The sequence below is a fragment of the Archocentrus centrarchus genome, chromosome 15, assembly GCF_007364275.1.
Source record: "Archocentrus centrarchus isolate MPI-CPG fArcCen1 chromosome 15, fArcCen1, whole genome shotgun sequence".
Classification (NCBI taxonomy): Eukaryota; Metazoa; Chordata; class Actinopteri; order Cichliformes; family Cichlidae; genus Archocentrus; species Archocentrus centrarchus.
In genome coordinates, this window is record NC_044360.1 from 21,053,721 (window position 1) to 21,196,601 (window position 142,881).

The 142,881-nt window shown below is 41.3% G+C and overlaps 7 protein-coding genes across 9 annotated transcripts; 1 reads left to right on the forward strand and 6 right to left on the reverse strand.

Annotated features, from left to right (window-relative positions):
• Positions 1-326: 326 nt before the first annotated feature.
• gtf2a1l (general transcription factor IIA, 1-like) lies at positions 327-5,026 on the reverse strand. The gene is made up of 9 exons (XM_030748592.1): positions 4,978-5,026; positions 4,407-4,508; positions 4,127-4,250; positions 3,703-3,752; positions 2,369-2,462; positions 1,789-2,273; positions 817-1,056; positions 526-615; positions 327-434 (listed from the first exon to the last, which is right to left on the reverse strand). The coding sequence occupies exons 1-9, from the start codon at positions 4,999-5,001 to the stop codon at positions 327-329; spliced, it is 1,317 nt and encodes a 438-aa protein (XP_030604452.1). The 5' UTR covers positions 5,002-5,026.
• A 2,664-nt stretch (positions 5,027-7,690) lies between these two features.
• ston1 (stonin 1) lies at positions 7,691-15,808 on the reverse strand. Its single transcript, XM_030748590.1, has 4 exons — positions 15,592-15,808; positions 9,419-11,361; positions 8,622-8,824; positions 7,691-8,512 (listed from the first exon to the last, which is right to left on the reverse strand). Exons 2-4 carry the CDS (start codon positions 11,274-11,276, stop codon positions 8,447-8,449), a joined length of 2,127 nt encoding a protein of 708 aa, XP_030604450.1. The 5' UTR covers positions 11,277-11,361; positions 15,592-15,808; the 3' UTR covers positions 7,691-8,446.
• A 1,632-nt stretch (positions 15,809-17,440) lies between these two features.
• On the reverse strand, positions 17,441-30,443 carry ppp1r21 (protein phosphatase 1, regulatory subunit 21). 2 transcript variants are annotated; one of them, XR_004021112.1, is made up of 23 exons: positions 29,777-30,443; positions 28,481-28,549; positions 28,106-28,252; positions 27,862-27,963; positions 27,570-27,734; positions 27,418-27,476; positions 27,013-27,107; positions 26,726-26,778; positions 26,371-26,520; positions 26,159-26,260; positions 25,956-26,044; positions 25,641-25,777; positions 25,352-25,444; positions 23,554-23,681; positions 22,827-22,976; positions 21,714-21,806; positions 21,176-21,430; positions 20,755-20,790; positions 20,521-20,637; positions 19,941-20,039; positions 19,704-19,832; positions 18,004-18,124; positions 17,441-17,859 (listed from the first exon to the last, which is right to left on the reverse strand). XR_004021112.1 is itself a non-coding variant. In XM_030748560.1 (22 exons), the coding sequence occupies exons 1-22, from the start codon at positions 29,834-29,836 to the stop codon at positions 18,095-18,097; spliced, it is 2,358 nt and encodes a 785-aa protein (XP_030604420.1). In that variant the 5' UTR covers positions 29,837-30,443; the 3' UTR covers positions 17,441-18,094. The 2 variants fall into 2 exon arrangements, 1 of the variants encoding a protein (XP_030604420.1); XM_030748560.1 differs by having other exon boundaries at positions 17,441-18,124.
• Positions 30,444-33,803: 3,360 nt separating this feature from the next.
• Positions 33,804-56,655, reverse strand: foxn2a (forkhead box N2a). Its single transcript, XM_030748601.1, has 6 exons — positions 56,488-56,655; positions 45,140-45,717; positions 42,514-42,638; positions 41,493-41,542; positions 40,796-40,864; positions 33,804-36,699 (listed from the first exon to the last, which is right to left on the reverse strand). Exons 2-6 carry the CDS (start codon positions 45,701-45,703, stop codon positions 36,275-36,277), a joined length of 1,233 nt encoding a protein of 410 aa, XP_030604461.1. The 5' UTR covers positions 45,704-45,717; positions 56,488-56,655; the 3' UTR covers positions 33,804-36,274.
• A 13,811-nt stretch (positions 56,656-70,466) lies between these two features.
• fbxo11a (F-box protein 11a) lies at positions 70,467-86,698 on the forward strand. 2 transcript variants are annotated; one of them, XM_030747703.1, is made up of 22 exons: positions 70,467-70,837; positions 73,012-73,136; positions 73,244-73,325; positions 74,330-74,474; positions 76,767-76,896; positions 77,513-77,596; positions 77,700-77,832; positions 77,913-78,019; positions 78,156-78,267; positions 79,276-79,382; positions 80,448-80,585; positions 81,709-81,926; positions 82,023-82,203; positions 82,302-82,424; positions 82,641-82,726; positions 82,852-82,928; positions 83,094-83,237; positions 83,413-83,523; positions 83,657-83,764; positions 83,872-83,980; positions 84,077-84,175; positions 84,962-86,698. In XM_030747703.1, exons 1-22 carry the CDS (start codon positions 70,744-70,746, stop codon positions 85,089-85,091), a joined length of 2,643 nt encoding a protein of 880 aa, XP_030603563.1. In that variant the 5' UTR covers positions 70,467-70,743; the 3' UTR covers positions 85,092-86,698. The 2 variants fall into 2 exon arrangements, with proteins under 2 accessions (XP_030603563.1, XP_030603564.1); XM_030747704.1 differs by having other exon boundaries at positions 74,333-74,474.
• msh6 (mutS homolog 6 (E. coli)) lies at positions 86,646-101,653 on the reverse strand. Its single transcript, XM_030747702.1, has 10 exons — positions 101,251-101,653; positions 93,442-93,647; positions 93,156-93,331; positions 90,473-93,044; positions 89,328-89,602; positions 89,035-89,152; positions 88,852-88,941; positions 88,580-88,734; positions 86,947-87,146; positions 86,646-86,837 (listed from the first exon to the last, which is right to left on the reverse strand). The coding sequence occupies exons 1-10, from the start codon at positions 101,508-101,510 to the stop codon at positions 86,756-86,758; spliced, it is 4,134 nt and encodes a 1,377-aa protein (XP_030603562.1). The 5' UTR covers positions 101,511-101,653; the 3' UTR covers positions 86,646-86,755.
• A 17,822-nt stretch (positions 101,654-119,475) lies between these two features.
• kcnk12 (potassium channel, subfamily K, member 12) lies at positions 119,476-141,328 on the reverse strand. Its single transcript, XM_030748670.1, has 2 exons — positions 140,989-141,328; positions 119,476-120,368 (listed from the first exon to the last, which is right to left on the reverse strand). Exons 1-2 carry the CDS (start codon positions 141,326-141,328, stop codon positions 119,476-119,478), a joined length of 1,233 nt encoding a protein of 410 aa, XP_030604530.1.
• Positions 141,329-142,881: the final 1,553 nt, after the last annotated feature.

Here is a 142,881-nt window from a genome sequence, read left to right on the forward strand (position 1 = left end):
CAAAGACATTCATCTGATGTTTGCTGTGCTCATAAAAAAAAATTTCTGCAAAATGTAATACAACATAAATCAATGCCGTTTGCCTCAGTAAACTGTATTCATATGAATGCTCCAAATAACTGGCTAATCTAAGTGACTTGCAGTATTACTCTGGTAATTACATATTGGAATAAAAGGAAAAAAAAAAAATCTACTTTGATACAGTAGAGGCTTAACTGCCTGTTCTGAGCCACATTTACTACCACTAAGAAGTCTAAATTCACAGATCGATTTTCCTTCTTAAATTGTTTCCCTTTTCCTGATCTGTTCAAGAGGACTAAAGCTCATTACCACTCTGCTTCCCCAACAGCTTTAGAAAAAACGTAGTCCCTGCCTCCGTAACACATCACTCCATCCTTAAGATGAAACTTCCAGCGGTTCTTACTGCGGTGAATCTAAAAACAAAAAAGAAATGTATTCAACGTTCAACATTCTGCTTTGATGGGGAGAAAAATAATGGCCAGTAGAGAGACAGCATGTTCTTACTTTGTCATACTGGCAAACAATGACATTGTCAGTGTCAAAGAGGTCTGGGATGTCCTGCTCAATCACATCATCACCTGAATTCAGAGGGTCCTAATCAACAGACAGTGCATTGGTGGACACAAATGGTTAAATTGTGCAATCAAGACATGCTCTTAGGAAAACAGTCTGCAAAGATATGACAAATGTACTTTTAGGGAGAAAAGCACAAATCAACTGGAGTTCTCCAAAGTTTTCTTTAGTGGAAAGAAATGTAGCACGGCTCATGAAAATGCATATCAAACTCACTCTTACCTCCTCCTCTATGTTAGCGAGTTCATCTGCACCTTCACCATCACTGCTGGAGGAGATGCTGTTGCCATCACTGCTTTCATTTCCTTCCTGCAGGGCCTTTATGGCTTCTGCATTGATTATACCCAGAAAGTCATTCTCTTCCAGGGGAACCTCCTCTTCCTCCTCTCGGTCAGAGTTGTCTGCAGGACCATCCAGCTGAACAATGTCTGAGAACTGGCTATAGTTGTAGTCCAGGTCCAACTTAGCAGGAATTGCAAGAAGAAACATCAGTTATGACCAAATTCAGCAAAATGAAGATTTAGTGGGATTAACTGTTCTAATAAAATTACCATTTCATCAATACTTGTACATCAGAAACATGAAATGCCTCAAATCATTTAACACCCCACTCTGTTCTACACCACTCAGACATTAGAATGCAATCTATGTTGATAATTTAAAGGCTTTGGAAGAGTTTGGTAAACTTGATGCTACCTAAATCCAGATGTTAAAATACAAGGAAAACAATTTTCCAATTAATGAGAATAGCACTCCAAAATCTGTCTTTTTAAAGCTCAAAATATTGGTCAGCATTGATGCACCAGAAAGAGATGCAGAGTCCCTAGTGTGGGTCTGCATTTCATGACCCTCTCCAGTTGATAAATAGGCAGGTCTTAAAACTTTACACTATTTTGTTAATACCATTCAAGTGCTCCCGATATGATATTTTGTATACACCCCCCATTTTGATTCAATGTGAGAGTACTTTGTGCCAGCCTATTAAATATCATATAAAAATAGCATAAAGCTACACCTGGGAGTCTTTATGTCAAGCTTAGCAAATTGCCTTCTCCAGCATACAGAGTGTGGAGTGCATTTCCCAAACTGCGGGACTACTCATTAAATAGTACATATCAGCACCTCAACGACCTGGTCTTTTCCTATGCCTTTAAATGATATTTGCTTTAGTAGGAAAAATTCTTTTCAAATTACCCCAAGAGCAGCTTCAGACTGGTTGCCAGACTCCACAGGAGCTAGCTTCCTTGCCCTTTCTGCTTTCTCTGTCTCCTCCTCGATCACTTCTTTCAGGATGTCATCAATGTCTCTGCTCTGTGCCAAAGCCTCCTCTCTTCTGATCTGGAAGTCTAATAACTGAGTGCAAGGTGAGGCAGTCGTGCTGAGGTTAGGTTGTGGATTTGGCTCATTTTCTTCCTGAGGGAAATCTGGCTCTGTAGACTGCTGGGGAAGGCTGCCCTCCTGGCTGGAGGGTAAAATGGTCTTTGGCTGTGTGACAGACGGCGCTGGAACAGAGGATGGTTCTGCCTCATGGGGAGGAATGGGATTTGGTGGGACTGGAGCAGGCTGGGGGGCAGAAGCCTCCCTCCATTCATTGACTTTCTGCATGGGTTGGGTTGCAGGTTGCTGACCCACTGGGGCCTGCGTAACCACAACAGGAACATTGACCTTGTAAAGTTGACCTTAGTAAGGTGAAACAAAAGAGTAAAATGTTATTTTGAGAAGTCTGCCCGGGCTGGAAATAAAAACTGATTTGAGCTGTAAAGTCAGTCCATACCAGAGGCTGTTTGTAGAGTGACTCCTGCTGGTATCTGCACAGGGTAAGCCAATCCAGCAGGGAGGGAAAAGGTAGCAAGTGTCTCAGAATTGTTCTGAAACAAAACATTGTGTGTAGAAGAAAATACAATACTAAGCATATCAAATAGCAGCTGTTAGCGTCACCGCCAAAATATAGGCTTAATAATTACACACTGTGACTCTGTTAGAAAGCTATTTCACTGGACTGCAGTTCCATATCAAAAGTAACGGGTGTGTCAATCTGACAGTAAATCACTGATGAACACTGAGGCTGGTTTTACTGTTAAAACCACCTACAGCTCTGTTAAGTTTACATACACTCATTGGCATCAATGTCATGGTAATTTTGGGCTTTCAATGATTTCTATAAACTGCTCTTTTTCCAGGGGGATTTGAAGTCAAATAATTGGTTAAGTGCACCTTGGTCAGAAGCTTTTGGTAGCCATCAACAAGCTTCTGGCATAATTCTGGTTGATATCCGACCACTCTTTGACAGAATTGGTAGAGTTCAATTAAACTGGTTGGTTTCCTAGCACAGACCTGGTTTTTTAGGACTAGTCCACAAATTTTCAATAGGGTTCAGGTTGGGGCTTTGGGAAAGCCATTCCAGAAACGTAATGTTAGCCTGCTTTACCCAATTCAATACCAGTTCTGATGTATTGCAACCGTCTAGCTGTTGATTCGAGGTAGTCCTCCATTACTCTGCCCTCATTGCTGGCAGCAAAATAGTTCCAGAGCATGATGTTGCCACCACTGTGCTTGACAGTTGGTAAAGTGTCTTTAGGCTTGAAACGTTCACCTTTACTCCTCTAAACATACCTTGTGTCATTGCTCAACCTTTGGCCCGTCCGTGCGGCAAAGTGGTGACACATCGGAATAACTTGTATGTACTTAAAATTGTTTGAACTGATGATCTTGGAATCTGCAGCTGTTTAGAAATGGCTCCAAGAGACCTTCCCAAATCCTCCTCCTTAGATCTTCACTTAGGATTTTCTGAGTATTGCTCAATCCAGTGAGTGCTGTCAAACAAATCCTTTTCATGCTGGCAAAGGAAAACTACTAGCTGTCACCAGTAATCATCAATTATGCAAAAAACTACCCAGGTTAAGTTTATAAATCTTGGTATAAAAGGGTGGAGCATGGGCAGTACAAGAACAAGCAAAATATTGGTGCCAATATGATTGCTTTTTTTCATATCAAAAGATAAGACCTTGGGGGACTGTCCCTCCGAGCACTGTTCAAGTTATTTGTATCCCCCTCCTGCAAATAGCTATATAGTGCTAGAGAGGTGATGTAAAGCTTGATCATACTTGCCTTGACTGGGAAGCTGCGGATATTCTGATTCGCAGGGATCACGACTGATGCTGAAAGTAGGAATATTACAAATAAAGGTGACATAAAAAGGCTTTGTTTCTCTTTAAATTACTTAAAGTTATATTATATCTATTGTGTACATAGTTAAAAAAAAAAAAAAAAGTAACGTGCTTTATCTTCATTTAAAACCACTGACCCATTATTGAAGGTTCAGAAGTACTGCAAATTTTATATTTATTTATATTTATATATATTTATATATATATATATATATATATATATATATATATATATATATATATATATATATATATATATATATATATATATATATATATATATATATATATATATCTGGAGCTAGATTTACACTTTACTGCAAAAGTGAAAAGGCTAGTTTTGTTGGTGAGCAATTTAAGGTTACCTGTGAGTTCCTGATCAGTGTGAGTGTAGCTGGCAGGAAGATGGAGCACAAAGTTGGATGGGTTGATGCTGTTTTTCCTTAAGCCTTCCATTGCTTTTGACTGCATCACTTTTGACTCCCAGAGCTGAACAGCAGAAGACACAGCGGTATGTCTTCCAGGTATGGTGCATACGCCCTCACTAGACGGATTAACTTTGCTGTCACTGACAACTTGAGTCAAGAGGCGCGTTCTATTTATGCTTTCGAAAAATTATAATAACGCAGGGATATTTAAACTCACGTGTCTTAAATCATCCAGGACGCGGTCTTCAACTCCTTCGTCCAAGAAGAGCTCCCTCACGCTGTCAATCACATCGTCGATTATGGACAAGTAGAGTTTGGCCTGAAGTTGTTTACAACAGTGAACGTCAGAAGGTGTCGGTCTGCTTGTCACGGTTAAAAAGCACTCACTAGAACTAGTTATGGATGTTTTTATGGCATGCCAGAGTCAATTCAAACACGCATTTCTGTGGCTGAGTGCTGGAAAATATAGACTCGAGGTGTAGTCTAAGCATATCAATGCCATTCCTCATTTCAGGTGAAATATACAGGCTCGGTAAATCTGCCATATTCTTAAAAGATGCACCATTACACTCCTTACGGTGTATTTCTGCTATTTTGAAACGAGAATATTTACAAGTTAAGAAGCCTGCCCAATATATTTGACTGTTTTTGTTTTTAAGGGACAAAAAGTTTGCTTTTCTTACTACCTTTTTCCTAACTCAAGGAGCAATTGTGTAATACAGACGCTCGTACGCACTAATTTTGTAATTAGTTCGACCTGATTCATTAAAAACGGTACCCTTGCTTACCACAGGGCCTGTGTCGGTCAGCATCTTTCAAGGAAAAATGACTGAGGTCCTTTGACATCTGACTTTATCCATTCGGAAACATAACAGATACACTCAACTGTGATAACGTCGGATTATTTTTACTCCACGCACACAGGTGACAACAATCAGCATCAGACGCAGGCAGGTGTGTTTGCACCTGAGGCCTCGTTTTTCTGGAGGACGACACTGATGGAGTGACTAATTTTAAATATTTGAAATGGCCACTTTAATGTAACTTCAATTTTGTTTTTCTTCAAAGAATATTAATAAAACAGTTTATGACTTCTTATGCGCACGTTTTAGCAGTGAAAAGTCTTCTGCTGTGTTAGAGTTGTGTTCCAGTGGATGGTGGCTGCAGCCAATCACAGCTGGGGATCTCAGATAGCCTGCTTTATGGCAGCAATTGCAAAATCTACACAGACTTAAAAAAAAAAAAAACTGAGCGCACAAGTCCTGTGATCCAAGGGTAAATGGTAGAGGTGGATGACCTGTCACCAGTCACTTAAATATCCCTAACCAACATAAATGTCCTTTTCTTTCTCAAGTTTTCTGGTTACTTTCAGTAGAAAAGTTACACAACTGGCACAGTGCTGGGAAATCAGTGCACTTTCCTGATCCCAGGAGTGCACAATGCCAGTAGTTAAAAATATTCCACCCTGTACAAAACACTGTTTGAACTTGGTGTTCAATAGATTCAGAGCAGCAGCAGGAGCTGTGACCCCTGCTTCTTGCAAGTGTCTGTTTGGTGATGCTGGGACTCTTTCAACACTGCTGGCTGACAGCTCTGATGAGGATGAGAACGATGCAGCTGAAAAGCAGCAACATGAGACACCCTTGTGGATACTGCATGTGCTGGAACTAACAGGCATTTAGCTGTCATTTCACTACAAAGCTACTCTGGACTCACATAGAGCCCACACCTGAATTGTAAGAAAATTAAGACACTGTTTCCGTATATATAAAACCAAGGCTACATTTGCAGTCTCGTATGCTTTTATTTACCTTATACATAGAAAATACAGGGTCATTTAAACTTGAGACTGGGTTTATGGAATGGAAAACACCATGGTTAATTTACTGTAGTGACTACTGTCCCCTGTGGTGATGATCCACAACTTCAAAATGTAAATATACACTTGATGACAACTTTTTATGTTGCACCTCGTTAGTACTGCGTTGGGCCCAATTTTCCATTCAGAATTGCCTTAATTCTTTGTGAAATGGATCCAACAAGATGCTGAAAACATTCCTCAGAGATTTTAATCCACATTGACATGATAGCATCACACAGCTGCTGCAGATTTGTGGGCTGCACATTCATGAAGTGAATCTCCCATTCCACTACGTCCCATAGGTGCTCTGTTGGACTGAGATCTGTTGAAATTGGAGGCCATTTGAGTACAGAGAACTTATTGCCATGTTTAAGAAACCAGGCTGATTTGAGCTTTGTGATAAGGTGTGTTATCCTCTTGGAAGCAGCAGTCATTAATGGGTACATAAAAGGATGGACATAGCAACAATGTGGTGTTTAAAAGATGCTCATTTAGTAATAAGAGGCCCAGTGTGTTGATAAAATATCCCCCTGACCATTGCACCACCACCATCCTCTCTGCTTTAATGTTACATATTCCAAATCTTGACCCTGCACAGCAGAAATCAAGACTATGCAACATTTTTGCAATCTTCTATTGTCCAATTTTGTCGAGCTTGTAAAAATGGTAGCCTCAGTTTCCAGTCCTTAGCTGACAGTAGTGGCACCTGGTGTGGTCTTCTGCTGCTGTAGCCCATCTGTTTCAAGGTTTGACATGGTGTGCATTCATAGGTGCTCTTCTGCATACCGTGGTTGTTACTCCAGATACTGTTGCCTTCCTATCAGCTCACAGCAGTTTAGCCTTTCTGACCTCTGGTATCAACATGCATACTGGCCAACAGAACTGGCGCTCGCTGGATATTTTATTTTTCAAACCATTCTCCATAAACCCTACAGAGGGCTGTGTGGGAAAATCTGAGCTGTTTCTGAAATACTCAGACCAGCCTGTTAATTTGTAAAAAATTTATAAGTGGACCTGAAGTATTACTAAATGTCAGTGAAACTCATTTTATAGATTTAGAAAGAAAGCTTAATACTTTTTTTTTTTTTCTTTTAGAGACACTTAATAGATCGCAGGTTGAGGCTTTAGTTGAGAATGACTCATCACTAGCGCCCTTATAAAACATACTGCATAATAAAACACCAGCAGGGTAGTGAAACAATATTGACTTCACTCCATTTGTACTGCCATTATAAGCAACACTAAACAACTACCTGCAGTACGTTATCATGCCCTACAAATCATGTCTCAACAAGACACTGCAGTGATGGGAAACATTTAATTTTCAGTTTTAAATCTTAGCAAGGTGCAGGTTTATAACTGCTCTGCCCCTGTGTTGAGTAAATTATATAAAAACGTGTTTTCAGTGTGTAGAAAAACTGAGTTTACGGTAACAGCTGTAAAGAAATACTACCATGAGTCATTCTGGTTTAATTCAATTTTTACTTTTGATGCACATAATATCCAGCTTCAGCTAGGTACTTCATACATAAAAGTTATCAATAAAGACCCTTTTGTTCATTATGGCCCTTCACCATTTTTCTTTTATATAAACCCTATTCACAACCCAGAGGCAGAAAGATCACATAATACAGATTTGATTTGTTTAAATAAATTTATAGCCCTCCAAAACACAACCCAGGTATAAAGTCAAGAGGTCAGCTCAAAATAAGCAACAAAAGTAATGTAAAAAATTTCAGACTAAGAAATAAAACACGTCTCCAAAGGTGGGCCATACAGGTTGCAGTGAGTCAGTCTTGTTCCTGCCGCGTTCGACCTTTTTTCACCGATATATTTTTCTGGCACTTCCTGTTACATGAGGTTACCTAATATCACACACAATAATCCAACATTTTCATGCCATTTCCACACAGGTTTTGTACCCTAAGCATCGGTTGATATTTAGCTTATCTCTAAAAGGTAATTATCTCAAAAGGTCATTACTTGAGTTGCTTATCTCACGCGACGTGTTTGGCGCGCATTTATTAAGGCGGTTGATAATTCTGGAGGACAGTGCAGATAATGCAAATGCAAGCATAATTGTATAAACTGTAATCTCATACAATTAATACATCTATTAAATGTAAAGTGCTAGGCATAAGGACTGTGTTAAATTGTTTATTAGGGCTACACAAGTTCAGTCTTGGTTAAGGGATACAAAAATCAGAAAACCTCCATGAGAAATGCTACCAGGCTGCGTGATTTTATGAATTTTGACACCAGATATAAGCACAAAGTCTCTCTTCACCCATTTTTTTTTTTTTTTTTTGTTTTTTTTAAATATCCCTTCACCTTTAAGATTTTGAAAAACATTTTGGACCAAAGGAATAACTTTCTCCTGTAAGCTTCTTTAATCATCACTGCGTCATACAGCCAGACTGCCTCTGTGACTCTGTTTCAATCCATTTCTTCTCCACTTCCACCTAAAAGAAAAAATGCAGCATTAAGTTGGTTGCACTAAAAAAAAAAAAAAAAAAAAATCTATCCACATTAAGGCACTGAGCAAGATATTCCTCCACTAAAGCATCTTACCTGACAATGATAGCGTGTCCAACTGGTCACGTGTTTCTGCGGCTGGATGTCGTTTACAGTGCCCAGGGATTTAACCCTGGTCTGTGACACAACTGCGCCCACGATTTCACATTCCATTGTGACAAAAGGGTACCAGTCATTTGGGATCTCCTGATCAGATCCTAGCTCCAGTTTGCAGGAAAATGAATGGGGATGGTCCAAGGCTGCAAAAACAGGAAATAAAGGTCACTTGCCGCTGTCGCCTTACATCACTGGGCGACAAACATACTGTGCATGTGCAGAAGAAGGCAAGAGGATTTAATGAGAAAAGGATGTGTAAGGCTAAATGTTAAGGGGGACCTATTATGCTCTTCAGTATTTCTGTCATATTGTTACAGCAGCGAATACTCATATAAAACATGGCTACATTTTCAAATAATGAGGTCAGTGTATGTTTAAGTCATCCCTGTGAACCAAAAGCTCAGGCTTCAGACTGCACCAAATACTTATTTTTCTACTTATAGCTGTGTAGCATGTCTCGGTCACACAGAGCCCTGGCTGTGGGCAGAGAAGCTACACCTGCTGATCAAACCTTGTTGCAAGGGACAGCCAACTGGAACAAAGTTGACTAAAAAGGGCTGAAACAGCTTGTTTCAAGCAGTGGATGAACTAATGGCTTGTACCAATAAAGCATGTAGTGTGAAAAATATATGTTATTGAGCTTGTTGATGCATGGAAAGTTACTCAAATAGAGTGCAAGAATATGTATGTGTGGGAGAGATGCCATAGGTCCCTTTTCAATCTCTCAAAAGTTTTACCTGTATTCTTTGCAGGCAGTCTGTCGATCCTCCACACAATGGCTGAATATATGTTCTCGTACTTGACGGTGCCGATCGACACCTGCATGACAGGCTGTGAATCTGCAGCGGTGACTGCGCCCAGGCAGGTGTTTCTGTTCATGCGGGCCTTTAGCGACCTCTGTCGCAGCAAGGCCACCGTCTGTGTCACTTTGACCCAGTCGCCTGGCACCGGCACACGGATCACTACATTCTCACACAACGGGTAGTGAGCGTCAGACACCCTCATGCACGAAAGGAAGGTGGTTGACATGTTGAGAAAGGCCTGGAGCTCCACATAGGCACCTTGAACTGTTACCGTAGCTTTGATTGAGAAGGGAATTTCAGTGCAACCCAAGACTCTCGTTTTATACCGCATCAGCTCCACTCTGCATGCATCGGGGGGCGAAAACTTAATCAGCCGGGACCTCTGAAACTCTGTCTCGTTCACGCATTTGTGGAAATGGTAGTCGCCAATCTCCATCCAGAGTTCACTGTCCTCCTCAGAGCCATAGCTGGAGTCAAAGTGCAGTAACCCAAGATCATTAAGGGCAAGGAAACAGTCACCTAGTCCATTCAGAAAAGCAAGACAGTGAATCTGGGTGAATGCTGTTTGCTCCATTACTCCCCCAAATGTATCTAGTTGTATCCAGATGTGATCAGTGATCTGCAGCGACAGCTCCTGTTCCTCGTAGTGCCGCCTCTGCTGGTGAGGCACACTCAGTTTGAAGATCTCCTCTTCCATGGAGACTACCAGGTCCTCCATCTCTTCGTGCACTATGGAGCCAAACTTGAGGAGCTGCTCTGCCTCTGCCTCATGACTAACCTCTAACTTTGGGTGAAAGCGCTTCTTTTCCGTGTAGGAGAAATGTTCCACCTTGACCGTGAGGACTTTGCGGGGCTCGCTGTAGCTTTCCAGTTTAAGATCTGAGAGCCTACATTGGGGAAAAAGCTGAAACTCCTTGAATGGCTTCTCTAGGCCTTTCTCATAATACATCTGTAGCACACCTCCTGGCAACAAGCGCATATAGATCGGTCCCCACTGACGAGAGGACATGCGGTTCTTTTTTTCAGGAATCCTGAGCATGACAGACCAACCATCTCTCCTCTGGCTACGAAACAAACCCCGAGGCACAAACTGAGACGAACCCTCAGTTAACACCTCGTTTTTGCAACTTAGCCTCCTCTGCCCTACTTTGTCTGTCTCCGTTTGACAATCCGTTTCTGGTTGCAGGGCTTCTAGTTTGTTGCAAACGACAGAGTAGGAGCTCTGGAGTTGGTCATGTTGAGGCTCACTGCCATCTTTGGTCCGAATAAAGAAACGTGGTAGACTGTTGTCAGATTCAGAGTCTGAGGAGGAGCTGTCTGCATCTGCATTTAGTCTAGAGCCATCCCAGAAGGGGTTAAAGTGTCCTGAATTCCCCTTGAAAGAAGGGAAAGGGCTTGGTCCATCTGAGGTTTGATTTAGGGCCTGTGGTGCGGGAGAGGGAACAGACGTGTTAGCTGGGCTGGAGAAACTCCGTAAGAAGTCCTTTTTGTCCCATGTTTTGGAGTAAAAGGGGGACGCGCTGCTAGGAACCCCACCTACAGGAGTGCAAAACGCTGTGTTACATGGTACACAGGAACTTCCGCTAGGACTTGAGCGGCTTTGAGGTGATTCCAGGGAACAACTGAAGCTCCAGGAAGTATCTTTGATTGGAGGAAGCACTAATTTAAGGCCGTTGGGACGCGGTACTGATGCTTTGATAAGTCCTGGGGACTGTAGAGGCTTCTGAGGTGATGGGAGCGGCGTGCTGTCATCTTCAAACGTGACCCAGTTTGAGTGATTTGTGGAGCACATGGCCAAAGAGATCTGCGGACTAGTTCAAAACAACGACTCCTCCTTTGTTGCATTAACTGTCCCCAAAATTCAGAGGCCTTCTCCTCTGTGAGAAAGGAAAAAAAAGAAAAAAAAAAACAGAAGAATGAGACGTCAACATGGGTTTAATTGTAAAACTAATTTAGATAAAATCTCTGAGATAATCTTGAGCGGATCAGTTCTCATCTCAAAGAATGAACAACTGAACCTTCGCTATGGGTAGAAGAGAAAGAGAAAGCCCTCGAGGATATAAATAAAACATATTTCCTTTAGGTACTCCATTAAAGCTTAATGAGCGTTTGACCGTGTAAACCCGGAACAAGTTCATTTCTGTTAGCACTACAATTAACTAAGGTTTGCTGACGTGAGAGCTGAATAAGGACCCTGCAGCCCAGTGTGACTGAAGAGGTAGCAGAATATCGTTCAGAGACACCACAGATTCCTTTCTTTTTTTTAAACTTTTGGAGAATCCCTCATATAGACATTTATTAACTGAAACGTCTCAGAAGTCATTCCATCATAGTGCACGAACACTCCTTCGCAGAGTTTTATCTTTTAGCTATAAAGATGAGAAATAGAGCAACGTGACAGAAGACTCCAGGGAATTCTTGCATTGACAGATTCGTCTTAGCACTGGTAATTACCGGGCAACTTCACGCATGTTTATGCAACTTTAATAAAATGACCCCCCCCCCCCCCCCCCCCCCCCCCCTTCATTTAGATCACTTGCGCAAGCCATAGAAGAAATGATACAGTGCAGTAGTCTTTATTCTTCTGACAAGATCCTAATACAAAGAGTCACACTGAGAAATCTGTTCTTCTTAGTCAAAATGGCAAGACTTTGGAAAGCTGCAAAACAAAATGCATTACAGTTTCTCAAAGGACTGACTTTTCTTCTTTTTTGTTTTTTAGAATCTCCCTCTGGAGCATAAAAGTATTTAAAAAATGCATAGAGGATAAAGCAAAAACTTCAGAGCTGTGGCAGTTCAAAGGTTCTGCAATGTAAAAGGTGTATTTTAGTCCTGCTGTGCTGTCTAAATATTTCAAAGCGAGCCTGCTCCAAATTGCGTGGGGAAAAAGAAGTTAGCCATGGCAGAAAAGGTCCAGCCTCTTTAAAACACCATGAGGTCAGATGAGAGAAGCAGGTATGCTGTGACTATCTGGTACCACATGGGGCCTCAAACAGGGACAAAATGTGCACGGCATCTTTATTCTGCAAGCTATTTTAATGTATGAATTAAATATTGAAAAAGTATGGAGATATTGCTAAACAGTAAGGCCATTCAGGCTAATTTGGCAGCGGTTAGAGAGTAAACATGTTTTAATCTTTGTACAGTCTCGCAGTTAATTTCCTCGCTACTCAATCACAATCTGCCTTTTGATGTGCTGGCAGTTCAGCTCTCAGTAATACCCGGCTCAGAGAAGCCCCTTACAAAATACTGAAGCTTCATCTCCCCATAAAAAGGGACAGAAAGCCTCAATTACTGCCTCCCTCCTCGCTCCAAGACACAGCCATGACTTGCATGGAGGAGACACTGAGTGGAAAGTTCCTCTTGCTAGAAATAAACAGGGGAGTGGGACTGACAACTCTCCAGTCAAACACTGGAGAACATCTTTCTAATGAGAGGATGTTTGTGAGGGTACACAGACGTTTCCACGAGTTCATCTGTCACTCCGACTTATAGAATCCATCTGCTTGGATTCAAAAAGGAGGAGGAGGAGATCTCCACGGGGGTTACTGACAGCCTTTCAGACTCATTTCCAGCCCGCCGTCTCTTCCTGGGCTCTCTAGCAGGCAATATAGAAATGAGACTCTGCTAAATCAACAGAGGACAAAAGAATACATTCCACACATTCCTCTGGGACAAGCCATTTTGCACACAGGAAATAGCAGGCTGCTCTATTCGTGTGAACTGACAACAAATATTATCATAATGTCAATTTATCACATTTTTAAAATGCACCAATTCTACACGTCGTAAATTTTGAGCGGCCTGGTTATTTATTACTGCCAAAACATGGGGAAAAAAAGAAAGACTGGGGATTAAGATAGCCTTATAAAACTACTCATGTACTTTAAAACCATATAAAACAAGTCTGAAGAACTACTGTTAGGATTTTTACCCTGATTTATTATCATCTTGAGACTTGAGATGACCTCATCAGATTTCTACCAGCTTAAAAGCAATGCAAATATAAGACTTGCAATTCTGCAGAGCAACATTAGTCTCCCTGCACAGGCTGGTTTGCAGTGAAATTACAGCCCTGCAGTTATGACAAACAGCAAGGTAATACCATCCAGCATCTCCCGTTTATCATTACTGATCATTACCGTACTTGTATAAATCGCTTGCTAAACCATGGGTATATGCAAAAAAAAAAAAAAAAAAAAAGCTGCACACCTCACGGACATTAATAAGGTCTAATCCTGCTTAATAACAGCTATTTGGCCTCACTAGGTGCTGAAAATGTAAGCTTTAAAGGACACCAGTCAGGCAGAGGATTATGCATTTTGTCAAAGCTACAACAAGAAGACAAATACGTGTGTTAACGGATCAGCTGACAGACACTGGAAAAATTAAATGAAAGGTCACGTGGAACGGTCCTTAACAACATGCAATCCACAAAGGGGAACAGCCACTAAACTACCGAAACAGTTTTACTTATGGTTAATTACCAATAAATGATGACTGAGTGGAAAGTTTTGTGGTTTAACAATAAAACTGCTGAATTTGGAAAAGGAAAACACACACACACACACACACACACACACATATATTTGGACTTCTAAATGGACAGACAGATGCTTCCTGATTAAAAGAGACACTTTCCTGTTGGATACTGGGACATTTCCTGTATGGTCACACAACACACTACATTATTTTCTTTAGAAATAAACGTGTCTATACAGACATATATATAAATAAATATAATAAGACACTTTACTTTAAATGAGAGGTTAGGCTGCTACTGTTGTAACCACAATGACAATGCGGACAAGTGCAGAGCTGAAAATGTGATGACCCATTTCCAGTGGCAACACTGGCACCGTCTGCAAAGTGAGCTCTCTTCTCCCAGTAAACAAAGCACAGGAGCGAGTGTGGGTGCTGCAGCTTTTGTCTCCTCACACACTGAATAAATCAGTTTTAAGTTAGTTACACACTTTAATCCCAGGATTCCCTGCTGCATTTATTGTAGAGATTTGTTCCAGTTCAGACAAGCATGGCTGGGAACAGAATAAGGAGGAATGAATTGGGGGGGCATGTAGTTTACTCGTGCAATTATGCGTCATTTTCATCTGGAATGAAGGGATACCAGGGGTCGGCAACCCGCGGCTCATTCAGGCTTAATCTGCGGCTCGCGGAAGTAAATTATAATTGAAGTGCATTTTATTTTGTCAGTTCGGTTTTTGTTGTAGTTTTAAATTGGAACATTATTGTGATCTTGAAATATTAAAATAAAAATCATTTTATTTATCTATTTATTTATTTTTGTTTCTCAATATATGCGTCACTCGGTTCCGCTAGTATTTGCGGCTCTCACTGTTTTGTTTTCCGTGAAAACCGGGTTCAAATGGCTCTTTCCGGATTACAGGTTGCCGACCCCTGGGATAAACTATAATTTGAACTAGTTTTAGTACACTGCAGCCTCTGGTAGCTAACTAACATTAGGTAACATTTAGCAGTGTTAGTCCTCTAAACTCTCGCCTTTGTCCCATCACTGGAAAAGTTACAAACTCTCACGTTTTTTTAAAAAGCTTCCTGCACTAAAAAAAAAAAAAGCTACACGTTTCCTATTAATATCATCTACATGCGCAAATAAACTGCATCCTCCTTGTCAAATCACATTCTGATACACTGTTTCGCTGTCACACCCTGCGTGCGGTCACTAAGTGCGAGACAAAAACACCACTTACTGGAAAACAACATTTCTTTTCGCCCCATAGCAACTCAGACTGGAGACACAAAACAGTACCAGCATGCTGTCATCCACAACAGAGCCAGCCAGGCCCACGTCCCGGACAGAGAGGCCCACTCCTGGGATCAGCTCCGCGCCTTTGTTTTGACGCACGAACTCAAAGAGTAAAGTTGTCACCCTGCGTTTACTTTTATCGTGCTCTGCTTTTGCACATTTCAGTGAGCACGACTTGCGGCAGTCACTCGAGACCGAGCGACGACACACAACACCAGACTGGGTCAACATTTACAAAAAGTTTTTTTGTTGTTGTTTTGGTTTTTACGACGTGACCTGAACTAACGCAGCTCTCTGGGTGCAAGCGAAATTAAAACATACTCACAAACTTAGCAGCAGCAGTGGCTAATTCACGCCATGACTTTTGTTTGATGGACACGTCTGAACTCCGACGTCGGCCCGCTCCTGATCAAAATGGCAGAGCGTAAATCCTGGGAGCCCGCACAGCGTAGCGCTTCCCCCTCCCGAGCTCACCCTGATGATTGTCCTCTGGCGGGACGCTGCACGACTGAACACAGCAGTGCTGCGTTCACTGCGGTGGGACACATCGGAACAGAGGCGCGAACATTACAAACTGCAGACCGGAGATGCAACAAATTTAACCCTTGGGGCTAAATAATTATGACAAGAGGGCGATTGGTAATATTGGAATAAACTAGAAGCACACTTTTTAACTTACTAACTCTATGTTTTGTCAAATTAATATTATGTCTGCTTACTAAGTTCAGACTGGGTAACCATAAGTTTAACATGTAACTGCCACATTTATATTAAGATAACTATATATTTATATTAGACTAAAAACATAAATGCAAAAGGTAAAGAAAAATTAAAACTCCCGTTGCTGTCATATTTAAGAAAGCTTGTTTAAATCACAGAAGTAAACGCAGGGGTATTTTGACAGTACTGTTCATGCCTCAGCTTCTGTTCATCTGTGCATCAAGAATTTAAAAGCAACAAACACAAATGTCTCCTAATGGCTACTCTTTACCACTACTCTTCAATCGTGTACCAAGAGAACTTGAAAGCATCATGAATTCATATGAAATTACATGTTTTTCTTTTCAAAACAAGTGACGGCATCAGAAACCGATCTTCCAGTTCTCACATGTCCATTCCTCATTTCCCAGTAGTTTGGGTGTGTTTAATTATAGACCATTTGAATTCCCAGTCTCCTTCAGCTCCCATAAATGCAGCAGGTAAAGTTAGGTCAATTTTAAGAACGATTAATAACCAGGTGACTAAATACATGACACATTTATGTTTTGAGCAAGCTCTTTATTTTGTTTCACATATTTATATGTGCTTTTCAACAAGTTACAATGTGCGAATACAAGGTTTTTTCTTTTCTTTTTTTTTATGTGTTTAGAGGGCGTTGGCAAACCTGTCAGATCAAAGGTCTGCTGGCAGCTGTAGACTGGCAAACAAAAGGATCTGAATGAACTGCTCATGAGCACTGCTGGGCTTTTCATCCTTTTACTTCATGTCAGTACAATCCGTAGAGGTTCAACTTTAGTGTAAACTGTAACTGCCCTCTGCCATGACTCAAAAATTGTCTGAGCACCAGTTACAGTGTGGGTCTATCCCTCTAGGATACTCCTCTGTAATGTAGTCTTAGAGGAGACACACACTCAACTAGCCACAGATTCACTTTTTTTCAGTTTTCAAAATTTGTGGAAAATAAAGTTTTGTAACCTCTGAATAAATGCCTTTTCTATATAGGCCTATTTTTTTTTTTAAATCATTGTACAGTACAATTACATCATGATTTTAAATGAGGTTATATTCACATTTAACCCTTTTTATCCACACATTTTACAATGCTGAGGGATTGCTGTTCCCCACCATTCTTCTGAGTGCACATCCACACTTACTTTGGTGATAAAAATGACTTGTTACAGCATAACTTCACAGAGACAAACTGACATCATTTCACAAGCTCCTACTTGTCCATCCCTTCCCATTAAAGTAAACATGAATAATCAGTGATTCAAGGCAGACATCGTTTCTTTTCTCCACTCCTAGACGACTGAAGATTTCTCCAAAACGAGGAATGAATTTAAGCGTGTTTTTGCTAGTTGTTCAGTCAGGATTGAAAGCCCTTCCTTTCAGAAGCTTGTTATATGCTTGTGTCAGAAGGGGGGGGGGGGGGGGGGGGGGGGGCATTATGCTGTTGTCGCCTTGCAAAACTAATCTCAAATTTGACCTTAAAAAAAAAAAAAAATTATTGTAAAACATTACATGTTGTAAAGCGTGGTGCTACAGTCACACAAAGACAACACTCTGCACACGTGTGCTCACATGCGCGAACAATTTCTGTTTGCCTACTCCCACAGATAAGCAGTAAGAATGCACAGTTTCACTGTCTCTCATACATACATTAAGCTGGACAACTACACACATCGATTAACAGGGTTTGGTCTTCAAGTCTTGACTTCGGTGAGTATTAAAAACATCCACCAGTTGCAGCCGTTTATCTTTCTCTGCTCCTTCTGTTGGGAAAGCTGCGTGCTTTGACCCCGAGGTCAAGCATTAACTTCTGGTCCAGTTTCAGAAAGCATTTTTAGCAAATTATGTTATGTTTTATGTGGTTCTGTGACAAGGAAAAGGAAAAACAAAAGCATTTTCAGTCAAATGTGTTTGAGCCTCAAAACAGTTTGTTTGTATTGTACTGCCTGCCAGTGGAGGAACTGGAGGCTCAGGTAGCAATCCTGTGGTTTGGTGACAGTGTTGGTACCAAGACGCTGCAGGGAGGCTCCGCAGTACAGATCTTCTCCCATGGTGCCTTTAAGTGGCGTCAAATGGAGCCTGAGTTTTGAGGAGCAGCACTAGCGGCCTTTGTTCTTTTTCGCATTTCCCTAAAGAAAACAAAAAACATACAAGTTCAGCCCTGGGCGAATTCAAAATAAGCCATATCCAGGTTTGGCACTAAACTGAAAGTTCTGCGTTGCATTCAGGTGCAGTGGCTTAAGACAGACAACATTCCGTTTTAAAAATCGAAACACATGCTGAGGCTGGTTTGCTGGCCTTCAAGAGAAAAATCGCCAACTTCAGGTCACAAACATGCTGGGTCCTGAAATTTGCCAGCACGCAGCCATCTGTGTGCGTACATGCAGGGACATGCACGCTTTAAACAGGCCTCTGCTTTACTGCGGCTGCAGATTAATGGCTTTTTCAGATGTCTGCGGCAGGTGCTATTCCTGTTAAACCCTGCAACAACCACACCACCACCGATGACCTCGCAGTTCACCTCATAACTGACAGAAACTTTACAATGTCACACTTTACTAGCAACTGAGCCTTCACACTCTGCAGAGCTGTATCAGTTCTCTTTCATGATGGGGGTTTTTAGATATACAGTTCGATCCACAAATGTTCAACAGTTCATAATTTTGACTTTTCATGCCACCATAACAGATTTAAAATGGAGCATTTGGGTCACTGTCCATCTGTACTGTGAAGTACCATCCTATCAACTCTGCTCTATCTGTCTGAATCTGTGTACAGCTCTATACACTTCATAATCCATCCAGCTGTTTCTGCCGTATCTCACTTCACCAGTGAACCATAGTGACCCATTGTTACTGAAAGCCAAGCATGACCACACCATCACACCCTGCAAGTTTTGAATTATGAGCTGTTCCTGTACTTTTTCTTCCCTTTATTCTGGTACAGGTTGATTTTAGTTTAATCTGATCCTGAGTTGGTCTGTGACCCTTTTACTCTTATTATGGCAGACTTTGACAATGGTATGCCTACCTCCTGGAAGATGCTGTTAATGGGTTTTTCCATTACTATGGAAAGGATCCCATGATCATCCACCACTGCTCTCCATCGTGAAAACCCTTTCTAGGCTGTAAGGTTCTCTAGTTCATCGTTTTATCTCAGAATGTTCTAAATTGTTTGTTTAGCTGGTGGATTTGTTTTGTTTTGCAGTCTAAAGATGACCCCTTAACTTGCATTGAGGCCCCTTTAACCACATTTTGTGTTCACAGAAAAAAAAAAAAAAGCCAAACGCAGATGCCAGGCTCAACTAGAATCAACACCAGATCTTTTTCTTGCCTAGTTAATTACACCTAGCAAAGAAAAAGCCTGTATATCCATCAACTGGCTTTTAAGTAAATTGTCCAATTACATTACATGTTTAACTGAAAATAAGGAAATCTGTATAACAAATGCTCTATGAATAATGCAATGTTTTGTTCTACCTATTAAATTAATGCTGGAAGTCTACACATTAATTTGGTCTGAGCTGTTTCATTTCAAACCTGTTGTGTTGACACACACATCCAAATTATGAAAAATATATCACTGTGCAAACCTTTCTAAACCTAGCTGGAGTCTGGCAGTGTGTCACAACTGAAAGCAAACCTGAGAGTGCACCAAAAATTTAAAAAGCAAATATTTTGAAAGGAGCTGGAATTGAAAACGTTATACCTTGCTGCCCATTTTGAGTGTGTCGATTTCCTCCCTCTGCTTGCTCAAAGTCTCGTTCATGCTACACAGATGGTCGCTCATCATGCTAAGCTGGTCTTCATAGCTCCTCTTAGTCGTAGCCAGCTCATCCTGTATGTCAGGCGCAACCAATTACAAACTGAATGCTTTCTGAGTTGAAAGGATCCTAATGTTTATGCTTTATGCTATAACAGGAAGCTCTTTCGCAGTGCATCATACCTGCAAGCGTGTGATATTCTGATTAGCCAGTTTGACCTCCTCACTCAAAGTCTCCCGCGATTTCTCTGCAATGGCTAATCTCTTAGCCAAAGCTCGACACTACAAAGGGAAAGAGAAAAGTAAACAACTTGCTGTGCCCTGATGATTATAAAGCATGTCTGGCACGCTTTACAGATCTGTTTCAAAAGCTGCAATAAAAGGAGATAATTCTTTGAAAAATGGGTCTATTTAAGAACAGTGTCAAAGGTACAGTAAATGCAGAGTTTTTTTTTTTAAAAAGTGACAGTTTAGTAGTTGAGAAACTAACTGAAGATCAGGTGTATTTCTGTTGCTATAACACCAACCTAAGGACAGGTGACGGGATGTCACTTTGACAAGTTATTTACATTAAAAGCAAGACTCAACATATTACTTAAAATATCTGGTGTCGGTTTCTCAGTAAATCTGGCAATAATCTGACTCAAGAAACATTTCCAAAGTACAAAGAGAATATTTACTCATATGGGCGCAACAGGCAAACTAACGGTCTTTGTTATGTGACACGGTTACTTTGATAAACAGTTTCTATTAAGAGGTTCACCTCAGAGTGAAAGTGCACAGCTTTGCTATCTGAAATCTGGAGCTGGGTGGTGAGCTCTCCCACTCTGGCCATGTAGTGACTCTTTATCAGCTGCTCCCTAGACTCCTCGTCTCCCACCTGCAAATTCAGACACAACATCAAGCTGCGTAAGATTTTGTTGTCCTTCAAGGGAGCATTATGAGATCGATATGAATTCTGCATTTAAATATGCCAACTGCGTGTATGGCAACTCACATGCTCAGCCGTAGGTGTCGTACACAACATTCCAACCTGGTGACAAAGCAAAAAACACGTCAGTCAGATCTAAAAAAAGGCAATGAATAAATAAATAAAACTGGGCACAGACAGAGCTCTGCTTGGACAAAACAGACACGCAGGACACAAAAAAAAAATTTTTTTTAAAAACTACAACACAAGTAGTACAGCTACTTGGAACAAATATTATGACAGCAATGTGATCCCAGCTAACAACAGCATTCTCCTTCTCTGCCACATCAGCTCATGGATGTCTGAGTTTTATTAACAAGCTTAGTGTGGAAGCCAGAAGAAAACAACAATAATGCTCCCTTTGTTGAAGCAAAAATCAGTGCCAAGGACACACAATTTCCTCTGTAAGTGAAAGCAAAGCCCAGACTGAGCAGTCACTGAGCAGTACCAGGCTCGTGCACAGCGTCGGCTCTTTCCCTGCGGCTTTCAGTTCTGTCGCGGCTTCTTCCTGACCCTGTGTGAGTGTGCTGGCTGCAGCTGTTTGAGAGTTTGGACTTCCCCCTAGAGCTGCTGCGAGTTGCGCTTCCAGTTCCGTAATGCGCTGGTTCTCCTTTTCCAGCCGCACCTTCCCTAACTGGGCCTCCAGCAGCCAATGCTCCTTCTCCTGCTCCAGCCGAGCAATCTTCTCCTGGCTCTGCTGCACCTGCAGGACGCCAATAGGGAGAGGAAAGGAGTGGAGCATGAGCTTGTGGAAAGAGGGCCGAGCAAAGGCTGGGAGAAGTAAAAGGGCAACAATATTTAAGAAGAAAAGGGGAAAACTATATAATAATCCTTGCTGAGTTTAATTATATGGCTTTGTACTTGTATTAGTAAACTTGATGATAAAGTGACAAAGTTATGCTACAGCACATGACTGTGTTAAGACAAGAAGATGCAGTTTTTTCTGTATTTTTATGACCAACTTTTCCATCTCTCTGTATTTTTACCTGCTGAGTGAGACCTTCTCTGCTCTCAGTGGAGCTGGTAAGTATACGACGGTTTGACAGGGCTTCTCTGTATGGAACAGACTGTGGCTTGGCCTAAAGGGATAATAAAACAATAGCAAAATAAGAGAATATAATAAGAGTCATTTATTCATCATAAAAAAATGCTTGTAATATTTATAAAGAATTGTAACTCTTCAGAAGTAGGCTTAAGATAATACTCAAAATGATTAAAGGAAAAATAAAAAAAAGTATCATAAAATACAAATTCTGTAAAAACAGATCAAAACATTAATAAGATATAAAAAATGTAGCTATAAGTTTATCTTACAGATGAAATATTTACAAAAACTTTTGTAAATGTTTTTTCAAAAACATTTACAAATCAGTCATTTTTAATCACACTGAGCACAGCGATCTAAAGTCTGTAAGTTGAAAGGCTTCTGTGTTTCCCACAGATTCAAATCCTATTTGTGGGGGGGAGACAAGCGCATGCATATATGTGGTTTAAGTTTTTCCTCTGCAGATATTTTATTTGCCAAGTACTTTGTGACAAGTAAATAACTCAGCAATAAAATCAGCTGCTGCTCCAGCAGGTTTCTCCTGCGAATGAACTGCAACTCCACCGTCTTGGATTGCAGCTGGTGACGGTAGCCCTAGCTCTGCAGGTCAGCGCAGAGGCACATGAACCAGTTCTCCACCTGCTGCAAATTCCGATTAGAGCAGCCCGCCAGCTCAGGAAGGCTCTCCAGGGCAGCAGGGGAGAGGACTACTGCTCCTGCACTGCCAGCTGCAGCACAAGTCGGAGGATTTGGAGTCCAACCGCAAGACAAGATCCCCTTTGAGGAGGCAGCTAAATGATATTGAGGGCTGCTACAGCAGCAGTCCGGCCAGCAAGCCAGCCAGTAGGAAAAACATGAAATAGGAACAATCAGTGGGTTAGCAGTAACTTTCAAAATACAGCAATCAAGAACCTCTCAACTTAAATATAAAATGCTAAAAGCAGTTGACTAATATAGCAGGGCAGACATTACTATATATGGGCAGCCAGCCCAAATACAGACCATTTATGGAAAACAGGAAGAGAATTTGGAATAAAACGCTACACATACTAACCTTTTTAATAGCTTGGATATAGGCTGTTGCTTTCTTTTTGTTGGCCAACATACTCTCTGCTTGCATGGGGTTAAGAGCTGTTGTGCTACCTCTTGGACTGTAGCCTGATGATGTGAAGAAGTCCAAGTTGTTGCTGAAGAAAGTGGCAATCTGCAGCAAGTTATAGTGATATCATGCGTCAGATCAGTCAAACAAAAGAGATCTTTGCAGCTTCCTCAGCTGAAGAAACCCTGATACTCAGCATTCTGTTTACCCTGAGATTAACCAGTGTGTTTACAGCAGAGAGCCAATTCCACCACCAAGTGTTCAGGAAGATAAATGTTGGGAGAAATTAAGCCTTTGCCTGCTTTCAAAATGCAGCTCACTCCACAATTTGCGGCTGTGCTGCAAACCAGTGGAGTGTCTTCCCATCAGCACACACATCTTGGCCGGCAATGCGCTCGATTCACAAAAATCATTTATCCCTGTGCTCTTACTGGGGAGCAGCTGTACAGACTGCAATTTGGACAGTATCTTTCAACATTTAACCACTGCCCACCTGAGTCCTGCAGTTCTGTGTTCTTCCATTTGTGGCAATTTACCAATGTGATCCAGTTGCAGTGACAACTCACTGCTACTTACAATTAAGCTTTTATGCATTGCAGCGAACATAGAAACCCCCCCACTCCCTAAACATACACTATAGGAAATATAAACCCGGCTGCTGCCTGCCCCCTGTTGGTCATACCTTGCCGGTGCAGCTGGTTAGAGAACACAGAGATCCCAGCAGGCACTCTGTGGTGGTACAGAGCTTTTGGGTGACGGTGGGGAGCTCCTGCTCAATGACGGCCTTCTGGTTGTAATGCTTTGACATCTCTGGACACACAGGGAGCAAAAAGAACAACAGGAGATGCATTTGCAGCACTTGCTTTATGTTCTTTCTTCAATGTAATAAATGTGGCATCTTTTGAGATCACTAACCGGTAGGGTTTAATTCCGGGATCCGGGATTCCCAGGAAATGCGATCAGAACCATTTCCCGTTTCCCGGGAAACGTTAGACGGGAAACCGGGAAAAAAGTCGCGCGCGTCGCTTTGACTTTCAGAAAGAAAAGAAAGCTTCAGAATGTTAAATTTAAGGAAATATTGAGAGAAGGGTTCGTTTAATGCGAAAAGCATTACTCTTCATTTCAGGCACGTTCAGCCTCCGTTTAAGGCTTCAGCCTTCATCTCAAGCGTTTTAATAGAGGTATTACACAGTTGTACTTTTTTCCTCTTTAATTTGTTGAAATCGTAGGCAATGTGTTTACCCTAAGGTATTTTGTATTATATAATTTTATATTATTATATATTGTTATATTGCATTATATAGCCTATAAAATATGCCTGCCCTGAACAATAAAGAAATATCTGTTTAACTTCGAGTGTTTCTTTTCCTCGTTTGCAGCCGCTTACTAACAATCATGAATTAGGATACGGGCCTAATGTGTGAAGAAATTATCATGAAATAGATTACTTTAACATATTTCGCTTTTAAAATGGAGTTGAGTAAAATGTATATTTTTTAGGCTATAAGGATTGGCCAGTTTTTCAAAAGACGATTCACAGCGAACCTACTTTAACCCTCAGACACGGTGTTATAAATTTGCTGTTGCCAGAATGGCAATGACCAAGTCGTAGTGCATTACTCAAGGCCCTGTGTTATGCCATATTATAGTGTAGTACGGTAGTTAACTTTTCAATGACTATTACAGCGTTCCACTGGTGGAGATATAGCGCAACAGATGTCGCCACGACAGCGTGGCTGAGCCTTTATCAATGCTGTGTGGAGATGAACCGTATTGTTTTGCACCAGCAGTTGTAAAATATCTTGGTATAATTCCATGTACAATGGAGGAATATTCTAATTATATTTGTTAAGGGAGTGTTGAGGAACGATACAACACCGCATAGCTCGAGCACTCCAATGTCCAGATGTAGGTTTTATTGCATTAATCAAGCCGACGTTACCCCCTACTGGGCATAACAGGACATAGCTGGAAAGCTACCTCTACAATATCAGAATAGGTTAAGGCCGACACAGGCTACAGAAGGCCTAATTAAAATAAAAAAATAAATAAACTTTTTCCCGGGATTCCCGGGAAATGGCTCGTCATTTCCCGGGATTTGATTCATGTCATTTTCGGGAAAAATATTAAACCCTACTAACCGGTGTTTTAGCAACAACCTACAGTTTCACAATATTCTCATACGCTAAAACTGCAGGATTTGAGTGAACATTTAACTAAAATACCCATCTACAGAGGAACCAACACAAGCAAAGGTGCTTATTAGAGAGACCCATTCTCACAGCTAACTGACTACAAAAGTGACTCTTCTCCAAAGAGCAGAAAATTATACCTCTATCTGCTGTTTCATTTGGATACACTTCACACTGAACGGTCTGGATATTGACTCCTTAAAAGTTTTGCCGTAACATTTATGAATGAAGACCATGAGGAAATCGTCATACTGTGCACGAAAAGCAATGTCTAACAGTGCCGCCCACCTTTCACGGCATCATGAAGACTGTGTAGGCAGGCAGCCAGCTGGGTGAAGACAGCCGATGTGTTGCTCTGTGGCATGGCATCCTGCTGAACACCTGAGACACATGGCACACATTTGTGAAACATGTCTACTCATCACTTCGCAAACCCTCTCCTGTATTTAAACGTCAGCAAATTCCCTATTTCTTCAAGGAAACAGTTATTTAAATTAATATGTAAATAATGACCCCAGTGTAGTACTGACTGAAAGCTCTTAGGCAAAAAGAGCTCAAATGTTGTGTGATAACCTACTAGGTAAGGCCAAAAGGTTAATGTAGTTCTGCAGTTTCTCAAACACAGATGTCACTCGCTTGCTGTCGCTCTGCAACTCCTGGTTTTTCACAGTAAGGGCAGCAGTACAAAGGGGTGCCTCGCACTCTTCTTCAAGGCTGAAAGGAGAAGACACCCATCACAACAGCCTCCTCAATTCTATTTGGCTCTCTCTCACTCACACACACTCACACACACACACACACACACACACACACACACACACACACACACACACACACACACACACACACACACACACACACACACACACACACACACACACACACAGCTGACCTTTTTAACTGGTAGGGAAGAATCTTTTGCAGAAAGTGGACGTATGAGGAGAAGTTATCAGCGAAATTCTTCAGCTTGACCACAGTTTCCTGTAATTAAACAATAATTTAAAAAAAAAACAATAAAAAAAAAAAAAAACACACTTAGTGTCAATTCTTTTTTTCCTCAAAACAAGCATTTGAATCCCCCTCCCCGAAACGCACCAGTACTGTGACAGTGTCCTCTGTGATGCTTTGGTATAACTGTAGAAAGCTGTCCTCCAGGGGGCGTACATAGGCTGCATTCTCATGTAGATACTGAGAAAACTGGTGTAAGAGAAGAAATATAGGTCTAACTTTGTGCAATACGCCTCCATATGTGGTACCAGCATACATTATATTTGGCAGATTGTAATTCTCCTGTATGACTACCTCACCTTTTGGTTCAGAGGGGAGATGGGCTCAATGGAGGAGTCCAGGGGATAGATGTGTACTCTCTGCTCTGTGTAGGAGTGGAAGTTCAACAGAGCCGCCACCAGGTCCTGGATGAAGCCCAGTGCCTGGCCTGCCACATCCCGGGCCTTCAGCTGAAACACAGCAGAATTCACACATGACCATTTTGTTACCCTTTCCAACAAACGCAACTTCATGACTCAGCCTGTTACATACTGCATTGTAATATGTTATATTGTTATCCCTACATTGCCATACAAGTAATATATTTAAAAGTGGTTTTTTGAGATGTAAATCTGTATTTACAAAACACCCAAACATGCTCGTTTTCTCACTTACCTGGTGCCTTCGATTGTGTGATGGCACATTTAGGCTGTTGTAGTCGCTAAATTCTGCAGGGATGGAGGGAAAAAAAATAAATAAAGCACGTAAACTAGAGCAGAACCTCAACCCCTGCAATGAACTTTACTGACTTGACAAACACAGTTTAATTGGCTGTACCTCCAGCCTCCGTCGGTGCAATATTACAGTTTGGTGTAGCGTTACACTGTTTACTCCAGGGCAGCATGTTGTTAGAGTATCACTGACAAAGACATACATGTTCTCAGATAGTACCAGATACTCACTGGTGTCATTGAAGGGCACTTTCTCCTGGATAACACTGCTGCTTTGTTTCACCTGTCTGTTCAGCTCCGACTGGCACCGCCTCAACTGCTGCTGACTGCAGAGGGAGACCAAAGAAGTGTTGAGTGGATTCAAACATGCATTTCAAGTTTGGGAGTAAAACTACAATATGCAGAAATAAGTACTGCATATTTGCATCATGGCCCTTGAAAATATAATATTCACATATCTTGAATTTCCCACGATCATTTTAACACCCACATTGTTATTGTTTTGTGCTGAACAATGTTCTAATTATGTACAAACACTGTAAAAAAAAACCTCAGCTCCAACTCTTTGGATTTTATCTATCATGTCACACTGAAGGATTAAATTATTCACAAACAATTAATTAAATGTGTATGTACCAGTCTTCTGTTCGCATTCTGCACTCTTTTGCTTCCCTCTCCAGAGTTTGTGCTTTCACCTGAATCAACAAAGGAAAAATACACATTTTTTTTTTTTTTTTAAATGTTATCAAAACTGGCAATCATGTTATGGTTATCCTGCTGAGTCTTACCTCTAAGCGTGCTTTGTCACTCTGCAGCCTCTCAATTGTTTCTACGTACTTTGTGGTGAGCCCGTCCACGACAGCCTGGTGCTGCTCGGCATCTTTCTCCAGCCTCTCTAGCCGTGCCCTCAGCTCAGTCTCTGTCTTCCTGTGCTGCTCATCTGCTTCGTAAAACTAACAAGTACACAGCAGGAGACCAACCGTTCACACGCATACAAGGCCTCTGCTGTACATTCACTGTCAAATCCGTATTAAAAAAAAAAAAAAAAAAAAATAGCATAAGCACAGCATGGCTGCCTACTTGGATGTGAAGTCGCTCATTTTCTTCAATCTTTTTCTGCAGGTCCTCATCAAAAACACTCTGGGTTTGCAGGCCATGCTGTGAAGGAGAGTCTCCTTTACTCTGGAGGAGATGGGGGCTGTTAGTGATCAATTCGCTTGACAAACAGTGTGTAACAAAAAAAAAAAAACAAGAAAATACACTCTGTCCCCTCTACCCAAGCGTGTAGCCACTCCCATGTTTTCCCCTTTCCCCTCATGATCACCTTCCCCTTTTTGCTCTTGGCTTCACAAGTAGACAGCTCCTCTTGTAACAGCTCCACCCTCTTGGCCAACTGCTGGTTCCTGAAGCTGAGACTGTCCATCTCCTGCTCCTGCTTTCTCAGGCTCTGGTCTCTTTGCTTCAACTGCTCCTAACGACAGACAAAAATTACAATAATGAATAACACATGTAAACAAATCCCAACCTTCAAAACAACATGACATCATTCTGTTGTCACTGTGCAACAGCAACATAACTAATAGTAACACTTCAACAAGTACCAGTCAGAATTTTTGATCATCTGGATTTGGGTTGCAAATATGAAAAATTGCATATAATCCATCTTCAATACATCTTTCTTTTTTATACATCACTGTACCTTTAGTGAGGCAGAGTTGGCCTGTTCATCCACAACTGCCTTCTTCAGCACTTGGTTCTGGGCACGAAGCTGTGAACAAACACAGTAAAATATTAAGATGTAAAAAAGCATAAACCACTGTCAGAGTAAAATGAAATAAAGAGTAAATTGTTAAATAAAGAGTACACGGCAGATCTCTGCCTTATAATTGTTTGTGGTTTTGACATTTTATTCAATTATATGTAGAAAAAATTCAGAGCGGAGAATGAAATAATATTCTCTGCTGAAATTTTGGCTTCTAATGATGCTGAAAACAATGAATCCATTAGGGTGATGCTTTCATTTTTCTTGTCCCAAAATTTTAAATATGAGATAAACATATGCTTATATATATATATATATATATATATATATATATATATATATATATATATATATATATATGCACAGTGTTTCCAGTGAAGTTATGAGTAATCACAATAAGCAATCATGATCTTTGTATTAACCAAAATAACTGTGATTATTAGAAAAGCTCTAATAAAGAGTCACCACATGTTTCAGAACTCAGTGCTTTTCACTGTAGGATCAGTAGCGTTTAAACCCATGCTTATTACAGCAAAGCGCAAGTGACAATTACATAGTCAGCACTTCCTGAGCAGGATACACTGCTTGGATTTTTTTTTTTTTTTTTTTTGGGGGGGGGGGGGGGGGGGGGGGGGGGGGGGTCAGAGTTGAACAGGAAACGGCTAGCACTACCCAAAGTGTCAGCTGACACAGAAACAGAGGGCACAGTGGCTTTACTGTCACTTAACTGTTTAACCATTAAAAAGGTTTACAGCCTTTGACCACCACTTATTTTGATTACTTATGTCAACTGAAGCATGCAAGAGACTATTATCTACAGCCGAAGTGAAATGCAGCAAACAAAGCCTTCAAACTGCACACAGTATGATAATAACACCCATATGTGTAGCCTCTGCTTCTTATAAATTTAAGAGGCAGCCTACATCTGGCAGGAGTTATTCCAGGTGACCTGTATGTGTACACTTAGTTTCAGCTATTCCCAATAAAGTAAGCTCAAAGATCTAAGCTGAGTATATGTCTTTGAGAAGCTGACAAGCTGGTCTGCCCCCCAAAAAAAGAATCATAAATACATCACAGGAAAACAATCAAGTGTTATTTGCCTTTGAGTTCGGATGCACGCAAGTCAGAAAAGCAAGGTAGACAGCGCCCATAGCACACTAACAGACTCTGTGTTGTAGCATCGTTAGCAATGACAGGTAAGCCCATTAACGTTGAACAGAGGCGGTGTTTTACCTTTGAATACTCCTGTGCCAGCTTGCTGTATTTTGCCTGCAGGTCTGTAACGTTAGCCATGGCGACGCTATCCAGTCGCTAACCGCAGACGCTAGAAAAGGTTAATCTCGAGTACCCGAGCTGGGCGAAGGCTGTCCGGTTAGCTTAGTGTGCAGTTCACGGTGTCAGTTACTTGAAATGTTGACGTCGGACACGGTGAGCTGTAACCTGGCTAACTCAGGTTGGCTGGCCCACTGGTATAATTTCCTAATCCAAGAAGAAGGCTTCTTCCGCTGCTTGTGAGAACTGACCTCGGGTACATTGTGACAGGAGGGCTGTCATCAGTCCCGGAAAATAAACTGGACAACAGTCAACAGTTTATTCCAACCTGGGAGTAATGTCCTTTTTAAAAAAAAAAAAAAAAAAAAAAAAAAAGTTAGCACTAGTAGCACCGACAGAGCCTGCTAGCGAAGCGGCTATGTAGCAAAACAAACCCCGACGAGGAGCGACACATGTAAGTGGTTTGATCTGACAGGAGCCGGATAACCCGCGGTGTCCACAAATCCAATTAGAGAGGCAAGGTAGCTGCTGCTGAGCTAGCAAAACAGCCCTAAATCCCCATTTATCTGCAGGAATACTTTCATTTTCTAGCTAACCCGCAAAATCCTCCTGAAGTCTAAGCCGAAAAGAGAGGCGAGCGCAGAGGTCAAAGTGCAGAAAACAGAGAAGAAGGGAGCTGGAGAGAGCAGTGCGCCGCCTGGCGTTTGAAGGTCTACATAGCTAGATAAATAGATGGGGTAACAAGGGCCCTGAAGGTAAGAGGGCCCCCTCCTCTGCATTATACTGGATGTTCATATTCTCAGAGTTACAGTAAAGTGGATATATTATAAGAATTCTACTATATTTTTAAGTCATGGTTCTATCTTGTGAACCAAAGCCCAACTTTCTATATTCCTTATGAATGTCTCTGTAGGTTCTCAGTCATCCAAGTCATAGTAGAGATTCCAGACATTCCTTATGAATTGAATTTTAGCTCTGCAAATATTTACTCAGTCATTTTACACTCCACTGACTGAAATAGACTCCTTTTCTGAAAAGTTTAGCTGGTGCAGCAGCATTCTGAATTATGTTTAGCAAGCAGAGGGGGGGGGGAAGCGGTGCTCAAAAGAGGAAGGAGAGACAAAAACCGGATGAGTATACTGCCAGGACTTTGGGCAGCATTATCGATGAGTTTGCTGAGCGCATTGGCCAAAAGATGAAGTTCTGCTTTGTGTTTTTGTAAAAGACTGAAACATTGTTACCACTTGTATGCTGACGTAAGGCACTCTTACTGTAAAATGTATGTGACGTATCTAGAAGCTGGTCCACTGGAAATCAGTTTGTGAGGATCTGTGGTTAATGAGCTTCTCTCTCCCTTCGTTCTTATAAATATGCTTATATATATTAAAGTTGTCTTTGTTACTTTAGCAAGGCTAAATCTGTTTGGGGCTCATGGTAGCCTAGTTAAAGAAGATGGTGAGTTTGTAGTATAAGCTTGTCAGTCAGCCGGTAAATGTGTCCATTCCCCCAACCCTCTGACTGCAGTTGTTGTCCATGGTGCTGATCAAAATCTAGAATGATGCCACTAATATCACTGATTATTGATATACGCTATTATTTGTGCCCTTACTGAGTGTGTGAGAGAGTGAGAGTGAGAAGCTGTGTTTGCTCTGATACAATGTGGCAGCGAGGGCCCAAAGAATATCTGCCCTGGGGCTCATCTCAGGGTTGTTACACCTATGTATGTATGTATGTAAGTAGATGTACTTTTATTAAAGTAACAATGCAGCATGTTTATACCCCCTTTATGTGTGTTTTTCATTTGATTGCTTGTCCAGATGTTTCAAAACATCCACAATTTCCACAGGATGCAGTTTCTTTCTCCCGACTGTAGCCTACACAAAGACACTTTCCATTATCATGACATCCTTTCCTCTCCTTTTAGCTGCCCATTAGGAGACCTAATGCTATTTACAATAAAATGCTGTGATAAATTATTTACTGCCGGGGTTTTTTGCAGTTGCGTGTGTGTTGCATTAACAGAAACAAGGACTGAAATCGCAAGCGGGTTGTAGCACTGTCAAGGATGTGATTTCCCTTTAAAACGCACATGACCTCATTTAGACCAGAAGTGAAATGACATGTTGCTAATGCATCCATCATTGCCCAAATCCTACACGATTAATTTCACCTAATCCATAATAATCTCTTTAGATTTTCAGCCGCATACTACTTCTTTATTTCCTCCGCTGGCGTCTCAGCCATTAGTGATCTTAAATGCATGTATACGTGCAAAACACAAACTCTCTCACACGCACACCACAGCCAGTGTCTCCAGCATTGTCTGGTTGCCTGGCAACTGTCGGCGTGGCGTGGTTGCTAGGGGCGTATGGGAGAGGGGTGGGGGGTGATGCTGCTCTGATTTCCAGCTGAATTGAGGCAGTCAGTAGGGAGAAGTCCCCCCCCCTTGCTTTCCCCATCGACACACAGGACTCTATTGAACAATAGAGCTGTGCCAGTAGGCCTGAGGCTAGTCAGACAAGCCCTTGTTCAGGGTCACACTGTGTTCATCCCACAGTCCTCCATGACTAATTAACTTACAGCAAAGAGTGTCGTTAGCACATCTGATGATGCATCCATCACTGGCGCAGCCCTGGAATTTACATTAATGTGAGGTGCACTTCTGGCAGTCTGCCATTTAAAAAAAAAAAAAAAAAAAAAAACATGAAGGAGAGGGAGGGAAAGTGTCGTGGTGCTGCCATACTTAGTGCTGAGCAAAGGAGGTGCAGTCAAAAGGAACTGCTGGCCTTGGTGGGAGAGATCTGCCAGCTGTTAGCACGGTTATGTGAAAACCCGAGAACCGCAGAGCCAAAGACTGCTGATCTCGTGGCTTTCACAGCAGGTGGCAAGATTGATCCAAAAATTCTGCAAAACCGTAACAAGTAATAAGATGCTCGAGTCAAGCCGCATCTCACGCCAGAATAAAGAGATGCACACAGCGATAACAAGAACAGGTTTTTATTAATATTTTTGTAATACCATATATAATGCAATTGCATATCTTTGGCGAAAATAAATCTTATAAACATTTTTATCAACAGAGGTTAGCATACAAAAACCAAAAGGTGTGTCGGTCCAGTGGACATGGCAGACAACTGACACAAACTCATACTGGGTTGGCAGCTTTGTCAAATGCAAGAAAATGCTCATCACACCCATAGGAAATTAGGAAATGCAACAGAATCACAATTAATATTTAATAACAGCTGTTGAGCAATAAGGGAACTGGGTTTGGAGTTGTGCAAGTCCTGGGACCCAGAAATGTTTAAGTAGCTCACACACAGATCAACTCACTGACTCAGCGTCACCTTGAGACCAACATCTCTTATTTTGCAAGTGCTACAGAAAGGATGAGGGAGATCTTTACGTTCCCTCTACGAGCCTCTCCATAATTTCTCTGCAGCCGTCTCGACCCTCAAATGTAGGTCTGAAACTACACAGCAGCTGCCTGGAGTCTGAGTTACTCAGATCCAGTTTTACAGTGATATTCAAAACATTCAATAACAAATCCTGGAAGCATGAGTTATGGGTGGCAGTACTTTTATAAATGACTAATCTGCGATGAGACTGGCAGCTAATCTTCAGTTTTTGACTACTTAAGTCATAATACCTAAACAAAAACCATATGATTAAATCAGCCCCAAAGAACTTCTACAGTGCATGGGCTGTGTGTGTGTGTGTGTGTGTGTGTGGGGGGGGGGGGGGGGGGGGGGGGGGGGGGTGCATCAATCTTAAATTTATCTATGCCCCAGCTGTACATCGATTTGGCAACAAAAAAGGTTTCAGGATCAATGTTAATTAACTGTTTTCTATCCAGTCTAACAAAAAGCAAAACAAAAACATCAAGAAAACCTGGCAGTCATGGTTAAATTGAAAACACACCCGCTCTAAAGACAACAGACATTGGCAAAATACTTAATCACTGTAACAAGACAAAGGGGGGGGGGGGGGGGGGGGGGGGTATTGCTGAATATAAACAAGGAGAAAACAAAATAGTTATTAAGGAGTTCACAGAGTGAGGGTAAAAAAAAATAATGTGCCTAGTCATTTGTTTCAATGACCAGTGTCTGATAGAGTATGCATTCAAAAATAAATCCCATAAATTAAAGTCATAAATAAGGTGTTGATTAATGAACAATTTGTTCTTTTTTTTTTTTTTTCTTTTCACAGCTAAACAAGACCAGTGTATGCACTCAGTATTATCTTCTGAGAACTGCAGCTTAGTCTGCAAAGAGCAGTTCCCACTCTAAAGCGACAAATGTAAACCAAAGGATTGGTTATGTCAATGCACTGACCAGAGTCGTCTCCCGTTTCCTGATTCAGAAAACTCCAGGTCACAAATACAGTGTGGCGGGGGGAGGGGGGGGGGGTCAGATACATAGTGATCACGGCCGTTCGCAGTTTTACATCAGTGGCACGAGAAAATGTTTTGGCACCGACCATGCATGCTATACTAACAGTCACAATGACACTATGTGATCTAGTACAGTGGGAAGAAATATGTTTTCCAGTTTGTTATCCTAGTACTCATCTGTGCTACTGTTTACTGTACTCTGCTTGTATTTGCTTTGTTTTTATAAAAACAGAAAACTGTGGCCTTCTAGGCAAGTGGCTCACAACTTCCCCTCAGAGAACTGCGTGCAATCAACTGACAATACACACTCCATTTCACAGCTTGAGAAGAGAACATGCACTTCCTTATTTTGTTATAGGAGGAAGAGCAAGGACGAAAAAAAAAAAAACCTAGCAGCCAGCCAAATCCGAGGGCACAGCACAGAGCAACGAGCATCTTCAGCATCTCGCCTGCGAGCAACTGCACGTACAGAGTTCACTTCTTTGTGATTACACTGACCCCCTTCTTTTTCTTTACATTTGTGTGCTCTATGCTGCAAGTCTCTAAATCATCTCAATAGAGAGAAAAAAAAAAAAGAATCCCCACACACCTTCCTTCAAGCTGCAAATTAACTTGGCCACAAGATCCACCAACTCAAAATTACCTGTATAACTTAGTAATTTTCTAAAGTACAGGGTATAATAAACAAGGCCAGAGATATAATCAAACTGCAAATCCAAATATTGGAGTGAGACGCAGAGGTAATGTACTATCCGCTCCTTTTTTTTTCCCCCTCACCATTAGGCAGCTCTGCATTCAGAAAGCCCAGAAGCAAGCAGAGCAGCTCTACAATACAGCAGTAGCAAGGAGACGTGTCATTACATCAGTACGTTATATCATATTTGTCAGCAGAAGAAAAGTGTTTTAAACTCTTTTTGTCATGACCGCCATCTCGCGGCTGGGCTGAAGTCGACATACACTGCGATACGCACACGCAAACAAACGCGCGTGTGCACAAAAAAGTAAAGAGGATAACCAATGAACACGCAGCAAACACATGGCATAGGCTGTCATCAAACGTGAAAATATGCCCTGTGCTTGCACAATAAATGCCAAGGATCAATCAAACAGGCTGACAGCATGAGCGGTGGTTTGCAAAGGAAAAAACAAACAAACAAACAAAAAAAAAAAAAAAAAGTGAAAGGAAAAAAAAGCTGTGCTGTAATGGCCGCACAACACCAAGCAAAGTCCTAGCTAACTTTGCAACTAAATTTGGCAGTGGGAGAGTAATACTATTTCCACATGTTGCTAATCGTGAAATCGAGTCGGATTTCCTGTGTAATAAGTTTATAACAAGATCATAATACTACTACTCCATTCATTCGCTTAATTGTAAAGTTTTTAACTAGCATACTTGACTTACAAATGCCACCGTGGAATAATGTCAGGACGTTAAGGTTGAGGATTGATTATTGCATCTCTTTTTTACAAGAGCAGGAACTCCTTTCAAAACAGCGGTATTTTTTTTTCTTCTGTAGCACAAACCAAAAAAAAGGAGAAAATGATAACACCAGGAGGTTAGAGTTCATCTGTTACAAACATGCACTCGTTCGCTTCATAAATAGATTCACTTGGAAGAGGATACGGGTTTGAAGAGGAAGCATGCAACGCTTTGAGTTATAAAACCAGCTTTCAGCTTTTTTTTTGTGTTTTTTTTTTGTTTTGTTTTTGTGTCACATTTTGTTTTTGAGAGGAAAATTCTTGAGTCACAATCCTCTAATCCAACAGAAGCAGGCAGGTCGTCTTGGATAGGTATCTTGATGGTTCTCCATAGCCCAAAGACCCACCCCCAAAAGTTACCCCCGAGTTACTGTATATGGCTTTGTTCTCCTGTGTGAACGATACTATTGCCATTTGTTTTGTTGGACAGAGATACTCCCAAACAAACAAAAATTAAAAAAAAAAAAAGGGCTCAAAATGGCCAATGAACGATCAGATTAGGAGAAGGAGGCACACTGGGACACATGATCAGGGGTCAGAGGTTAGGGTTTCATTGGGTCCAGAGTCTTATGGGGGTAAAAGAAACTTTATTTCCTGTTAAGTTTTGTGCTCTTGACAGTGCGTTTGGAGCCCTCCGTGCAGCTGCGTATACCAGCGAGGTGCAGCAAGGAGCCGGCAGCTTCCTTGAGCTCCTCGTCCAGCTCCGGCTTGACCTCGCGTCGTGCCCTTTTGCCAGGGGGCCACTTGACGGCAAGCGGACGTCGAGAAGTCTGGTGAACGCCCCTCTCATCCCAGAGGTCGGAGTCCTCGTCGCTGTGGAAACCCTCGCTGCCGGCGCGGTGAGACTGCCTACGTTCGCAGCCCCCTTCGTCCAGAGAGGAAAGAGAGGACGAGGAGGAGCGGGAGGAGCAGCGCTGCAGGGCTGCGCTGCTGTAGTTGTGGTCCTGCTTTGGATCGCTGCTCACCAGGACAGAGTCAGGCCGAGAGAGGTCCAGAGGGCTGTCAGAATTGCCTGAGGAGAGAAGATGGAAAGCCTGATAAGTGTACATTCAATGCACGAGGATACAGGATTTCTGAAAACAGAAAAAAAAAAAAAAAAAAAAACACACGACACTGTGAACAAGACACACTGTGGCTTTAACTTGTTTTGTTTAATAGTTTAAAACAGAACTAGGATTTGTCCTGGCCCAGCAGTGAAAAACATGGTTTAAAAATAGCTTGCTGCATGCATGTGAAAGCAGAATTAACATCGGTGGAAAAAGTACTAATTTTAGAAAAACCCAGGCAAAATAAATGTTTGAGAACTTATGCAGGGAGTGAAATGAACTTTGTATTGACTAAATGAATAATAATCTAAAGTAGAAGCGTTAAAATTAAGTGTGACTTTTGAAAAATAAATATACCTTAACAAATTTATGAAGTTATCTGTTAAGGAATTTTTGCCCTGTTAGGAGATCAAACACTATGATCACTTTCCAAAGCTGTCTTTTTAAGACCGATGTTAAAGGAATATTTCAGTTTCAGGAGAAAAAGTAGCTTCTTGCAGCCAGAAACAACAGAAACAAGAAACAGTCCAGCATCTAACCATGCAAAAACACACTGAATTGCCATTGTTATGTTGTGTTTTATATGGATTAAACAAAGAAGATGTAACTTGTGAGGACTGGAGTTGCCAGTAGGTGGACTTCAGCCAGAGAGATGCTAACTGTTTCCTCCAATTTTCAGTCCTTGAACTAAGCAAAATAAGCTAACCAGCTGGTGGCTCTTGGATTTTCCAAACGATGAAGAGCTATCCTAATCCCACGTTCCCTTATTATATCTTCAACCCTGTGAGGTCTAAGTCCTCAATGATGATAAGCTACCCTAATCTCATATTTTGAAGAAACAAAAACTTTTTTTTTTTTTGCATAAATAAATAAATAAAACTAGCTTTTAATTTGTGTCAGGTAAATTGTTAAGTTCTTTGTACCCTGATGACAAAAATCACACACTCTGACAGCTCATGGTTAAAGTTAATGGCATTTATAATGCAGTGGGTTTTAAAATGAATGTTTACAGGAAAACACCATACAGTATGAGTAATGCCCTTGAATCCTTTACTGAGCAAGATTCAGAATTGTAGTTGTAAGAACCAGAGAAATTACCAAAATAAAGTTTGCAAAGCTTCTGGAATTTGAAATGAGCATTTTTTCCCCCCATAAAAATGCAGTCTGAGGTTTAATTAGCCACAATTATAGACAAACTAACAGCACAAACAGTTGTATGATAAAGGCTGCGTTGGCCTGGTTTCACTCCTACTTATTAAACACCAATTTTTCTTCTTGTAATCCTCAGCCCACCTCTCATGTGGTATTGCCCAGGGGTCTATTCTTGGTCCTTTTTATTTTCTATCTATATGCTTCCACTTGGTCTGATAATCCATAATACAGTGTTAATTTCCATGATTATGTAGAGGACACACAGCCGTTTGTTCCAATGGGTAGCAACATGAACATAATCTTATCTCTCTGTGAAATGATGACTGTCACAATACAGGGACTAAAAAAAGAGAATATTTCTCCCATATTAGCTTCATTTCATTCCCTCTTAAATCCAGACTTGAAATTAAGATCCTTCTCCTTACATACAAAATCTTGACTAATCAGGCCCCGTCATATCATAAAGGCCTCAGAGCACCATATATCCGAACAGAGCACTTCGCTCTCAGACTGCTGGCTTATTTGTGGTTCCCAGAGTTTATAAAAGTAGAATAGGGGGCAGAGCCTTAAGCTTTCAGGCCCTCTACTATGGAACCAGCTCCCAGTTTGGATTTGGGAGACAGACACCCTCTCTACTTTTAAGATTAGGCTTAAAACTTTCCTTTTTTGATAAAGCTTATAGTTAGTGCTGGATCAGGTGACCTTAACCATCCGTTAGTTATGCTGCAATAGGCTCAGGCTGCTGAGGGGGCTTCCCATAAAGCACTGAGCATTTCTTCTTCACTCATCTCTTTTCACTCTGTGTTTATACACCACTACTGCATTTAATCATCTGTAACTGTTAAACTCTGGCTCTCTCTCCCATAGTGTGCCTTTTGTACTGTCCCACTCTACTCTCTTAATATTCCAGGGTCTGTACCCGCAATATAAATCACCTTGAAGCAACTGTTGTGGATTGGTGCTATATAAATAAAACTGAACTGAAGTGAATTAAATCTGTCCTCAAACTTCAGGAATTCCACTCAAAATCTGGGTGTAATCTTTGACTCCAAGTTTTGTATCGACTCACATACTCCCAAGGTCAAAGAGTGATGCTTTCTCCAATTTAGAAATGTTACAGGAGTTAAAACCTTTTTTTTTTTAATCTCAAGCAGGCCTTGAAAAAGTCCACCCATGCCATCATTTCATCATGTTTAGACTGCTGTAATTCCCTCAACTCGGGTCTCAGCCAAAAGTTCATCTCCCTTCTCCAGCTTGTTCAAAATTCAGCTGGCAGATTTTTAACAAAATCAAACAGACGAGACCAAATCACTCCCATCCCGGCTACACTGCACGGACTTCCTGTTAGATACTGAACTGATTTTAACATTTTAATTACCTTTAAAGCCTTACATGGACTTGTTCCTACCTACATTGGATTTAGTCAGACCTTATAAACCAAGCTGCTGTGTATGCTCTCTAGGTCAGACCCTCCTAACTGTTCCCACAGCCTTCCTCATTACAAAAGGAAATCAGCATTTTCTGTTAGAGTCCCACAGTGTGGAACCTTTAACCAGAGGAACTGAGGTTAGCAAAATCAGTAGCTTCTTTTAAACCAATCCTCAAAACTTTTTTACAGAAAGGCTTTTGTAATAGAACACTATTATTATACAATTATTATTCTCCGTCTACATTTTCTATTTATTTACATATCAATTTTATCTTTTGACTATTTGGTTTATTTTTATTGTATTTATTTATCTTATTTGTCATATTTGTCACACTGTTTATCCAGATTTTATGATATGATTTCATTAGTTTACTTTTTTAAATTTTCGAACTATTTTATTGTGTTCTGAAAAACATTTTGTAAATGCTTTGAAACATCCAATACAAATTAAGTTGTACTATTATTATTATTACTATTACTATTACTACTACTACTACTTTTCTTTAAATAAAGGCAAACTCTGCTTTACTCAAAAAAAGTTGGTGTGAACTATGTTTCAATCACAAGCCTCGTGAGACCTCAGAACACTTGCAGAAATATCTACAGCTTGCTAATGTGTTCAAGCGCCCCCTATTAGCAAAACACTGAATAAGAAGAGTTTTAATTAAAGAAAACCCCAAAAGAAACTCTTCCATCCTGTTTCACAAAATGTCTGGGCCAGTGTTCTATGGACAGATAAGACAAAAGTTGAAGTTTTCATCAAAAATGCAGAATGCCATGTTTGGAGTAAGTACCAAAGCTAAGCCCAGCTGTGAAGCATGGTGGAGGGAGCATCATAGTTTGCGGCTGCTTTGCTACCTCGGGGCCGGGACGTCTTATAACAAAAGCTTTTGCAGGAGAATATCAGGGTAGCAATAACTGACTTTAAGCTCAGGAGAGGATGGGCAGGGCAACAAAATCTGAACCCACTTCACATAAATAAAATCAACAACAGAACTGTTGAAAAAGGAGAATGACAATGAGTCCTAACCTTAACCCAACTGAAATCCTGTGGCATGGATGAAACCATTTTGTTTCTCTGTTTATCGTTTTGTTGTTGATTATTGTGCCTGTTTCATGATGAAAACTTTTCTTGCTAAGAGAGTCAAGTCACTAAATTCAAGAGGTATGTTATTTGTTTCCAGCTTGCACATTGAGTGATTATTCAATGTGTAAACCGTTTGGGTGCCATCAGTTTGGTCAGATTTTGTCTGTCTGTAATTGTAACTTAGATGAAAATAAGGGCACATTCTAGTATTAGACAACACAGACATTCTGGTGAGTCGAAAGGGTTCAAACTTTACCTTGCCGCTGTGTACATCACAATTTAAACACACACAAAATAAAAGAAAATTTAAGCAGTGACATGGTGGTATGTCAAGGGTTGGAAAGAAAAAGCTAAAAGAAGAGGTGAAAGTATGGCTACTTGTAGGTTGTCTTACATGGGTCAACGTGGTGCCCAGGGGCAGAGTTTAAGAGCATCATGGCAGTGGCAGCATCAATGTCAGACTCTGGAAAAGGAGAGAACATGCATGATGGTCAGTCCTACGGTGTGAAAGCATGGTAGCATGACATCTCTACTAGGACTGGGTGGACTAGGCTCCTTCATTACTTTTAAACTACACACTCAGTGATCCAATCAGCGCTTACTGAATGAACTGGATATGCCAGGGACTCATGAAAACAAATCAGAGAGTAAATATAAGCCCGTGATTTTCAGAATGCATCCGATCTCATGAGATCTGACAAAGTGTCTGAAAGCCTCACAGCTCACTTCTGGGGCTCTAAATTATTAATGATTACAGTGAGACTGAGTGCTCGACACTGAGCACCAGCAGAACCTCTGCTTGTCGTCAAGGTTACAAATCCAAGAAGGGGGGGGGGGGGGGGGGGGGGGGGGGTCTCAACATTATGGTCAACATGAGGCATCAATGATTTGAAAGCAACAAATCAAACCAAGAGCTGAGCAAAAACACACAGAGATGCTGAATGTTCTGCGACTGAAATGTGCAAAAGGCAACATAATCAAAACAGTGCACAAACACAAGCTAACAAAACTGCTCTGTACACATCTGCACATTACTGCTGGGCAAACGGCTTACAAATATGAAAACTTACATTAGTTTGCTTTTCTCTCACCTTTGAATGAGCAACCTTGTAGAAAGAGATGACGAGGGGGTGAGGAGGCACTGCAGAAAGTAAACAAAGGACACCAAGAGTCAGATGATACGTTTGTGGAGAAGATAGAAAAGTCAAACTCTGGTCCTTCAAAATGTTTTTTTTTTTCCCTTTTTTAAAAGAGAGTTAATTATCAAATAATTACAAATGACTAAAAACCTGTTAAGCCAACATATTTCCTCAAATAAAGAGAGTATAATTTAAAAGCCAGGTAAAGACTGCCCCCCCAAATACAGACCAGGAAAAAAAGTTACAATCATATATCTGGCTGCTGCATATGGCATGTCTGCAAATGTTTCACAATAAAAGCCCTGTTAATAAAGTATGGGTTCTGTCCATTAAAAAGCTAGGGGTTTTAATTTGAAACGGTCACGTGAAGCATTTGTACTTGTAGCTTCCCAGGGGGTTTTGTATTGGGGAAGTTCTGGGTTTGCAGTAGCAAAGCTTCTGGGCGTTGGGATGTTCTATTAAAGTGAATCGTTTTCCATTATGTTTACAGATCAATTACTCATGTTGTGTGTTAGTTAAATTTAGCAAAGTTATGACATTGTGCCAGTAGTAAGTAGCTGGTTTGATATAGGTGTGTGTGTGTGTGTGTGTGTGTGTGTGTGTGTGTGTGTGTGTGTGTGTGTGTGGGTGTGTGTGTGTGTGTGTGTGTGTGGAGAATGATCTTTTTCTTGTTAAAATAAAAGGTTGTTACAAAGTATTGTGCTGCTGCCTGTCACAGGTGAGTCATCACTCACTATGATACAGTAAGTGTATTGATGTAACTCTAAAGGAGCTAATGGAAGCCTATTGGAGTTGGTATGTGACCAAGCTCACTTTTTCTAATCATACAGAAGGTCTTCTAATACAAGCTTGCTCTGAATAAAGGCTCACTGCCTTTTGCCGTTCAAGTAAATATGGCATTCTCTGCTAATAATGTTAAGTCCAAGTCCTTGTGAAATATATTTGAGACAAGGTTGATCAAGCTAAAGCTTACCTGGGTGGGGAGGCGGGTGGTGTGCAGAAGGCATGTGCGGCTGGGAAGTGCTGCTTCTTAAGAGCTTGAATTAGGTTGGGGCGGTACTCTGGGTCAACACACCAGAGAGAACCTTTTCCATTGGCCTGTAGGACAAAGCAGGGACAGTCAAATCTCTACACCCCTGTTCCAAATTAAGAAACCTGCCAGAAACTTCATGTAAGAAACTGTAAGATGACTTCTGAATAAATCTAGTTGGAAAACGGGGGGGGGGGTCCTGAGCATTATAGTTTTGTCAAGGTGTTTGTCGGGGTGTTGTTATTCCGATTGGTCTTTCAATGGTATTTCACATCAAAATTAAAAAGGTACCTTGTGGAGTTTACTTTTAAACAATCAGTGTTTCACAGCAGAAGTTAAGGGGAGGTGATCTAATGATCTTGCACAATAAATACTGTCATACGGTCTTCCTTTTCAATGATGGGATCTTATCCTGCTGCCCAAACATTCCTACTCCCCATGAAATAAGCAAAAGCTGGTGTGTCACTTATTTTGTTAAACTCAAGAGAACATGGCCAATAAAGAACAGCAGCAGACAGAACAACATCCTGAAACACCAAAAATGCAGTAGCAGCATGCTCACTCAGGCTGTTCAGAAACAAAACAAATAAATACAAAAATCCAAGCACAAAAAAAAAAAAAAAAAAAAAGGCTGCAAGGGTTTGTAAGTTTGGCCTTTAGTTAAATTAACAGGCTTTCTCACTATATACACAAGTAAATATTTGAATGCTATCTTTTAGCCAGATCACCCACACCTAGTCACTGAAGCCTTACAAACTATTTACACGTAATTCCTACTTCAACAAATTTAAGACATTCTTCATTATTTTAAAGGAATCATTGTTTATCTTTCTGTTTGGTAGCTTACAATCTTTTTCACTGCTTTGCTGCAGCAGGGATATGTATCCCATTGCCAAAAAGCACATGTACCAGGTACGTGCATCCCCATGCACAATATAAACAAAACAGGGCCCACAACTAGTGGTGATAATAATCCACAGGGTACCTTTAAAGACTTAATGAGGACTTGGAAATCAATTTAGGTGATCTGTATGGCTGAGTAATTGCAGAGCACTACAAATGACAAGATCATCATTTATCAGGGAAAAAGTCAAGTGTGACTCGAACCTTTTAGAGATTAGTCACTGTGGAAATGCACTTCATTTCCACATCACTTTTCAATTATAAGCTTCACAGCGCCTTTTAGACACGACATGCACAAACAGCGATATTGAAAAATTTTGAGAATTTTGGAAATGTTCTGACTGTCAGAGCTGGTTGAACTACAGTGACAGCAGCAATGATTCAAATGTCATTACAGTCCCCAAAAACACTGAAAAACAGCAAGTACCAAACTTAAGAATACAACAGCCTTTACCATAAGAGGAAAATTTTACTCAACAGCTCTGTGTGAAGAATGAACGTGTCGACTGGTGATGTGTGCACATTTGTGTGTGTGTGTGTCACTTTATCTGATAGTGGCGTATTCTTGCCCAGTCTGGGAGAATAGAGCGAGGGAGGGAGGAGAATAACCTTGACTCAGATTACCAACCAGCCCTGATGCAGGAAGAAGGAAATGTCTCCATAGCAACGGAAACCACCAGCCAGTGTCATGTGAAACTGGTGCTAGAGTCTCAGCAGACGAAAGGCTCATGCTATGCACCTGCATGCTAAGCAGACTACACCACACCGTGTTGCTACACACTGAGAGCAAACTGCCATTCCCACCCAAGATGGGCAAATATCAGGTCTTAGCCAGACCCAGCCCTGGGACCAGGGGTTCAAACCACATCCTTCCACAATATTAAAGATCTAATGATAAACTGACTTCACGGGTGTTTTGAAGGTGTTGTGTCACCACTGTTTACCGTTACACAGAAGTATACAGGATTCTGCTCCTCCACGCTTTGTCCACACACAACTTCATACTAAAAACGGTAATTACAGCTGTTGGCGAGTACATTCGCAGTTCTACACCCAACTTTTTTATTCACAGAAATGTGTGCACCGTAAATGCAGTATGTGTTTGTCCCCTTGTTACAGACATGTGAACATGAGTAGGCCAGCTTCTCTTTTTTTTTTCTTCTTCTTGCAGCCACTACTTATAGAAACACAAGCTACCATAAATGATCTGTATGTGTGCCAGGACCAGGTAGACAAAGATTGCTCTTTGTGCACTTTCAGCACTTAAGGTCACGTTTGCTTCCTTTGTGCAGTGTGACATTTAGGGTTCTGATTGTGGGAAGCTTCTCTCTAGCTACACTACCTTGAAGTGCTTCAAAAGATATTGTCCTATCTCGGTGTGCGCTCTGGAGGAGTACCGTATGTGTGACCTTGACTGGATTCCACCCTTATCATAGTGGAGTCAGAGGTCCCTGCAGCTGTGTTGAAGTCCCACACTGTCACATGAGCCACATGGCAGCTTTACACTCTAGCACGCTGTTCACTAACAGTGCTAAACAAAGCAAACACTGGTACAATGTAACTGTTAATGTCACATCATCAAATAGTTGCATGCTGACAACTACAGAAGGACAACTGCAAATCTATGTGAAGTGTATAAAAGTTTAAAGACACTTTGCTAACCTACCTTTCCCAAACTCCTTTCGACCTTGCGGAAGCATTTGTTCAGAGACAAGTTGTGACGAACTGAGTTCTTCCAGCCAGTGGGCGCATTGGAGAAATAAGGGAAGTGCTCGAGTATCCAGCCGTAGATTTCTTTAACAGGCAATGACTTGCTGGGAGACTGCTCAATGGCCATGTAGATGAGCAGGGAAAATGAGAAAGGCGGTTTCGACTTCAACGAATCCCGCTCCCTGCCTCTGCTGTGTGACGAAGATGAGGAGGAGGATGACGGCCCCTGGTTGGACCCATAGTCTCCTTCTATGTCAAAGAGGGGGCTGCCGCTTGTCTGAGCTTCAGGGCCCCCTAGAGTAAAGTTCTGAAGCAGGTTCTCGTGGAGCCAGTTGAGGTTGGTGAGCTCCTCATCCTCGGTACCTCCTGTACGATCCACACTAGTTGCCAGCGGACTGGATGCGCACTCCGCCTCGGGCAGTGTTCCTACACCACAAACACCTCTGAGCCCTGCCCGCTCCTCTTGCATACCCGGAATTTCCGTTTTCTTATCTGGTGACATCCCAATAATTGGACCCATTAAATCAAAGAGGTCTGGAGAGAAAGGAAAAAGAAGGCTGTTAATGTAAAACAGGTTACCAAGACAAAAAAAAAAATAATAATGAAATCCTACTTTTTTATGGTAAAGTAATTTAAAAGCAAAGTTTGCAGTATAAAATAACTCAAAGTGACATTTTGGAAGGATGTGCTCTTCCAAGCGTTGGTCTTGTTTTCTTAAGTTTCCCTGGGGGCACACCTCCTGTAGCTGTCTGCCTCTATTGCAACTCATGGCCCTCTCACTGCCCCTCTCCCCTGTGCCTGCCGCGGACCTAGAGGCTCTCAGCTCCTCCCCCCTCCTCTTGACTCCAAGCGAGGACCTTCGAGGACATCCACTCAAGTAAGTGAACTGACTTAAGGCTCCACTCCTCAACGCCTACCTCATTTCAGACAAGACCCAGCTGCTTGTTATGTGTAAATGAGCATGAAACCAGTCAGTGACTGCAGGAATAAGTGGATGGACTCCATCTTACAGAGTAGATGGCTCTTACAGACCAAAATGCATTCATCTAGGATCAAGTCTCCATTTGTTGCACGCCATATTAAGTTGTGTAAAGAGGCTACAAACCCAAAAGTTGTCAGTCATTTAACAGCGCAGGGAAATTCAATATGCCAGAGCGCTTTATCATTAACAAAATAAAACCAAGTGCACTTATTGATACTTTAATTTTAAAAACATGAGCTGTGAAGAAGCCTTTTACCTTAAACAGCACAGTTTTAGTTGAAGCTAGAGCGAGAAATGAGCTTGCCAACAGACAAACCTACATTACTGCACCGCCGAGAAAAAAAATAAATAAATAAATAAAAATCTCACCAATTCTGTAAAACCATAAAAAACATAAGCAGCCGTTTGTGCAGAGTCCTTATTGTGTTTTGGTGTTATGTGAATAAAATTGAATCAACTTGCTTGTTGAGGCCAAGAGCACAAAGAGATCACTCTTTGTCTCAGCTCACAACAAGCTTTATGTCCTGGGTGTCACCATGACAACCATGCCATCCCTTCAATTAAGAGGAGAAATCCCACAAGCAAGAATCTATAAGAAAAATAATTAACCCACGCTGGCTGACTCTGGCACACTCAACCACTGAAGCCTCTGAAAAGTAATGCGTCCACTGAACCCGTGAGTCTAGAGCGGATGTCCTGGTTCTGTGAGGGTCTAGGGTGTCCTGGATCCAGACCTTAACAGCAATACGACTGGATGGCTGGAGAGGTAAAGGCGCAGCATGGTGGTGGATGGACATGTCTTTTCATTTCTGTGATAAGAACTGGGTCAAACTCATGTGTTTGCACAGAGGCTAAGACAGGAGTGGGAATGTGCACACACGCACACACACAAATCAGTTTGTCAAACCCAGTCAGTGTGGACAGGAGGGGGAGAAAGGAGGCATTAGTGCATTTACAAAATGACCTCTAAACTCTCAATAAGCGGATAAACATATAGCAGATGGATGCTATTCTGGTTACAGCCCCAATTCCCCTTTTTTGGCCATAACCATGACCCCAACCAGTTTCTTTTGGGGATTGAAAAAGCAGTCATCATTTAGCCTTCCAAAAGGACATTTGGAAGGCTAAATGACCACTAATGTGCAATCCCCAAAAGACAATGCACACCTTGGGAACACACAAACCAAGAGGGGTAGGGCCAAGCGGTCGAGCCAAGGAGGGGAACTAGGATTAGACGTCAAAAATCTCGGCTCATTCAAAAGCATGCAATTCAGTGTATTTGTGTAAGTTTGTGTTATAATAGCACATTGTGTTAGATCTATCCTGCATTCTGTTTGTTTCCTTTCCCCGAGTAGTGAATATGCCAACACAGCTGAATTGCTCAAGTGTACCACATAAACTTCTGTGATTCAAATTACAGACAAAAAGGAAGTAAGTCAATAAGCTTTCCAGGCCAAAGACAAAGGGACAGGCAGCATCAGAACAGAAAGAGCTAACAACAGGCAAGAGCCTTTTCTGAAAGGACAGAGAATGACAGAAAGACCAAGACCTGAGTGAGGCTTAGAGGTAAAGGTGAAGGTAGGCTACGCATCGCATCCTCTGTCTAGAATGAATCACAGTTCTCAGCAAAGTACAGTTATTAAATATGTCAGCAGACAAGAAAGAAAGGAATAAGCAAAGAGACAAGTGTACATGTTCAGAGGAAAATATTATTTATGCTTCCTAAAACTATTACAGTCTGTGTTTATACTGACTTTATTCTCAGCATAAGCCCTTTGGGACATCTTAAAAATACATTTAACTGTGTGTTTGGGCCAAATATCTAGTTCATTTAGACAAATTAGGTGCGTAGCCACAATATGGGGCAGACTTTTTAGCAGATCTTTAGTATTTATATATATGTGCTGATGGAGGAGTGATAGAAAGGATCTTTGGGGATTCTGACTGAAAAGAATCATAGTCTATTTTTAAAACAAAAAGTGAAATGGAAAATAGACTACTGACCACCAACAACACCCGTTTTTGAGAGTATAAACAATCAGGTCACAGTAAACCAGAAGCTAAACTCAAACCAAAAGGTGTGGCAAAAAAACAAAATAAAAAAAAAAAAAAATGCGTGGGCTCATTTGACTAAAAAGGTGTGGCAAAAGTGTTTGCCAGAGATGGTTGTAAACACTAGATAGACTGATTCCGTTTTATGGCTGAGAGTTCAGCAATTAACCTTAAAGCACGACAGAGCTTCACCTCAGTTCTTCTTCACAAACTTGACCTCTCAGCTGGGCCGTCGGGTGCCAAAGAGAGCTTATCCTCTTTTGAGTAGCTCCGCCTGATGACTTGTCATTTGAATATCAACAGAGGCAGGGTGGACGGATGAGAAGGCTGTCGTGCATCCAGCCAAACACAGGAAGTGTTTTACCATGACTGCAGCTGGTCAATTACCACTGCTGCTGCAATGATTGCAGTTATCATTGCTCTTATGAAAAGGCATCAAAGAGAGGCGGCTGGGAATCCAATGAATAATGGGACAGTAGTATGTAAAGAGTGGAGAGGGAGCTAATAAGCTGGACTGGCCTGTTGACTGCTGCTCATCCTTGAAAATACACCAAAGCTGCAATGGTGCTGACCTGATGGCTCATCTGCAAGTTAAAATAGCCCTGCGATCAGCCAGCCTCATCATATTCATGTGCAAACAGGCAGGCTAACAGCAGGTGCCAAGGCACATTTTTCTCCCCTTTCAAATTGCTCTTTTATCCTGTTAAGCACTTAGCCTATTCAAAAATACACAAAGACATATGGAGATAGCTTTAAGTGGGAAATCAAGCAGTTGAGATGGCAGATATGTACAGGGGAATTTAAAGGCGATGATAGTGGCATTAAAATAAAGAGATACTGCTCTGAGATGTTTTCTCGCCGCGAATCTCACAATTAGGACTCAGTTGCCACGGCAGCCAATGCTGTAAGGGAAGCAATTGTGCTCATGTCTGTGCATGAAGAGAGGGCTAATGTGGGGAGATCAATACAGGCGGAAAATGCTGAGGCCAGCAGTCTGCTGCTGTTCTCCACAAACCTGTCTGACAAAGAGCAGCGAGAAAGGCCACTGCCAACCTGGATGTCACGGCACTACTGGCTAAGTGCCATTAAGGCATACTTCATATAATGCAGAAATTATGCTCCAAAAAGCTGTTTCATTAAGCGAGACGTTTTATATGAGTCACGATTCTCGCGTCCTCGAAGGAAAGAGATTTTAAAGCAAAAAATCTTTATACACAACTGCCTCGAGTTCATATACTAACACCACACCCTATTCCAAAGAAACAAACCAGCTGACACAAACCAGTTACACCTCTGCAACAGATACACAAAGGTGTGTCGCAAAGCCCCATTGTGATGGCTGTTATTTGAAACCCTAACTGATATTTAGGCAACTACCCAGTCTGGCTGGAGCTCTAAAAATGTGAATGAAACAAAGGGGGACTGAGTTAGAGTGGGAGAAACAGGCAGAGAGAGAGAGGCTGTTCCAGAGCGGGTTAGCCAAGTGGCCTGGTCTTTTATTTTATAGGGAGGGGTTAAACTGTGTCATAACAAATAAAGAATCCATTAATTTAAAAGGTAAATCAGGCTACTGTTAAAGCAAGTCCTACTGATACATTTTTAACTAAAACTTGACTAAGAGTTTAAATGATCTCAGTATCCAAGGTTAAAGCAAATGAAAAAGCTTGCACAAAGCATTACAACTGGCCCCACACTCTGCTCACACAAAGGAGCAGTTGTTTTTGCTCTAGTCATGTTTCCGAAGTGCTCAGTATTCACCTCGCACTTTCAAACAGAGGACCAGGAGGGAAGGAAACACCTCCTGCCTGTTGAGGAAGTTCATTTTCAGAAAACAAATTCAGACTTCACACAGAGACAGTTAGGCCCACTCTACACCAAAAAAAAACAGGGGACACGAGCAGCGAGAAGCTTCTACTGAAGCAACAATCTTTACTCTGGCGATCTATGAATTCCATCTTCATGTAGCTTAGAGACAGCTGACAAACACCCAGGCTGAACCTAATGTATCGACTAATGCAATCACTCAGGGAAAAACAAGCGATCAAAACAACAGACGATGATTCAGTTCATCAGTGACATTAACCTCTTCCAACAACTTCACACTCAAACGCTCCAGAATGCACTTTGACTGTCAACAGAGGTGAGGCCTTCCAAAGTACATGCCAGTCCCTAGCCAACATTGAAACCTTATCTCTTGGGTCATGTGCCTCTAAGTTCAGTGTACCAACGCTCACTGCCAATCAATACACACAACAACCTCAGTTACTTTCAAACATCAGAAAAACTCCACCAGTTCCCATTTTATGTGCTTTATGCCTGCAAAGTAAGTTCCAAAATCTTGTAAGAAATGGCTGAAATTAGAACGTTTCTATATTTGTCAAGGGCTAGTTCTACAACAGAGAGTTTGCAAATGAAACACAGAAAACACCAAAAAGCCCCGCAGGGAACTCAAATGAGGAAAGACTTCATTCCTGATTAAAAAACAAAACAAAACAACGCAATCACCATCAGGCTCTGACAAAACCGTGATAGATATCCATGTCAAACAGAGTGGGAACACAGAACTCCAGCAGAACGAAAATATTTACTAAAGCTTCGGAAGTGAGTCCATCGACAAATGTGCACAAGTGGCAAAAAATAAATAAATAAAAACTAAGCATACAGCTACTAGCAGTAATATAAAAAGAGGTTTTAAACTCTTCAATTAAAAGCTGGCCATTTGCATTACACATTACAGACTTCCACAGTTCTGTTTTCCATTCATTGCTGTTTAACATCAAATAATTAAAAATATCAAAGGTTGTTTACTACTGACTCAGTGCTAATATCTCTGCATTGTTATTAGGCAGCATTATAATAACTGTATCTTAATTAGTGCTGAACGGGCTGGGTTCAACTTCCTAATTCTGCCAATCATCCATTAGTCAACCTTTTCCATTACAGCACGGAGTACCAACTATTTAAAATGGTCAGTAAAAAGTCGTAAAGTACTTGTTTTTTTCAACATTAATCATTCACTATTTGTTATAAAGAAGGAATACGCATTCTTGGTGGTGGACGTGCACGGCCGCAATCTAATTCTTCCAATGTTGTACTTTTTGGGATGCAACTTTTAAAAAGAGCAAAGCTCTAGTAATCTGAGCTCTGTGATGATTCTTAGATTGAGCCACTTAAAGTACCGTATTTTCCGGAGTATAAGTCGCACTTTTTTTCATAGTTTGGCTGGGGGTGCGACCTATACTCCGGAGCGACGTATATGTGACATTTATAACACATGAACCAAAATACTCCAGCCACTTGACATCTCCGTGAACTGCAGCTTTAAGGCAGTCTTGCGTAACCTGTGGGCGCAGTGGATGATGGATGGAGAGCACAGCTTAACGGCAACTGGGAGAATGCGCCACCCAACTTTCCTGGAAGTCATTGGATGGATCAAGAAAACATGGGCTTCAGTGACAAACCATCCTGTTGGGATTCAGAAAGGCTGGAATAATTGGAACTGCAGCTGACGACGAGTCTGACTAACGCGACACAGAAGAGGAAGCGGCGCTTCGTCTACGGAGTGTACGGAATTGTTTAGAAGTGACACTGAGGATGAAGAATTCAATGGATTGATGGTTTGGTTAACTTGTTAGTATGTTCTTTATACTATGGTTATCTGAATAACTTAATGTTACGTTAACATACTGTAGCGATTCTCTTAGTTAGAGAGCGTGTTGATGTTGTGGGATTTCGGACTGTTCGGGAGGTTCGTGAAGGCAGCATGGAGAGAGAGAAAAAGACCGAGAGCTTGCCTGTGTGTGTGTTGCTGTTCCGCTGTTGTAGTTGTGGTTGGCGTGGCTGTGGCCTACAGCAGCCGTTTTTCTGTTAATAAAGACGACCTTTGTTGTGAATATCGCCGACTTTGGAAGTGTGTTTACAACGTTACAATACCGAACACGTGTTCGTTGTGCGTCATGTAGCTGAATGTGCTACGTTAGCATAACGTAGGTGTAACCGTGTTCGTTCTGTTCTTTAATCCATTATTATTTTAAATTGCCGTTCAAGATGGAATTTGTGCTCTGAGTCTCGGATTCTATCAACCCCCCCTCCCAAAAAAGTGCGACTTATAGTCCAGTGCGACCTATATATGTTTTTTCTTCTTTATTATGCATTTTTTGGCTGGTGCGACCTATACTCCGGAGCGACGTATAGTCCGAAAAATACGGTACACAGCTCATTATTACTATTTAAAGGCGGTTGGGTCTGTTTGACATTTATATTTCACTTTGTCCAAACACCTAACCTACCCAGCCTGTTCAGCAACACTTAAAGTAACACTGATTCCATTTTTTTATTTATTTATTGAGTATTTACAATCAAAATGGTAAGCTTGCATTGTTGCTGTCATACTGCCATCACTTAAATTAATCTTTTTAACTCAGCCTAGGCTGATGAGACAAAGAGCCATTGTGACAGAGGACGTGGCCGTCCTTACCCCTTCCTTTCTCTCAATCAAGGAAACGGTCACATCAGTTGTTGTTTTCAGTGAGGCGGGCCCTAATGGGCTGTGTCTCGAGTCCACACAGTCAGAAATGAGACAGGCAAAGGAGCAGTCAGTGGGTTAGAGAGGGGTAAGCTGTGGAGGGAGGCGACTCACCATAGAGTCAATCAAGAGATGTAAAACAATAAGTGGAGTAGACAGAGGGGCACCACAAGGAGAAGATAAACGCTGCCAGTATGCAACATCTAAACAGAGGCTTAAAGAGGTAAAACTGATTTTCAGATATGCAGAATCAACCTGTTTTGCCTTTTTGTCAGCTCATGACATTAATTGCAACACTGATGCCAGTTTGCGAAACAGCTGTGGCAAGCTCAGGGCATAAAAATAGATGCCATTTAGCTGTAAAGTGATCTCTCAAGAGAGGCTAAATGATGTGAAACATCGCAGAGCGCAGACAAGCTGATCACCTAAATAGGATAGAAAAAGTAAATAATGACCAGAAAGGCTTACAGAGAGAGAGTGGGCGTGTGAGTGTTAACATGTCTCTTCAGGTGTTGACATTTGCAGCTCACTTTAGAGCTACCCCCTATGTTTGATTAGAAGAACGTGACAGACCCAAAACAACACCACACTGCACACTCCTGGGGATGCCCCTCCATCATGACTAATAGGGGCTGTGGTTAAGTGATCATTCAAGCTAACCATTACAAAACTGCATGAAGCATAGAGTCAGGGACCCAGTGTCAACAGTCAGAGCTCAAGGTCACTGATTAGTGGCTAATCTCAGTTACTTGTTTAATTAATTAACAAGTTACACTTAAAAAGAAATGGTACAGAGTAATTCAAAACTACTACGACGACTTTTGGCTTTAAAATCATAAAAAAATAAAATAAAATACAGAATGCCTGCTAAAATGTAATATTCCATTTTCAAATGTGTTTAAACTTTGTAATAGGCACACAACAATACCACTGTGGGAATACAGTCACTTCAAGAAAGCAGAGACCAACTTCCTTTTTCTGACAATCATCAGTTATTCAACCTTTCCCATCACAGCACCCGAGTACCAACTATTTAAAATGGTCAGTAAAAAGTCACAGAGTACTTGGTAATGACAGGGTTTGCAGAGAACAGTAGGTCACAAAGCTCTGAGATTTTCTATTAAGCCAATCCATGAGAAACCAGCTTTATTCTGCGTTAAGCAATCTCAAAAGTCTCTGTCACACTGGCCATATTTCGCAATGAATTCACCACCACAGTCACTCACATATATATGGAGAAAACGGTGGATTTTCAGAGGACGCAACCTTTCATCAACTCCAGGTCAGAGTACACAAGTCTGCGATAAGACTGATTACATGGCAACAGCACCACTTCTAAACTGAGCGTGCTGTGCTACTCTTGTTTAGATAAAAGGTAACAGCCACATGCCACCATTCACACCTATGCTATTTCCTTATTATGATGCTTAAAATGTCATATTCCGCATGCTGGGATGACTGAAAAAGAATACCGATCTCCTCTGGATGTAAAATGTACTTTGGTCGTGAGAAACTGACTCAACAAAAACATGCTGTGGTGGTCTCTTTAGTGACGTTGCTTCATTGTTATACATCCTCTGCTGAGTGTCTTCCTGTTCTGCCATCAGTACAGTAGAATGGAGCAACTTTTTTCTGAAAAGCGACACCAATGTGGTTACCAAGTTGTGAAAATGAAGTGTGGAATTCTTGAGCGTATGTGTGGAGCTTGAGATACATTTGATACCGCTGCGTCTACTATTGTGCTCAGATGGTGTAAAATAGCCCCAGAAAGTGAATAAGGCTACTATTAGTGTAATCAAAAGATGGACTTGATACTTAAATTAAAGTATGCAACTATGAGGCCATCTATGAGAGTATCTTTTGGAAAAGTAAAGAGAATACTCTAGTTTGATATTATTTAATTAAAAGATTATTTCATAGGCTATCAAAAACACCTACAGGTTTACCGTCAGGAACACAAGGCAAAAAAATTCCAATGTCATGACAGGGTCAACACACTGACAAGTTGTAAATTTCAGTTTCATATTGTCATCTCAAACATATTGCGCTGTTGGCAAACCCATTCAAAATGAACAGAAATAAGACTAAGCAGCCTGTTTCCCCATTTCGCCTGCATTTTGCTTCTTACTAAGCTTGTGTACAGTACCCACAATGTCAGTCCCAGCAATTAAAATAACCTTGTGATGGTGCATTTATAAAGATAATTCAAATGTACTGACAGTATTTACAATCCCTGCGGACATGTAGTCTTTTCATATTGCACTAACCACATCAGTGGGTTACAGCAGGTCTTATTTATAGTAATGTATGTCTATTCTTGGACCCAAAAGTGCTTACCCTTCAGAGGGTTCTGTACAAATACATACACGAGTGGATACATGTTAGTTTTACAAAGACACCAGATGGTTTGACCCACAATATGACCACAGAGATTCTGGCACTAAAATAATGGCAGACTGACAACATCTGTTTCTTTTTTGTCTTCTTCTGTCCCTTAAGCTCCTGTTGCCTTTGTTTTCTATTTATCACTGGGGCTTTAACAACTGTCAGGCAAAGTGAGAGGAGCAATGTCAGTCTACACTAGTCTCTCCATCACTTTTATTTCTTTTTGCTTTGTTTTTTTACTTGCAAATATACACATAAAGCCTCAATGCACACAATGAATTTTAGATGCAGTTTGTCCACTCCAGTTAATGCAATGCTAACAGACAGCAAGGTATAGAGACTAAAAGGTAAGGCAACGCCACACACACACACGGGATAAGATATGAAAGTATATAAACATGTATTCAAGAGCAAAATATAAATTATAGCCAGCTGCAGTAGGCAGAGATATTTTTCCTACAGTCTGACATTGTTTGTAGAGCACTCTGTATCTGGGACAATCTTGTGATAATCCATTACATCATGTGGCTAGCCAGTGTAGCCTCAAAACCTCTGGTACCGTCATTTTATATATTATGAAATATTTAACTATTTATAGCTTTCAGGGAAGATGTGTCTTATCCTGCCAGCAGTAATAATTCGCTCAATATTTCTGTCTTTTACAAACTGATACCACAGGCGGAATCCAAAGCCGTTCAAACAAACAATGAGACCAAAAAAAAAAAAAACAGTGGAAAGGATAAGCTCAAAGTGCTGTTAGCAAGAAAACTGATATGCTCCGGAGCTACTAACAGACACACAGCGCACTTTAAAGACTTCACACGCAAGCAACCACAAGTCAGACGCACAGCGAGGAACACAAAGTTACGAGCAATTACGTATATTGCCCAACATTTCCCGGCACACGGGACTTGTTACGAAGCAACTTGTGTCCGTTTTGGTTAGCTGCTTTTTGAGTAAGTTCACTAAATATTATCAGCTTTAACTCACCCAGAACAACCGTGAAGCAGAACGGCGTTAGCAGCTGCTCGGTAAGTCAGGGAAGGCACACATACCCCTAGCTTGAGCATTAAATTTTATCCAGAAGAGTAGAAAAATTCTGGGTTAATGTATTAAAACAGTCTTCGGCGTTATAAATAACACCCTTCTATACACTGCAGGCTTTAAGCCCAGAGAAACAGAGAAGTAACGTTAACATTAGCTAGCTGGCCACATGCTGTCGCTTGATCTGCCATGCTGGCTGGCTGCTCTAAGCAAAGTCACTTGACCACATTTTACTTTTAGCTTGTTCGAAACACAGCCCGGATCCTGCCGAACACTTACTCAATTACAGCCCACTTAAAAACAATCGGCTACTCACAATCATGCACGGCGTGCCTCGGTGCGGTGCGTTTAAAGACACGTCTGCGCGCAGTTTATTCAGTTGTCTGTCTCACACACAATGTCAGAGATCAGATCAGCAGCTGCTTCCTCCATACACGCAGCGCGCAGATCACACAGCGCACGGCAACGCTACCAAACCCCTCGCCGTCGTCATGGCAACAGGTCCACTTCAGCCAATCAAAACTCCTCCCCTCCTATCTCCCCTGGCAACTGCCGCAGCGCTGGAACTCCGCGAACGCGCACGCCATCCAAATTTTTTTTTTTTTTTTTTTTTTTGCATCGTGTAACGTGCTTTCACTTCTATCACCAGCTGCTCGTAACGTAATCTACAGTAAAGAAAAACGTTTTTTTTTTAAAATAGTTTTTAAAAACATATTTACTGAATTAGAAGGTGCTGTTAACAGTGAAGCAGTAATGGGATAAATTATTAATTTCATAAAGTGTGTGAGCGATGAAATCGGATGGGTCCCACACAAGCACTGCCGCGTTATTTACGCTGCACAAACACCTCGGGGCGGAGAGAAGGGATGTGTCACCACACCCAGCTTCATGACGATAGCGGACCCTCAGCGGGGCCCCTCCTAGAGTAAACGATGATACGAGGAGCTAATGTGACCAGTGGATACATAACACTCACATGCTGGGTAATGCTTGAGTATGCAGACAAAGCAAAGAAGGTGGGGGGGTCGGACACTTCGTGCATCTCTCTTCCATGCACAAAATCTTTTATCTGTGCATGTGTGAAAAGTTAAAAAATAAATAAATAAATTGCACACAACTGTTATATACATGACTGTGCTTATGCACTTTAGCAGTGAAAAGTGTGCTTCAGGAAGCCCGGCAGCTCGGTTTTGCATCTTTGGCTATCTGGTGAGTGCAGCTTTACTGGCCAACTGACTTCACACCAAACTGTAACTTTCACATAATGGTGATACCTTACTCATCTCAGCCACTCTATTTCATAAGCGTACATGAGTAGCTCTCTGTGGAACGAGCTAATAGCCTCTCTATTTTTTATTTATTTATTTATTTATTTTAATGTGCATAAAGCCAACCTGCCAACAGGAAAGCTGTAAATATGCACAGGTACACCCTTTTCAACCACATTCGCCTAACAAGCAGGGAAAGATCCCTGGTTCGATCCCAGGAGGAGACACGGATCCCTTGCGTCCGGAAGAGCAAATTAATCGTAAAATAATAAAATGAAATAAAAATCTGCCAAATCAAGCATGTGGAACTACCCGCTGAGGAGACCCCTGGTGAATAAAAGAGCAACCAAGAGTGGCTTTCACGCTCTTTTCTTCCTCTTCTTTGAACTGGACAAACAGGATTGCCAGTAACACCATTTTTGTGTCAAAATAAATACTTGGCTGACAGTCATCTGTGTCTTAATGATTATCAGTACAGTATATCATAATATAGGGCTTCTTGTTTCTGTTTGATCGGGTTGTGTTTAGAGGCACAAATTTATAATTTTTTGCTTATACAAAAGCTGGAGCGATGCAGACATTTCATTTATCTGGCAACAAAGGTGAAGTGATTTATCTGAATGCGATTATACTCATTCATTCATTCATGTTTTGGAGCCTCTGCTCAGGTCGCTGTGGCTTTGTTTTCTTGCGCAATGAGCTATTCTTAGGGCCGGCGAGCAGCATAGACTGCCCCATTTTTCCTTCCAGTACGACTCCTAGGGATGATGAAGTTGCAAAGCTAGCAAATGAGAGAGACGAGAACAAGATGCATTAATCACCACGGAAACAGCTGATTGAGGATGCCTTGAAAATACAGACCCATTAGTCTGTGTGCCTGCAATGGTGCTAATCTGATTGTAAAACTGTTAGGCTAAAACAGCATGCTCCCCTGACCACCATCAGAGATTTCCATAACTGTGCTGGAGCACTTTCTGGACTATATAATAAGAGACTCAAGGAATTGTCCTTTTTTTCCTGAAAGGAAAGAATAACGTGCAAAAGTGGGAGAAAGAATTGCAAAAACTGCGTTAACAGCAGGTGAGAATAATGACAGTAAACAACTCATTCAGCATCAAAGGGAATAGTAGGATTACAGACTATAAGAGGAGTTCATGTGAGGCAGTAAAAGTGGTGCTGATGAAGGGATGAACAATGAGGAAGCCAGCCTGTGATGAAGAGTGGTGGCCAAGCATGAATGAGGGTGCAGTGTGTCTTAGCAGCCAGCCCATAGTGGCTTAGCGGTCAGGAGGCCTGCTGCTTTAATGGTCCATAAATCTGTGTGGACTGGCTGGTCTGATGCCGCCCCTGTGAGACCCTCTCATGCGGAAAATGAATCACACCATTTTTACGGATCGCAAGTGTGGAAGCTCTCACCCTCCCCTGCCCTACTGCCAGCGAGCCGATAAGAGCTGCTGCACACGCACAACACTCCATTTCAGCAGGTCTGGAGCTCATAAAACTCTATTAGTGACAACCTTTGTTTGTATGCTGCTCTTCATTCAATCTGTCGTCCTGCTTTTGTTGTCCCCCCCCCCCCCCTCCACTGCACCTAGTGTTGGTTTCTGGAGTGGGAACACAGATGCTGACACTTTAATACGCAGCCAGAAAAGAGGTGTAAACTGTGAGGAGAAATCACATTCCAGAAGAAACTGCTTCCCTGTTATAAATGTACTCTAGATTTGCAACAATCCCTCTTTTTCTCTGCATTTCTCTCTGTTCCACAAATATATGAAAGTTTGCATGTGCATTAGAAGTATTCAGGTTTCTGTACTGCTACCTCCTTCTTTCTGCTCTGTGTCCTCACATACACTTTCAGAACAATAGATGCTGCTGTTTAATGTCAAGAAAAATGGATTCTGGGTTTCTTTGTGACACAAGGGACCAGAATATACACCATTATGTGCAATTTGCAAGATTGTGCCTTGGACAGCTGAATACTTTGCAGAGTGAATAATGTAAAGTCTCTGTCCTGGTCTTTCTAGAGGATTTAAAGCTACACCAACAGACAACCAGCTTCTTGCTAATTAGTTTAGACCTCGTTTGAAATCTGAAGTGAAAGAGTCATCCAGAGAATTATGATGCAGATTAGAGACACTAAGACATGCAGATGCATGTGCGCACACACGCACAGAGGCGCGGTAGTGTTTAATTTGCCTAGATAAGTATGGCCAAAGTGGTAACCGGTTAGACAGGTAGTATTTGCATTCTTTCCAGGACAAGAAGGGAACTGCAACTGTCTGTGAAGCTCCAGAAGAAACGTGCGACGTGGGAGCACACACTAGAAATCCTGCCAGTCCAAACCTCATTGTTCTAAATAGAGCAAACCACTCTAGATGAAGCAGACAGCACAAAGCTAGCATCAAAGACAGTGTATTTTTTAATCTTTTCTTATCCTTCAATTAATACTCAGAGATTAAATTTATGTGTTTGCAGCTCAAATTGTGTAAATTTAACTCGTATACAGCTCCTAACTGTCAGCAGAGCAATCAGGCGTGGTCAACTTGTTTCAAATGCAACACTTTCTTTGTTCTTCAGGTTTGTTTTCCCCAGGGGTTCTCCCAGCTATTGCCTGCAGTTATACTCAACTGAAGAGTGTGTTTGCCTACACAAGCCTTTGTTTGACAATCCTTTCTGCTAACCGGGTCTTATGAATTGTGTCAGCAGTGAGCTGATTGTCCGTTATCTGTCAGCTGATAAGTGTCTCTGTTAATGCACAGGCAATAAAATTCAACGTGCGGGGCAGAGGAATGATCGTTTCAACAGTCAAACAAATATGCTGTAATTCTGTATTGAATCAGTCTGTTTGTTCAGGTCAGATTGGGCAAATGCTTGTATGAACAGACCCAAATGTCCACATTTGTTCCAGTGGAGGATTAAGCATGCCAGCATGAACAAAGGACAGTAAATGAAATTTTATAACAGCTTAATGAAAAAAAAAAAGATTCAGCTGTTTAATAAAACATAGCTATGTAGCTAGCTGCTTAGTAAAATGATGTTTTTTACTTGCTGATTTTAATGTACTTAACAAAGAGGTTAACTGTTGTGCACTTGTTATAAAGACAAGACTCTCAACTACTAATCAAGATGGTACATATATACATATAAAGCTTCCTCTTTTGCCTGCTCCCTTTAGGGTTTGCCACAGTGGACCATCTGCCACCATCTCATTCTATCCCTAGCATCCTCCTTCATCACACCAACCCTCTGCATGTCTTCCTGGTCAGATAAATCCACGTGACCACCCTATAAAGACTCACGGTGGTTCTGATTTTGCCATGACAACTTCATTTTAAGATTCAGGAGAGCTCGGGAAGTTTGTGATGAGAGGTTGTCATTTACATGGATTTTGAAAGAAATTGTAGTAGTTTCAAAATGATACAAGTCAAAACAGAGTGTCGGTAACGTCAGTAGTTTAAATCTGTCAGCCTAATATAAAGAGATTGCATTCTTCTGTTTCAGTTATCCATCACATGATTATAGCTTTAGGCAGACAGTCAGTCATTTGTAAGTCATTATACTGGATGGAGTGACAGCTCTTTCCCGAGCATGACTGTGACAATATCATTTGTATATAACCGGTAGCTTAGTTGTCACCAAACACACAGTACTGAACTTTGGTCTTTCTCTTATTTCATTGCCTCCGTGCTATCTCTTTGCACTTTTAAGCACAGTAAAACTGCATGACTCCCTTATAAAGACCTTCAAATTGCCCTGCTACAATACACCACATGCAGGGGCAATTAAATTAACCCACTGATCTCTGGCTGCTCTATTGCAGAGCTAAATTTTGTTATTTAGCCCTAATGACTGCTCCTTGAAGGCAAATGAACACTTGTAGTCAATTAACTGTGAAGCAAGAGGAGGATAAAGGGAAGACAGCCCATTCTGAAATGTCGTGTCTTACCAACAGTTTAAAATAAAGTTGTGATGTCTGTAAAAACATTCAGCCAATGTAAACAACAGCGCATCACAAAAAGCGTTGTTGTTTGACACTCCCTTATCTTTTCAATGCATCTGGTCCTGCCCGCCTTGCCTTGGTCACAAGTGCACTTTATCTTGTGGGACAATAGTGGTCTTGTGCCCAGCAGTGCTGTCTGGCACTACCAGCTCCATAGTGGGCTATGACACGTATGAGGCATCACTCATGTACGTCCAGCAGCGTGTGCTGTTCTTTCTCATGTATATGAGGTACAAGAAGCATTCCACCTGCTGCTTAGTAACATGAATCAAAACCAGTTTTTAAAAAATTATATTTGTTTTCACATGCAGTTTGAAATGATCTTGCCAAGTAAAACGGATGAACTTATAAATGTCCGGTCCCAATTTGTATGAAACCGCCTTTGGGTCTAAATAGATTTTACACTTCCAATTCTCAAGTGGGCTGGTAGGTTTAGTAAGCTACAAGCTAAAGTATGCTATAGTAAAACAGCTGTGTAGCTAAAATATAAGTCTTGAGTCACCCCCTCATTTCTTTGCATTTTGCTTCCAAGGAGCCAGACTTTCCTGTAATTTAAAAAAAAAAAAACTTGGCATATGCTGGTATGGAATGCAGTATGTCCTGAAAAAAATCTGAGGAAAATGGAGAAGTGGAAGACAAAAGAAGAAGTGGCAGGCCTAAAAACCATCTACAGCAGATGAACAGTATCTGAAAGTCATGTTGTTAAGAAATAGAAAAAAAATCCAGCAAAGACCTGACACAGGGGGACTGTCAAGAAGACATTCTTAAGGATGGAAAATGGGAAAGAGGCTGAGGATCAAAAATCAGTGGCAACAGGTCCTATGGAGTGATGAATCCAAATTTAGGAAGCCGCCTGAGATAGTTCAGACTGTGTTGAAGAACAAAGGTGATCATACTAGATAATGACTTTTAAGTTTGTTAGAATTATACAAACACGTTTTTTTTTTTTTGGCCTTATATACTGTATTTCCATGTATGTATACACATGTTTCAATATTTTTCTGCACTTATTTCCCATTTCCCTAGCAAAATGCAAAGACATGAGGGGTGGATCAAGACTTTAGTACAAAACTATAGATGGCTGAATGTGACTCAAAAATGACTGAACTGGCAAAAATTTGAAATATGATATTTGAGTTCATCTGTGATGTACTGGGACATATCCAAACAGACGTAGAGTCCTTTCGCCGTTGCCTCTGCAGTATACATTGAGAGAAAGTGTGACCTGATGCCTGAGGGGCAGCATATACCCCGCTTGGTCTTTGGGTAAGCCTGGTTGGGAGGCTGTGATCGGGCACACGGCTGTAGTGTAGAGAAAGTGGTGCAGTGCCTCTCTGTGCCTGGCTGAGCACTGGGTAATGAAGCGTGGCAGACGAGAGAGGAAAGGAGCGTGTCTGGAGGGTAGGCATGGCCCTCGTGTTCCTATGCAACCAGGGCGGATGGCTAGGTGATGCAGGACTGCCTCTGTTCTGCTTACTTGTCATGCTGCTGCCACGCTTTCTTCCTTGCATTCTGGATAGTTGTGCTTTTCTCCCTCTTTTCCCATCCTTCTTCCTTTCTGACATGTAAATGTGCCACTGTCAAGCATCCTGCCCCAGTTCCCCATGGACAATATGCAAAATGGCTCATAGTTAATGAAATAACATTAATTATAGCAAATTCAAGTATCACCCCTGTGATCTTAAGCCAAATATTAGTGAACAATGACTCTACAAATATTTAAGTATTATGTAAAATTATTTTATTGATTCAAATTAGACTCAGTCACTTTCTTCTCCTCCCTGTCTGCAAGACAGCCAGCTGCACTTGCCCTTTCAATCAAAGGTCTAGTGAGAACAGATGTGTTATTGTGTCAGAGGTGGTATCTTCCTTGAGATACTTCCCAGAGGAAATGCCTTCTCTCACCCCATCCTCTTCAACCTTTTACATGCATGGATATATTTTTTTAAAAACATAGCACACAATAATAACGATTTACCACATCTTTGCCATTAATGACCTCATTCTTCTTTTCTTAAATATGGACATCAATCAACAGTGAAAATAGTGCTTGTGTGGGGTTTCTCCAGGTGCTCCACAATATGCAAGTTATGTTACGTAGTCATTCTGAATTTGTGAAAGTGTGTGTAGATGGTTGTGTCTCTATGTGTCAGTTCTGCAACTGACTGGCAACATGTCCAGACTGTACCTGTCCTCTTGCCCAGTGTTAGCTGGGATAAGCTCCAGCCCCCTGCTGACCCAACACAGGGTAAACAGGTATAGTATGGGTAGATGGATTAGCCTGACCCTTACTCAGAACATGGCCAGTGCCTTATAAAAGTGAGCACCTACATAGTTAATACAATGTCATTGGCTTGTTCACCACTGAGTGCCAAAGGGTTTACCCAGAATGGGAATTGATTACTTGTAACTAGTATAGAAAAGTAGGGAAGACAGTTGTCAAATAGGCCCTCTGGATTTGTAAGGTGCAGGCTTGGGAAATTCAATATATTTCCCATTAGACTTGCGTTTTTACTCACCAGTGTAGGAATGGTTGTGTGATTGGTTGGGAATGAAATGAAAGAAATTCTATGTGTCAGTTTTCCCACTTCGCCCTATGCTGTGCTAGAAGTGTGAAGCAGTATTTTCATTTCCTACACACAATCCTTTCATGGTAGGATGCCTGTCAAAAAGGATAATATTGATGAACTGGAAAGAGAGCACTGCTTTTCTAGAGGACATTGGTTGGATGACTCTTAACCTGTTAAACTTGGAGAGAGCAGATGAGTTGTAAAGGTCTGGGACAGAGTTGGCATGCACTTTAGCTCCTTTCTGTCCAGTAGTTAATTAAATTAAAAAAGAAAAGGAAAAAAAAAGAAAGTAAAGAGAGAAGCACTAGACAGCAAGTAAATGTACTCAATGAATGAGCTTCATCCAACAGAGAGCATTACACCACCGAAAAGGCAAAATCTTAATATATTATCATCTATTGTGCAGTTACATTTCCTGTGGGCAACAAGTGTGGATCTATTCTTAGCTGATGGCCCGGGCTTCAGTACTTTCTGCTCCTGATTCTCATAGGCTGGACAGGATGAGGTGTGATTCAGTCATGCCAGGTCTGACTGTGTCAGCGTAGCCTGTGTCCAGCTGTAGAGACGGTGGGGCCCATCGACCATCTGTCCCCAACCAGCAGATAGAAGGCTTGGTCCCCAGAGTAGGGAGGGTGGTGGTGGTGGAGTGATGGTGGGGGGGGGTATGAGTAGGATGAGGTCGGATGGGGGAATCAGCTTTGTGTTGCCATAAAGCTGTTTTTCCTCTCTCCTAGCAACGGGCTTCCATTTCCTTGGTTTTGGGCGGCATGGTCCTGTTGGTTGGTGTGCACGGCCCCTTGCTCACTCTCTCTCTGTCCTATTTATGGTAATGAGCCATCTGCCCTCATCTGTAACACCGCCCAAATAGATGGGAGGCTGGGGGGGAAAGGGAGGTGTCATGGGTGTGGAGGTTGGGGGGGTGGGGAGGGGGGGTGGGGTGGGGGGGGGGGGGGGGGGGGGGGGGGGGGGGGTAGGGGGGGGGGGGGGGGGGGGGGGGGGGGGGGGGGGGGGGGGGGGGGTGGGGGGGGGGGGGGGGGGGGGGGGGGGGGGGGGGGGGGGGGGGGGGGGGTCTCTGACAGACAGGGAGTGTAAGACAAAGACGCTTATCCTGTTTGTCTTGTCTGCCTCTGCGCTTGCAGATGCCTTCAGATATGGAGAATGAAGACAACATGCTCAATGTTTTCAATAGAGACTGTGATGTGAACAAGAGAGGTTATTTGAAGCAAGGAGTAAAACATAGACTATGCGTGTGCACCTATTTCAGAAAATGACATAGTGAGACAGAGAGAGTGCTACCACCTGCAGGCTGGTACATTAGGTTGTTCAAGAGTATTTGTAAAACCAGTGCAAGGATGACCTATTTCTGATCACACATACACGCAATGTTGGCCCACGAGGTGAATATTACACAAACCTACCTTTGCTCCAGGGTCCTATATGGATGCCTCCATGACTTGGTGACACAGGAGAGTGGTGGGCACACCAGCCAATACAGAGCCACCCAGCATTCAATAGACCTCTGTTGCCACTGGATACTAGATTGGTTACCAAGCCAACACATGTGCCTCACTGTCCTATCTCCAGCAGATTAGTGTCAAAAAAGAACAGAAATCTTGACAGTTAGGCTCTCCATGTCTCTGGCTTAGGTAAAGTCATGTTTCAGTCTATTTTCTTAAAGGACTGGTGATTCTGTATGAAAAATGGAAGTACAAAAACATACTAAATGCAGATTATGTAAGACAGAGTGAAAAATGTTCCTTCTGGCCATAGCAACGCTGAGTCCAAGCATCGTATCAACAGAGAACAACAGCAACTGGATAGCAAACACATAGGTAAATAGTTTGTCCTCTCAGACAACTAATCAGCTTAAGCAAACCTTCAAGTTGCAGACAGCTGCAGATTTATCAATGAATCACACAGGAAGAAAACTACAGCAAGAACTTTCAGTAAATGGCATAACAGTTGCATTGTTCAAGAGTCTCAGCAGACTCCACTCATGTGGTCAATCACCAATGAACTCATCAGACAGACAAAAAACATGCAGAGGAGTCAGAGACCACACAGGTCAATGCGAAACCAGACAGATGCACAAACAGAAAATAGAAATACTGTAAATGAGCCTGAAATGCAGGCATTCTGAGGATGCTGCCACCTCCAGTTGCAGGGTAGACCTAGTTTTGCAGCTCAGTATGACTCATTTCTTGTAGGTAGTTGATTAATCAGTGGAGCAGTATTCATTTAGAACAGGGAAAAAAAATGCTAATTATAATGTTGTCACCACAGGCACATATTGATATCCTACAAGCAAATGTTTACATAATCAAGCCATTGAGCAGTGTGGAAAGACTTAGGTTTCATCCTATGAAAAAACATAATTATAAGTGCCTGAAAAGTAGTGCCCCCCCCCAAAACACCTGGGATATTTGTAGAAAACAAAACAATTTTAACAAGCAAAGTGGTGACAAAAGGTGTAGTCAAAAAGTCACTGGACCATGGAGATAGCTTGTGAGGCTCTTCTTACATTCAGCATGGAGTAAATATTCAAAGTTAGAGAAAATGGGACATCTAGTGGACAATTGTGCTACTGTGGAAGTTTCTTCAGTTCACTGAAGAGACTGACAACAAACCCATAACTATGAACCAATTTTCCAGTTTAAACACTTTCATTCACCAGCATATTTTGACACATCACAGTAGAAATATAGTTATAAGTAATTAAATAATAAAGGCCAAATTCTTTAAGATTTCACATATACTATCTATAAATCTGGAGTTTAGACAGTTGACAGAAGCTGAGCATATTCTACAAAAATCTTCTATATTTGGACAGCCACACATGTTGCCCTCTCTGATAAACTTTATAACACAATAAGGAACATTTGCTTTGTCAATAATATATTCAATAACATTTTCATAGATGTAACACTCTGCTGCAGGAAAAGGGAGCACAGCACAGAAGCTACTGCAAAAATAACTTGGAGAAATCTGGCCACAAACCACAAACAGCAACTGTTTGAGGAAATTTTTGATTCCTTCAGTTATAAGATATTTAACCTTTTTCTTGCATGTACCGTTCAGATTCCACCAAAGATTTAGATTCAGATCTGAGCCATTCCTTGATTTCTTTGTTTCAAGACTCCTCGATGGATTTTCCTGGGGTAATAGGATCCTAATTCACTACAGCTTTTGAACAGATGGCCTCACAATTCATGACTCACTGACCCTCAGGTAGCAAAAGCGCAGCCATTCCTCCTCCTTGTTTTACTCTTGTTATGGACTTTTTCTCATGGAGAGCTGTCTTAGCCTGCACCAGACATGTCTACTGTAGCCATGGCCAAACAACTCTAATTGTGATTTGTCTGTTTGAAGCAGATTGTTCCTGAAGGTCTGGTCTTTCTCTATATATTTGCTGGCAAACTGCAATTTTGCTACTCATGTTCACTTTGGACGGCCAAGGCTTTTTACTGGCACACCTCTCGTGCAGGTCAAATTCATGGAATCTGTTTCTAATTGTGGATGCATGCGTTTTGACACCAACAGTTTCATGAATTATGTGCAGAGCCTGTGGTTAATTGTTAGAGCTTTTAATGAACGAATGAATGGGCTATATAAATGCAGTCCATATAGCATTTGTCTTTTTGTATCAAACTGCCTGTTGAATTTGAAGCCCTAGACAAAGAGGCAGGCAGTTGAATCATTCAAAAATTAGGGGTATTTTTCAACCAAAAACTGAAAGAATATTTTTTTCAACATAAATCCACATTAGTCATTGCATGTAACATAGTTGACAGACAAAGTAACACAGTTGGCAGGAGCCGTGCCCGGTGCACAACTGACAGGAAACATTACGAGAGAAAGAGAAACCTTTATTTTGGATAAAAACATTTTATTTTCTCTCTGTGTTGCTATAAATATGAAGCCCTTCTCTTGGGATCAGCATCACACCAAGCCCTGTACTGGTTCTGTTTCTCAGCAGAGAATCTCATCTCCCTAAAACATAAAACACTGTTTAAGAGTAGCGTATGTAACATGTAGTTGTACATTTCATGGAATCATTGCTTTATTCATACAACTACTGCTGAAGATAATGATGTTGAAAAACTATGGAATGCTCCTTAAATCTGTCACATGGCTAACACAGAGAGACAAATGACCACACCTATGGGCAATTTAGAATCACCAGTTAATCTAACCCCACTAAGTGCATGTCCTCCACACAGAAAACCCAGTACCTTCTTTCTGTGAGGCAGCAGTGCTGCCATGCTGCCTGCTTAAATAAACATTCTCTACATTTCTGTAAAAGTATATCAAATATCTAAAGCAGGTACACAACAACATGTTGGTAACACAGCTGATGAATTAAGCCTTTCTAAGAGCAGATAAGAGGAGGAGAAGTTTCCACAATACATTTAAAATTCGCATCACTGAAGGAATTGATATAATCTGGTGCCTGTTATGCAGCTTTTGGGCAAACTGTTGAGTAATAGGGGTTTGTCAATGAGTAGCACGAGATTACAAATATTTCTTGGACACACACAAAGTGAATAACTTAATGTTTAGTAATGAGTCAAATAGTTTTTAAGAAACCTCTCTCGTGTTTTGACGATTATTTTTGAAAATATATGTATCCTATTATTAATCTGACCAAAACGTGACCTTTAGCAATTTGTTCAGTACAAAGCAAACAAACAAAAAAAGCTAAATCTAGTATAGCGTGTGCGTTTTCTACAAAATAAATGATGGGGCCTGTTGACTTTTTTGTCTTAGTTAAAAAGAAATGTGCCCCGATATAAAATTCATCAGCGCTTGATGAGAATATTTAGTGAAACTGAAAAAAAAAAAAAAATGCAACCTCTGGACATGAAATATCTCCCTTATTATAGAATGAGCTGATTCAGATCTGGAGATTCTTCTAAATACCTCATCAGACTCACAAGCATTTCTTTCTAAGAGCTCTTTAGACCTTGGCAGTGTGACACCAAACACTTCAACATCAAAGAGAACAGCAGACCATGTTAAAGGTTTAGATAAGACAAATTGCATAAACCACTTTCTAAGGATGGTCATGTCATTGGAGCCTAATCTGAATCTTACTACACCTCCATATTTGTTAAGAAAGTGACTATTGAATTTTATTATGTTGTGTGTGTGTGTTTTTTTTTTACACAAGTCTGCTCAGTGAGCTCATCTGGTCTTGCTGAACAGCACCACCAACAGGCAAAGTGCCAGGTTTTCAATTTTCAATATGTCAGTTTACTTTTTCCTGCAGTGGCAGCACATTTGCAAATTTTTTTTTTTTTCTCCAAACTTATAATTCAAATGCAGAAAAAAAATCTCCATAGGACTGGTTTTGTATTGCTTTTATACAGCATACATTATGTTGCTGCTATAGGCTACTACTCTTATTTACCCTAGGCTTTGTTCAGTCAAATTGTAATGTGCAAGTCGAGTTTCCTATCACAAAAACTTATGGATTACAAGAAAAGAAAAAAAGTTTATTTGCCACGTGGGTCACTGACTTCTGAGGTTAATGAGATATATTAATCCAGTTAAACTCAACAAACACTCTATAAGGGATTCCCTTTTCTCCTCTTCTTTGCTTATTGAGGACCACATAAGCAGAAGCATAACTTTCATTATTTATTTTTAAAATTGCCAGAGTTATTGACATAAATAATTATAGTTATGTTAGCAGGTGTCCAGTCATTTAGCCTTTGCATGCATTTTAATGAATTTCTCTATGACACATTATGTACAGGACACCTACAAGAGCACAGTGAGCACACAGCAGGCATACCAAAAACAAACAAATGATATTTGAGGAACACTGATTCAGTGCTTTGGTTTGAGGATTGGTTCAAAAGATCTGGGCTACCCATGTTCACAGTCTGAATACCTGCATGAGCTTTGCTTTGTATACTAAGCTAAGTTTATTACTTCAGGCAAATAGCAATAATGGTGAGAGGCTTTATTAATCCATGTGCACAAATTATCTTCTTACTCAAGTAATTGTGTTAGTTGCATTTGGTCTCCCTGCTAATTACCACAGACAGCTTGTCTAACCACTAAGGGGTTCTATGCTCACAGATCAATCACTAGAGTATGCAAAAGAAATTCAAGTTTTTTCTTTTCTTTTTTTTTTTTATTTTTAAGTAGCCTATGCCAGGTGGGCAACTCTATCATAACATAACCAGTGCTATGATCTGCCTTATTGGGTATTTTGTTCTCATAGGCATTAATTGATGACAGCTTGTTAAGAGTAAATGATGCTGGAAATAACTTTATTTAGTAGAAAATGTTTCAGATGTTCAGTCTACATCTGAGCAAAACCCTTACACTACCTACACCCAGAGGTAGACTGCTGCTGAGGCACATAGCAGACTCTCACATGATGGATGCTCCAAAGGCTGGACTCTAAGGGGCTAAGTAACACTGTTAAATAGACCGCCTTGAACGAGGAAGGCGACGCGATGGCGAGAGGTCCTCCCATGTGATGTGACTGAGGCCTGACGGACTGTGCCTGTCTATTATGGCTCCTCCTGCTACAGCAGAACGGGGCTAGACGTAATACCAGTGCGGGGAAACGGCAGTAACACACGGCGATAACGTTTCTCGGGAGCCGCGGTTAAAGATGGCAGATTGTGCAATGCTGAAGAAAAAGACATAGACGGTGTCCTCGGCGTTGCCTCTTCTGCTGTGAAGGCTTCGACATTTCAAGATTACCAACACCCCAAATGAACTCCGTCAGAGCAAGTAACGTTAGCAGAAGACCTAGGCGAGTGTCGAGGCCGCGCCCGGTGCAGCCGGAGAGGAACCACCAGGAAAGAGGTAACGCTAGCACCGCGAGTGTTAGCAGTGCTCAAGTGAATTACAGCTGGCTTTAAGGCCGAATTGCGTAATTTATGATTGGGCAGTTGCGCGTGTTGTTTAACTTGTGCGCATAATAGGGCAAAGTTGGTTGCTGTGAATTTAAGAGTGGTCTCCAAGGGTCGCAATGCAGCCAGGAAACACCGATGCTTTTGTGTTTGTAGTTAGCATTCAGGCCGCGCTTTGTTTTGCTAGATTTTTTTCTCCGAGTCGGCCTTTCTTTTGCATTTTTGATCTTATACTGGTGTTTAACAGTGTTTTGTGAAATGTAAGATTGTATTACTATAGAAAATAACAGATGATAAACAGCGATTTGTTGGTTTTATGGGTAACAAACGCAGGGGAGGAGCCATAGTGGTTTTGCCAGTTGTCGTAGCATGCTAAGGTAACTTAGCCTGTGCTAGTTAGCTGTTATTATTAGCATGTTTGGGTAGCTGTCTGCGTCCTGTCGTTGTAAAAACCTTGTCTTCATATCCATTGCACTAACATATTGTTGTATGTGCTACTTGTAATGAATGCAAATTCGCTTATATGGCCAAGTCGCATTATGTTTTAGCTTTTACAGTAACGCAGTGTGACAAGCGGTTTTATACCAGCGATTACTCGCTGCATTTTTTCCCCCCCAAAATAAACATTTGCTTGCTAAGGATGCTCTTTAATCAGAGTAGCCGTGGCTGAAAGCCCAGTAGTAGGGACCCAGTCAGTCTGCGGGACGCTAATCAGCCACATTAATGGTTTGTTGTTGATCAGATTTACAATTGGACTAATGTCATTTTGTGATGTTTGAGCTCACAACAACAGTTGACAGTTAACGTAAGTTTTATTTATTATGAAAGTGAAACAGAGAAATACGTTAACTTGGTAATGTTTATAAAACAGCCCAACATAGACTGAACTGTGATTCTCATCTTAATAATAAGAATTTATTAGATGATTTGCCTTCATCTCTCTTTCTCAGTTTATTTAATCATAGTATAGCTCAGCTGTCATTCATGGCAGTAAATGAATTGGGTAAGGCATTAGAAGATGACAGATACCCAGCAGCATCTTTGCTCATTCCAGATGATACAGTATATTATGTTTTAGTCAAACAAGGCAAGAGAGCATACGTTTTATGGCCGTTTTGCAGCTTTAGAGAGAACCTGCTTTCTTTGCTACAGGGTCTTCAAACAACACACTGTTTGTAGTGGTTACAAGCCTAGTAGCCAGTGAGAGTCATCCTTGACACCAGAGCAATAAGCAGAGTTCTGTGGTAGCTATCAACTCATCATACCTTGGTGAATAGGCTTATAAACATACTGTATGTCTGGTTTAGTTGAGGATACGTACTCTGGTTAGTTAATTTTTTTTTTCTGTTGTTTGAATCCCCTCTTGATAGGATTTGTAATCCGCTTGTTCTTTGCAGGTCAGGTAATAACCTTTTTTTACTGGTTTTTGTTTTGTGAGAAACACTGTAAAGGCAGCTGAATCAGTGTTCTGTATCTCAAAGTCTAAATATATTTGGTTAACAATGAATTGAAGTTGTTAAGTCATAGCTGTTCAACCAAATGTCTGACACATACATTTAAATTAATGTCTATATTACAGATAAAGATACACATGCTTAAGGGCTTCAAAGCAGAGGAAGCTATACCAGATAGGACAAGAAGCAAATACATGCTGAGTAAATAATTCAATTCAATTCAATTTTATTTATATAGCGCCAAATCACAACAAACTGTTGCCTCAAGGCGCTTTGTATTATGGGTAAAGACCCTACAATAATACAGAGAAAACCCAACAGTCAAAACGACCCCCTATGAGCAAGCACTTGGCGACAGTGGAAAGGAAAAACTCCCTTTTAACAGGAAGAAACCTCCAGCAGAACCAGGCTCAGGGAGGGGCAGTCATCTGCCGCGACCGGTTAGAGAAATAAGAAAACAGTTATGCTATTCTTTTGACAGTCACTCAGGAATATCCTGTTTTAAACTCATTTTCTTAATGAGCATATCAGAGCTACACCAGAAATCTGTTGACAATGCATCAATACAGACTTATCTTAGATTTCTTTCTTTTAAATATCACTCAGTATGTTGTATTGGTTTAATAAATGGCACTGCACATAATCATTGGTCTTTTTCTTCCACCATTTGTAGATGAGGACGTTCCTGCAGATATGGTTGCAGAAGAATCAGGTCCTGGAGCTCAGAATAGTCCCTACCAACTTAGAAGAAAGTCTCTTCCCAAGAGAACAGTGTGTCCGACAAAGCCAAGCATGGAGGTATATTTGTTAGGAATTTTAGAGATGGAACTGCCTAAAGGATGTTAATTTAATTTTAGAAACACATAATTGATATTTAAATATTTCCTGTGACTTTGTAAATGCAGGGTGCTTCCACTTCAACAACAGAAAACTTTGGACACCGACCTAAGCGTCCCAGAGTTTCTGGAAAGTGTCAAGATTTACCAGGTAAGTAAGAACACATTTTTTTTGGCTTGCATGTTCATAATTTTGTTCCTTGCAGGCTGAGCCTTACTTGTGGGGACAGCGGGAGCTAGCTATGAGAAGAAAACGTTATTACTCATTTAATCAATTAATCTGTGTTGTTAGGTAGTAGTGAAAAGAACAACTGCACACTAAGTTCTTTATTTTATGAAAGTGCCTTTTTTGAAATTTGCAAAGTTACATGAATTTTTGTAACACATTAATTTTCATACCAGAGGCTTATGCAGTGCACAGACTTATTACACAGTTATAAGGGTCTTAGGGCGATGACAGTTACTTTGGTTTTAGTGGATTCACCATAACCGTTTTATGCTTCCATCCATCCAAACTACACTGAATTATTTCAGAGTCACCTCTCTAAAACATCTTTGCTAAAAATGTGAACCGACTCCATAAGTTTCTCATTGGGAAATTATAAAGTCTGTTATTTGTGGTGTATGGTGTTGTTTTATAGAATGTAGCTCTAGCCAAAACATCCCAAATAAATATTTGCCTTGTTAGAAGGTATTTGGTTCTGCTTTTACACTCTGCATGCATGGCTCTGTGGTGTCAAAGTAAATTGTCAGATTGCCTTATGCTGTGTGTACAGTACTTCCACACAATCTGCTTTCAAAACTTAAATTGCTTCCAGGTCACTGTGAGTTTCTCCAACCAATAGTCACTACTACTGAGCAGATCATGTTGGAGGTTGAGCTAATACATCTACGAACAGTGGATTAAGTCTGTGCATGATTAACAGAGGAAAAAAATGATGAAAAGAGCAAATTACTAAGCTGGCAAAATACTCAGTATTATGTTTGAATTGTGAGAAACCCAGATATACAACCCCTTACATTTTGTTGCATTTAAAAAAAATTGTTATACAGATGAATATATTGTGCCTATAGGATTGATTTAGTTTATTTTTTAAATGTAGATTGGGAAAATCATTACACCCTTGTCTAATTCCATGGTCATCTTTCTCCCAGCAGCTCCAGCAGAGCAGTATTTGCAAGAGAAGCTTCCAGATGAGGTGGTGCTAAAGATCTTCTCTTACCTGTTGGAGCAGGACTTGTGCCGTGCAGCATGTGTGTGCAAGCGCTTCAGTGAGCTTGCCAATGACCCCATCCTCTGGTGAGTCATGACATGGTGTCAATTTTTGGTAGCGAGCATTTTCACTTGATCAATATCCCATCTTATTTAATGTACTTATCTTCATGTGTTTTATAGATAATTTAACGCCTGTACACCCTGTTCCTATAGCCGTTAGTGATGATACTAACTTTCACTTTAGCTTCTGATTGAGTGGTTAATCTGCTTTGAAATGGTTAAGCAAATTTGAATTGTGGACTAAGTGGAAAGACTCAAACAGAAACTAGACATTACTGTTGACTTGACAGCAACAAAAAAGCTCATTTCATATTGTGAATAAGGCATCTTTAGTACATGGAGGATGCCCTGTCTGTCTGTCTGTCTGTCTGTCTGTCTGTCTGTCTGTCTGTCTGTCTGTCTGTCTGTCTGTCTGTCTGTCTGTCTGTCTGTCTGTCTGTCTGTCTGCTTTTACTTTTCTTCACAACAAATCTACTTCAAATTTGATAGATTTCTTGCAGTGTTGAGTTTGAAGTCATTTGGATGAGCAGTCTTTGTACTTTGGCTTAATGTTGTCCTCCCACTAATCAGTTGTCCTTCCACCGCTCATTGGGACGATTTCTTTTTGAATCAGTAAGTCAGTGTTTCATGTCATGATGCCAGGTGAATCAGTCAGCTCTGTGGAGTGGATGGATTCAGAAGTCTGGACATAGAAAAGTACCTGCCAAAGCCAAAAATCACTAGCATTTTGTCTTTTGGTTCAAAATGGGGGGTTAATTTACACAAGTATAATAGACATATTTGTTTATTAAGTGGTCAGAAATAACAGGAAAATTAATAGGCCTCTGTTAAAAAAAGTAACAGACTCATTGCCTTTACCATATTGTCGCCCTCTTAAAATAATGACCCAAGTTTTTTTTTTTTCTTCAGGTTTTTCAGAAAACCCAAAAAACTGAACCATACATTGAAAATCTGAGGATTTAGGCAAAAATAAAACTCTCATAAAAAATGACTTAAGCCATTATTTGAAGAGGGTGATATGTGAATCACCCTCTTAAAACAACACCCTCTCAAATAACATATGCCCCCCCCCCCCCCCCCCCACACACACACACACACACACACACACACTCCTTCTGAATTAAGAAAAAAATGTTTAAAATGCTAAAAGTTCCACCAAACGTTGTTCTAGATCTTTTTCATAAAGAATATCTGGATTGCAGCTTGCTACGTGTGTTGTTGAATCGTTGCAGCTAAATGTTGGCAACCAGCATCAGCTGTGTATTTTGCTGACACCCTGTTCCCTTCTGCAACAAATGACTTCAATAACCCACTCATGCTATAAGCTGCAGTCAATTCAGAACAGACCCTTTTTGAGGAACCACTGCACTGCATTGTCCTTAATTCAACTTTGAATTATTGTTTGTCTAAATATACCTTATACAGTATAATTTATTTATGCAGTTCTGCTGCCAGTATTGGGTGGTGGCTCATCAATAGTAGTATACAGGAGATCTCTTGATGACTGACTATAAGGAAAAAACATCCAGTAGTCTGTATTCAGGACAGGGCTGCAACTATCGATTATTTTAGTAATTGAGTATTCTATTGATTATTCCATCGATTAATCGAGTAATTGTATAAGAAATACTTTTGTCTTAACAGTTTATCTGCATAACTTAAATTCTATAGATTTACTGCAGTTTTTCGCTGTGTGTGTGTGTGTGGGGGGGGGATAAATAAATAACAGCAGTGGATGGGGGGGGGGGGGGGGGTGTCCAGTTGTTACTGAATGATTGCTAATGCTAACAGCTGAAATTGTCAGCCCAGTGAGCATAACACACACATACATGGGTGTAGAGAGCAGTGGAGGCGTGGAAAAATGTGTTGGTGATGATTCACTCAGTGTTAAAGAATCTTTTTTCCAAATGACGGAAATCCGTTGCAGCGACGAAGAACTTTAATGCTGCTAATGTAGGTGACAACTGAGCGCTGCAGAGTTTAAACGAAACATCGAAGCAACAAATTTGTGTCGAGGATTTTTTTTTTTTTTAATAATAGAATTATTACTCGAAGAATCGTTGCAGCCCTAATTCATAATATTACTAATAATATTAAACAAAGGTAGCCTATGCTATAGTTTTAATATGAATGTTGGAGCTGTTGTGCAAGTGGGCCAGTGTATCAAGCCTCATATTGTAGATGTGACTTTTTTAATGTGGTAATCACATTTTTGCTAAACATGACCTTATCACAAACAATGACTTGTGTATTGTAAGGAATTCTGACATGTCAGGGGATGATGATCATGTAAACTGTTATGCCTTCATATTTCAGGAAGAGGTTGTACATGGAGGTTTTTGAATACACGCGACCCATGATGCACCCCGAGGCAGGGAAATTCTACCAGATAAACCCAGAAGAATATGAGCAGCCAAACCCGTGGAAGGAAAGTTTTCAGCAGCTGGTATGGAAACTACTGACATATAATGTAGTTACAATGTTGGTCCAGACTAAAGTAGCAAAAGCTGTTTGCAGAGCTTCAAACCTAAAAGAAGTAGGCCATAAAAGCAATATGATTGTCTAAAATGCTTTGAGAAATATTTTTTAGTAAAACCTTCTTAATGATGCAAATATTTATCGGAAAGTTAAAGGGTATGCCGTGGAATCATTGGGCAGAATCTTCTTGTACATGCAATCAAAGCAACTAGTAGTGCAGACTTTAAAGGTAGTGTTGAGACAGAAATGAGATAATCTGCATCTTTGAATGTTACATCTGTTGCCTCTGTGCAACTGTAAATCCTGCTGGTGTACATATAACTAATGTCTCATGAAAGTGCAAAGCCACAGGACATAATGGTGGCGTTCAGTATTTAGAATAAAGCATAAAAGAGGATGAGTTTTAAAGATAGAAAAAGTGTTTACCTTCAGTTCCTATTTTTTTTTTTTTTTTTTTTTCCCTGGGTAAAAATGTCTCTGGCTTTTGTCTTTTGTTTTGTTTTCAAAAAGCAATGCCTCTGTAAATTCTTGACTGAATTATTCATTTCTTTAGCATGTTAATAATGTGAATTTTCTTTTTTCAGTATAAAGGCGCACATGTTAAACCAGGCTTTGCAGAACACTTTTACAGTAATCCTGCCAGATACAAAGGAAGAGATAACATGTTTGTAAGTGTAATTTTTACGTACTTTTATTTTTACATCTTCCGCTTTAATGTTGCTGTCATTTTAGCTTTTTTTTTTTTTCTTTTTCTCTCCCCCCTCTCCCCAGTACTATGACACCATTGAGGATGCTCTCGGAGGGGGTCAGGAGCCTCACTTTGATGGCCTGATATTTGTCCACTCTGGTATTTACACAGACGAATGGATCTACATCGAGTCTCCTATCACAATGATCGGGGCTGGTAAGTGTGTTTGTAGTCATGGTTTCAGTGTGCCCTTGTTTAGTCTGGTCTCTAACTAAACCAGTCTGCTCTTTTTGTAGCTCCTGGAAAAGTAGCAGAGAAAGTTATCATTGAGAATACCAGAGACTCTACATTTGTATTCATGGAAGGCTCAGAAGATGCTTATGTTGGATACATGACCATTAGGGTGAGATGACTCTATTTCTTTCTTTGCATGTACAGTACATATATCTTTTTACTTATTTATTTTTTTAGTTCTTTGTCTAGTCATGTTTAAACTACTGCTGTTACAGTTGACGCTAACGTTTGTCTCTCACTTACAGTTCAATCCTGATGATAAATCCGCCCAGCACCACAATGCACACCATTGCTTGGAGATTACAGTCAACTGCAGCCCCATTATTGACCATTGCATCATACGCAGCACGTGCACAGGTAATTCTCTGGCATCTTAAATCTCGCTTTCAAGATTCCTTTATTCTCATTGCGTACGCAACAACCAGTGAGTGTTTGGTTCTTTTCCATGTGAGGTCTTCTGAAATATGTGAGCCCAAGAACCTGAAGCTGGAGACTTGCTTCACTCTGTCCCTGTTTATGAGAAATGGCCGATGTTGCTCCTGCTGTTTCCTGAAGTCGATGATCAGTTCTTTTGTGTTTTTGGTGTTCAGTGTCAGGTCGTTATCTGAACGCCAGTCAATCTCTGCACCTCCTCTTTGTCTCATCACTGTCAGAGATCAGCCCTACCACTGTGGTGTCATCTGTAAATTTAATAATTGTGTTGGTGTCACGGGCTGGTACACAATCGTGTGTGTACAGAGAGAAGAGAGAGGGACTTAGTACACATCCCTGAGGGGCCCCAGTGCTGAGCTCTAGTGTGATGAAGTGATTGGGTCCCATCCTGACTGACTGTGGCTGACTGTCTGTGAGGAAGCTCTGTATCCATCGGCATATGTTGTACTGGAGGCCGAGATTGGGCATCTTGGAAAACAGTCTGCTAGAGAGGATGGCATTAAAAGCAGAACTGTAGTCCACAAACAGCAGTCTGGCATATGATCCTCACTGTTCTATGTGTAGCAGGGTAGTGTGGAGTGCAGTGCAGATGGCGTCATCAGTTGACCTATTTCCCCAGTAGGCATATTGGTGGGTGGGTGGGAGAGCTGCCTTAATGTGACTCAGTACCAGTCTTTCCAGGCACTTCATGAGGCCTTCAGAGGGGTCAGTGGGAGCATCTGATGGGCTTTGAGATGACCAGTGAGTTTAAAAGAAGAAAGTGTACTTAGTTCCTCATAAGACAAGATGGCTCTGAATCACCTAGAATCTCTGTTGTGGATGTGTTTGTGCTAAGATATATATTTTCGCTTTTTCATGATAAAGCATAGATTGTTTTTGTTGCTTTGAGAGGTAAATTAGTGGACTAATAAATCTTTCTCCTGCTTCTTTCAGTGGGGTCAGCAGTCTGTGTCAGCGGCCAGGGTGCTTGTCCCACAATCAAGCACTGCAACATCAGTGACTGTGAAAATGTTGGTCTTTACATCACTGACCATGCACAGGTAATAACATGCCTTTCCTTTATGTTGTTTTAATATAAAACTTAAAATGCATATGTCAGCTTCTGCTGACTGTGTCCAGCAGTCTCACATCTTCACTGGAGCTGACCAAACAGCAGTTGCACCAGTGTGCATCCATCTCAGTTATACATTCAGTTGTACATTCTTTTTTGGCTTCAGATTGGAATACTAGCACAAATCTAGGCCCAGTCTAGAGAAACCAGACCCTTACCTGTAATGTTAAAAACTATGACTTGTGTGTCGGGTCTTTGCGGGGCCTATGTACATAACTGGAGATCCCCTCTGAACCCTGCGTGGAAATCAGAATCCTTGCAGGCTGCATCGAGCCAATCTATAGTTACATTTCTCCAGAGGTGCACGTCAGGTTACGCTGTAGGTTATCACATATGGTTCAGAGGGAATTTCCAGTTATGTGTATAGGCCCCTCAAATGCCCAACCCAGAAGTCTAAATCAGGCTGTAGACTCACACAGAACCTGTTCTGTTTGTTCCTATCTTCTGTCATATCTATAATGATAACAGTGCTGCATGTTAATATTAGACATAGCCAAATAATCATATGTATATGTTACATGTATGTAAAATCAGTCAATCATTTGCTGAGGCAAGAATTTAGGCTGTTGCTGTATTGCTGCAGATGTGTGTGTTGTCTTCTCACATTCTGTCATTTTTAATCAAGAATGAGAAATTATGTTACTTAGGTTTGCTGTTTGCTTTCAGAACGTTACACCAGTGCTCATTTTATTCCAATTAAGTTTGCAACAGACTGTTTCCAAATCATTGTTGCAAATCTAGCTTTTTTTTTTTAGCAAGGCCTTCTCATTAGAAAAACACATCCTTGATAATACAAAAGTTAAAACAGTTCGTTTCAGAGGAGAATAAACACAAGTTTTACTTAAAGGACCAGGACCACCTTGGGATGACTAGGTTAATTACCTGTTTATTACCTTATTACTATTCCCTTAAAAGTAAATACTGCCTTGGCGGAGGGTTGTGCTCTCTGAGTGCTTCTTGTTTTTTAATTTATTTAATTTGTCTAATTTTTCAGGGAATCTATGAAGACAACGAGATCTCAAACAATGCTCTGGCTGGGATCTGGGTGAAAAACCACGGCAATCCAATCATCAGACGGAATCACATCCACCACGGCAGAGATGTGGGGGTTTTTACATTTGACCACGGCATGGTGAGATGCAGTTTACTGCTGTTTTGTGAACATCATGCTTAGTGTTGCTTTCTAGCGATGGTCATGATTATTTTTTTTACTTTTCCAATTGATAGGTTGAGTATTGGGATTGGGTGTCAGTCTGAACCTGACTATTGAATTCTGTGTTCTATTGTGAATGCGTGACAAGTCGGCAGCAGTGTATTGGTAGCCAGAGGGAGACCTAGGAAGCTAATAGCAAATGATCTGCAGTTTGGCAGCTTTTCTTTGCGTGCATGCAGTAGGTTTTGAGAACAGGAGTCAAGCTCCAACAACTATCCTTTCCCGGCTTCATTCTCTCTCTCGTTATGTTCAGTTAATGCTTGTTGGGAAGATTTTGTTGCATTTACAGTAACATAACAAGTTGTTTATCAGTTTAATGAATATTCTGTCACTTCTCCAGTCTCTTGTCGGCTCCATTTCATGTGTGCAGGTGCACTCAGTGATAGGCAGGTATTTTGGTCCCCTTGTCATTTATTTTACCACTAAATATAAATGTAGTGAACCTTATACTCTTGGATCTAATTATTTGTTATGTGTATCTTTTGTATTTACAAAGTAAAGCAGTGTTTAACTCAAGCCTGATGTTGACATACACATTGAACAATTATTGCCAATCTCTTCCTTAGAGTGAGGAATATATCTCATTAGTTTAACACTGGTAATGGATCTGTACTCTATATCAGCAAATACCCATAGTGTTAGTAATGTATCAAAATTGGAAAACACCAAAAAAAAAAAAACCCTAGTGTGGACATGGTCAAGGAGATGGCCTTGAAATCAAGATTGGCCAAATTTAAGTAGGGCATAATTTTCATTTTTTTTATGGTCTGCTTTCTGGATTTTTTTTTTTTTTTTTTTTTTTTTTTTTTATTATCAAACATTGTCATTTTCTTTGTCTGCCTGTTTGTATACGCTACTACCCCCAGGAATGTTGGTGCACCTACAATGTACATATAAGTTCATACAAGCACAGATTTGAAAAATAATTCAGTAGTTCCTAGTGATACTAGTAATACTTTTTCTTTTAAATGTCCAGCTGTATTGGTTAAAGTGGCAAACATTTTATTATGCTTATAATAGGTTTGTCATTTTCTGTTTCCAGGGTTACTTTGAGAGCTGCAACATCCATAGGAACCGCATAGCCGGCTTTGAGGTGAAGGCGTATGCCAACCCAACAGTGGTTCGTTGTGAGATCCATCACGGTCAGACAGGAGGCATCTATGTGCACGAAAAGGGCCGCGGCCAGTTCATTGAAAACAAGATCTTTGCAAATAACTTTGCAGGAGTGTGGATCACTTCTAACAGTGATCCCACAATAAGGTTAGTACGAACTAGCTGTCTAAGATCAAATAAGCTCAACATTCAAATACATCCATTTGTCCAGGTTCTCAAATTTGTTGTTTTTGTGCAAAACAGGGGCAATGCTATTTTTAATGGCAACCAAGGTGGAGTTTATATTTTTGGTGATGGCCGAGGCCTCATTGAAGGAAACGACATATACGGTAACGCCTTGGCAGGAATCCAGATCAGGACAAATAGCTGCCCTATTGTCAGGCACAACAAGATTCACGATGGGCAACATGGTGGCATATATGTGGTAAATATTTACAGCCACTGAAAATACCATTTTGCATATTTAAGTGTTTTCACTTCCATCTTTTTCTTATGGAAAACCTGTGTTTTTGTATCACGCAGCATGAAAAAGGACAAGGAGTCATAGAGGAGAATGAGGTGTACAGCAACACACTGGCAGGAGTGTGGGTTACAACGGGCAGTACGCCAGTGCTGAGGAGGAACAGGATACACAGCGGGAAGCAGGTCAGATCACAGGCTAGTCTGTACACCTTTGGGAATGTTTACTGTTCATCTGATATCATAAAAATATTTCTCATAATTCTGTCATGAGATCACAAATTATAATTTAAGACCAACTTGGTGTCCTGTGATTTAAAAAAACAAAACAAAAACAAAAAAGGAAAAAAGATGAAGGAATGAAACACATTATTAAAAAAACTTTCACTGTTATTTTAACAGGTTGGGGTCTACTTCTATGACAATGGCCATGGTGTGCTTGAAGACAATGATATCTACAATCACATGTACTCTGGAGTCCAAATAAGGTTTGTGTAAACACATGATTTGGAACAGAAGCAAAAATTTACTTGTCAGATGTCCTCTTGTTAGGGTGGTTTCGGCAGTTATTAAGTGTTTTTGAAGCAGTGCCTCACTTGTCCTTTTTTACCAGGACGGGCAGCAATCCTAAGATCAGACGGAACAAGATCTGGGGAGGCCAGAATGGGGGCATTTTGGTTTACAACTCAGGTGAGGGGCTTTGCTTTTTTTTGCTTTTTTTTTTTTTTGCTTTTTTTTTTTCCTTCTTCTTCCTCCTCTCATCATTGCCATTGCTGCATGTTGCCTCAATAAAAATACATCAATATGCAGTGCTTTTTTTTTTTTTTTTTTTTCCCCTCCCTCTTTCTTTCTTAGGCTTAGGTTTCATTGAGGACAACGAGATCTTTGACAATGCAATGGCAGGTGTGTGGATAAAAACGGACAGCAACCCCACTTTGCGGAGGAATAAAATCCATGATGGGAGAGATGGCGGCATCTGTATATTCAACGGAGGAAGAGGTAAATAATTGTTTACTGTGAAAGTGGAGTAAATACTCATCACAGAAATGAAAGTGGCTGAAAGTGGTGTACAGCTATGAAGAAATTCAGCTCTAAATTGTTGAATAAATTTGTGATTTTTGTTTTGTTTTTTGTTAGTGATTTGTCAGATTAACAATCTGTTTTCTGTCATTAGGTTTGCTAGAGGAGAATGACATCTTCAGAAATGCCCAAGCGGGAGTCCTCATTAGCACCAACAGTCACCCAGTACTGCGGAAAAACAGGATATTTGACGGCTTTGCTGCAGGTGGGTAATGCTTGCACCCAAACTTTAATAAGTCACTATTTAAAAAAACGTGATGAGGTGTTTAATTGTTAATTATTGTGGACTTTCAACATCCTGATGTCTGTGTAAACAAATCATTCTTATTTATAACTAGGTATTGAAATCACCAACCATGCCACAGCGACCCTCGAGGGCAATCAGATCTTCAACAATCGTTTTGGGGGGTTGTTTCTTGCATCTGGTGTCAATGTTACAATGAAAGGTACCCTATTATTAGTCACAAAGATTTTACATGTTCTTGAATTAAAAACCATGAAATCATAACAGATCAGTGACCTTTAGTGTACACATTTCTGCTGTTTAATCCAGATAATAAAATATTGAACAATCAAGATGCCATTGAAAAGGCTGTGAGCAGAGGTCAGTGCCTGTACAAGATTTCAAGTTACACCAGCTACCCAATGCACGATTTTTACAGGTAAACAATTTTTTTTTTTTTTATCCTCTCACACTCGACTCTCTTCAGTTGTTTTGTGTTTCATCATCGTTAACAAACACAACTTGGTTTCCGTAGGTGTCACACCTGTAACACAACAGACCGCAACGCTATTTGCGTGAACTGCATCAAGAAGTGTCACCAAGGACATGATGTGGAGTTCATCAGACACGATAGGTGAGTCTGACTGATGCACACAACTAAATACAATTAATTAAATACACCCTGGATGTAAGTGGGCAATAGACTTTGTACACTTTGGGGTAATTTGCCATGTAAAAATACAGTTGTGCATTGGCGTATTCCTTAACAGAATAGGTGTGTTGTAATTTGAACTCCTTTCTACAATGTTTGGTCACCTGTTTGGCCACGCTGGCTTCTTAGTGCCTCCCTTTGAAACTGTTGGCCCTCCCAACTTCAGACCAGAGTGAAAGTACAGAACACAGCGTTCACAAAATAAAGAATTTAAGAATTGCTGCTTTCTTTCTCCCTGCATGAGACAGACAGACACACACACACACACACACACACACACAACAGCAGAAGTGTGTCTCATAATGGTGGTGGACATCAATAAGCTGTAGCAAATCACTGCAGTTTCAGTGCATTCTCGCATTAAGCAGCCACATCTTTGGTATTTGCTGTCACCGTCTCTGAGACAAATGGCTTGTTGCTAAGAGCACTGATAATTGATTCAAATAAGTTGGGTTTTGACTAATATGCAGAAAATGGGAGGTTGAATGAATTAAAAGAAACAAAACTGCGATCACTCTGACTAAAGGTAAAGAAAGGAGAAAACTGTGCGTGCTTGCTTACAGGCGGCTTTTATGAAGGTACTGAACACACAGTTTAGTTTTTACTAGTCACTGATATATAAAAGCATATTAAATAAAATATAATGTACTTTCTTCTATGTCTTTATGGACCAAACATAATTATTTCTCCTCTCTTCTCTGCCTACAGATTCTTCTGTGACTGTGGTGCTGGGACGCTGTCAAATCCTTGCACGTTAGCAGGAGAGCCGACACATGACACAGACACTCTGTATGACTCGGCTCCCCCTATAGAGTCCAATACACTGCAGCACAACTGAGCCCAAGATCTGAGGTCCTTTTGCGCTTCAGCAGTAAATGGACATATAAGACACTTTAAGTTGTGCAGTGGGTGAGGAATTTCAAACTAAAACGCAGATTCACTTTGACAACATTATACAGTGACTTTAAAAAAAAAAACACAAAAAAAAAACCTAACAAAAAATACAACTTGGGACTTGGATATGTTAAATGGAGACATTTAGAAAAAGTGATTATGGATGCCTCACTTTTTCTTTTCCTTAAGTTTTTTTGACAAGAGATGACATCAGTGGGAAAGCGCAGAGGAGCAGCTGACTCAGGGTTTGTGGGTCTGTTGATTTGGTCAAGTAAATTACGCCGGTGAGAGATGGACAAATTCCACCAAGGCTTTTCTACTTTTGGGAAGTGGAAGAACAGGATGCTGCAGTCATGTACAGATCCATTGAGGAGTCAGTCAGTGGAGGCATGGCTTCCCTCATAAAAAGGCAAAGGCCCCAAACACAATGCTTCCATCACTGGGCAACCGACGTGCTCGTACGATATGTACGGGAAAAATGACCTAGCACTTCAGCATTTTTTTTTTTTTTTTTTTTTTCAAGACAACTGTTGAGATTTGATTTTAATGCTTTTTGTGTAGTTTTGTATTTTCATGCAAAAATCTTACTGTACTTGAATGTCTTTTTATTTTATTAAATGTGTTTTAAATTTTTTTTTTTTGGTTATTATATTGCTGTAATTATACTCATGTCGCAGTATCTAACTTCTTTCTGTGAAAGAGATCAGAGAAAAGAGGAAAACACTAAACATTTTCTCCAGCAATGTTGACTCCTTTACACTTGCAATACAGAAAAATAGATGTGTAATTTGTGCTTTCACAAGACTTGTATATCTTTTGTGTTTGATATTCAAGTCTGCTTTACATGATCTATGCATATTTTTTTAAGTTTCTTTTCTGTGTTGGCCTGTCACCATTACTTTAATGAAGGTCTGACAGTACATATGTGGGAGGTAAATAAATGTTTTTACGTAAGGCTGAATCTTGTTTAAATTAACCTGTGATAGGCTGTCTTAATCAGTCTTAATTACTAAAGTTTTTTCAAAAAGATCTCTGGCAGGGTCAGTGTTGGACAGTAAATCACCTGAGGTCATTTACTTTGCTGTGAACTGATCTCAGTCCAATAGATAATGTAGATAGGATTTTCTCTCTACAGTAGCAGGCACAAATGCTGCTTAATGGCAGCATCTGTGCCTGCTACACTTCTGCCTTCCTTTGTCCTCCAAATAAAAGTGCAGAGTCTTATGAAAGCATAACTTTTGTTGTGTTTTTCCATTGTTTGCCAATGTTGCTGGAGAATTTAAAAAGGCTTTTACTCTACTGAAGCTGAGACAAGTATCTATATACAGCGCTTTATGGTTTCATTGCCCCTTCCCTCCCCCCCAATTCATGTGTACTGGTGATTGTGGGTTCTCATACAGACTGAAATGTATGCATGTATCATAACATCTAGACTTAATATATTGTGAAGTATTCAATAACCGTTATGTAGGCGCTAGCGTGAATTAAAAGGGTTTAATTTCCTAGATGAAACATTGTCATTTTTTTTAAATAAACTTTATTAGATCATGACAGTAGTGTTTTTTCAAGTAACAAGGAAACAAAAATACAATGAGCTTTCTTAACAGATTACAGAGTGTTGAGCAGCTGAATGAGGGAAGTAAAATGGGTGCTGTCCAATGTGGCATCTTCAGCAAACTGGCAGAGCTTCCTGTGTGAGGAGATAAGGCCGAACATAAATAACCACACTTTGACTAATAATTCTGTTGTATTGTATTTCACTGTAGTAGTAATGGAATAGCGGCAACACTAATACGTACTTGAAAAGTCTGAGGCTGATGGTGCTTTTCTCAAACTCTCGGGCCTTCCTGTGTCCTGACTGGATAACTTCCTCTGGTAGGTTGGCGAGTCGAGCAGCATTGAATCCATAACTCTTAGGACAAGCACCTGTGATGAACTTGTAGAGGAATGTAATGGTCTCTTGACTTGGATCCTCACACTCATTCTCCACCATGCATGCCTGAAAGGGGGAAAAAGGGATGTGATACTTAATACCCACAGAGATCCTGGATTTTTATTTTTTAAAACCTGCCCCCCCCCCAGTAGATGGCAGAAGGCAACTCTGGTTGTAAAAAGAAGCTCAAAATGACCCTACTTCTCCCTTTATGACCCTAACAAACACTTTTAATAATGACATAATAGGAATGTTGATGTTATAATTATAGTGCATATGATAAACAATACACTGAAGTACCACATGGTGACGATTGTCAATATCATTATCTGAGCAATAGAGTGAAACTTGATAACTCCCATTGTCTGTGCACAATGTTAAATTTAACCATGTGCAATATCAAATTCTGGTGTGCACAATTTATTTTTTTATTTAATTATGTGCACCGTGTTACTCAAATACTAAGATTTTCAGAGACGGAAGTTGCAGGTTGTGGCTAAAGAAGCACCCACATGCTACTTTCCCACCACAGAGGAACCGGTTCGCGTGCCAGTGCCCGTGCTGTTCCCAATGAACCGGCGAAACGCTTAAGAACGGGCCCGCGTTTCTGTGAACTGCTCCTTTACGTATGAGCGTGGGCGGGTCCTCGTCTGGACACGAAGCCGAAGCACACAAACGTGGGAAAACACGCTCCCCTTTCTTGTGCTGCAAATATGTTTTACGGTCCAAACCAAACTACTGCAGCATCTGTGTGCAGCACAGACAGCGATTAGAGCAAGATGACAAGTATACACTTTGTGTCCTTTTATCTGTGATATGAACCAATACAAAGCAGCAAGTTCAGCCTTAGAGCCCAACCTAATTCACAGCCATGAAAATCGCTTTGCTTTTCTCATGTAATACACATGTAATATGGTAGAAAACTTGATGTTGAGACGGCAGAGTCACGCCTTTCTGCTGCTTTCATCACGCGTTCGTGGTTTGAGACCAGCTAGTTTGTAGGGCCGGAATTGAACCCGTTTTTCAGCCGAGCACCGAGTGTTTCAGCGGTGAAAACCCGCTTAACGGTTCAAATTACGGCACGGGCTCCAGAACCCTGTTGGTGGGAAAGAGGCCACAATGGTGGCTTTAGGCCTTCAGCTGTGCTGTAAGAGTAGATGGGGCCACAAACTGCTCAATTCATTATTTCAAACTAAAACCTTTAAAGTTATTACTTTCATTTGTCTTGTAAATAATCCCATGAAGCAAGAAATCTGCTGATACTGAATAGCTGGGACATACAAAGACACATATTGACCCATTGCCAAAAAAAGTTTTAATTGCAATGCAATAATTTACTAATCAATTAAAAATTATTTGGATGTATTCAATTATAGCCTAATTTATTTTAGGATTTATGTCCTAGCAAAAACATTAATTTCATTGATGTATTTATCTTTATTGTCCTAAATGACCTTCCATTATTAAGTATCAGGTGTGATTAGCATTGCTGTACTCACCATGTGGCCCAAACGCACAGCAGGGTTGTTGGCATAGTCCTCCACCAGGGAGTGGTAATGTGTAGAGAAGAGAGTGCGACAGCAGATCTTCTCAGCAAGCTCCTTTACAACAGCGCTGGCGATTGCTGTGCCATCATATGTGGCTGTGCCCCTTCCTGCAAGCAGTTCACAGCTCAGTGATTACACCACAACAAAATAGTGCTGAGAATACTATCTATGCTATAAACCAATCATATGAATAAGCTTTTATAAGCAAACAAAAAAATACTGACCTAATTCATCCAGAAGCACAAGCGAGTGTTTAGTGGCATGGTGCAGGATGCTGGCAGTCTCACTCAGCTCCACAAAGAAGGTGCTTTCTCCTGTAGAACACATAATTAAGAATACAAGCTCAGCTCATGAAGAAGCAGCTCAGAGATCATTACTCCTCATATGTAAAGACTCTCGGATGTTACCAGCCATGATACGATCTGAGGCTCCCAGCCGAGTGAAGACCCTGTCAACTGGAGTGAAGCGGAGGCTCTCAGCTGGAACGTAGCAACCCAGCTGGGCTAGAATGATCACAAGTCCACACTGTACAAAAAGAGCAGCACGGCATCTTAATATGGACCAAATGTGACAAATACACCTCCACTGTCCATGTAGATTCTATTTTCATACACATGGAGAAAGCATATGTATGTATATATTTACAGTACCGGTCAAAAGTTTGGACACACTGGTACTGTACAGAGTCATAAACACCCACCTGTCTCATGAGAGTAGACTTTCCACCCATGTTTGGCCCCGTGACAAGGACACAGGAGGCACAACTGTCATCCTCACCATTTTCACTGGTGCCAATGAATATGTCATTAGGAATGAAGTCGTCACCAAAAAATGTCTTGGTGACACAGGGGTGGCGGGATCCTGTAAGGTCAATGAAGGGTGCAACCTGGTTGTCATCCTCAGGGAGTGCGACCTGTGGCCTGGTCATTGGGCCGTCTCCGCCCTGGCTGTAGCGGGACAAGGCCAGCAGCACATCTGGGGAGGAAAACAGAAAAAAAACAAATATAGTCAAGAAGTACTGAATGTTACCTTGAAAACAAAAATACATGCATCTGATACCTACTTTTTAAACCAGGTCTGCTTTGCTAGAAGCAAATATAGAAAAACCAAACCTGTGGCTGAGGGGTAACCCAGTGGTACAAAAACATTAGGTTACTGCTCCAGAGATCAGAAACTATGCAGTAATCTCTGCCTTGGGCAAGAGCAAACACCACCATATAATTTCCCTGAAAGGGAGACTGAGCTCCTACCCTCACCTATGGTCACGAGCTTTGGGTAGTGACCGAAAGAATAAGATCGCGAATACAAGCGGCAGAGCCGCTGCTCCTCCACATCGAAAGGAGCCAGTTGAGGTGGCTCGGGCATCTGATTAGGATGCCTCCTGGCCGCCTCCTGGGTGAGGTGTTCCGGGCATGTCCCACCGGGAAGAGGCCCCGTGGTAGACCCAGGACACGCTGGAGAGATTATGTATCTCGGCTGGCCTGGGAACGCCTTGGGGTCCCTCCGGATGAGCTGGAGGAGGTGGCTGGGGAGAGGGAAGCTTGGGCTTCTCTGCTTAGGCTTCTGCCCCCGCGACCCGGCCCCGGATAAGCGGAAGAAAATGGATGGATGGATGGATGGGAGACTGAGCAAAGCTGTAAAATAAATCTGTCCCTTAACTTGCTTGTAACAAAGCCCTCAGACTGGTGCAACGTCACCATGTTAAAAATACATTACGGCAGTTTATCTGTAACATCTGCAGGAAATGTATTCAGAGCACAAACGTGTAGCACCAAACTCGTTTGCACAAACCAAAACAAAGCATACTGGGACACACAAGATAAACAAAACTTTTGTACTGCTTACCAAGCACTGCCATGCACTCCACAGCAGTCTTCCATTCTCTGTAGTTCTTGTCAAAGTTATAGAAGAGCCTCCTCATACAGTCTTTGAGTGCAGCATCTCTCTTCTCCTCATATCCTTGCAGCTCTGAGAACAGTCGTTCTGTTTCCTTTGTCACATAACGCTTACAGCCCTTCTTTGTAGACTTCAACTCATACTCCCCCGGGACATTCCTCTCTGAGACGCTGTCAGGAACCTCCATCTGATAGCGGTTTTTCCCAGTACCCCAGTAAGACATGCTTTTACAGCCAAGTCTCTTCTTCTGTCTGTCCAGGTAATCCTGCAGCTCCTGTTCACAGTTCTTCATTCCAGTCAGAGCCTGGTCGTATTCGGGGTCGAAGCCAGCTTTGGGGGTTATCACTCCAGTATTACGGGCTTTCTGGTGGTCAAAGGCAGTGTCCCAACGTTTGAGTTCACCAGAGAGGTCGGGAAAGAGGCCATCCTTTTCACTATTCAGGCCAATAATTTGACGGAGCAATGTGGAATGAAATTCACCTGAAACTGAAGCAAAGACAGAAATGATGTCCTGCATCGTTTTGAAACCTTCCAGTGCTGAGAGGAAGTCTGCTATCTTGCGCTTGCTGTACGTGACTTCCTCATAGAGAACTGCTCTGCTGTCAGGGTGGTCCTGGCTCTTCAGAGGTGTGCCAATACTGTGGATTTTACTCAGCAGCCGCTCCAGATCTGGAAGCTTTTTCAGCAGGTCTGATACCTCAGTAGCCTGGGCCTGAGCTCCCATCAGGTCCTCCGCTGCATCCAGTCTGTCCCTGATGGATGTGGGATTACACAGAGGAGCACACAGCCACTGTTTCAGAAGCCTCTTTCCAAACGGAGTAGAGCAGGTGTCCAAACGCTCCAGCAGTGTTCCTTCTGTTCCTCCTGACCCATTCTGAAAGATTTCCAAGTTTGCCAGAGTCACTCCATCTATCACCATACGCTGACGAGTCTTGGCGAAGAAACTGGCAGGGCCGGCTGCTTTCTCCATCTCAACATCAACGGGAACATATTCCTCAAAGTTGGCCATGGAGAGCAGCTCTAGGTCCACCAGACATTTCTTCAGGTAGAATATGCATCCACCCAAAGCTGACAGTGCTAGTTCATAGCCCTCCTTAGGAGTAAGGCACAGCGAATCACTCTCAGAGGTCATCTGTTTTAGAAGAGCAGGGAGAAAGCTGCTCCCAGTTCCCTGTTCTTTGCCAGCATTCTCTTTAAAATAATCTTCTTCTGAAAGGGTTTTCAGAGTCTTTTGAGCATCCCAGAACTGTGTTCCTGCATTAAGTCCTTCCTGCAGAGCAGAGGACAGAGAGGCTTTGAGCATTTTGCGAGTTTCAACAGATGGGTTCCCCTTCTCAAAGAGCACCTCAGCGGGGGCATAGTGTGCTACGAGCGTACGTAGGCGTGAGCAGTGACGATCGTCTGAAAACTGACCGATGTGAAAATAACCCACAGATGTATCTACGAAGCAGACTCCATATGTGCGGCAACGACCAGAGCTTTCCTCTTCAGCCTTTTCCTTTAAACTCAGGAGGAACTTGCTCTGACTCTCTGAGGGAGCACCATCCAACACGCTGTAGGTTTGGGTACCACGTGTGATAATCCTGCACACTTCTCTTCTCACTACACGGTCAAATTTAGTGGGCTTGACCAATGTCTTACAGCGTGCCTCCATCATCTCTGGGGTCTCCGTCTGCTCCACACGAGCCACCTTGTAGCCTTTCTGGACCAGAACATCTGAGAAACGTCCAAAGCCAATCTCTGGAAAACCAGAGTGTGCCCAAGTCCCCTTCATGAATGTCAGTCCCAACTCATTGACTCCAATCACAGCATCCATATGGTACAGCTCATAAAACTTGCCCACCTTGTAGAAAATCACTGTATTGAACATCTCAGATTTGAGCTGCCACCACCGACGCATACCAGGAGTGACTTTGTTTAGAAAGTCTTCTGGCACATACAAGGAGCTAGGATCATAGTCATCATCTGTCTGTCGCCGCCTTTTGCCATCTTTTCTTTTGCCGTCCTGCAACCATTCCAGCTTCTCATGATCCCAAACTGTTGCACCTCCAGTGGAGCCTGATCCATTTGCCTGGCTCTCAAAGCTCTCGGGAGCAGAGAAGGCTGACAAACGAGATTTTGTGTCAGCCGTGACTGCTGCCGGAGCTCGTTTAGGCGCAACAGACGAGGCAATGGGTGTCTTTGTTTTTATTTTAGCAGACTTTTCTGCAGGACGTTTGCGCTTGGCAGGCTTGATGGGGCTTTCTACCTCTGACTCTTGGGTGCTCGCTTCTTCCTCCTCGCTACTTGCCTCCCCTTCTTCCTCCTCATCCTCACTGCTAGAAGCAGCATGTTCTGGTTTGAACTCCTCGTCTGATCCGTCACTGTCTGAGGCTACAATTATGCGACGACGCTTAGGTTTGCTTCCTTTTTCTTTTGAAGCGCGGGATGAGCGTACACTGACTTTGGATGGCTTCACGTCTTCATTTTTGTTTGCATCATTATCACTGACCTCTTCATCAGTCACTACTGAGCTGTCAAGCTGGAAAAAAGAACAGTTAAGAAAAACAAAACAATTTGCATTACTGACCTGATAAGATCTGACAATGTTACTATAGCAACAACAACAACAACAAAAAACTAATTAGGTAACCTCCATTTCTTCATCCTCCTCCTCTTCATCATCAGATGGGTCCCTGCAGAGAGGGATCTTTAATCTTTTTTCTGGGCTGTCAAACATAACTCCATCAGCCAGCTCCATTGCGCGATGGATTACAGGTTTGCTACTGAAGAAGACCCCTCCAGTTTTGGCATCACTACTGTCAGAGCCTGTGCAAATCATACAAAGAAAACAAGCTAACTTACTCTGAGGACAAAGCCAACAATGGCCCCAAAATGAATGTAGGGCAGTGTTAGACTCATGACTAGTAATAGCCAACCTTGGTACTCTCTGATATATTTAGAGCTGACCCAGCCTCTCGTTGGAGGTTCATCAAAGAAATGAACATGTATGCGCTGGTCCCGGCCACGGCCCCGCATCTGCTGCCCAGTCAGAGGCTGGGGTACCACCATGCATGGCCACCAGGGGTGTCCTTCCAGTTTTGCCCACACAAGGGCACCAGCACTGAATAAGCATGGAGGGCTGCTGAAGACAAGAAAACCAAAGACACATTCAGGCATCTTTCCATCAACAATGCTGTGAAAAATAACTCAGTGCTACAGTCATTCTTGTCAAAGCAGAGTTAAACTAAGAGCTGATTTGTTTTCTTTATGACTCCATTAATGATGCAGCAGAGAAAATGTCCACTGAGTTTCAAAAGTAACTTGTGCCAAACCCAAATATAAATCAAATTAAAGCCGCAAGCGGCGATGAGCGGGCCCTCGCACCCGGCGCGCGTCGACCCCTGGCGCGCTCCAGCCAAGCCGCGCGTCGACCCGTGGCACGCTCCAGCCGAACCGCGCTCGGAGGTTCTCGCAGCCGAGAGAGTAGCTGGCGCACCCGGCTGCTGACGGCTCAGCAGGCTAGCCGTACTTCGCGTCGATCGTCTCCCGCTCCCACTAGGTGGCGTCGGTGAGTGCCCACTAATTAATATGTCACAATGCTCTATGTAATGCCTGCAGCCATCAATGAAACTGTAATGACCATAGGATGATGAGTATCAGTGTCCTACTGATTTCCTGTTGCCACTAGGTGGCGTTATGAGTGTGAAACAAAGCTGATAGAGGGGTGTGTCCAGTCTCCCTTACCCTCCCATTAAGCCTGTGAAGTTTGAGGCACATCGGACAATGTATGTCAGAGATGTAACAATTTGGTGCACTGTGGTATATGAGTAAAATCCCACATTTAGAGGGTTGCTACGGCAACAGCGTTCAATATTCTACAAAACCATGAATATCTTTTGATGGGCTACTTGTGTAGATGATCTGGAGCCATTTTGGTGTGACTGGATGAAAAGCTGTAGTAGAAGATGATTCAAATAGCAGGCCTGAAAAATGTGAGAAATGCTGCAAAAATGAAACCTTAATTAGAACATGTCAGGCTTCCTGTTGGATTTCGGCTATCGGTCCAAGAGACTTTTTTGTACGTCTTAGGATGTTACTTCAGCATGCACGATTTCAGGTACACAGACCAAGCACTGCCCTGGGGCTGATGTTTAGAACCTATCTGGGCCTGAAATGGAAAAAAAGTCCAAATTCAGAGGGTTGCTACGGCAACACCGTTCAATATTCTACAAAATCATGAATATCTTTTGATGGGCTACTTGTGTGGATGATCTGGAGCCATTTTGGTCTCACTGGGTCAAATGCCCTAGGAGGAGTTGAGGCAAAAAGGCCTGGAAAAGGCGAAAAATGCTGCAAAAATGACACTTTAAAGTGAACGTGGCTGACTTCCTGTTGTGTTTCGGCTATGGGTCCAAGAGACTTTTTTGTAGATGTTAGCATTTTACATCAGCAGGCACATTTTCAGGTACATAGAGAAAGCACAGCCCAGGGGCTGATGTTTAGAATCTCTGTGAATTTGAAATTGAAAAAAGTCCAAATTCAGAGGGTTGCCATGGCAACACCGTTCAATATTCTACAAAACCCTGAATAACTTTTGATGGGCTACTTGTGTAGATGATCTGGAGCCAATTTGGTGTCACTGGGTGAAATGCCCTAGGACAAGTTCGTTCAAATAGCAGGCGTGGAAATCGCAAAAATTGACACCTTCAATTGAAGATGGCCGACTTCCTGTAGGGTTTGGGGTATGGGTCCAAGAGACTTTTTTGTACGTCTTAGTATGTTACACGAGCATGTACATTTTCATACATGTAGAGAAAACGTAGCTCCGGGGCTACTCAAAAAACTTGCTATTTTAAGATATTCCGAGCTGCCACTAGGCGGCGCTCTAACGTTTATGGACTTTATGCATATGAGTGTGTTCAGGGCAGCATGCTTATCACACCACTGAAGTTTGAGCCAGATTGGGCAAGTTGGCTTTGAGTTACAGCCATTTTTGTGTTCATGGCGAATCATCGAACTTTGCCGTCCCATAACGGTCACGCCCTTTTGTCAAAAACTCACAGTTTTGAAAACACAGTAAGTCCAACTTCTTAAGGCTTTCCAGGTGAAATTTGAGATGGTTCTGCTAAACCACCTTGGAGCTGGACCTCCAAGTGTAAAATATGACATTTCCTGTTCCCACTAGGTGGCGCTGCGACTGATATTAAATATTGTCATATGTATGTGTTCAGGGGGGCACCCTCATCCTACTGGAGAAGTTTGATGCACATTGGATCATGTAGGTATGAATGAGAGGCAATCAAAATTTCATGGCGAATGATCAAAGTTCAAAGGGGCATAAGGACCCCTCCCCTTTGGCAAAAACTCACCATTTTCGAGATTTAGATTCCCCTGGGGGTGTAGGTTAGACAAACCAAATATGAAGATGATAACGTCTAAAACCTCTGAGTTATTAGAAAAAGTGTGAGGGCTGCAAATCGCCAAATTTGCATAATTAATTCAAAATGGCGGACTTCCTGTTGGGTTTAGGGCATGGCTCCAAGAGGATTTTTTGTGCGCCTGGACATGATATACATGTGTATGAAGTTTCATTCATGTACGTGAAACACAGCGGTGGGGCTCCAGTTTAGGGGGCGCTAGCGAGCCATTTGGGCGCGCCCTTGCCCGAGCCCATTAAAATACTTAAATTTTCACCAGGTGTGATGCATGTGCAAAGTTTCATGAGTTTTTGAATATGATAAAGCCCCCAAAAAGCCAATTCATTTGCCTGAATAATAATAAAAATAAAAATAAAAATAAAAATAATTAAAGCCGCAAGCGGCGTTTTACGGCCCTCGCTGCGTGCGCGACCGCCAAACCCAGCGCGAGCCGCAAGTGAGCCCCCGCGAACCCCCAGCGAGCCACCTACGAGCTCCGCAAATCTCCAGCCAGCCACCTGCGAGCCCCGCAAACCCCACTGCATGCCGCCTGAGAGCCGCTGCTCCTGCAACCTGCGACCTGCCTTCCCTGCGAACAACCTGCCCTGCAAACAGCCTGCAACCCACCTGCGAGCCACCTGAGATCCCCCTTCAAGCTGTCAGAGAGCCACCTGTTCTGCCAAATGTAATCCCCACTGGCAAAAGATGAAAATCTTGGCAAGGATGGACATGATAACACTGTTGAATCTATCTATTTGACTGTTGCGAAGTTTTCTACCTTTTTTCATGCATTTCAGAAAACCTAAATGAGATTCCCACCATCTAATGCTTTTGTTCCATCTGTAGGGGGCACTAGTGCACTTGTTGCTCTGAATACACAAATCTAAATTAAGTCTTGTCCAGTACATAAGGGAAAGGAAATGGCAAGCAAAGTGCAGAAAGAGTGCGTGAGTGATTGTGCAATACGTGTGACAAGGTTGTGGTTTCTCCATAGTGACGTCATGTTGACATTGGGGTGGTGGTCACGGCTGCAGCGTGCAAAAAAGGGCATAGGTCTGATTGACTTTTCTGATCAGGAGTATCTGAAGAACATGTAAAAAAATTTTCATGCATTTCAAAGAAAGTAATGCGGTGGACCTCCATACAAAATTGCAGTTTCTTCTGTAGGGGGCGCTATTGCAGCAATCGCCATTGTTTCTCCACTTATGGATTCAGTGTAGGTGTGTTCATAAATGATTCCATTTTGGGGCAGATCGGGCAAAGCACGTGCGATTGATGGCAGGAAAGAGGACAGAAATTTTGGGTCAAACGAACGCCAAATTCAGGGGCCTCGTGTGACAAGCCCGTTGAATTGAATACGAAGCCTTCGATAACTTTGGATGCCCCATGTCTCTAGATAATGCTGAGCCATTTTGGGTTTAGTGGGTCAAATGCCCTAGGAGAAGTTCGCGCAAATACGAGGTGTCCAACAGTGCAAAATTGGCAAAAACAGAATTTCAAGCCAAGCTAGCGGATTTCCTGTGGGAATGTGGACATGGGTGTCATTGACTTTTTTGATCGTGCTGGGGTAAAGAATGTTTGTCTCGAATTGCATGCATGTCTGAGAAAGTAAATTGTTGGCTCCCCATATAAAGGCAACGCACATTTGCGGTGTGGTGGCGCGTGTGGCGTGCAAAATTGGGCATAGGTCTGATTGCCTTTTCTGACCAGGAGGATCTGAGGATTGTGTACAAAAATTTTCATGCATACCAGAGAAACTAATTTTGTGGACCCCCATACAAATTTTCATTTTGTTCTGTAGGGGGCGCTATGGCATCAATCGACGTGGTTTCTGCACTTATGGATTCAGTGTACGTGTGTTCATAAATGATTCCATTTTGGGGCAGATCGGGCAAAGCATGTGCGATTGATGGCAGGAAAGAGGACCGGAATTATTGGTCAAACGAAGGCCAACTTCAGGGGCCGAGTGTGACAAGACAATTGAAATGAATACGAAGCCTTCGATAACTTTAGATGCCCTATGTCTCTAAATGATGCTGAGCCATTTTGGTGTTTGTGGGTCAAATGCTGTAGGAGGAGTTCGCGCAAATACAAGGTGAGCGAAATTGCTGACTCGGCAAAAGCCAAATTTCAAGTGAACCTGGTGGATTTCCTGTGGGTCATGCAGGGGTGCCTCAAGAGGATTTTTTGTTTGTCCTGACATGATCTATGTGTGACGAGAATTTCATGAATCTAGGGCAAACTTGAATTTGGCCTCTCCCATAGGGGCCCGAAAAATGAAATTTCCAGGGGGCGCAGTGTAGCCGTGTTTTTGAGTTAGTTTGTGGCGACATTAAAATACGTAATTTTTCGCCAGACCTGACCACCATGCAAAAAATGGTGACTTTTCGTGCACATTCAGGGGGTCAAATTTGGGTTCAAAGAGAGAGAAAGTATAATAATAATAATAATAATAATAATTAAAGCCGCAAGCGGCGTTTTACGGCCCTCGCTGCCTGCGCGACCGCCAAACCCAGCGAGAGCCACCAGTGAGCCCCCGCGAACCCCCAGCGAGCCACCTACGAGCTCCGCAAATCTCCAGCCAGCCACCTGCGAGCCCCGCAAACCCCACTCCATGCCGCCTGAGAGCCGCTGCTCCTGCAACCAGCGACCTGCCTTCCCTGCGAACAACCTGCCCTGCAAACAGTCTGCAACCCACCTGCGAGCCACCTGAGATCCCCCTTCATGCTGTCAGAGAGCCACCTGTTCTGCCAAATGTAATCCCCACTGGCAAAAGATGAAAATCTTGGCAAGGACGGACATGATAACACTGTTGAATCTATCTATTTGACTGTCGCGAAGTTGTCTACCTTTTTTCATGCATTTCAGAAAACCTAAATGTGATTCCCACCATCTAATGCTTTTGTTCCATCTGTAGGGGGCACTAGTGCACTTGTTGCTCGGAATCCACAAATCTAAATTAAGTCTTGTCCAGTACATAAGGGAAAGGAAATGGCAAGCAAAGTGCAGAAAGAGTGCGTGAGTGATTGCGCAATACGTGTGACAAGGTAGTGGTTTCTCCATAGTGACGTCATCTTGACATTGGGGTGGTGGTCACGGCTGCAGCGTGCAAAATAGGGCATAGGTCTGATAGACTTTTCTGATCAGGAGTATCTGAAGAACATGTAAAAAAATTTTCATGCATTTCAAAGAAACTAATGCGGTGGACCACCATACAAAATTGCAGCTTCTTCTGTAGGGGGCGCTATTGCAGCAATCGCCATTGTTTCTCCACTTATGGATTCAGTGTAGGTGTGTTCATAAATGATTCCATTTTGGGGCAGATCGGGCAAAGCACGAGCGATTGATGGCAGGAAAGAGGACAGAAATTTTTGGTCAAACGAACGCCAAATTCAGGGGCCTCGTGTGACAAGCCCGTTGAATTGAATACGAAGCCTTCGATAACTTTGGATGCCCTATGTCTCTAGATAATGCTGAGCCATTTTGGGTTTAGTGGGTCAAATGCCCTAGGAGAAGTTCGCGCAAATACGAGGTGTCCAACAGTGCAAAATTGGCAAAAACAGAATTTCAAGCCAAGCTAGCGGATTTCCTGTGGGAATGTGGACATGGGTCTCATTGACTTTTTTGATCGTGCTGGGGTAAAGAATGTTTGTCTCGAATTGCATGCATGTCTGAGAAAGTAAATTGTTGGCTCCCCATATAAACGCAACGCACATTTGCGGTGTGGTGGCGCGTGTGGCGTGCAAAATTGGGCATAGGTCTGATTGCCTTTTCTGACCAGGAGGATCTGAGGATTGTGTACAAAAATTTTCATGCATACCAGAGAAACTAATTTTGTGGACCCCCATACAAATTTTCATTTTGTTCTGTAGGGGGCGCTATGGCATCAATCGACGTGGGTTCTGCACTTATGGATTCAGTGTAGGTGTGTTCATAAATGATTCCATTTTGGGGCAGATCGGGCAAAGCATGTGCGATTGATGGCAGGAAAGAGGACCGGAATTATTGGTCAAACGAAGGCCAACTTCAGGGGCCTAGTGTGACAAGACAATTGAAATGAATACGAAGCCTTCGATAACTTTAGATGCCCTATGTCTCTAAATGATGCTGAGCCATTTTGGTGTTTGTGGGTCAAATGCTGTAGGAGAAGTTCGCGCAAATACAAGGTGAGCGAAATTGCTGACTCGGCAAAAGCCAAATTTCAAGTGAACCTGGTGGATTTCCTGTGGGTCATGCAGGGGTGCCTCAAGAGGATTTTTTGTTTGTCCAGACATGCTCTATGTGTGATGAGAATTTCATGAATCTAGGGCAAACTTGAATTTGGCCTCTCCCATAGGGGCCCGAAAAATGAAATTTCCAGGGGGCGCAGTGTAGCCGTGTTTTTGAGTTAGTTTGTGGCGACATTAAAATACGTAATTTTTCGCCAGACCTGACCACCATGCAAAAAATGGTGACTTTTCGCGCATGTTCAGGGGGTCAAAATTGGGTTCAAAGAGAGAGAAAGTATAATAATAATAATAATAATAATAATAATAATAAAGAATAATGGAGAATTCGAGCAAAAACAATTAGGCGTTTTCCCAGTCACCCCGACGCATACCTTTTCGGAAACGTCTCGACCTGACCCACGTCCCTATGAGGTCGGGGGTCACTGGCGACCGCGTCCCATGCGACCGTGGGGATTTTAACGCATTTTGGGGTATGTGGCATAGTGAATCCAATAGGCTCCTCGCCGAGACTTCGTCGGCTCGGGCCTAATAAACGAAGCAATTACAATAGGGCCTTCGCACAGTTCGTGCTCGGGCCCTAATTAAAATAGTATTTTAACTGAGAAAAGCTGAGAAGACCAAGGCACTAGCGATTAATTTGTAACACTAACGTTTAGCAGATGCTTTGATTGTAATCACACAGTTTCACATTTCATAAACTACCTCGTGTAAGTGTGGGGAAGGGTGTGGTGCCAACGTGAGATAGTCCAAACAGTCTAAACTATGACAGAAGACAGTGATTAGTCCATCTACACTCCATCTTGATAAATATAGCCATCAGCATTGATTTGTTCTTATCAAGTCACCTGCATTTTCAAATATCCAAAGCACGTGAAAATCCACAACTAAAATATCAAACTACATGTATAGTTTCTGCCAGCTCGTCAAGTGCTCAAGACGATTTTCTTTTAAAAAGAAATAAACCTCTTTTACAAACTTATGCAGGTGTTTCCGTTGGGTTGCAAACGTTTTCCGCAAAGGGAAGAAAAAAGAAAATAAAAAAAAAAAAGACAGTACTAAACTTGACTCCAGCAACTACACGGCTCCCAAAATGACTCACCTGTCTTTGGTTGTTTGGGCCTTGTCGCCAAATAGTTTCTTGAGTCCTCCGCTCGCAGCCTTGGACTTACTTTTCTGTTTGGCTTTGTTGGTGTCCTTCGGCTGCTGCGGAGTCTGCTTAGCTTGCTCCTTCGGAGAGGAGTTGGACTTCTCCACAGACGAGGGCAGGTCTGCCTCGGTCGGAGAGGGACTCGGTTTCGGTTTGGAGACCAGCGGCGGAGACTTGGTGAAGAAATTAAAAAGCGAGCTTTGCTTCGCCATGTTGAAAGTCTGTTTCGCTGTATTATTTTTAAGATAACCCTAACGACAGAGTCCTGAACCTTCCTGCACGAACTAGCATACAGCTAGCGAGCGTCACGGCGCGAGCGCTAGCTGTTCGCGGGAAACACACGCACGGGGTGTTGTGGGCGTGGACAAGAGCATCCTCCAATGACGAGTTAGTATATTATAACGTGGAAATCACGTGACCTAAACACAACTTTTGTTGTTGGCCATGCTGTTGGCGCCTTGAGAGCTTTTTTCTTTTTTCTTTCTTAACTTTATTTTCAGTCAGATAAACCCAGGTGACACTGTTTTTACCGACTATATTTTTACATGATATCTTCTTATTTTTCATGTAACCCCTCAACACTGTCATCAGTTTGAGCCAGCTACATTCTGTAATGGTTACTGAACCCAAAACCTCCAGAGATCCTTTGCAGTAATAATAATAAAGATGCAACATGACTGCAGACACAAAACGGCTACATCTGAAACTTTTGTTCGCACAGTTTGAAGCAAAATGTCTAGATATGCTGCATGGGTTTATGTTTCTTCATATGTGGGGACTGTGATCTTCTTTGGGAGGTGTACCCCAGCAAACATGCCCTTTTGGGCAGTGGACATAGGTGGGGCCCCAGAAGAGCAGCCCAACAAGTGGGCTTCCTATTGAAGACCCACAGTCTCGATGTGGTTTGAAAACCCATATAAAGGGCAAAATTGGTGAATGACCTGCATGGACATGAGAGGACTAAGGTTCACCAGCACTCACTGGACCAGGAAGGGGCATGTCCATCGTGGAAGGAAGCGAACAGCATGTCCATTGAGAATTTTTTTATTTGTCATATTGGCAGCACTCTTATAGAAGCAGATTTGTAGGTGCTTTATATAAGAAAAACTATGGTAAGTTGTCACAGCTATCTACATGTTTCCTTTGCTCTGAATATTGAAAATAATTCCTGAGTTGAAATCAGCCTTAGTAGTTATCAGAAAAGGAATGTTAACTGGGTTGTAAGTACACTATAATGCCAAATATATTTATTCAATCATCTAAATCACTGAATTCAGGTGTTTCAATCACTTCCATGGCCACAGCTGTATAAAACTAAGCACCTAGGCATGCAGACTGCCTCTGCAAACATTTGTGAAAGAATGGGTCGCTCTCAGGAGCTCAGTAAATTTCAGCGTGGTACTGTAATAGGTTTTCACCTGTGCAACAAGTCCAGGTGTGAAATTTCCTCACTACTAAATATTTCACAGTCAGCTGTTAGTGGTATTATAACAAAGTGGAAGCAACTGGGAATGACAACAACTCAGCCGTTAAGTGGTAGACTACGTAAAATCACAGAGTGGGGTAAGCAGATGATGAAGTGCATAGTGCACAGAGGTCATCAACTTTCAGCAGAGTCAATTGTTACAGACCTCCAAACTTCATGTGGCCTTCAGATTAGCTCAAGAACAGTGTGTAGAGAGCTTCATAGAATGGGTTTCCATGGCTGAGCAGCTGCATCCAAGCCATGCATCACCAAGCGTAATGCAAAGCATTGGATGCAGTGGTGTAAAGCACGCCACCACTGGACTCCAGAACAGTGGAGACGTGTTCTCTGTAGTGACAAATCACGCTTCTCCATCTGCCAGTCTGACGGATGGGTTTGGCGTTGCCAGGAGAACGGTATTTGTCTGTCTGCATTGTGCCAAGTGTAATGTTTGGTGGAGGGGGGATTATGGTGTGGGGTTGTTTTTCAGGAGTTTGGCTCGGCCCCTTAGTTCCAGTGAAAGGAAATCTTAATGCTTCAGCATACCAACTTTGCTGCCAACTTTGTTGGTTTGGGGATGGCCCCTTCCTGTTCCAACATGACTGCACACCAGTGCACAAAGCAGGTCCATAAAGACTTGGATGAGCAAGTTTGGTGTGGAAGAACTTGACTGGCCTGCAGAGTCCTGACCTCAACCCGATAGAACACCTTTGGGATGAATTAGAGTGGAGACTGTGAGCCAGGCCTTCTTGTCCAGCATTCTGGAAGAATGATCAAAAATTCCCATAAACACACACTTAAACCTTGTGGAAAGCCTGCCCAGAAAAGTTGAAGCTGTTAGAGTTGCAAAGGGTGGGCCAACATCATATTAAACCCTATGGCTAAAGAATGGGATTCACTCAAGTTCATATGCAAAGGCAGACAGGAGAATACTTTTGGAAATATAGTTTAGGTCTCATAGCCTGCCAACTTACTTAGGTTGTATCAAAAAGATTTTGAACAAAAAGAAAAAGGTGAGAGAAATAAAAGGAATAGAGTAGCTATTTTTTCTGACTTTAATATATTTAGGCCAAATGTAAATGTCAAAATGTTTGAATGAGGAATCAAACACACTGAAGATGTCAGAGAAAATGCATCTGAATTGAAATGAAAACAGAAAACTTCCCTTTGTTCCTGGTCATGAACTTTGTGTGCTGACCCATATAAGATGGACTATGTGCAGAATTACACATCTACATTTGCAGTAAACATCTCCCCAAGATTAAACAGGACTTTGCTATTATTTATGGCTGGGGTTATATGAGGGCAGGAGTAGCCTAAAGATTAAGACATTCATAATTAAGACCCTAAGGTTTCCTTGGGGTCTCATTAAATCATTCTTTTTATTCAGCGGTCAAAATGCCTGACGATGCAGGAAATTAGGCCTTCTGCATTAGTGCAGATTAGTATTGTTGTTGCTAATTTTATGTCTCTAATCTGTACTAGTCATTTACCACCAGCAGAGTGCAGCAGAATACTGAAAAACCTCATAAGTAAAAGCTTATAAACGCATTCCAGTTTCTAAGATGACATTTGATACATTTTTATGGACATGTTTGGGTTGCATTTTAAACTTTGCACATTTTTGGCATATGGTGTGTGGGTGAAAGCATCTAATTAAGATATTATGAAACTACTATTATGAAACCTTACACAGGGGATGTTTTGAGGAGCTGTTTTACGTCAGTGAGACTGGTTACTAATCAGTGAGCAAACACGATTAAATTTCCATGCCATCATAAAGACTTTTAGGCTATATCACCTTTTATATAAGAACATCATTAATGGTGTGACTTTTAGCACAATGAATGCTGTGTTATGTTAGAAGTAGTGCATAATTAAAGATCTTTTGCACCCTGGAGAAAACAGAAATTCCTCATCTCTTTCCTCAGCACTCCAGGAAGCAGCAGTCTGCTAAGGAGCAACTAATTAGCAGGAGAAAAAATTTCCTGAAGCAAACAAAGTTTTTTTTTTTTATTTTATTTTCCTTTTTTTTAACAGCAGGTGTTGCCCAATAACATTAACAAAGATTATATTCCCAGTAAGCTATAGCAGCATGTCAATGGAAGTCACCTTTCCACCATCACAAAGTAAAAGTATTGACTTGGGCTTCTAGCATTTTAAATATTATACCCAACCCTTCTTACTTGATGATCCACAAATCAGGTTTTAGTTTGTTGCTGCAGTGTTCTGATTGGCATAATAAGCAGAATAGCCTATCAGTAGTCTCCAAGCATCTTCGATGAAGCCCATGTTTGCTGATTAGCAAGCCCATTAACCCCCCGAAAAGTTAAGTAATAGTAGACTTACACAAGTAGCAGGTTAAATATGAGGAATAATGGAAATATATGTAAACAATATTTTTTGTACATTATCACAGACTTATAACAAAAGCAAAATTGTTTTTTTTTTTTTTATACCCCCAACATTCCTGTAGCACCTGCACCTGTCTGTTTGCCCAGCAGACACACTAATCAGCCTGCTGCAACAGTGTAGAGCAACTAGAGCTGACATGTTGAATTTCTGTAGAAGCTTAAGTGTGTTTCATGTCGCCAAGTGTTTTCTCCCCTCTGATCGTTACAGAACGCTAAGAGCCAGAGAGCAATACGTATCCAGACAGTACGATTCATAAAGTATTTATGGTCTGAGCACAAAAATCCTCTTAAAGGGCTCTTTCTGAATGACATGTTTGCAAGCACACATGTTTGAGCTGTGTCGAGTGTTTCATGAAATAGTGGGAAAAAGTGGGAAAGCAGTGCAGCCTTGGAATAAAATAAAATAAAACCTTGTTGTTTTGATGAAGGATGAAGGACACTGGAGCCAAGATTTCTAACACACACACACAAAAAAGAGCTTTAATGAAGTTGAGAAACTCCAAAAGGCTGGTGCAAACGAAACAGGAATCCAGGGCAACATGTGGAAGAAGAGGAGAGAAAGTAGGAGGGCAAATAGAGGGAGACATGGACAAGGAAACAACAAAATGACAAAAAAGAGCCAAAAACTGTACAAATGCTTAGCAAGACTCAAAGACCACGACAGTTACATTGTGTTCTTCCCTCACTGATGAGCGGTTTTAAGGCTACTCTAGGCAGGATTTATGGTGCAAAATACTCCCACCGCATGTGTGTAAATCATGAACTGGGGCTGCAAAAGAGAACACTCTCCTCACCCACCTCATTAAGAGGCTGCCGATCGCAAGTCCTGTGCTGAATGGGAATGGTCACTTGTTGGATGTATATTTGTACACAGAAAAGTAACAATCTCATAACAAGTTGAACCTCGGTTGAACCTTGGCGAGTAGCAGCACACAGCTGCAAACAAGCATAAACGCTGGTGAAAAATAAACCTGCCTCTGAAAGGATTGCTTTCATTATTTCCCTCCTTTTCTAGGCAACAACAGGATGATGGATGCTGAAATGCAATGCACGTTGTCATAAAACTATTATCACTGGTTGTGTGTTGGTGCCAGTAAATTGCAAAGCTGTGTAATGGAGTCTTGACAGAGCATACTTTCACTGCTGATTGTCATATCACGTCATTGTCACTTTGGGGTGAAACTAGGAGAAGAAATTCTGGTGAAAAAAAATTCGGAAAACTTTAAATGTCATGTGCTGCTTTGTTTTTGCATTTAAAAACCTATGCAGGAAGTATTAATGCAAACATATGGTAGAACATAATCTGCTTTTCCTGCCAGTACGAGCACTGGGAATGAAAACTCCTTCCAATGGATTGTTTTAAGAGACTGCCAGGATGTATCAGCGGGTCTCGATGGACATTACTTATTACGGCTGTCAAAATAATATATCATGTGACGCTCCTGCACCAGTCAGCTGAGGACTGAAGGAAGATCATGAAAAGCAAATGCCTTAAAACAACATTATCTATATAACCGTCTCCACAGAAAGAAACAAGCAGAGCAATAACACTGATGACAGAACAGGGACTCTCATTACATTGCTCTGGTGCTATTCCCATTTGCCTTTGATGGGCCCCAGCGCTATCACCTTACACCTTACTGAGCTTTTAATTATTTATTTTCTACTTTTCAAATTCTACTTTTGTCTCTTTCTTTCTCTACAGCCACACCAGAGACCGTGCTGTTGGGAAGCAAGTTCTGTGGGAGTTCTCTTAACATAATGAGGACTGCATGTCACACTTATGAAGGGAGTGATTCCCAAGCACCACTGCAACTGTGCAGGGACATAACATGAAACAGAAACTCAGCCCTTCCTCTCCTCCTTCCTTCCTTCCTTCCTCACATCTTTTCCCTCCTGCACTCTGCTGATTAACAGGGTGACCAGATAAACATGGGTTTTCGCTTTGTAATTGCTCTTATCGCCAACATAAGACAGATTTTGTGATCACAGTGTTTCATTTTATGCATTTATTCCTTCAAATTAAAACACCGAGACCAATTAAAGATCCTACTGCAAATGACTAACGCCCTTTGCCACTTTGCAGTCACAGCTTTATTCTACCACTCAACCGAACTGAAATACCATAATTGTGTAAGGCTCAGTCACATATTAATTCAGCTGCCTCTGGGGGAGCTGAAGTGGGGGCAGTCACTGATAGTGGAGTGATAGTGCAGTCAGCAGATTTAACACTGACTGCAGTCTTTTCCTCAAGACGAAGGCAACGTGGGTATCTGTGAGAAAAAAAAGGGGGGGGGGGGTGGAAAAAGATATTTCAATATACAGCGTGTATCCTCCCATTGGTACAGTGTGAGCAATTTTGTCTATATTTAGATGGATTAAGTTAATGAGTCTTTGCAAATGTTATTTCATGCACCCACAGCTATAAAACGTGCAAAATGTGAATATCAAGAAAAACAAAACACCTGGTGTTATTTAGTTTTCATAAGTAGAATTCCCGCTCTTCTTCAGATGCACCAAATACACTTCCCAATGATTTGCAATTCAAAAGCAAATTTGCCTCCTCCATTTTTGGGCTCTTATTTATTTCCTTTACTGCCCATCACAAAGCAGTGAAAATGTGTCTCACAAGCGAGGAAAAATGACACAGTAGGTATCCCTCAGTCTTATGTAGATGCTCGGTCACCTGAAATGATATTTCTGTTGCGTGCTCCTGCTGGCTAGATAGTTTAAAAAAAATGACGTTCCTCTTGTTTTTAATGCCACGCCCAGAGCTCGACACTACTGCTTGTTTTAAAGGAAGGACACTAGGCCTTCTATAGATGTGGGACCAAAGCATTAAAGTTGCATTTTAAATGTCTTGTTATACTGTCAGGACTTTTGAACACAGACATTCAGGAGAGATAGTTTTTTTTTTTGTTGTTTTTTTTTTTGGCAGTTGTGTTTTACCTAACAGCTAAAAGCTAAATGTTGGATCTTAGCAAAACTGTTTGGTGTTAGAATATAGTGAGCCATGCACTGTTTAAAGTTTACAGCTGTTTAAAGTTAAGTCTGTTCCTCCATGTCTGAGTTAAATTTCTTCTCACCTGCAGTTTCATTAGAATTTGTCTTCACTTTATCTTATTAGATTTGTGTAAGCTGACACTGAAGAATTTCAGCAATAGTAAAAACACCTCTCTATTCTATTGTGAGGAAGCTATCATGTTACACTCGGGGTGAATTGGTGAGCCTTCCTTATCTGTTAACCCCTCTCCGCCTCTATCTCTCTTCTAATGGTAATTGAAAGAGCAGATGCTATAAAATAATTGCCTCATCATTCATGCTGCTCAGCCCCACTACATGTATATGTCGCATTTCCACAATGACTTTTGATTTTCACATTATACTTTTAATTCAGTTACGCTTTCGGTCTCCTTGGATACCATTAGCGCACCTCGGGATATTTCAACAGGCTTCCTCGTGTGCATTCTGAATACATTAATGAAGCAGCAGCCAACATGAAAGGCAAATAGAGGTTGCTGGGTTTAAAGTCATCCTTAATGTGGCAAAATAAATTCCTTTTTTTCTAACATTAATTAATAACATTAAATAAATTATTTTGCAGTATAAAGATACGGTATCAAATGTTGAAACAAAGAAGCACATTACATGAGCTAATGAGAAGAAAGACTATCAGGCTTCCATAGATCAAAGGCCATCATCAGCAAAGATGTGGGGGTGCATTTGTGCACATGGCAGGTTTAATTTGAAGGTTCCAATAATGCTGAATTATATGTAAATGCGGTGCAAGATAGATGCCAACCTTTTCAGGGAAGACCTTGCTTCTTTTGACAAGAGAATGCCATGCTAAATTCTACATCTTACAAAAGTTTGGAGGGTCTGGGTGCTAAGTTATTCTATCTGCAGTCCAAATCTGTCACTCACTGAATACATTTGTAGCAATATGACAATAATGATAAAAGATGTATTGTGCCGTTAAAAAAATCCTGTTTTAGGCATGAAGGGAAACAGATGCTATATGTTTAAAACTACTTTTAAGTGTATAAATGTTAACAGCCTGAAACTTAACACTCAGAGGTTAGCGCTCTGGCTACAGACATTTAAAGATTGCTTAGCTTACACTTTCAAAAACTGAGTCAGTCAGTGTAATGATTCATCCAATATTTATTTATATATTACATTTCCTGCCTCTTTTTTAAGGGTGAGGGTTAAGTGGATGGTGTTTCAAAAATGAAATCAAAAAATGGTGTAATAATTTCCTTAAACAGCTCTGTGCGATTCATCATAATGAAGGAATGTATCACTCTGGTAATGTCGTGGGGATTACTGATGTAATTTTAATAGCTTTTGGAAAACAAGTGTTTCCAGTGTTTGGCAAACTGGAATCTGCTAGACCAGGCTTGGCTACACGTGCAAACTCTGGTGTAGCAGAACATTCTTAATTCATTGATTTCAGACTACAACACTAAAACCATCCATCCATCCATCCATCCATCCATCCATCCATTTTCTTCTGGGGTGAGGCTGGAGCCTTTATCTCTTTTTATTTTGAAAAAGACAAAGTTTCTGCGGTACAGTAAAGTTTCCACAGTTTGAAATGATCCCTTTTCACTGACTTTCCTCCCTCTTTGATTGCATTCATTTCTGTCACTGTTCTGTCAAGACTAATTGGACAATGTATTTAATTGACAATGTTTTAAGAAGGCCTGATTTTTAACAGCTTACCAACCAAATTACTTGTGACAATGTTAAATGATGAAAAATGACGTTGGTATTGGCTTTATTAGGAAAGTCTATCTTCTTGTGTTCAGATCAGTTTTATCTGATTGCAAATGCGACAGGACTGTTTATACTTTTGCTGAAAACAAAACGAGAAGAAGAAGGAAGAAAACGAGGACTAGATGCAGCAAAACTGTGTGAGCAGGTTTTTTGCCGCAGTGGAAGAATTGAGGCACATGTCTGTGACACCAGCTGAGACCCAGAGGAAACGCTTCAGCCTGCTGCCTGAGGTTTAACTGCAGTCCTGTCACTCTGTGGGATAATCTTGCTGTTCACAGTGTTACGGAAAGGTTTGTGTGTATGCCTGGCAAGGGGATAACAAAAAAAAAAAAAAAAAAGATATCAAGGATTTGTTTCTATTCCCTTAACTGTCTAAATCAGAGAACTGCTTTGGGTGACAAAGCTGAATTTGAGCTGTTACAGTAAAGATGGAAATTTTTTCATTTCATTTATTGTAGGAAACAGAAGACAGCTCATGTTATTTTTTGCACAATTCTGGCAACCTGCAGACATCCCAGCAAAAGAAAAGACTTGGTGATCAACTGTGAGCTGGAAAAGGGAGAATAAACTCCAATCATTCTAGGTGGGTGTTAACTGCCTCAACAACAATACCGGCCTGTTTTATGTCCCTGCTAATAGAAGAAACCAGACTTCTTGCTAAACAGACAATTGCCAGTGAGCACAGACTTTGTGGCACATTTCCTCCACCACTCCTCCTAACCCCTCTTCACAGAGGTAATATATGTTGTTTTTCAGCATGATTTGCTGGGTTCAGACTAATTTCAATAATGAATGCAATTACAGGTTTCCCTTTATGACTAACATCCTGATCGACCCATTACTGAAGCTACTGAGCTGCTTCAGTAGTTTGTGTTCTGGTTACATAAAGCACGAGAAAAATAATTTATCAGCGTTACATACAGAGAACTACCGCTGACCTTCTTTTAAATAAAAACATATGAACCAATCCGATATAAAGAGGTCTTAATGAATGGCAGAATAATACTCTGGATGGCATTACCTTAACACTGCGAGGAATCTTGAGGTAATTTTTGACTGGGATACCCTTTAACATGCATATTAAACAAATATGTAGGACAGCTTTCCTTGATCTATGCATTACTGCAAAAAAAAAAATTTTAAAAATCCTGTCTCAGAGCGATGCTGCAAAAATAGTCCAAGCATTTTTTTAAATTCGAGGCTAGACTATTTTAATTTGCTATTATCAGGCTGGTCTAAAAGCTTCCTGAAAATCAGGTGTCCCTTAGTTATGCTTCTATATGCTCAGGCTGCTGGGGGACTTCCCATGATGCACTGAGCATTTCTTTTCCACTCACCTCCTTCACTCTCTGTATGTTTATGTGCCACCATATGTCACCGTCTTGTCTCGTCTCTGCCATACTTTGTATTAGTTTGTGTCTCACCTCCCAGCCAGTTGATGGCTGCCCCTCTCTGAGCCTCTAGGGGCCTCTTCCTGTTAAATGAAGTTCTTCCTCCCCACTGTTGCCAAATTTTTGTTCACATGGAATTATTTGACTGTTGGTGTTTTATATCTAATATTGTAGAGTCTTTACCTAAAGTACCTCGAGGCCACTGTTATTGTGAATTGGTGCAAATAAGTTAAATTGAACTGAACTGATTTAAACCTGCTCCTTTGTTTCTCTTTGCTCAGAAATGTAATGCATCAGGTCTCAAAATAAAATAACATCACATCTGTTGTTGAAATGTCACTTACAGTGCCAGTTTTGCCATTCAACAGTCTTTGTGTAGCTTCGCAGAATTGCTTGTAAGTGCAAATTGTGAAATTGCCCTAATGCCATTTTAATCCCTTCAACAGGTTTATTAATTCTTGGTACCATTTTCTGATAAGCTATCAGAAGAAAATTTAATTAGTTCACTCATGAGTTTATTACGAGTTTACTCATAATAATAATATAAAAAAAAACAAAACACAAAGTCTCTATAGACCGGTTAATAGCTATAAATTAGAATCAATCGTTGGTTGAGTTTGTGCTAAGAGTTTATTGAATTGTAGTTAATCTTTGTGGTGTATTCTGTTTATTCTGAAAATGCCCCTTTTCTTTTGCTCCCTGCATTATGCTGTTTTGCTTCCTTTCTTTTCTTGCCCACCTTCTGTGTGTATGTGTGTGTGTGTGTTTGTGGGCTCATGCATGCATGGATCAGTTTGCATGTGCGATTGTAGGCCTGTGTTTCTGTGTGTCTGACATTGATTTTTCTGTGTGGGACTTCATGAAACACAGGTCTCTATCACATTTTTATCATTTGACTTTTGGAGTACCATTGCATCACTCTACCTAACATCTCCCTTCATAAAATCCTCTCCAAGCTCCCAACACACACACACACACTGCTCTCATCACATCCTCCTTTGACCCTTCACAAATTTAAGTTGACTTGAAACAGAAGTTGATGTTTGGTCTCTGTGCAGGTTTAAAGTCTGTACTGATGTTGCAGAGCACACAGAGCAAGTGGTCAGAAAAGGACTTCTAGGTAGTGCTATAGAAGTAACAGCTGAACATGCCTGAAAAGTCCTCATCCTTATTTCATTTACTGCATAATCAGAAATGGGAATTCTGACAAAAACAAAAATCAGCAGTTTTTCAGAGCCTTCATTTCATATGAAGTTCTTGTCTGTTTTTTCTTGTGAAAAATATTCATGTTTATTTATTTCACACTCATTTTTCAAATCAGCCAGTACTGTGACTGATAATAAATCTTGAGAATAAAAGAATGGACTTTCATCTCTGACCTCTAGTTATCTCTGTCTAGCATCTATCTAGCTGAACAAGACTGCTGTTGTCATCTGTGAATGGGGTTTTCCAGTTCCTGCCATGTTATGCAAACTTTGATGACAAAGAGCAACTGATCATGCTGTTGTGTGCCCTTTGAGTATAGCTGGCTTGAAGAACTTTCTGTGATACACTTCTGTGAATACAGATGTGATGTGTTATCCCAGTTCCACTGCCATCTCGGTTGATTTTGTTGTTCATGGGCTTGGCCCATGGCAATGGCTGCGATCACACAGGCTGTTTTTGTACTACAAAGTCACCCTTCTCCAATAAACATGGACAAATTATATTTGGTTGAAACAGCCCCATATCGTCTGTGTGAACAAGCAACCGTGATACATGGTTTGTATGACATGTGGATCAATTGCCTTAAATATTACAAATATTTCAAAAAATGATGAATGAAAAATGCAATATGCCAAAAATACCAGGATGTCCTACTTATTACATTTTCCAGTATGTGAGCCAATACGTTTTTCTAGCCCGCAAAATGGAAGATGTGTCATGTACTTGACAGGAAAGCACAGACAGAAGGTTTACATAATGTGTCATATCATAAACTTTGCTCTTTTACTTCAATATTTGCACTACAGACTGATGGATACAGATGGATATATGAGCAGGAGTCCCAAGGTGAAAGCACCATAACATGATGAAGCAGTATACCCCAAAATATGCTTTCTGCATGCAGTAGTACACACTTTGTATGGACATTGTGTAAAGAAAAAGCATTTGAATAAGCAGGAATATTCTTGTGCCCCCTCTTGTTGCTTCTCTCTTTCTATTCAGGCTGACACCACTCCTGTTCATGGGCTGATCAATGCCAAGCCTGGGCTGCTTTCACATCTGATCAATACAAATAGTGTTCCTGAGCACCCAGCGTACTCAGAGCCACTGATACAAAACTGTACCTTAGTTGATATTTTGCCCGTTGCTGAGTCAGAGCCCGCTGATGAATATCCTGTTACTGAGAATCTTCCCGAGTTAGTAAATGTTCCCAGTTCCTGACTCAGCTATATTGTTGACCAACACCAAGACGGCCACTAAGGTAGTCAGCACCGCCAGTCCCTGACTGAAAATCGAATTTTGTCTCCCCTGTTCCCAAATCAGAGACTGCTCTGGAATCAGATGACGATTCTTCTGCTTCGTAACCAGTTCCGTCCAGTTCAGAGACAGTACGGGAGCAGGGCTACCACTCACCTGCACTTGAGGTGATTAATGTCCCAGTGGACCTCCAGTTACCACAAGACCTTCAGTCCTCCAACTCACCACAAGGCAACAACTGGGTCATTGTAATAGGCCACCAGCATGTCAGCATCAAGATCTTGACTGTCTTCTAAGTGGTGTCTGACTCCGCTAGTTTTCAGTCCTGCATTGTTCCCTGAACTCCAGTATTTGGTTGCGCACTTCTGAGGTCCTGCTTCCACCCTTGACACCTAGCCGGCCTTTTTGTCCCTTTTCCTCAAGTCTCTGAAAGGTCCTGCCTTCACCTAAGGCCATCTAAGCTGCCATCCTTAGCAACCCTCCAAGCTGGGCATGGCTTTAGGCTACCTAATTGAGTTGCTGCCCTTGACTGTCCTGTCTCTGATTTATCCACTTGGGTCTGCTTGTCACTTCTCCAGCCCCCACACTGTCAGCTCAGGATTATCAGTTCTCCTACTTGCTTGGTTCCTGCCTTACTCCCAGCTTGTCTTTGTGTTGTTCCCTAAAGTTTTGGTTTCCTTTAGGGGATTCCTCTGGTTGTATTTTCTTATGGTGGATTATTCTTTAATTTGGACTTCTATTGAGCTTAAATTGCCTGTTGCCTGCAGTGCATTTTGCTAATTTCCAGTAAGTTTTATTAAAATTAACTGTGTCTGTGTTCTGCACACGGTTGTGTTTTTTGCAGAAATACTAACTTGATTCTATCTGACGGTAACAGCATCTGTGAACCTCTAAAGCTCATTTAAGCTGCTTTGATGAATTAACAAAAAAAACTCCTGGACTTAATCCTGGACTCAGCAACTTTCTGGAGTCTATACTGTTGTCTGGCAAGTTGACTGTGACAAGACTCAAAAAGGCTACCAGAGTGAAATTTATGCTGCAATCATATCATATCAGCACTGACTGTAATTGGAAATATCCTGTGGTGATGAAGCCTAGTATTGACTGGCAGTCAAAAAGAAGAAAGATGCATTACTTTAGCCAAAGTGAAAATCAGTGTAATGCATGTAATGGATTAAGTGTTACATTCGCCATCAATATTGCGCTGAGAGTGATTACGAGAGGATGACAAATAAATAAATCAAAGCAATGTCAGTAAATATCAGTGTTTAATGGAACCCCTTCTTGTTTCATATAGGTTTTACTTTCAATAAATATAAAAGTACAATCATTGGTATAAATGTGCAACTTGCAAACAGAATTCATTTGCATACATTAACTTGATGTTACACTACAATGCAAGCAACATGAGACACGGCAAGGTGTAGCGTTATGTTCATGTGAATCGACTTAAGGATCAACATAAATAACAGACAGATAGAGCGGCTTCTACAGTGGTGAGAGCTCAATGCAATTTGTTGCTCCATATTATCAGCCTAAGGAAATAAATAAACAAACTAACGGGGACACATGTCCTGTGAATCGGGAAATTATGGTCCGGATCAAAGCCAACGATGCGACTCTTGTTAAAGATCAGAAGCAGCCAAGCTGAGCAAACAGCACACCATTCTGTTACTGAGCCACTCAGCTGTTTACCGGCCCGCTGGTAGCAGCCATTTCCAGTGTGTTCCAGCCAAATTGATGATAATACGTTTTGCTTCTGAAATAAGCAACTTTAACAGTCTTGAAATACAAAAGAGTTCATGCACTCTGCCACACCGGAAACTGGAGAGAGCAAAATGTTATGCATCGTATTGTGATTACAGAGAAATTTGCTGAATAAATGATAATGCCATTAGCACCATCGACTGCTTTCAAGGTTAACACTAACAACGGTCTCGTCAAACTAATCCTTTTTATTCTTGGACTGGCAACGGCCACTGAAGCATTACATTTTAATTGAGCTATTTCACACTCAAATAGCTGCTGATTAGCAAATATTTTAATGTGAATACAGTACAACATGTGTTGGCAGGAAATAAATAATGTCATTGGGAATTTTTAACCATTTAGGGTCAAATTATCACTGAAAACCTGAATGGGGAATTACTACCGTGTAATCCAGATCTGCTTGGATTGGGAAGAAGGTGGAGCAGTTAACCTGGCCCTCTCTGAAGTTAATAAAATCTGGCTACCAGCACCTGTAAACCTCAAATCTGCTTAGATTGTAGGTTCTTCAGTCCCCCAATAATATTTACAAATAGTGCTTACGCCACTTTAGTCCAAGTCTGTGTTTCCTCTGAATGTGAATGATTATATTACAATACAAAGAAAAGTAACTGACACATTTAAGAGATTTTATGCTGTTCACAAATACAGACATATAGCAGATCTTAGGACCACCTGTCTCCTCTTACAGAAGATACAGAGGACAACTGGGCAGTTAAAACCATTGCAATCAATGGAGATTAATTTTGCAAAATGCAAAAGGATAGTATAGAACAACACACAAGCTCTACACACTATAATTGTTTCACTAAGGAACATTTTTGTAATATGCAAGCACTAAAGTAAGGCAATTGATTTCAAGCCATGCATTCATTTTTAGATGAGCAAACTTTACTCTAAATACTATATTCAGTGTCTTAAAAGCTTGATGTGTTTCAGACCTAAGGAAATTACATTTTAATTAATATTATATTGAGTCACATAACTTTTCGGGGGACTATGCTTAGGGAAGCATTTATGATAACATGTCACAGTCCTTTGATTCCTGTTCCTCTAAATTCTTCTTTGGATACACAAATGCATACTAACACACAATCCTTGTTGAGTGTAAGATTAAAGATACGGCGTGGCTGACAGCTATAGGAGAGTTCCTGAAACCTCTACGACTGTAGCCTTAAGCCACAGGGTGGAAGATGAAGGTTAGCACATCATTGGGGAATTATTGGTCTAGCAAAGTGGTTCTCCCCTAGGACATATTACAAAACAGGGGAACACCACTGAATTCAAACTACATTATGTCATTTGCTACAGCATGCCCATGCTCCTGTCCCAGGGTTTGATACTTACTTTTCTATTACTATCAGATATATGTGTGCAAATCATGAACATCCTGTTGCTGCAAGTGCTGCATCGCCTACACATGCTCACTTCCCCGTTTGCGAGCCGTCTTGTTGGGAACTGTTAAAATGAATAAACTGACATTTTGAGAAATATATGTAATTGCTATCTTGTTGAGAGGTAGATGAGCACACTGATACCACTCTCGGTGCGTGTGGCAGCAATCTTCTCATCTAAAACTCTACAAAGCACAAAAGTAAATATGTGCATTTCATAAAAAGCCAAACATCTGGCAAAAGCTGTGTTTCAGTGGTTTTATGTTTGTTTTTGTGGAGCAGATAAACTCTGAATGCTGTACCTGTCAGTCTGCTGACTGATTGTGTGAGAGACATGTGACAGTGAGACTTTTTCAATCATCCACAAGTAGACATTTTGAAAGCTATATGTAGAAAAATAGACTTTAAAGAGTACTCTGTTTTATATACAGCTATCTTGTATGGCTTTACCATAATGGCATGCAGGAAAAACTAAGACAAGCCTGAAGATTTAACTACCTGAGTCATTTTCTATCCTCTTGGTGAGACTGGGGAGTAAAGGAAATTATTCAGATCTATGCACAGGAATGATCAAAATCAACAGAAGGAAAGATCAAATCGAGATTGTGCCTTACTGTAAAAGCACTTTTTAAGACATGATATATATATATATATATATATATATATATATATATATATATATATATATATATATATATATATATATATATATATATATATATATATATATCATGTCTCATATTCACAGTGTAAAAGTGATGGGCGTGGGGAGAGAGAGCCAAGATCTGCAAGAAAAAAGGAAGCAGGAGAGTTTTGGTGCAGTGTACTTTAAGTGAATGCAGAGATGACAAGGGGGAAAAAACAGTGTGGGAAAATCAGATGTTGAAGATGGGAGAGTTGAGCCATTGGTTGAAAGAGGCCACTGATTTGCATTGGCCGTGAAATTAGATCTGAAGAGAGTCTATTAACACCACCTCCCCTTCCTTGCCTGCTTCACCAGCTCTTCTCTCCAGTTCCCTCTCCTTCATCAACGTGTCGTGGACAGTTTAACTATCAATGTCTCCTCCTCTGTCATGCTGTTTACAAACATCAAGCGCAGTCATATGGCTTTAAATCACGCACGGGCGCTTGGGAACAGATAGTTGCCGGCAACAAGGGCATCGATCGTGAGCCTGACAGGGTAACCATATCCTCTTCAAATGCCCTCTATCCGTTAAGCCTTGGCTGCACATTTATGTTGAAATGAAGAAAAGTAAATAAATCAACCTTTGCAGGATTTTAGACCTTTTTTCCCTTCTTTTTTTTTTTTTTTTTACTGAAAACATGTAAAAAAGAAAATCAGTGAAAAAAAAAATCCTCACAATGATAAATGTGTTTCCAGTCCAGCAACTACAACTGACCTGACCACGCTCAGTTTGCATCATTTAACATAATGTGCCCATGGGATAAAGCCACATATAATTTATTTCCTTGTCAAACTCCCTCCACTCTTTTACGTATACCCCATGCACCCATAAACCTCTTTCATATTTATTTTGCTCTCCAAACACACATCTACATGCTGCATTTGGACGAGCAATTAAAACAAGCCTTTATCATTTACCTCCCTTGCAGACAGCTGTAAGCTTTAAAAAACAAGGAGTGAGGAGAAGGTGGAAGGTGCCCTCTTTTACCCTTTGACTCAAAGTCTTTGGCTGCTGAAGCATGTTCTTAGCTGATAAGAGGGCCAGCTCCTCTCTTTTCAAGAAATGGATTTTCATTCTTCAACTCTGCTCTTTTCTCCATCTTGAGCAATGCAAAAAGAAAGGAAATGAAATCAATCATCTGAAGGTAGAACAAGAAAAACAAGAGGGGGTTTTGCGCAATCAACCAAAGGTTTAGAGATGGTGCAAAGAAAATGCATGACAAATATATAATGCATAGATCAGTATGTGCTATATTATTCAGTGATTACACTTTTTTAAATATCAACATTCAGTATGCACATTTAAATAAACTGGCAACATCTCAAACAGTAAATACTGTACTGAATGCTTCCCTTGACTGCTTTTCAGCGCATCATTAAAGTTGTATAAGTCTGATATATAGAGCGAGTATAACAGACTGTGTCCTCAGCAGACTAACACTGATATTTAAGAGACTTAGTTTGTTCTAGGTTAGGATTGAGCTCAGTGAAATGGGTGATTGTTGGTTCCCACGCTTCCAGGTCAGTTTGTGTGTGTTTTTCATGATTCTGTGCTTCTCTCTTCATGCCATCACCCTCATCATCAAATCATCACTGAAATAATCACCATTATGATACCTGTATTATCACCACAGGCCAACAAAAAGTATAATAAAAAAAAAAATCATGTGTATCATGCATATCAACATTACATTGGCAATCCCTTTTGAAAAAAACAAACAAACAAAACCTCTTGTGTGTTTTTATGGCGATCAGTCTCTGGGTTCTTGTTACAGTACAAGGGTAAAGTGCCCCCCACACTTCTGTTTCTCAGCTTCCTCTACCTGGAATTACTTGTCTCTGCTAATCTGTTGTTCATGATACCCAGAGCGCCAACCCCCCCAGAGAAACCATTATGGCGTGAGCTGCCACAAACTGTCCTGGGATATCCATTGGCAGACTCAGACAGCTGCTTCTGCATGATGGCCAGTGACACCTTGCTAGAGGCTGCCAGGTCTTTCATTGAGATCATCTCCCCTGATAATCTACGCCCCTCAGTGTCACTATCACAAGGTCCATCTGAGTCGGGCGGCTGACCAAACCGACCCTGGCGACCCTTGGAGCCCGGGCGGATGGCATTTCGCCTGGCCAGGAAGGCATTAGCCTTATTGCAGCGCTGGCAAAACAAGCAGCTCATTTTCTCCAGCATCCAGTTGAGCACCTGCTTGATGACAATAGAAATAACATTGAATAGTGAGTAGATGCAGCACACACCCATTAGCATGAAAAAGAAGTTGGCCACCCTATAGAGGCTTTGGTATTCGTAAGCTGCGCTCTGGCTGCTGACAAAGTCCCCAAAGCCAATGGTGCTGAAGGTGACAAAGCAGAAGTAGAGAGAGTCTAAGTAAGCCCAGCCCTCCACGGGTGTATACATGGCTGACGCACAGCAGGAGATGGTGATGGCTGAGAGGCCGAGTATCAGCATTACATGGTACACCGAGGGCTTCCATCCTGGGAGGGAGTATGCTGAGAAGTTATGGCGGATGCCTGGTGGGAGCAGACCGCTGTTCCTGATTCGCCTCTCCCTCACAGCCTTCATCACCACAGCCAGAAGTGTGATGATGCGCTCCAGGAAGAGGTTAAAGAAGAGGATGGTGGCGGCACAGCCCAGAAGCCCATAAAAGATCAGGAAAACTTTGCCTGCAATTGTCACAGGCGTTGTCATCCCAAAACCTGCAGACACAGAAAAGGCATCACACATTTAGTCACGCATCAGAGGTCACGACCAGATTTTCACCTATGAGATGTTTTCAGTTTCCTCGCAAGAAGTGAGCTTCAGACCAGGGAAATGATGTGTGAAAGTAAAACAATCTCAAATCTAAAAGAGGATTAAATGAGGCTTGAATCATACTTCTAAACATTTTGCCTAGTAATTAAAATGATGTAAAGCCGGGGATTAGTTGTGTACACACAAATGATGTACAGAAAACGCTGACTGATGATTTGAGACGATGCTGATATGAGAATGTAAGCTTTTTACTGGAAGATTAGTTTCTGCAAAGTCATATAACGGACAGAGGAAATCTGTGAGAACCGTGTTTCGCAGTTTATCCAATATTAAATACATGCAGATATTTAATGTACTAATTATATTTTTAATAATTAATGGCTCAATTAAAAAAGAAGCAGTCAAAAAGTCTTGATTCTGTATATACTGTATATATATGATTTTTGCTGTGAGTGAGAGTGCAAAAATCAACAACTTAGAAGGATGTTGAGAAGAGGATGCCAGGAATAAGCTGAGTTAAGCCATCTGAATATGCCCCCCCCAGCAGCATAGTCTGGCTTCCTGCTATCTCCTGATTTCTTAGTCACTTTGAGAGAGCGTTCAAGCTGAGGAAGTGGTTATTAGAGCAGAGGAGGGAGAGAAGACGAGACGATGTTTATGGATTCTGCTGCGCATTGAAGGAGCAGTTCTCAAACCGGAGTGTCACAGGTTTGGCTCAGATGTTAACATGTGCTGAGCGTCTGGGGATGAGTATGCCATTGTTTCCCATCAGGTCAAATAATATCATAAATTCTCACGGCACTCTAACTGTCTCTACTGCCAAAGGGGAAGGGTGGATCTAATTAAGAAAAACAATCATTTAACTCGCTCTCTTCAATTAAAATGAGAGGGAAAATAAATGGTTTATAGCAGAGGTTGATGTCTGTATGAAATGTCCTCAATATCCATCTAACAGCCTATTTTAAATCAAAAGTATATGACCGACATATGTCTATTACTAGAGCCGCTTCATGGCTGAAAACCACATATTCACTAAATCTCGCTGTGGATCCAATTTCTCCTTCTGGCTTCGTTTCCAAATGCTGGTTTATGGCTTATGTGAATTTTTAAGTGCCAAACATACTCTAAAACAGCCAGTACAGAAATACTACGTACTGTGAAAGCTTCAGCAGGACGCCATCTGCAGGAGACCTGTTACACACACGCTCCTCCTCTGACGGCTGGTTTTTCATGTGCAAATTTTCTGCACATATATGTATGTATGTTAAGTGGTTATTTGTATGAATGCTTGTGACGCTCTCCCCAAGGCCAAATTGAGCACACACACACACACACACACACACACACACACACACACACACACACACACACACACACACATGCACACACACAGTGTCGAAGCCCTTATCTACAGAACAGCAGATGTTATGTTTGTCAACAAATAAAATCGTGCTGAAAGATCAAGCAGTTCACTTTCAGGCCAAGGTTAATTGATTTTTCCATCATGGCAAACCTCATTCACAATCTTCTCAGTGCATTAGGGCAGCGCTTTCCCTCCCTTTTCCCACCAACCATCCTTGTCAGGTAATAAATGGCATCAATATCCAGACAATACTTCCTTTATGATAGCGAAAATGGATTTTTTGACCTTATCTCTAGCACTGAAAACCACTCTCATGCCGGTTTGCTGTTGACACGACGGCTCATTTAGATCAAGACTGATTGATTTAGATTGCTTTATAGACAACAGGAAATATAACCCCCACATGTCCACACATGAACACTTTATGGCCTCTTAACAAACGCACAGACTATGTAGGTTTTCATTCCAGACATAAAATGATCTGCTTTTGTGATCACAGCAAAGTTCAAGTAACATACATGGAGGCAACGCTTGGGCAGCAGAAAGGTGAGGGGCAGCGATTACCCAAATTAAGCCCTTCAGTGAAATCCTATTTCAGCGTTTCATAGTTAATTAATTAGCAGTCCAAGTCTCTCTAACTGAACTGAATCATAGGGAAAACAGATTACATCTTCTCAGGGCACACAGAGACAGTCTTCTGCACCGTCTCTCATTACCAAGTAAATTACCTAAGAGAGGAAAAGGCACCAGGCATCGATTCAGTGTAGCATTTCAGAGCCATTACTCCAGACTACTGTGTCAGGATGCATTAGGGAAAACAGAACAATATTAGAAACCAAAATGCAGGAGAGCCAAAACCAAAGATGCAAACTCTGTTTCACCTTTATTCTCAAAGACTTCTTCATTTATACTTTAATACTCTTAAAAGAAGTCAAGTCCTCATACCAGTGATCCTGCTGACTTTAGTGAAAACATTAATTTTACCACTCTGTCTGAGTCGAGACAACTCATTTAACTCGGCCGAACTTGATAAGGCAGGAAATCATATGTGTGCAAATCCAATTCAGCTGGAGCCCTCCGAGAATACTTATTCATTAACATTAAATAAAGTATGCTCAACTCAACATAGAAAATGATGTTACGCTCTAATGACTAATGATGCTTACCCACATAATTAGACACTAGCGATTCAACCAGAAAGAAAATGATGGAAATGGCGCCATTAGTATCCATTAATTACCATTTGACAGTTTTAAGAGAAGAAGAAGAAGATGATCTAATGATTATCTGACTGGGGAAATGAAATAGGGGAAATGCAGAAATAAATTGCCACTGGACTGCAGTGAATTCGTCCTTTTATCACTAAGAGTTGAGTGTAAATCCCAGCTGACACAGTTTAGACTGAGCAGCTTTCATTGCAGTCCAACGGCAAGAGTTCATTAAGTCCCACAGTAAAGTTAGGCCCTAAACAAACAGCACACACAACTGCGACTGATTTCAATAGATATATTGATGGAGTTCATGAATGCTCTGCACTTAACTTGATTCACTTAGTAGTCTGCTCGCCTCTAAACAGAAATCAATCATCATTTTTTACACTAAAGAGCCACTCTAAAACATTTAACAGGCATTTCATTATCTGGAGAGATCGCTGCACAAAGGAGTTAATAGCAGCTATTACAGTAAATAACACTGCACTGTTCAATCGCTCTTCAGCTCAGTCAAGATAAGATGAAATGTGCTATTCAATAACAGTTTGTGTAGTGAAACAATGAGGCATAAGCATACAGATGTATTCACTAAAGTGTTATTGCGACAGAGTAGAGGCCATTTTACAGGTGGAGATGAGGCTGGAAATGTTCTGTGTTTTGGTTGTTGCCAAAATTACATCAAAAGATCAAAGCTAACAATCAGTCTGCCTCACAATACTTTGCAGCTTTCTTATACTGTCTGTGGCACTCACACCAAAGATTCAAGCTGCAATATATATATATATATATATATATATATATATATATATATATATTTTTTTTTTTTTTTTTATGGCTCTAATGACTATAATTTCAAAGGCTCTGTTTATCTGGGGAAACCTACAGATAATTATTTCCTAACTCTGCAGTTCCTCTCAGCTATATGGAGTTTCAGTGCATGACTATGAAAGTTTTGTCCATAGCAAACTCAGGTGTTTGTGGCTCAGAAGGTGGAGGATGGCATCTTATATTTGGAAAGTCAATTGTTTGATCCCCAGCGCCTCTGGTCCAAAAATCAAAGTGTCCTTGGACTAGGTACTGAACCCCAAATTCTCCCCAAAGCATCCAGTGATGTGTGAGTGTGTGCATGGCAAATAAAATGTTTAGTGGCAAATAAATAAAATGCTTTTAGAATGTGTAAGTGAATGTGGCTTGTAGTGTAAAAGTGCTTTAAATGCCCAGTAAGAATAGAAAAACATTATAAAAGCACCAGTCCAATTACAAATAAATGTTGTAATCCACAGACTCCACCCTCAACAGTAACTGGAGACCAAAAATAGAGCTAAAAGAAGATGAAATGTGCAGTGAATCCCTTCATTTGACGCTTTGATCCTGCAGAATTCTGTCAGCCACGTTTAAATAACACGTTTAGGTGGGTAAAGATGCGATGCAGGGGGCAGTGTAAATTGCTTTGAGAGGTAGGGGTGACTGTGTCAATTAATCACACTAAGGCACAAGATTACAGCTGGGTATTCTGATATCACTTACATATTAAATTACCATTGAATGTGTTTCAGTGATGAAAACTTTACTGTGATGTGTGAGACAGTTTTATTCTGAGTCTTTCAGATGCGACACAGATGGTGTTGGTTTGTCTGTGAGCAAGTAAAGAACAAATATGTCATGGTCGCTGTAGCAGGCAGGCAGAGGCAGACCCCAAATGCAGGACTCAACACAGTGAACTGAACTTAAATAAGGTTTATTGAAAATATAACAACTGGTACAAAATAAACTGGGCTGGACAGAAGCCAAAACTAAAACTAAGGAACCATGGAATGGGAAGTCACACAACCAGGATCCACAACACAACAACACAATGAAGAACAGAGGAAAAACTGAGGACTTAAATACACACACTAGGTAATCAGGGCAAGAGGAAACAGCAGGGCACAACAAATGAAACTAATAACACAGGGGAAGCAAAACTAAACACAAAGTACAGGGAATGCGAGACTGTCAAAATAAAACGGGAAGTAACCTAACAAGGTACACGCAGACTTGACAACAGGGAGGACTGGCACACAGAGGAAAATAAACAGGGACCAAGGCAAGAGAGAAACACAGACACGGGACAGAGACACAGACTAGACACAACACTGGGAATAAAACTCAGAACGAAAACACAGGAGGTCAGAGACATGACAAAAGGACAAAACAGACACAAGAACTCAGACACAGGGGAGACAGGGACAAAGGGAACTAGGAAATCAAAAGGTAACAATAATGAATAACGAGACAGGAACTGAGATGAAGAACAAACTGGGAACATGACTCAGTGAAAACAAAACCTAAACACAAAACAGTGGGCACACGGCCTGGGACATGACAAAATATTACAGCAGCATTCAAAGTGGGAGGCTGACTTACTGTACAAATTTTATCTGCAATCCACAAGTAGCAAGGCTCAGATTTGCCTTGTTTTAGGATAATATTGCTGTTTTAATGCTTGCACAACAATAAAAATACTTTAAACTTGCTTGAAGCTATTGGAATTGAGGGAAAGAAGAATTTCCTAAGAATCTATATTTCTTGTTGGCGCTCATCACATAAAGACAAATACTTAAGATTGTTTCTATAACTTTAGACTCTCTTAGTCCTCCTTACAGAGGTCCTGGGGATCTTATAAGAATGGTGAAACTATTTTCTGGAGGACTGATTGGTCAGCAGGAGGTGGTTTTGCAGGTGCTGATAACCTGCTACAGGGCAGGTTAGATCTGCAGCATAAATTACTGTGGCAATTTACTCAGGGTAAAAAGTGAACCACCTACTTAACAGTGAAAAAACAAGGTTAACTCTCTTGTTTGCTTACTTAGCCTGAAATCCAGCTCCACAGCACAGGCTTGAACCTCAATTTTTGTCTGTTAGGACCAGTTTATTAGCGTCACTGCAAATGGCACTGTCATCCTGTAAGAGTTGACTCACATCAGGATAGAAATCTTTCATTATATTATAAGGATGATCAGTCAGAACAACACTGTATCAATTCGCAGACACTCTTGGTCAGTTCAGGTTTGTCCTATAATTTGTCACCTGTGTGTGTGTGTGTGTGTGTGTGTGTGTGTGTGTGTGTGTGTGTGTGTGTGTGTGTGTGTGTGTGTGTGTGTGTGTGTGTGTGTGTGTGTGATTTATGTACATTAATTCTGATGGAAAACAGCCTAGATACAAATAGAAACTGGAAACATTATCTAGTTGTCAATTTAAAGAAAATGAAGGTGGAATAATCTAATCAATACATGGTGTGTGCAGTACAGCACACCTTGGTGCTTGCGTCAGATTTAATCAAAGCCCACTTTAAACTTTTATGAAACAAAGTTTCCAGAAAAAGGGATATTGATTCAATTTATGGGAAAAAAAGCCTCACAAAGCTGAGCAGTCACCACAAAGCTGAGTGCATTTGAGTCTTATGTTACAATCAGTCTGCACAGACCCAGGGAAGGTTAGGTAAGGTCAGAATTAATTGACTGCACCAAAATGGATACACAAGAAACAATACAAGGCAAATATAAAATAAAGCCAATTCAAGTGGGTAAAAGATCCTACTGGATATCCGCAGGAGAATAAGGGGCAGCTAAAACCACTGTACATTCACTTTTCTTTCTATGTAGCATTGCCTCTGAAGGTCATTATCGTCCCACACAAATCCTTGAAGCCTTTAAAACAGACAAATATTCAATATGTGACTGTTTTGCAACACAAAAATCTTGCCCTGGCATCCTACTGCCCCATGTCTCCAATTAATACGCTTAAAAAAAAAGTGCTCTCAGTCAAAGCAACTGTTCTCCACTAGTGGGAACAGTCCTACATTTGCCTGATAAGAGCTGCAGCAGAAAATGTCATGCATGCCCGTCCCTCTGATGACTCTGTTTCTGTGACAAACAGGAAATCATTAGTCACGGGCGCAGCGTAGTGGGGGTCTGCGGAGAGGACAGAGGGCCGAGGAAGCAGCAGCGTGGCCAGACCTGAGACATCATCACCACACCATCTGCTGAGGAGCTGCCAACATTACTGGCAGACTGGAATAACAGGAATGTTCACACTGTGCTGCCAGCTTTACAAAAAGCAGATGATGGAATGGATGGAATGCCAAGTTTTGCTTGAGATGTGGCTACGTTGTTGTATCTGTTGACTGCATGCACAAATTAAACAACTACAGTATTATATATAAATACATATATAAACCCAAGCCAGTGTGCCTGAAGCAAAACAATGTGGATTTGAATTTCACACCCACATACTTTATAGGCAGTGCATTAATGGTATCTGTTCTTCATGTCAAAGCATTGTTAAGGAGTGGTTTGTGCTACACTATTAAGGAGATAATGAGAAATATTGGACTGACATTATCTGAAAGAAGCCTTTGGGTCATTAAAGCGGGTCGATGTAGTTTGCGCAAATAATTTATACACACTGTAAGAATCTATACAACATAAAACAAACCTGAGCACAACCTGTATTATTTTTTTTCCATTTTTATAATTAGATTGGCTTCTTTATAACTGAATTTGGCCTCGCTTTTTATATTGTGTCCCAGCAGTTAATTCACTGGCAAAAAGAACCAGGAGGACTGACGACTCCACTGTAGTTTATATTGATTTGTTGTCAAAAGAAAGAAAGAAAGAAAAAGAAGCTGCGTTCTGTTTGGATCCATGGCGCATTTATTCTTTTGTGTTCAGTTTTCGATCGGTTTTTCATCTCTACAGCATGTTAAAAGATCTGAAAAAAGAAACTGGTAGCGAAGTCAGGGCTTGAATAAGGAAAATCAAATCAAGATTCATGTGGCTACAGCGTTTATTTGCAAACAGGAATGGAGATTTTGTCTCTTCTCATGGCTGAGAAGTCCATCTCTCATCAGTTTAACAGCGTCTGACTATGGATCTAAAGGCTATGTCCTCATGCTTCCTATTATCTTGCACTGTGCGCACTGTAAATATTTGAATAAAGTCTACACAAAACTCTAATGTTTAAGTTCGCAAAGTAAACACACCTGTCCAAGAGGAGCACTACAACATTCAGCATGATAAGCCTGCATGTTCAGCTCATTTTCATTGTGTCAAAGTGTCATTTTGTCAGTGTTGTCTCATGAAAAGATATACTTAAATATCTGCAGAAATGTGAGGGGTGTACTCACTTTTGTGATGCACTGTAATTAAATGCATTTGATCATCAGTACCTGGCTGCCATTTACCCTCTTAATTCCAATGGGAGTAGTAAGAGGGTAATTAATTTTTCACACACGGCTTCTGCATTTTGGCTTAATTTTTGTTAAATAAATAACAACACAGTGCAATATGTCACATTTTGTAGTTCATCGGAGGTCGTATTTACCTAATCTTAAGACCTATTAAGGACCAGATGATGTGTAATTATGTCCTGTAATGTAAAACCTCAGAACTGAAAGAGGGTGTACTTTCCTTTTACCGTGACTATAAATCACACTGTATGTGCATTTTTCTTTGCTCTACTTTAGATTTTATAAACACAGCAAGCTTAATGCTTGGGGTCAAAAATTCAGTTTAATGACTTATTCTTTTCTGCTAATGTGAAAACACAACTCCCTGAAATTTTAGGCTCTGCAGCTGCAATAATGATGTTGGATCATATACAGAGAAACCACAGAAAGCTCAGAGAAACGATGAATGAACGCGCCGCTGCTCACAATTAAGTAATGTTTTACTTTCTATTACACAAATGTGCCCGCTGTGAGTCTGAGACTGGCTGACTCTGCCACAGGCTGCCAGCTCAGAGGTAACAGAAGAATTTGTGAATGCTGGCATGAGGACAGAATATATTCAGCTGCATCTTATCCTGGTTTGATTTCAAGGGTAATAATTCTTTCATTATTAGAAAAAAAAAAAAAAGTGTGCCAAATTAGTATTTAGGTGTCAACAAACTGAAAAATTTCATGCTAGAGAGAAGGTCTGTTTATTGACTTCAGTGGATTATGATGGCTGGCAAAAATATACACCCATCAGCTCAGCGCAAGGTGATGCAAATAAGCTACAGTCAAATGAGCTGGTGGTTAGTGTAGGTGCTCATTTAGCATATATTTAAGGACAGTGTTTGCCCTAATTCAGATTATGTGGTCATTTATTCATCTTTTAATCCAATACTAACTGAATAAAGCTGATGCTCAGAATTAATGCTTTCATTGTGTTAGCTCTGTTTAGTTCCTCAAAGTGAAAGTGATCAAATTTTAGAGAATTGATTCCAAATCTGACAGTTATTCAAACACATTCACATTAAATAATATTCCAGTGCGTGTGTTTCTTTTTTTTTGTCTAAGTGCTGTCCTTCCTTTCTCTCTGCTCTTACACAAGCAGCCCGTCCTTTACACCAACAGACAAATGGATGGCTGCCAAATCACAGTGCTCACCAACTTGCTGTTAGCTTATTAACACTGATAACTATTTATATACATGACCCCAAGATGCAGATGAATGTTCTGCTCGTGTAGAAATAGAATTTATTTTTTTTTGTTTTTACCCTAGAATGTTAAACACCCACGTGAAACACTAATGTGAGAGTGATAGTGGTACAAAACTCACATTAGTGTTCTAGGGTTAAAGCATCATACCTGCACTGAAAGTGGGTGCCTTATTTTATTGCATCAAAGATTGCTAACCTTACAAAAAATTTCAAGAGGCAGACTTTTCTGCTTATTGTGAAGTTTTGAACTCTCATAGCTGCAAGTCAGCAGTGACTCTGATGCTTCCCAGTGGGTTGCCAGATAAACTGGCAATGATCAAAATACCAGGTTAAAAAAAAAAACAAGAAAAAAAATGAAATGACAGTGAAAGGAAAGGGCAGAAGGCTGCAGAGTGCAAAGAGTTTCATCTTCTCAGTGCTCTGTTGCTGCAAAGAGCAGAATCAGTGAAATGCTAATCAGCTTGAGGAAGATGAAGCCCAGCAAATTTGCTGTGTCCTCTAAAATGATCTTGGTATCACTTGGCCATGATGGTTTACGTCTGTGAGTTACTGTATGTAGGCGAGTACACCCCTTAGCAAGTCAGGGCAGATTTATGACCTGCTGCGACAGAGCACAGAGGTGCGTACAGCCATTCTGTACAGCAGCAATTAACTATGATGGAGATTTATTGAAGCTTAGGCTTCCCAGTAGGTTTGCCATATACCACACACACACAAACACACACATGTATTTCTACTTCACCAGGAAGCACCCTGGACGAATAGGATCTGAGAGTGAGAGACTGAGCTGAAGGGATAAAACAAATGAATGCAAGCAGCTATTTGTTATTTTTATTTTGGTTGTTACTTTGCTGCCAATGTAACTGTCATAATATTTAAAAAATCAAATCAAATCAAAACCCAAGCTCAACCCTTCTCTGCTTAGCAGTTGCAGACCGATCTCAAAATTACCATTTATTTCTAAAGTTTTAGGAAAAGTTGTGGCTAAGCAGCTTACAGCATTCTCGATAAATTTCAGTCTGGCTTCTGTAGAACAGCTCTTCTCAGAGCCTCCTGTGACATCTTGACGCACAGTGATGCAGGAGAATGTTCTGTTTGCAGATTTTGCTAATGTTGGGCCTGACCTCTGCCTTTGACACTGTTGACTAGCATATTATGATCAATAGGCTGAGATACTTGGTGGGTGCTTCAGGGTCTCCTTTGGAGTGGTTTTCTTCACATCTGTCAGAATTATGTTTTCTATGGCTGCTTCTATGTGCAGCTCCTTTTCCACTTCTCTTGCCTACGGTGTGCCACAAGGTTCTGTTTTGGGGCCCTTATTGCTTTTGTTACATCTGCTCCCTCATCAGCACATTTTGAGGACTTCTAAGGACATATTACTGCTACACAGATTACATTCAGCTGCATCTCTTTTAAGCCCCAAGAGGTTTTTAAGTTACAGAGCTTGCATAGGTCTTAGACTCTGGATGATCATTTTCTGCAGTTTAATGAGAAACTAGAACTCCTTGTTTGTGCCCCTTGACAAATTTATGCCTAAAGTAATGGAAACTCTAGGTCCCCTTGCCCCTTAACCTTGTGGGAACTTTTGACCCAGCTTTTTCTTTGAATACTCATGTTAAATCTCTGGTTTGCTTTTGCTTCTATCATTTAAGAATTTGTCAAGTTGAGTTCCAATGTGTCACGCTCTGAATTGGAGATAGTTGCTCATGCCTTTATTTCAACACATTTGGATCATTTTTATTCACAGTTCACTTGTCCAAACAAAACCTCCCTGGAACGCCTCCAGGTTGTTCAGAACACTTCTGTGAGGCTTCTGACTAAGTCCTCTAAGGACTCACATGTCACACCGTTGATAATTCAGATGCACTGGCTCGCTGTTAACTCTACTTTAAGATTCTGGTTTTGACTTCTAGTTCTCTGCATGGACAAGTATTGGTATATACCAGTGAACTTTTACATCCTTACATCCCCAGCAGATCACTGAGGTCATGTGATCAAGGCCTACTGGCTGTGCATCATACAATGCTGAGACAGAGCTTTTGCAGCAGTGGCTCCCAGACTCTTTCTCTCACAGACCTTGAAAAATGTGGAATTAGTGGTCTCCTTTTAAAAAGCAGCTAAAAACACTCATCTTTTTAAACTTGCTTTTGGGTAACTTTTGTTTTCATGTTCCAGCATTTTTGTTGTGAAGCACTTTGTGATATTTTGGTGCTATATAAATAAAATTTTACTTACTTTACTTTGCACCTTTTTGTCATTTATTCATTTTTAATTAACAAGTTATACATTCAGTTAGCAGTTTGTCCAGCATGTTGCACACGCTGTTCTTTTACCTTTGAAACTCAATAATATACACTGAGAATGGGTCATCTAGGGTGACAAACATACTCAAAGCTGGAGTTACATCCTCTAACTACTCTTTCCTATTCTAATAGGCTTTGCTATAGTTTAAAGCCTGGATCATGGATTCTCACCTTACTCAGTCTCTCTTTGTGATCTGCCAGACCAAAAGGCACTGCCTTAGGCCTCGGGTTGCACCACACCACCTGCTTGAGTCAACAACAGTCAGGAATTAGCCACTGCACCTTCAGTTCATCCAAATCAGGTCCAGCAACCACCTGGCCTCTTGACCACCTCTGCAATAACTGATGGGTGCTGCAGTCAGATGCTGTGTAACAGCCGTCCACATCCACATGCCTCCTTCATTTACAGAACAACCACACAGGCCTCTGTATATGTTGGTACCTTATTATCTTGTATGCCAGAGAACAAAAAATACAATATTGATCAAAGATCCCAGTTGCATGTGAAAAAATGTTGAATTTTGCAAACATTGGCTGATGCACAATGGGCTAGGGACCCCTCTCTGCCTGACACACTTACAGGTTCTACACCCGCTTTGAGGACCCCACCACCAGACTCAACCCAAAACCCAGAGAAGAGCCCCTCAGTGTGACCCCAGCAGAGGTGAGGAGGATTCTACAGAGGATTAAACCTCGCAAATCTACTGGCCCAGATAACATCCCTGGGCAGGTGATAAGGGACTGTGTAGACCAACTCTCTGGGGTGTTGGCGGACATTTTCAATTCCTCCCTCACTCAAGCAGCTGTCCCCACCTGCTTGAAGGCTGCCACCATCATTCTGGTCCCCAAGAGCTCCACAGTGACAGGCCTTAATGGCTATCGGCCAGTAGCTCTCACCCTGATAGTCATGAAGTGCTTCAAAAGACTGGTTATGGTCAACATCAAGGACACCATCGATGTCACTGTGGACACTGTGGACCCACACCAATATGCATACCAGTCCACGGAGGACGCCATCTCCTCTGTGGTTCACACTGCCCTCTCCGACCTGGAGTGTAAGGACTCCAGGTCTTTGTATGCTTTGTGTGCTCTTTGTGGACTTCAACACCATCGTTCCACAGAACCTGGTGCACAAACTGTTCACACTTGGACCTCCTCCTGCCCCATCATCCTCAGCACTGGCCCTCACCCTGCCCACATATGACTGCTCAGCAAAACACCCTGGCTGTCATATTGTGAAGTTTGCATGATGCAAGATGCATCGCTAACAACGATGAGTCTGGCTACAGGCAGGAGGTGGAACACCTGGAGGGTTGGTGCAGAGAACAATCTGTGCAAAAATGTGGCAAAAACAAAGGAGATGATCATGGACTTCAGAAGAGTCAGACACCCCCTCCTACCCCTGAACATTGGAGGATCTGCGGTGGAAGTGGTCCCCAGGTACAGGTACTTGGCCGTTCACCTAAGTACTGACCTCACCTGGGGCAACAACACTTCCAGTCTTGTCAGGAAAGCACACCAGCACCTCTACTTCCTCAGGGGACTGAGGCGTGCTGGACTCGGGAGCTCAATCTTCTCCTCATTCTACAGATGTGTGGTGGAGAGCATCCTGGGCTCCTACATCACTGTGTGGCACGGAAGCTGCTCTGCAGCAGAGAAGAAAGCTCTGCAGATGGTGGTGAAGGCTGCACAGAGGACTGTTTGAGTCAGCTTCTCCACCACCACTGACATTTACACTGCCAGATGCAGCAAAAGGGCCAATTGCATCCAGAAGGACCCCACACACCCAGCACACACACTTTTGTTCCACTCCCCTCAGGTAGGAGGCTGAGGAGCATTAAGAACAGGACCACCAGACTGAGGAACAGCTTCTTCCCTGAAGCTGTAAGACTGTTGAACTCTGGTGGGGCTGTGTGGCTGCATTGCCCTCCCTCCATCAATCCTTGCATACACTCATGCTGTTGTTATTGCACAATCATCACTGCTGTGGCACCAAATGACAATCAAGAATCCTTGAATCCTTGAATATTAGTGATCGGCTAACTGATTTTTATTTAGCTTTTTATATTGTGCAAACTGGCTCACTGTCGTCCTGTGAAGACTACTAGGAGATTTAAGTAGAACAGAGCTATTAGTGATATTATTAACAACACTGTATAGGAAGGCAAAATGAGTGCTGTAAATAAAGTGAAAACCTTCCTCAACCTATAACCCACTCTTGCACATGATTGGGACTGAAAACTGTAAGCTTGAAAATGAAAATTATATGGAAATTATATTATATGGAGTTAGAGGCTTCAGTAGTCTGCGCCTCATCTCTGCTTGAAGCTAGAAGCCACGTTTTTACTTCAATTTAGTGATCAAACTAATCTTCCAAACGCTTGTAATCATTTTTTGCTTGTCATCACAAGACTCTCTCCCCCCATTTCTTTATAATAAAATGCTTCTTAAGGCAGCTTTAAGGCAAAAATGAGGTATATTGCTCTCCAATCTCATTGTACATCCTGTATAATGACAATAAAGGCATTCTATTCTATTCTATTCTATTCTATTCTATTCTATTCTATTCTATAATTTACACAAAATCACATGGAAGTCCTGTGCAGTTGTGTTACACTTTAGCTTTACTTAATCCCTAGTGAGATACTTTTTGTGTCTGGACTAGCTAAAAAAGACCCCAATGCCTTTCATGTGACTGAGGGCCCCCCTGTTTCCCATTTTTAAATGCGACATAAATTAAATAAAACAGAATGCAATGATCTGCATCTCTCAAAGACCCATATTTGATTCACAATAGAATATAAGAAACATTTCAGATGTCTAAACTGAGAAAGTGTACCATTATAAATGAAAGATAAGGTCATTTTTAATTTGATGGCAGCATCAAAAATGTTGGAAGAGAGGGGATGCTGCATGTTTATCCCTCTTCTTTCAACAACAGTTCCTAAATGTCTGGGAACTGAGGAGAGCAGCTGCTGGACTTTTATGAAAGGAATTATGTCCCATTCTTGTTTGATAGAGGATTTTGAGTGTTCCACAGTCCTTCTTTGTTATATTTTCATTTCATCTGGGCCGGATGTTTTCAGCTGGTGAAAGATCTGGACTGCAGACACCTGAGTTCTTCATCTACAAAGCCATGCTGTTTTTATAACTTCAGTACTCCCTGGCTGGATGGTCACTCTCCTCTTTAGTCTGTAGTGCGTGATGGCCATGTTTTCAGTGATTTTTCAATGAATTTAAAATTTTGATTAATCCAACCACAGACCACTTTGCTTCAGTCCATTTTAAATGAGCTTTGGCTGAGAGAAGACGATGTTGCTTCTCGCTCATGTTCCCATATGGCTTCTTCTTTTTATGTTGAGGAACATTATTCTGAAATTGTTACACAATTTGTAGAAGCAGTTTATTTTTTGCAGCTTGGTGAGCCTCTGCCCATCTTTTCTTCAGACTCTGCCTCTCTAAGATTGAGGCATCCATCCATTCATCCATTTTCATCTGCTTATCCAATTCCCTCTGTTACTGAATTATTGCCAATTAACCTAATTAGTTGCAAAATGTTCCTCCAGCTGTTTCTTTTAGTATCACTTACTTTTCAAGGCTTTTTGCTGCCCCACTCCCAACTTTTACAAAATGTGTCGTTGCCATCAAATTCAAACTGAGATAATACTTTTCATGAAATGGTAAAATGTCTCAGCTTAAACATTTGATGTTTTCTGTGTTACATTTTGAATAAAATCTGGGTTTTTGAGACTCCACATAGCAACCCAACTTTTTTTTTTTTTTTTTTTTGTAGAATTGGGGTTGTAAATAAAAACAAATGAGAGCACAGCGTTTGAAGCAGAAGCTGTCCACAGCAGTACGATATGAGACTGACGTTAGGAGGGAATCAACAATGCTGAAGTGAGAGACAGACAACGAGAACAACTTGGAACATTGCTGTGCAGTGATTTTGCTTTCACAGACTGCAAACCTTTCCCACCTACCTCCCAAAGGCACATTCATAACATACACCAACAGTAACAACAACACAGATGGTTTTGTCCCAGCAAGGCAGCGCCGAGCGGTTAATCTAAATGAGAACACGACATCAAAGCAAAAACACAGCCTGCCTTCAGGAATCCACACACTCTATCATGTGACATTTCACACTGCTTAAATGCCAAGCGCACGCTTCACCAGACTGAAGTGACATTGTCTTATAACCTCAGAGGCACACGAATTACAGCGCAGCACACTACAGAACAAATGTGGTTTGCAGTTCTCGTCCACATACGCGGGGCCTTGGTCAGAGAGGCCTTAGTCACACAAACCTCACAAGTGTGACTCACTGAGACTCGATGAGACTGCCAAATTAGCACTTTTTAAATTGGCACAAGAAGACGAGGAGAATAATACCCTCTAAGTCATTAGGCCTAATTGTCTACTAACACTTCAGAAATGCAGAAGAGGACATAGAGATTATAATGTTTCTAAATCTTTTCTTACATTGATCATTACATAACAAGCTTGTAGTTTTCTTGAGTTAACTTTTTTTTTTTAATCAACACCTACTTGTGATACAAATATGTCAGAATAGATTTGATTGCTTTTTGATCAGATCTCTGGTTTATGAGATTACAAAATGATTATATTTAAAATAATGAGTGTAAAAAAACAAAACAAAACAACAAAACCTGTCCCTCTGCAGTGGAGGCATTAAGTCAGAGCTGCTGCTCATTAACAGGAATCAGTTATCGCTCTGCTGGGCTGAATACATTGTGATTTCTCAGATACTTTTTTGGTGTTGACTTTCAGAAAAGTTGGCAGAGTAATGCATATTCACACACTGCTTAACAGAACAAGTATTATGCCATGGGATTTATGAAATAGAGTCAAAATATGACTATAAACACAATCTCAGAAACTCTGCTGAACCAACTTTGCAGTCCAATTCTGCAAAGTGACTCTGTGAAGTTTGCATGTTCCTCCTGTGCCTACGTGGGTTTCCTCCTGATGCTCCACCTTACTCCCGTAGTGCAAAGACATGGAAGCTATTTTAAGTGGTGATTCTAATATGACGATGGATGTGAGGTAGATAAAGTGCTTGAAGTCCCGGGAATAAAGCCCTGTGTGAATGTATGGTGGCCCATAAGGCTAGAAATCTGCTATATAAATGTAAATACGTTACGTGACAACCTTTATATAACTGAATGCCTAACACTCTGTGGCAAATATTACTTGACTGTGACATTAAATAGCCTTCGTCAATTAGTTAAAAGAGTACTATTTGGCTTGTTGAGGACAGCAGGAGATGCTGTAAACATGACATTCACACATTATAGTGGAGCTAATTTACAAATCCATCAACCAGTGTTTGCACTCATGTTTTAATTTCCCAGTCAAACTAAGTCCGGTAGTGACTCTTCTTTAAGCTCTGTTTTGTTCTCTGTCAACTGCTGAGGGAACGACCTCCCCTTAAGCTGTTATGTGATTTAATGTGCTCACCAGCTAATCTCTAACTTCGTCTGTCTACTGTTTAGAGCTGGACATTTAGTGTACTGCACAAGGGGGTTCTTTGCTAATTAACAGCTGGCAGGAAACAATGAAATGAGACTCTCAGTAAGACTGAGACTAAAAGACTGAAAGATCTAAGAGCTAAAAGTGGCTAAAGCCCATGAAAAGTTGGAAACCATAGATTTATGCAGTATCTCTCTCTGTGTTTGACATGGGCGTCTTCTTTCATATTACACATATAAATCTGATCACGGCTAGGGCAGAAATGTTGATTAAAGCAACTTTAAGTTACATTTTGAGAGGTGCTCTCAATGCAATCTGGCACAGAAAAATCAAATAGCACACAGTTTGTTCAGTACCAATCTTAGTGTGTCATCATAACATTACAGTAACCTTTAAGCAATTAGATTAATGATAACAATTTGTTTTGAGGATTACATTTCATCTCAGTGGTTTGTAATGGAAGAGATGATGAATGTATCCTGATGGAAGGGCACCTTGTCATCTTGCTGTTCTGTGCAGCCAGGGTCAAGCAGAATTATGTCTTATCTTAGCCCTGCCCACCTCTGACAAGTCTCCTAATTTTGCAAGTTTTAAGCAGGTTCAGCTGGGCCTCATTTAAAGGAAAAAAAAACAACCAACCAAAAAAAAAAAAAACCCAGAACCCCCCCCCCGCATGTGGCTCTTTTCTGTGCTGTTTCTTAAACTGTACTGTTTGCCTTGTCTGCCTTTGTGGCCTCTCTGAGTGGGTGGACATGAGTGTGATGGAGCAAGATGCTGCAGTGGCTGCCAGGAGCAGGACAGAGTTTATCCCCAGGAATAAATAGTGCAGAACACAATCCAAATTTGCAGCTGAATGTTACGTTAGAGACTGGTGAACAACTAACAGTCTTAACTTGCTTTATCACGCCCAACAAGTTAAAAGTTATCGAAGTAAATGATTCTCTACATTTGATGCTTGATTCCCTTGTGAGCACATTAAAAGTGACTAAGCATTTCTCCCAAATGCCATTATAGCTACTTAAAACGAGACATACAGACCCTCAAAAGACTACAGAGAGCTGCCCTAATTGGCAGTTAGCATCTATCAATCAGCACTGAAGGCTATAAATAGCATTTTAGAGATGAAACTCTTGTGTCCTCCTTAGTGTGAGTGCAAACTGTAAAGGCATAACCAGAAATATGGGGCAATACAATGCAACCAACAGAAGAAGGCTGAAAAAAACTCTTTTGAGTTCAGTAGCTTACAGCTTTGCTTCCACATTACTGCACTTGGCCCTGGCTGTGCATGATCTGTGCATTCCCACTCATCGTACAGAAACTCCACACATAGAAAAAAGAACCAAACAGTTCTTTTCAAACTCATAATAGAAAAGGTAATAACGGAACTTGTTTGTAGTTGGAGTTCACCTGTCAAACATTTTAGAGAAGTCTAAAGCCTTTTGGGCCTTATCTAGACATCATTACACATCTGTATGTAAAACAGGTAGTCTTAACATTGGTCACTATATCAAGCACAGCACTAATTCAGCCAGACCGAGAAGTCAAGCTCAGCTGCTGTAAGCTGTTTTCAGTTCCAGCCCACATTAGGTGATGGATCAAATTGGCAAATCTCATATGGGGCGTGCTATTTAAGCCACTTTAACCTGCCTGTGCAATGCAGGCCACTTTGCAGCCACCTCCACCCCAGCTCATGCTATTTTAGATTTAATCATTGTCTTATCTGTTGTCATTGATGTCTGCTTCATTCTGTGCTTACAGTCTAAAGCAAAAGCTTTAGATAGGCAGCAGTTATTTACATAAGGCCTTTTTTTCATCTTAGTTTTTGGACTATTTTACTCAAAACCAAAAAATTCCAGCTGGAAAAAAAAGAAATCAGAGGGTCACCAATTTGAAGCTTCCTGTTAGGAACTCCAGAGATTTCAGTCTGGGCCAACATGGTGAATGATTGTCAAATAGCTGATTTTGTTGCTTTTGTTCAGACTACACTTTAGAAAAAGCTATAATGCAACCCACATTTACTGCAGCTTTTCCAGAAATTCCAAAACAACACAACGCACGTAGCACCGATGGCCAGTGAACCGAGCCAAATCCCCGGGTAAAGAAATGCATCATGTGGTCACGGCTTTACTTTCATTCTTCAAAGTGATGCTGTGGAGGCACATCAAGGGAAGCAAAGAGTCACTGCTGATTTGAAGCCTCTGCCACAGCAGAGTCAGAGGCGGGAAGTGCTTGGGAGGAAAGTCTAGAGTGCACAGGGGGATGCCGCTCTGATAAAGAGTTGTGTGGGGAGGCCCCACAATCCCTTTTATATCACCGTCTCACAAGCATGTAGAAAAAGTAGCACACAAGCCAGAGGGTTGGGCGGGGGGTAGAGATCAAAGGAGGATGAAATGCTACACAGAAATCCATGCAAACACATGAAAAAAGGAAAATATTGTAGAAAGAATCACAACATCACTCTTTCCCCCCTTTTTTCCCCCCAAGATGCTGAGTCAGTTTTTATCATCAGCCTGTTGGGTAAAGAGAGCGATGCAGTTTGACAACCGGAGTACAAAGGATTTCAACCTGCCACAGACATGTACACAAACACAGCTGCTGTGGTTCCCTCCCATGACTCGGTGAGCTGAGTGCTCGGGTTCCCTGAGTGCACTGTGTTTGTGCATTTGTGTATCTGAGAGCAGGAGGAGGAAAGACTAATGAAGCTCTCCTGACAGGCCTACAGTAAATAAAGTTGTGACAGGTTGTCTGCTCATGTGGATCAACTTCCCTTATCACTCCCTTTGCCACACTATTCAATTAAAAGGAGGTACTGGAGAGGTGTCACATACAGTATGTATTTGTTTGTTTGTTTAGGCCAAGGTCAGAGACAGACAGCTGTTGGAGTGTGTTCATTTGCTTGCTCGCATTCACTCAATCATTTACTCACTGAACGCTGTAGCTCAGCTTTATCTGTCTGGGGTGTGTGGTGATGGTGGTAAGGTGAGGGGTAGGTGTGCATGATTGGACGGGGTGTTGGAGCCCATCAGGCATGCAGTGCACCACAGTATTGGCCCTCGGGGTGCCCTGGGGGGGACACTTGCTCTTTTCTGACCTATTGCACAAGTAAATGTTAAATGGGGGGGGTGGATGAGCAGAAGGGGCTTCTCATTGACATTCCTGTTGGTTTGAACAGAAATGCGGCCAAAAAAAAAAAGCGCTACACCCATGGGTGCTGTCCTATAGCCAGGGATGAATGTGCCATTCCAAATGGCAGGCAAGCCAGATGCCATCCCAAGTGCCAAAGTCCCTTACAGCCAAAATGTACCACATGACGGGAAAGAAAAACACAACAATTTTGATCTTTTATTCAGTATGTAAGCCAGTGGAATGAAAGCCACCCCAGGAAAGTGGCTCCAGCTCATGTGACATCCACAATGAAAGCAATGATATCAATATTTACCATCTATAAATCTAAAAATGAAACATCTCTAATCCAATCAGGATATTTAGACTCTAATAGTGTTTACTGTCTTCATGGCATGAGCTGACCAGCATCCCCGGAATTTCTTCATCTTCTTCTTTTTTTAATACAAAGCTTTATGTGGGCTTAGCTACATATGGTTTTATATGGAATCGCTTAATACGTGTTTTCCAACATGTATGGTGTTCAGAGAAAAACATGCTACATGCTGCAACCAAATGGATCAAAAGGTCAGGGAATTCAGTGAATACTGCAGAGATCACCCACCTATAGTCGACACCACAGTTCCAACAAAATAAAAAGCCCCTGTAAAATCCCATCTTGGCCTCAGAGCATCAGCCCGGATCCCGGCGGCGATTGCAGCCTCATACTCCCGCAGGAAGGAGTTCAGGTCCTGCAGGCTTATGTTGAAGGTCTCACTGAAGTTGAGGAGCGTCCCGTTCCAGCGTCCGTGAGCCCGCAGCTCCGAGGGCCTCTCTATGGCTGAGAAGACCGCAGCGCCGCACAGCAGGTACACTATAATGAGGATGGCGAGCAACACGAAGCGGCCGTTGTCCTCGTTGAGGTGCAGGGAGCGGCAGCCTTGCAGTCGCTGGCCAGGCATCATCCAAATTTCAGCACCACTCGCGCGTCGGACAGCGACAAGCTCCACATCAGAGACGGCATTCACTCGTTTGCAGGTATCCTCTGGAAGTCACTGTCCTGTTCTGTCGTTGCACTTCTACGGGCAACAATTCCTTTTCCACCACGTTGTTTCATTGTAGTTGTGAAGTGATATCATTTGTAGCTTAAAACCACAAAGAACGCCCCACTTGTGGATTTAAGTCTATACATCCATCAAAGAGTTAATGAAAAAAGCTGCAGTTTTATGATACATAGATTTTTTTTTTTCTTGTGGCAATGCAGTTGGTGTGAAGTGGACTGCAGCTTAAATCCAACCGGGCGCGCTTCTTTGAGCAAAAGCAAGCGGTAGTATCCACCGGGTCCCCTGCACCAAAATGATTCCCCACAGAAAATCACAGTGACGCTTTCAATTCTGCAAGTTACAAATTAGTGCGTCTCAAAAAAAAAAATAAATAAAAAATAGCACGTCCCTGCTGACAAATAAAGTCTTCCATTCTCACAAAGGCTTGTTCTAGAGAAGAGCGGAGCTGTCGCCTAAATGTGGACATTGTAGCAGCACAGTGCATCCCATCAGCAGCGCATATGGTGAAATCTCTCTTCGAATCGAGGGCTTTGCAGTTGGCTGAAGATAAGCAGTATCCCCGTACGTCCGTAGTTGAGGTAGTCTTCAGATATCAGGATTTACATTTTCACTCCAGTGCAGCCGTTATCTTGTGCCATGCGCACTGTGGCTACTCGCTGGAAACTCACTTTCTGCATAGTGGGCGCAAATGCAGAAACAAAATTAGGCTGTACCCACTTGAACTACGCTATTCTTAATAGCTTCAGCAGAGAGCCAGAGGCACAAAAATGTAACTGTCTGACGAAACTGAAAATAAATGATACTGCAAGAAGCCATACTTTCTCAATTAATTAACTATTCATTACATGCCAATTATCTACCTAATGTTAGAAAATGGCTTGGTGATGATGCTGATTGCAATTTCACAGATTCAAAAGCGACTTCAAAGCCGTCACATATTCAGCTTACAATGATTCAAAACACGGCAAAGAAGAAATCATCACAACGGAGGAGCCAATACTGATAATATTAAGCGAAAAAAATTTCCCCTGATTAACTTATTATGAGAATATGAATAAATTTATAAAGTTTTGATTATATCAATTTGCATTAACTGTCACTCAAATAAATGTAGACTGTAGTAAAAAGTAAGCGAAAACACAAAATTGTATTTATGACTTATTTTACTTCGTTAAGTAATGCAATAATGAAATAATGCAAGATAAAAGTGTGCCTCTTGCACATAAAGTAGGGGGAAAAAAAACAAAACAGATGCACCCCGCCGTCATCTTTTCACTTGATCCAAATTAATAACGACCCGGTCAGGATAAGAAAGACTTCACAGTATGAAAGAGATTTTAAAAAACTTCACATGAGCTAAATATCCTGGCAAAACATCCAGATAAGCGTACGCCAAGAACAGGTCAAAACTTCCTTCAGACAAATTCAAATCAAATTACTGTTCACAAAAAAAA

What these genes read in the sequence shown, in the direction of transcription:
- gtf2a1l (XM_030748592.1), bottom strand. Translation starts at nt 5,001, where the DNA reads ATGCTGACCGACACAGGCCCTGTG. An exon ending in TCCGCAGCTTCCCAGTCAAG is followed by an intron (nt 2,463 to 3,702) that starts GCAAGTATGATC and finishes GTTTTGTTTCAG; the next exon opens with AACAATTCTGAGACACTTGC. An exon ending in AGTCTGAAGCTGCTCTTGGG is followed by an intron (nt 1,057 to 1,788) that starts GTAATTTGAAAA and finishes ATTCCTGCTAAG; the next exon opens with TTGGACCTGGACTACAACTA.
- ston1 (XM_030748590.1), bottom strand. Translation starts at nt 11,276, where the DNA reads ATGTGCTCCACAAATCACTCAAACTGGGTCACGTTTGAAGATGACAGC. An exon ending in ACTGCCTGCAAAGAATACAG is followed by an intron (nt 8,825 to 9,418) that starts GTAAAACTTTTG and finishes CTGTTTTTGCAG; the next exon opens with CCTTGGACCATCCCCATTCA. An exon ending in GGACACGCTATCATTGTCAG is followed by an intron (nt 8,513 to 8,621) that starts GTAAGATGCTTT and finishes TTTTTCTTTTAG; the next exon opens with GTGGAAGTGGAGAAGAAATG.
- ppp1r21 (XM_030748560.1), bottom strand. Translation starts at nt 29,836, where the DNA reads ATGGCTAACGTTACAGACCTGCAGGCAAAATACAGCAAGCTGGCACAG. An exon ending in CGACACCTACGGCTGAGCAT is followed by an intron (nt 20,638 to 20,754) that starts GTGAGTTGCCAT and finishes CTGAATTTGCAG; the next exon opens with GTGGGAGACGAGGAGTCTAG. An exon ending in AGAATATCACACGCTTGCAG is followed by an intron (nt 19,833 to 19,940) that starts GTATGATGCACT and finishes CCTGACATACAG; the next exon opens with GATGAGCTGGCTACGACTAA.
- foxn2a (XM_030748601.1), bottom strand. Translation starts at nt 45,703, where the DNA reads ATGGGTCCAATTATTGGGATGTCACCAGATAAGAAAACGGAAATTCCG. An exon ending in TCGAAAGGAGTTTGGGAAAG is followed by an intron (nt 42,639 to 45,139) that starts GTAGGTTAGCAA and finishes TTTGTCCTACAG; the next exon opens with GCCAATGGAAAAGGTTCTCT. An exon ending in CCACCCGCCTCCCCACCCAG is followed by an intron (nt 41,543 to 42,513) that starts GTAAGCTTTAGC and finishes TACTTTCTGCAG; the next exon opens with TGCCTCCTCACCCCCTCGTC.
- fbxo11a (XM_030747703.1), top strand. Translation starts at nt 70,744, where the DNA reads ATGAACTCCGTCAGAGCAAGTAACGTTAGCAGAAGACCTAGGCGAGTG. An exon ending in AGGAAAGTTTTCAGCAGCTG is followed by an intron (nt 76,897 to 77,512) that starts GTATGGAAACTA and finishes TTCTTTTTTCAG; the next exon opens with TATAAAGGCGCACATGTTAA. An exon ending in AACAGTGATCCCACAATAAG is followed by an intron (nt 81,927 to 82,022) that starts GTTAGTACGAAC and finishes TGTGCAAAACAG; the next exon opens with GGGCAATGCTATTTTTAATG.
- msh6 (XM_030747702.1), bottom strand. Translation starts at nt 101,510, where the DNA reads ATGGCGAAGCAAAGCTCGCTTTTTAATTTCTTCACCAAGTCTCCGCCG. An exon ending in ATATATCAGAGAGTACCAAG is followed by an intron (nt 93,332 to 93,441) that starts GTTGGCTATTAC and finishes TGATTTGCACAG; the next exon opens with GCTCTGACAGTAGTGATGCC. An exon ending in ATCAGCCTCAGACTTTTCAA is followed by an intron (nt 86,838 to 86,946) that starts GTACGTATTAGT and finishes CTCCTCACACAG; the next exon opens with GAAGCTCTGCCAGTTTGCTG.
- kcnk12 (XM_030748670.1), bottom strand. Translation starts at nt 141,328, where the DNA reads ATGATGCCTGGCCAGCGACTGCAAGGCTGCCGCTCCCTGCACCTCAAC. An exon ending in AACTGTGGTGTCGACTATAG is followed by an intron (nt 120,369 to 140,988) that starts GTGGGTGATCTC and finishes CTGTGTCTGCAG; the next exon opens with GTTTTGGGATGACAACGCCT.